A 144,179-nucleotide genomic window follows, 5' to 3' on the forward strand; every position below is an offset into this window, starting at 1 on the left:
TAGCAAAAGCTAGCTGATATCACTCCTTTTTTTCAGCTTGTCTTGTTTCCTGTGGCCCTTTTTGGTGTTAAATAATGGAGAAGCACAGTACTATAACACTGAAGAGAAAACAAGCCTGGACAAGGAAACTGAAAAGAAATCTTTTATATAGTACATGTGATTACACTTGAAGACACCCAACAGTAGATCTAATAAACCCTTCATTTATTCACACTCTAAATGTTTCTTCCTCAAATGTGATAATCATATGTTGCATTTCAGTGTAAAAATCATCATTCCTTACAAAGGTTTACATTAATGTCTAGCAATAATTCCAGAGGAATACAATATTATAATTTATTGTCATAGAGCATGACAATGGGAAACAGTGCTAATGTATTCTATTGCAAAACAAAGAAAAGGCAGTGAAGTGGACTTCAACTGTATCTGCTCATACAGTATGTGCATGCTCGTCCTGCAGATGTCACTTACTATCCCCCTCAAGGTTAGTCCGGAACCAAATGCAAAAATATAAAAAGTCCTGTACTGTGCGTCAAGAGTTTGTCCAAAAAAACAAAAAAAACCCAAAACGTAGTCAGATGGGTAAAAGAAGGATAGTATTAAAGAGTCTCTGCAGCGGTCTGTGGTGGCACTGTAAAAAAATGGATCGCGAGCATGTGTGGTCGAGTGATGCTCATACATTCACAACAAGGCAGAGTTTCCAGCAGTTGCTTTACAAGGCGTGCGCCTCAGTCGCTCTCAGGTTCATCTCGGTTGTTAACTTGCCTCAGAAATGTGATCGATGGAAACAGATACAGTAAGACATTTTTTTCTGGACAATAAGCAGAGGTGGACAAATGGGAGTCATTTTCATGTGTCAGCACACCTCTCCTCAAGCCACAGTTATTTTCTCCAGGAAAACAAAATCAGTGATAATTGCCGCAGATTAGTTTGTGTGCATATTAGTCTAGAAAGTTTAATGTGACAGGAATTCTAAGGGAGGCTCAGTGATAGCTATTAAAGTTATTAAAGGGGTAGTTCCAAGTTTTCATGAAGCCTGTCTGTCTTATTATAAGCTGTTAGTGCTTTAACTCCATCCAAAGATTGATATACCTGAAGCATTATTTGTGAAAATGGGCCAGTTAATAGCTTCAACAGCAAATGAACAGTTAAAAAAACACATTTTACATTATCTGAATGACAATACATGTAAATACATGTATTACCTGTATTGCTTGGTTAATAAACTGTTTGCCGGCAGTCTTCTTGGCAACAGGAAATGAGAGGCAAGTGCTTTCTGGATGAAATGAAAGCACTCACACCTTTTGACAAGCAAATCTGAACAGTCTCATGCATTGAAAACTTATGCAATAGAGATACTGGTTTTAGATATTGCGTGACTTAACTGTGGGCCTGAGCAATGGGTGTCAGCATTGACAGAGTGGGAGTTTAGCCCCAGAAAAGCACATAACCACAGGGGGGACCAATCAGTGTGGTCAAAAAGGACTTGACCTCCTCTCTCAGGATGAATAAAGAGAGAGAGGCTTTGTGAAAAGCTTCTTCATCTCAGATTGATCCTCAGGCATCCAGACAGGTCCCTTCACACCAGATGAGCCCATTGGGTCCACAGCTCCAGGACATCCACGGCATGTGACACAGTTATATGTACAGTGAACAAAAGGCAGGTGTTTGTCATTAAGTTTACACCTGAGGGACGCCACAGTGGGCCTCCCTTTTGTCTTCAGGCATTCAGCATTTTAGGCATTCTTCTTTGGATCTCAAAGGTGTGTAAATGTGTACATGTTAAAGACAGCAAGTCCACACGGTGTTAGGCTTGCCTCAGAAAGTCTTTTTTTCTCTCAGAACTGAAAAATATCAGGCAAGTTGGCAAGTCTTTCCAGGCGCAAAGGATGTAGTGAGTCCATGGAATGATTAAGAGGTACAGCAAAATTAATAAATGACTCCATCAGTTTTACCTGATAATCTTTTGGGTAAGAGGGGTTACAATTGATGTTGTCCATGTCCATGCACCAACTCTGATAACTTCTGAGTGGAATGGAGGTCAAATAAATGATACACAATCTTGGCCTCCTGCATCTCCTCCCTTGACTGAAATGTTACAAATCAGAGGGCAGTCTGAAATACTTTTTCTACGCACGGAGCTTCATGAAAGAAAGGGCAGGTCACCAGGCAGGTCAAATATCCTGACATTGACATGGATAAGTGTTAATGTGTCTCCCTTCTCGTGTCTGTGTGAGTGTTTTTGCATGGTAATATTTCATGGAGTCAGTGTGCAAATGTGGACATGGAGGTCCTGGCTCTCCCTCTCCAGTTGAGCCCTGTGGTGGCGCCTGCTTCTCCACTGCCCTCTGCTGGTTCGTCTCGCTTGCGCAGTTTTGTGGCGAGCTGAATGATGCACTGGTCCCAGTCCTCGGGTAACAGCAGCATGAGGAAACCCAGGCAAATGATGAACACAGCAATGAGGCGCACTGTGTTGAAATGTATTTCACATGTGTAGAGGTCCACCACTGGAAAATTAGGAGGATGCATTAGTAATAGCATATGAATATGTTTGCAAATACTGTCATTAAGGCCTAGTCCACACCGACACAGGTATTTCTGTAAATGGGGTTTTCCTTCCTTCTTTCTCCAAAAATTCTGTCCACACACAGTTACAAAAAAAATCTCTGTCCAAATGAAAACTTTACAACACAACTGAAACACTGACATGAGCATGCCAAACCAACAGACAGCGATATAATCATAACCCTAAGCCACGCTTAGAAGAATTAGAAGAAGATATTGACACTCCTCCCACTCCTTTTCAAATGTGGAAATCAAAGTATCTGTACACATTATTTATAAATACTGCTCTCGCTCTCTCTGTCTGCTTGTTTGTATGTTCATGTCTTTTTTTAACGTTTGAAATAAATATCAATATCAATTTTAAAGACGTTGGCCAATCAGCAGCCTGAATAAAAGCTACTACTGGAAGGCTCTCTGGTGCAGTGACCTCTGTAACAGATTCTAACACCTCTGTTCCTCAATGGAGTGGAAGAGTAACTATATTTATGTATAAACATGTAACATGTCATCTTAGTGAGGTAAGAACCAGCACTAGTTTTCACTATGTCCGCCATTGCATGAAATATTGCTTTATTTGTGACGCCTCATAAAGGAGATAGCAGTGCACACCTGACATTAAAAGCCAAAAACTTAATTTTCCCTTTTACACTGCAACTCTGAGAAAACTGAGCATAGCGTTTTTTTCTGGCAGAACATGATGTCAAGCTCAGCTCACGTCCCAGCTAAATCAGCTGATCTCAAACAGCCAATCAACTGATGGAGCAGCTGATTGATGGAAGGGAGTCAGCTGGTAGATCACATGATTCCTTTTTATGAAACCAATTGCCGAATCTCATTCAGGGCGCCCTATTTAAACTGCTCTGGCCTGCCTACTGTTGCTGCTCCCTCTGCAAGCCACTTTGCAACCCACCTCCACCCCAGCTCCTCCTTTTCATGCTGTGTCTGACTTATCAATGTCATTTCTGTTTGTCATTGATGCTGCTCTGTTCTGTTCCTGGGGGGTCTTTGCTGCTGCTCTCCCTGCCTTAGGCTTTCCATGTAGGCGCATGGAAGGGCAGAAAGGTGTGCTCTCTCTGCCTTAGGCTTTCCACTTAGGTGCGTGGAAGAGGCTTTCTGTGTAGGCCCGAGGAAAGGCAGAGAAGCCCCAGAATAGAGCCATACAAATATAATACTGCAAATAAAAATATGAAAGTTTAATAAGAAAGTGTTCCTGTTTGAACAGAGTTTTTAGTGACCTAATGGCCCTGACACATCAAGCCTACTGTCTGCCATAAGAAAAGCAACAAGCGGCCAAAAAACAAGAGGTCATTAGAACAAAGCAAACATGTTATATTAAGTAATATTATTTTTTGGCAATGAGCTCTTCAGCAGAAACGGTTTGTGATTGTTTTATTATTCGCTAGCACACTGTAACTATCCTTTGTTCTTTCAACATCGAGTCGTGTTATTGATGTGCTAACTGGCTAACTAGTATCATGACAGTCTCCTGGTTTCCCTTTTTAAATTATGAATACAGACTACCACCACCTGCTGGTATGACAAATATATACAACACAGAACATACGTGCTGGTCGGCCATTGACTGTAGTCTCTGTGGTGTGTCCAACTGCAACTTTTTGGCTGAGATACAGGTAACATGAGGCAATGCCACAGTCTGCTTTCATCGCTGCTAGTTCTTTGATGTTGGTTTGGTGTGTCTGTGCCTTAAAAAGCAGTTTGCATGTGGACAAAAGGCCAAAACACATAAAAAAAAAGCTCTGTTTACAAAAATACTTGTGTCTGTGTGGACAAGGCTTAACTCACAAGAATTTATTGGATTGATGTAAACATAAATACACAAAGGGCGGTGTTAATCACCATGAATAATAAGTTTATCAAATAAAATGATTAATTATACAATGAGAGGGAAAACCAATTTGAAATTAAAATTCTATTCTTCATGAAATATAGATGATAACTTTTGGGGGAATTTTAATGCCATCAAATATTTAATGGCGACCAGATTGAAAAAGTTAGGTCTGGGAGAAAAGCCAAGAGACTTACTGGCATTTACAGGAACACTTAGGACAATGCCCAGGGAGATTAATGTTGGGTATGTTATCGCAATGCCAAAGTTCACCAAGACGTTGAAAGCTGTGGGGAGAGGAAAAGTCAGAGCAGCAGTAGACTGAACAATGAGAAGGAGAAACTACAAAACTTGTAAAATGAAATTCATTGGTTGCATAATTATCACATTATCGGGTATACACAATATTACATCATATATTATGTTTCCATACCAAACAGCAGGCCTGCAACACCACAGAGGTAAGCCCAGGGGATGTCTCCAGGTGAGCCAATGTACTCCACATGTGTAAAATAAAGGATGACCGGCACAAAGCTGATGAAAACAAAGTTGGCGCTCCCAACAATGCTCAGAAAGAGTGCAGCCTCTCCGAATTTGGCACTGCCCAGGACCATCTTGAAGAGCACCTGAGGACAAATAAGGAGGAGAGTGATTAATGCACAAAATCTGCCCCCTCAAGGAGCAGAGGAATATTGCAGAGGGGCACACCTGCCAAGTACCTGCCATGTTTCTAGCACAGGGCCGCTGCTGTCTGTTTATCACATTAGGCAGCGCAGACAGCAGGGCAGAGGAGACCAGAGCCCTGTCAAAATACAGCTATCTGCCCCGTAACCTCCTTGATCGGGACATCGCAGCCCGAGGCCAGCAACCAAACGCTCACATATCACACGCTTCTGTCAGCTGCTTCTTACATTTCATAATCTCCTGTCTTCTGCCACCTGGTTACATAAGTAGGAGGGAGCTAATCCAGGATTTCTTAAATAAGACAAGCATATTCATACATGTGTTTAGCTATTTTCTGTTCTACTGCAAATGAAGGTGTCACTACGAGGGAGGTTTATGGAAGGACAGCTTGGTAATGTTCTCCACAACTGATCAAATGCAAACAAACCTTGTAGAGGGCTGACATCGAAGCAGAGGCCACGACCAAAGTAATGCCGATGACTGAATGGCTGTGGAATCCATCAGCATAGGTCATCATTACAATGCCTGCTATGGCCAAGATAGCAGCTACTATCTGTGGAGAGAGAAGGGGGAACATCAGCGAATGAGGGACAGACAACACGCTGCTAGCAGCATGGTGATAAAGACAACCGAGCCTTTACTGCTGTGCAGGGACACAGCAGGCACACATGGCACATTGTTTTTCACTGCAGAAGCATCACAGGACAAGGCTTGTTGGCATAATTAATATGTGGGTTTTATTTTTATAGTCAGCAGACTGCATTTGGCATTTTTATTTTCCTGAATGTAGGTAAACACAAGCACTAAACACACTCAGAGGTGGAGTGTAACTAAGTACATTTCCTCAAGCACTAATTAAGCAATTTGTACTTTACTTGAATTTGCACTACATTTATAATATTGTACTTTTTACTCTAGGCTACTATTACTACGCTCTGTTTTTTATTTAGTTTCTTTACAGATTAAGATTTTACATGAAAAAACACTTCTTCCCTCTCCCATTAAATCCTCTGATAATATATAAAGGCGTTTCTACAAAACAAGTGCTTTTACTTTCAAAACTTACAATGCATTTGGTTTATGATACTTCTGTACTTTCACTTTTAACAGTATTTATTTATTTATTTTACTTTATTTCTTATTGAAATAATTTCTTTTTGATGAGAACAGAACAAACAAATTAAGGGACAACAAAACGGGTCATTGTAGGTCGGGTGAAATGCTGGACATTGTGAAAGACAGGAAATTTAAGAAAGCAGGGTTATACTGCAGTATCAAGGACTGTGGGTCGTTAATGTCCATGACTGACCTTTAAGATCATAGAGGTCCTTATGATTCATGCAAAGCCAGGGTATTTTTAAGGAGGGAGGGATCTAAAACTCATTCATAAGCTAAAGTCCAATCTGTTGGTCATAGTACAGAGGGAATTAAAAAACAAAGTTCTCCAGAACAAATGTATATAATAAAACCATCACTATAAATTCAAATAGGATTTTCATTTTTTCCAATATTTTTCAGTGGTATGTCTCAGAGGAAAAGTCAGCTGGACACTCTTTACTCGGCCATCTTTTTTAACTTTTGTTTTTAAAAGTGGGAGTTGTACTTGTAAAGGAGTATTTTTTTATTATGTACTGGTACTTAATTTAAGTTAAGGATCTGAGTACATCTTTCACCCACTGTACACACTCTGTTCTCAGATTCACGGCGCAAGTGCTTCAAACACAGGACAGGAAGCTTTTGCAGTGTTGGCCCGATTGTCTGACATTGATTTTCGTTACACTGCCATCATGTTTACAAACCAAATACTCCCCTCAATCCTCCACCCCTCAGGACCGCTCCCACTCCATGCATCTGCGATTATCACAGCTTCAAAAATCCACCAAACCATCTGTTTCCTGCTGCTCTCAATCAGCCTTGAAGAACCAAAACCTAAAGTTTTGATCTAAGTTTAATTACATCAACAGCATTTGTTCCTGCTATATGTTTGGGTGCATGTATGAGCGAGTGTGTGGCTGAGAAATGGCGATAAGGACAGGGAACAGTCCAGCTGAGTGGATTCCCTCTACATTAAAGAGGTGTCAGGAAGATAAATGAGCTGTGGGTTTTTGCCCGGACAAAGCCCTTGGGCACCTTTGGCAAAATGGCTCTTTCTGCACTGCAGGCTGGCTGTCAGTCACAGCTACACCTTTCATGATGGACTGTTTGCTTTCAGGATCAGCGACCCTGCATGTGTTAGTGTTTTAGTTACTTGAGATGTTTCAGCACAATGTAAGGGTCAGGGGAGGAAAAGCATTGCGATACCTGCACATTGAGTTGCTTATGTTATTATGGTGTCATCACTGCAGTATACGGATTAAACTGTGTCTAACTTCCCATACAACTGATAAATCAAAATGCAAGTTGCACATCAACCCGAAGGATGTTCAGTTTATTTCATGACCTTTTAACCTGTGTGGCTGTGACTCTGCCACCAACCTGAGCCATCTTTTTATGTACAATATATCCCTGAAACAACCTGCATCCCTGGTTAACAAGGATGATTGAGCATCCCCCATCTTTCTCTCTCCCCTGCTTTACTTTCATGACAAACTCGTCCAAGATCCCCTGCATTGCTGCAGACATCCAAACACTGCAATCCCCACTACCAAGCAAGAGGGAGGAAGAGAGAGAGAGAGAGAGAGAGAGGCTGGTGGTGTGAAAGAGAGAGAAGGAGGATTATTACAGTATTTGTCTCGTACTGAAGCCTTTCATCGCAGATAATGGGGGTGGGGAGCTGGGGCATGCACAAGGGAGAGATGGGGTGGTTGTGAAGTGTGTGAAGGAGGGAAAAAAAGGGGGGAAAGCCATTCTGCAGAGCGCAGGACGGCTGCAGATACGAAAGCATCTGAGGAGTGCAGTGGGAGGAGAGCGGGGAGATACCTCAATTCACAAAGCTAAACCCTCACTCCTCTGTTTCTCTCTCTTCATCCGGACCAAATCAGTGACAAACAACACAGAGACACGCACCAGGAGGCACGTTTGAATGACACAGCGTTTACTGGTGGGAAATCATGCTGTCACACAGGTAACACGCTGTCTACTCGACCATGCTTGTGTGTACAACTTGCACATTCAGCTGCATTTCAGTTGGAGCAACACAACACATTATTTACCTTCCTTGGGAGTTATGTACACAGAATGTTTTTTGTCATTATGAGTGAACTCTGGTGGACAATAGAGGTGATACATACACACCAGGGGCCTCATTAAAGAAAAATATCCTAACTGCTTGTCTTATCTAGGTTTCAAAGATAGGAAAAATCCTCCTATTACAGAAGCCATTCCTAAACCCATGGCTTTGTCCTGTCCTATCTCAAATGACCTCCTTTTGCCTTTAGGAAGCCTATCTTAACTTAAGAAATCCTAACTAGAACTGTAAATTTGATTCTTCAATCATTCATTGATGATTCATTCCCCCCAGCCTATCCCAGCTGACACTGGGTGAAAGACGGGGTACACCCTGAACAGGTCACCAGACTATCACAGGGCTGACACATAGAGACAGACAACTATTCACACTCACATTCACACCTACGGCCAATTTAGGGCCACCAATTAACCTGCATGTCTTTTGATTGTGGGAGGAAGCTGGAGTACCTGGAGAAAACCCATGCTGACACGGGGAGAACATGCAAACTCCATAGAGGAGGGCTCCCCCCACCCTGGGTTCAAACCCCCCACCTTAAGTTCAAACCAGGAGCCCTCTTACTGTGAGGCGACAGTGCCAACCAGTGCACCACCATGCACTTGTCTTATTATGCCTATATGTTTGATTACAATGTACTTGCAGACTACTCAACACGGACAAGTCATAAAAGTAGCTGTTCTCTCTTGTCATTGGCTAGATAGCCTGCTATCATGGACGAAGAGAGGGGCATTCAATTTCAGGTACAATGAGTCGGAGGCATCATGGTTGGTGAAGGATGTCAATCAAATTAACATTCAATGATCAATAATTTTAATATCAAATTATTTTGGATTAATTATTAATGAATTATCTTGGCAGTCAAGAAATGTAACGCATCATCATACAATATGAGTGGCCTTTCAATCAGCATAGTTTGGTCTACATGTTGTTCCCCATCTTCCTTGTCATATCCATACGGACCGAACAGCAGTGCTGCTGCAATTTTTGAATGCTGGACACGGTCTGTGCCTTTTTAGGATTCCTAACTTGGAAAATCCCAAAGTTGGGTTGGTTCTGTAATAGCTAAATTCCTATCCCAAGATACGATAGAATAAATAGACAGATTTTTTTTCTACTGTAAATGCAGTGGGGAAACATGTTTCTGTAATCCCCAAAATCCTAAATGTCATCCTAAACTGAGATCAGACAGGATTTCAGCCCTAGGAAGTTTCTGTAATGAGGCCCCAAGACACAATTTACATCCACACTTGATCATAAGCTCTCAGAGGAAAGAGTGGCCTTCTTTCTCTCCACCAAAGCAAAGAGAGACACCTAAAGGCAAGAGAAGGTCATCTTTTCATCCCATGTTATCCAACATACACCAGGACTTCTTCTGACATTTTGTTAAGTTACCTTGGACAGTACTGGCCTATCACAGTTATAATGCAAATAGAATCAGAAGCACATAACAAAGACAAAAACTGAGCGCAGCATTAGTTCAGGCAGGACACAATGTCAAGCTCAGCTCACATCCCAGCTACATCAGCTGATCTCAAGCTGGTGGAACAGGAGATTGATGGAAGGGAGTCAGCTGATAGATCACATGATTCCTTTCTATGAAACCAATTGCCAAATCTCATTCAGGGCACCCTGTTTAAACTGCTCTGGCCTTCCTACTATTGCTGTTTCCTCTGCAAGCTGTTTTGCAACCCGCCTCCTTTTCACGCTGTGTCTGACTTATCAATGTCACTTCTGTTTGTCATTGATGCTGCTCTGTTCTGTTCCTGGGGGGTCTTTGCTACTACTCTCCCTGTCTTAGGCTTTCCATGTAGGCGCATGGAAGGGCAGAGAGGTGTGCCTTCTTTGCCTCAGGCTTTCCTCATTTGAATGTGGAAGGGCAAAGACGTGTGCTTTCTCTGCCTTATGGCTTTTCATGTAAGCGCTTGGAAGGGTGGAGAGGTGTGCTCTCTCTGCCTTAGGCTTCCCACGTAGGCACGCAGAAGGGTGGAGAGGTGTGCTCTCTCCGCCTTAGGCTTTCCACATAGGTGCTTGTAGAGGCTTTCTTCGTAGGCCTAAGGAAAGGCAGAGAGGCCCCAGAACAGAGCCATACCGCCAAATATAATACTACAAATGGAAATAAAGTTTTCCTTGCCAAAAGTGTTCCTGACTGAAATAGCATTTTTGTCTTTGTCTATGTTAATGGTTGGCAGTTGTGACAGAATAAACCTGGGGGGGTGGCAAGGCGATTTACAGGATGGAAATATGAAAGAACATATAACTGCTACACAAAACTAAATATTTTCTTCTTTTCTCTAATCTTGGCTTTATTCTTGTAAAAAAAAAAGTATATTTTTGCCTCTTTAGGGCTCTGAACATGATCAAACTCAGTCAATCTAGGAAGGAAAATCCACTATTTAGTGAAACTACTCAATTAAATTACTTTAAATATAGATATTGGAATCGGCCTCAAGAGTGCAGTACCGGTCAACTCTAATCTGCTGAATTTCAGTTTGAGACGTGTGGTATTCAAGATAAAATAAGCACAATCTAACATCCAATTAAAAGATAATATCACTCCATATTGTAGTTTTCAAGAACCAAAAGCAACATTGATAATATGTAACCTTATACAGGCAGACATAAAAGCACATGGACACAAGCCCTGCAAAATGTCATTGCAGTACTGTATATCATTATTTACATGAAATTGTAGCAATTACATTATGCAAATGACTTTCCTTTAAAGGTTGCTTGTTATTCTGTTGTTTTTTACAGGTGAAAGTTGTCACTGGTGTGTAGCCTCGAGGGTAAATCATTGTTTTACTATTAACCTTGCTTTTTGTGAGCTGTTCTTTACTTAGACTTGTTTAAAGATGCTGCAAGGAACATTTACTCTAAGGATGTAAAAAACTGTAGACAACAAAGCTCACACACACATAGGCAGGCGGATGTACTCACCCTGACCCCCATGAAGCGGTCTCTAAGTACAATCCAAGACAGCAGGAAGACAAAGGCCTTGTTACAACAGAAGAGCGCTGACACGTCTGTTGTGTTGATCTTCCTGAGGGCCTGCAGGTACAGGTAGTTGGTGAGGATCCACAGCAGGCCAAAGGGAGCCACCTTAGTGAAAAACACCTTTGGTGTCAGTCCGTCATCCCCGAAAAACCTACAGCACTCCCTGTGAAGATGCATGATGCGGAGAGCACAGTGTCAGCATATTAAAAAATGTGGTATAGTTGATAAATGTTATTATGGTCTGGGACTTTTAATCAATATTTATGAACACAAACAGCTCTGTCGGAGCAAATGATACCAGAGAGACCAGGGACTCTAATCAGTGATGAGTGTGTGAAGTAATTCCCATTTTAACAGTTATATCTAATGAACTTTACATTGCAGTGCATGTGGGACCAAGAGAAATAAGTAAATATTTACAAATACAATCAGATCTGCCACAAGGCAGTAACATTAAATATTTCTGAGCTGTCTCTATTAATGAAACTCAAGTAGTTTATTTCCTCCTCAGGTGTTTTATATGATTTGTTTTTGCCTGTTTCTGCTCTAGAGTGTACAGACGAGGGCAATATCTACACAGATACAATGTAAAAGAAATTAAACTGAAATAGTACATTAAACAATGGATTATTAAAACAGACCTTACAGTCTGTGTGCACTTGTTCAGACTTTAGGCATGTGTGCTGTTTATATACATATGTTGAATATCAGTGTCAAATCATAGTCATACTTTCAAAGCAAAACTGAAACTGGTGGTCAATGATGAACATACAGTCTGGTGACATTTTGTTATCTTGAAAAAGTGATTCAACGTCAAGGGCTGTATGAAGCTTAACAGTATTGTGTGGATGTTTTTAGTGGATACTGTCACTAAATTACAGCTTGAGTCTGAATCCAGTGCCAACCTTCAAGGCTGAAAAATGTAGCTAATGTGGAGGTGCCAAAAACTGCAGTTCCTTGAATGGCCACTTGAGGCTGGCTACAAAAGCAAGTCAATCCTCAAAAAGCCCCATGTTAAAATGATCAACCTTTCAGCAGAAATAAACATGTTTACAGCCTTGTGCAAAAACTGGTTTTGGTCTCTATGACTGAGTTCCCTGTTCAGGACACTATATGAGGGTGGAATTTTTGTATAACTCTGTGGTTTAAGTTTTATTAAAGGAATACTTCACCCACACAATAACCATTTGTAAATTAATAAGTCATGCTGTGTTACCTTAAACTCGCAAAGACAAACTTTTTTTTTCCTTGCATGCTTCACAGAAAACTGCAAACATATTGATTTATTGATAGATTGGGGATCACATTTAACAACAGCATAATATATCAAAACATTTGTGCACAAACTCTCACATGACTCATGCTGTATAATCCAGTGCTCAAACACATCGATATGCATTTTCACTAAAAGTCTGGCTCTGAAGAGAGCATAGATAAGCTATACTTTCAGTTCAGTTTTAAATAGCCAAAGGTTTTAGTGAAAATGCATGTGTTTGGGAAGTACTAAGCTTATGACTGGGTAAGTGAGACTTGGACTATATTGCACAAGTCTGTAACCAAATGTTTTGATATAGTTTTGCTGTTGTTAAATGTGGTCCCCAATCAATCAATAAATCAATATGTTCAGTTTTCCTGGACGCATGAAAGAAAAGGTTTTCTTTACGAACTCAAGGTAACACAGCATGACTAATTATTTACAAATGGTCAATTTGTGAGTGAAATATTCCTTTAAGACTCCATAGCTCCACCCTCTCACCCAAATATGGTAACTTCTGGCTCCAAAAAGATGACAATGGCCAAAATGCTCGACCTGTCCGCAAACCAGTGGATGACGTCACGGTGGCTACATCCATTATTTTTATACAGTCTATGGATCGATCCGTGTCTAGAAGCATGTTTACCTACATACAAGAAGTTGTAGGTTTTCAAATGTGCAAAATGGATAAAAATGCCCTTAAAATAAATGCAGACAGTGTTAAGCTATTAGCCTGACAGTTAATGTGTCACACTCTATATAATGTGAGAGAGGAACCACAGCGTGCTATTATGTGACAGTATCAAAATACTTAATAATGATTCTCTCTGTTACTATGTTGTGAAATGTTCTCCTCAATAAGAGGTTACGTTGCATCACTCTGCTGTGATGCCAAGAAAAACTACACCACTCCCCCCTGACCTCCTCCCTCCCACTGTGTCAAAATATAACATTAATGCATTTTCAAGATGCTGACATTTTGACTGTGCTCTTGAGTTACACCGTTTACTCTGAAAGCTGCTGGCCCAGTGAAAGTGATGAAGCAGCAATAGCTGAGGAGTGGCAGGTAGCACATTTGTCAGAGCGTCCTGAGGAACAGCATTGTTGTGAATCGCCTGCAGAGAGCTGAGTCAGCACTAATCTCACACCCCCTTTGTAAACAAAATGATTCAGTGACAATCACATTAAAGTTTATCATCGTTCCATTACACCGGACACACTACCTTCGAATCCCATCCATCCAGTTTGTGGTTTGTTTTTGCAGTTCTGTTGCACTCGTGAGACCCGTAACCTGCATCGATTTTAGAAAGACTGCCAGCTTTACAACTGTGCCGAGGAAGGTATAGTGGAAACAGATTTTAAACCATCTAGCAGCTCTCAAAGCTCTCGACTGTTTCACTTTAAAGGGGACCTATTATGCTTATTTTTAGATTCATGGTTGTATGTTTGGTTTCTTCAAGAATATGTATACATGCTTTGATGTTAAAAACAACAACACTATTTTCCTCATACTGTCTGTGCTGGAACACCTGTTTTCATCATCTGTCCAAAATGCTCTGTTTAGCACCTGTCTCTTTAAGCCCTCCTCCCAAAAAAGTCCAGTCTGCTCTGATTAGTCAACTGCTGCAGCTCTGCACTCTTGGCCACTCTCTATGTCTCTGAACTGTCGTTGCAGCCCCGGGAATAAATGTAATGGAGTATGGTGGCACTTACCATGAAAAACTACCAATGGTGTGCGTAATGTAAACACTTGCAGTAGTGTACCTGGAGCAGATGACCATAATAAGAAATCTGTGACAAGCTGACGTCAGATTATCTCAAAAGCAGAAAAAATGTTGGAAACAAGAGTATTCAGAGCAGTCTGAAGCCTGAGATTTTTGCTTACTTTTGCATAGGTTTACCTCAGTATTTAAAAGCTTGGACATGTTTAATATGAACATCTGATAATGTAACATCATATTTATAAAGATATTTTCTGGGCAGTTTTGCCTTTAATTGATAGGAAAGTCAAGTGTGAAAGGGAGAGAGAGAGAGAGGGAATGACATGCAGCAAAGGGCCACAGGCTGGAGTCGAACCCGGGCTGCTGCGGCAAGAGCCTTGTATGTGGGGCGCCTGCTCTATCCACTAAGCCACCAACGCCCCAATAACATCATATTTATGACAGAAAATATACAAAAGCATAAAGGGCTCCCTTTCAAGGCACTGCATTTCAAATCAAGATATTTTAGATAAGCAAGTTGCTCTGGTATTGACCGCATCAAAATCAACAAGTGATGGCACAGAATTTATTTACAAGAAGGACCAGAGAATAAGGTCATTGTATGTATATATTATTGATTAAAAAAAATCCTTACTTTTCTTTCTGACCTTTTAACACCATCCTGTGGTGTTGCTCTGCAGATGGAGTTTGCTCAGTGAAGAAGCTCAACTGAGCTAAAGAAAAGCTCAGGAAAAAAGTAAGTAAGTAGTATAGTGCAAAGGTTAAAAATGAAAATCAAATGCTCAACTAATGACCGTATTTTCACAAACTAAAAGCTTGTTGTTTAAGGCTTTAATCATTTTAAAAATGCATTTTTAGAAAATTCTATTGTCATTTCAGTATTGTTGGTGTCCAGCAAAAAACTCACTGAGACAACTTGCTTTTACCCAGGCAACTTCTGAATTAATTCAAGGGACTTTTAGAAGGGTTTCATAATCAAACAAACTCTCTTAAACTAAGGAGAAGCAAGGATTCTTCATATTACAGTCAAACCATGAACATGCAGAATGTTTAGATGTGATTTATGAGGTGATTTATTTTATGTCTCTTGCAGCTACAGTATGTAAGTCAGATCTCTAGAGGGGATGCACAGATGAAGTGCAATAAAGAACATCTGCCTCTTACAGTATAATAGTCACATCTATGATGAGGGATGCCAGCTATTAACAATGTCAGGTCTTTGCCTCTACTTTAGTCTCCGTCTGATATAAAGAGACAGGACAGCTATTACAAAAGTCAGCTCTTGGTCTCTATTCTTCCGCATTGTCTGAGATTCACCAGCAGGTGCAATTTGAATAAACACAAAAGAAACAGAGTGATATTCGGAGCACATCATCTTCGGACAAGGAGTGGGAGCCCCAGATCCTTGTGTAAGCTCTCAATTAGGAAGAGTTACATCACAGAGGTGCATCAGAAATACATAGCTGATCCCCCCCAACTCATCCACCCACCCACCACTTCTTCCACATACTTCCCCCTTCTTTGTCTCTTTGTGCTAAAGTTGCACAGCAGGTAGCAGAGATAAGACTTTTGTGTAAAGACCATGCTGAATGGACTGTTTCCACTGTGAAAGCACCGCTAACACACTTAGGATTACACTGTTTGCTGCAGCAGCAACTAACGATGGCATGAAAGCCTGATACTCCAAATGAAGTACATTTGTTGGGCTATTTTGGAACTCAAACACGAACAGGGGGTGAGTGTGCATAACTAACCAGCAAACATGGAAGGTAAACAACTCTATTCATTCAGTGAGATTAGTAACAGGCTAAATTATGAGAATGCCGCTAATCAAATTGCGAGCAGCTGGCACGTCTTATGACCCTTTATGGGGATCTTAACCCCAGGTTTGGAACCACTGCATTTATATATTTTCCACAAGGCTTTTCAGCAGTCTCTACAGAGTGTGCCTGAGAACTTTCCACTGTAGGTTTTTGTCTGTATAAATATGAGTGAGACTATCTGTTATTAACTTTCCACAAAATGATTTTTAATGACTGCACTGCATTCTGGTCCACTGGGGCTGCTGATGGGAAGTGCTTTCTTTTCTATCATGTGATAGTTGAAGTCTGTGCATCATCGGAAAACAAGTTTCTTTGACTGTAGCTGACTTCACATACACAGTTGATATTTTTCTCTTAGTCATTTCTGTTTTAGCTGCAGAAGAATTTCATTTAATGGTATGTGTACTTGGCTTGTTAGCTATGATGAAGAAGAAAAAAAAATGATAAAAACAATTTTTTAGCAATGAAATAAACCAAAGAATTCAAGCAACATCACTGATAGCTTCTTTTTTTATCATGTTTAAGTGTTTTAGGGTGGATAGAGTCATTTAAAGGTAAAGTTCCACTGATTGTCACACACCTGAGTGTGTGAAATTTGTTCTCCACATTTGACCCATCCCCTGAGGGAGCGGTGAGCAGCAGCGGTGCCGCGCTCGGCAATCATGTGGTGATCTAACCCATCAATTCCAACCCCTGATGCTGAGTGCCAAGCAGGGAGGCAATGGGTCCCATTTTTATAGTCTATGGATCGAACCCACGACCTCCCAGTCTCAGGGCGGACACTCTACCACTCTAGGCCACTGAGATGATCATGTGATGTTTCTCTCCCATCCCTTACTTTGGAAAAGTCCATGCGTTTATTACATCATGCCTTGACTAATGTAACACCTTGTTCACCTCATTCATCTTGACTCCATCTGGTTCAGAATTCTGCAGCGAAGACTTCTAACAAAAGCTAAATGTGTATTGCACATTAGCCCAGTTTTTGAAACCCACATTTAGCCACAAAATAAACCAAAGACTTAAAGTGACATCACTGATAGATTCTTTTTAATCATGTTTAACATATCACGTTACTTTCCCCCCTTGACATTTGAAAAAGTCTATACTTTTATTAGGTCACTCATCGACTGCTGTAACACCCTCTTCGCCCTGTTCACCTTGACTCCAACTCGTCCAGAACTCTGCACCAAAGGTTTTTTTTTTTTTAAACAAAAACTATATACCTATTTCAGCCAGTTTTTGCAGCCCAATTGCCAGAATAAATATTGGAATTGTACAATTCTGCAAACACATTTAACATTTGTACTTTATTATGTATAATTATGATATGTTGAAACAATCACTGCTGTAAATGCACCCAATGTCACGCTAAAAAACAACTTGTTTTGTTGTTGGTTGGTCTCGAACAGTGGTCTGCAGCTTTGCAGATGTGTTACCCAGGTGTCACGCCAGCCACCATCACCTCCTACTCCTCCAAATGACAAAGTTTGCTCATACACATGAAATCAGAGCTACATCAGTATAGAATCATCGATATGACAAGTATGAAATCTACAAATGTAACGCATCCACAGTTTGCAGACACAAATAATGCCAACATTTTCTTCTGGCAACTGAGTTGGTTTTGGCTTCTCCCGTGGTCAGTCACCTTTGTATTTAAAGGAGCTGTTGTGACTTCTGACCACTGGCAGGAGCCTCTGTTCTTCAGAGTGGGGACTTCTTGTTGTTCCGAGGTCAAGAAAGTTTGTACTTCTTTCTACTTTCGTCCAACATCGTAGAGAAGCTAAATCAAAACCCATTTGTTTCCTTTATCTTCTTCAGCTTATGTTGTAGGTCAGACACTTTTTTTCTCCTACCTCCTTTCAACGTCATCATGTTAACTTGCTTTCTAAGTCTCCTCACCTGAATCTCTGTCTGGGCGTCTGCCTCTCTGGACTCTTGCACAGGTGGCCGATGTAATAGAGGGGGAAGAAGAGGCAGTTCCAGGAGGTTGCGAACCAGGTGAGGGTGAAGGGGGCATCAAACTGCTTAAAGGTCAGCTTGGCCAACTGGGTGGACCCCGCCCAGGACGAGCACACACACATAACCATCGCGACTCCCCACAGGGCCTTCTGCACCTGTACTGTTGTTACTCTGATACAGCAGTGGAGCTTCCGTCTGCTGGAGCTGGACTCCCCTCCTGCCGCACCACCAGCTGACTGTGTGTCTGTGGTGCCCACCACATTCTCTCTGGTGCGGTCTTCTCCTGTAGATAAACACAAGCATGTTAAACTGACAGCTTAACACAATGATACTGTGTATTTATTCTATGATCAGGAAAATGTATCTTTTGCAGTTGCAACTTAAATGAGTTATCACATTAAACCATTCTGATTGTAAGGAAAATAAAGATCAGCATTATACATGTACATTTATTACTTATTCAATTATTTTGTGCAGTAAGTCTGACTTAAGAGCTCTTTTCTCTGTGTGAATCAATTCAGGTCACCCTTGTCCATCTTTTTCCAGCTAAAAATAGCTTCTTTCGCAGTTTAATTGAACTTGAAGGTAATCAATCAGACATCTGAGTTAAAAATGTGGTGATCAAGTGCGACAGGCTGCAGCCAAACAGAGGACAAAAGAGGGCAGATCTGATATCCAATCCAAGGCGACCTTTTCTCTACCTTGTGAGTTACAATGACATATGTGTGTGTATGTGTGTGAGTCTGTGTGTATATATTTGCCCGAGTGCACAAAGGCACACACAGCAACACTTAACTTTGCTGTTGTGTGCCATCAATACCTGATAGTCTCCATACTTCTTCCATAATGTGTGCATTGAAGCGAAGTGTTGATATGCTGTTTTCTGTCCCACTCACACCCACTCTGTGCGCTTCAAAGCTGATTCACTTACCAAGGTCATTTTATCACCTCAACTCACTGAACTTACTCATTGTTTAATGTCTCCTCTAAACAATTCAGTTAGTGCTGTATAATTGTGTGTGAAAGTACAAAAGCTAAGAGGTTCAAACACAACGTAACATTAGATCTATTATTCATACAGCAGCTCTTCATTCACTCAGCCTCCCTTTATCTCTCAGTGACATTGTGTATTGGTGATGCATTAACATATCTTGGCTAAAACAGTAACAAAGAACACCAACAGTATCATCAGCAAAGCCCTAATAAATCCTTTTAGTCCACCTTTAAGCCAAACAGAGCCTATAGCTTCACCGCAGAGAATAAAAGCACGAGACCACAACTTTACAATCAGAGCAGCGAGAGGAAAATACAGTAAACAACAACATCATATCAGCTCTGTTTTCATTATGGTTGCATTAAATGCACCATGCATCTTCTGGAGCTCCCTCCCTTCCAGCAAGTTAAAACTGTGAGGGATCTCCCTAATGGTGTTTCCAGAGGTAATGATGTGCTGCAGGGAGCCTTCAGCTGCACTGTACGGTGCTGACTGGAATACAGAATGCACTTCAAAAGGCCTCACTGAGACAGGCATAAATCTAATAAGTTGGGCTTACACTGCAGGACACTGAACACTCTCATATCATTCTAGCTGTCCTGTGTCAGTTTATTGCCACATACCTAGCACTGATGACACTGTCTGTCTTCATGTATATGTGATTTGTGCAGTTAAAGGGACGCCTATTATCTAATACAGGCACGTCCAAAGCTGGGACTGTTTTTAAATGGCCTGCAGCATTTATCAAAACATACTACATCTAGCCCACCATACAATATTGGTAAACCAAGCAAGTTCACTTTGCATTTTTTCTGTTCACCTCATGGTGGCAGCACTATCATAAAGTTAATTGACATGCACCAAGAAGGAATTAATTAAAGCGTTTTCATCAGCAGATGGTAAACAAGCAAACTTAACTTAGAAGCAGACATTTCTTACAAGGCAGCGGATAGGCCACAGCAAAGAAGCGTAAAGACGACAGGGCTTTAAGGTGGGGTGGAAAGTTGAATACTTTTCCACTGTGAGACCAAACAGCTGCAATTGTCTTATTTGTATGTTCTTTTGTCTAATAACCCATATTATGTGAAAAGTAGCTGGTCCCCAGGTATTTTAATTTTTCTAATCTTGCCCCCCTTCACTCCTCTGATCTAATACAAGTGGCTCGCTACGGATTTTACAAGACAGCTGTATACGAGGGCATCCGTCATGCCCAATGAGACGACTCATTCTTCCTGGAAGAGCTGCCTCTGACCTTGCCAGGTGGCCTCATCATATCACAGATTAACTTCCCTGATGACTATCACTTCCCATGCTAATGCACCGGCTTCCCCAGGCTCTCTGCTGGATGCACAAAAGATTCTTATTTCTGTTTATCTGCTGTGAAAATGTGATGCAATTAAGATGAAATTATACCGCATTATTTGGGTATCCTGAACAATGCTTCCTGCTTCGGAAAAAAAAGCACTTGACAGCTCTGAAAGTCCTGGGGCAAATTTGGCAGCAATGAAAAATGATTCAAGATCGTTGTCTGTTCTTGCAATGAAATGATGAATCAGCAAAGACCAAAAAAAAAAACAAAAACAAAAAAAACAGAGACAGACACACGTGGATGTCTGTCAAAGTCTTGGGCACAAGGGTAAGAATTAGGTTTCTCTATTCTGAGCTCCAAAGCTCTTTGTCTTGTTCTGAAGGTCATCTCTTGTTTACACTGCCCAGTTTTTGTCCTTCCTGGGCCTCCGTCCCACATCCCATGGCCCTGGCCACTGCTCCATACTGCAGCACAGTTTAATCTTCCAAACGCAGTGATGGGCCAAGCCAATCAGCCCCCAGAGAGGCACTGGGGCCCAGCTGAGCATTTCCAGCTCCGGCACATGTGAACACACATTGTGAAGTGTCATGACAACATTAAACGTAGTCACAATCTTGTCACACTGTCCTTGATGAAGCTGCTAGCATAATACTCAGAATATAATTACACTCTCTCCTTTATTAAATGAAACCCAGTTGTATAAATTATTAATTAAAGCTTGTGTGATTAAATGCTGAGGCATCAATGTATATTCATTTGTTACCCAGTGATGCAATGACTCAATGATTTAAAGCTAGCGCACTCCTTTCTTCAGCCTGACGGTGACTAATGATAGTGTATCAACCTTGACTGTCGTTGATGAACAATACGGGGCAGCGCTGAACTCATCAGTGTGAGAGAGCTGGGTCAGTAGAGTGGCTGAGTGAGATGGAAAGGCTCCTCGGCTAATGACATTTGAAGCCATTATTACCAAGACTGAAACACACAGGAAGAGTCTCCTCCTGTAACTGCTAAATGATTAACTGAAAGCTCTTAACCTTATCAGCTTATAATCAAATGTCAATTGTCAAGGTCAGACATGACTGCGATAAAAAAGCCTGCAATGCAATCTTCAGTTTAAGTGTATTTTTTTGAATATTTTAATAATTAATCTCAGCCTTTTTCATCCTAAACCAGATTTAGATGAGGTGTAGTTGCAGATTATTGTATTAGCAGAGATGCTTAATTTAACACTAGATGAAAATATCTCCACTCATTCAAAACATTTTATGTCCAAATGTGCTTAACTGAACCTAACAGGCATCTGTGAAATCACTGGAGACAGGAAGAAAGCGTTTGGCATCCTTGTAGGACCAGCTTTGGATCCACTCTGACAGCTGTATTGCCTCTCCTTCTCAGATGCGTTCATCCCAACCGCTCAGCTGAACTGAAGCATACAACAACATGGTACTCAATATGTGCAGGTAAAGGTGATCTCAAGAGTAAAGTAAGTACTAAAAGAAGATTTTTGTTATGATATGGACAGCATTTATCGACACAAAGGATAATATTTCAGCCCTGCTGGGTTTTTATCACAGCAAAGTGGACAACTTTGCTTCTTAATTGACATTTTGGGAGAAAGATTCACTTGTCCTGTGCGACATCTCTCCACCTGTGTGAAAATCTGTTGACAAATCATTCTCTTTACCACTAAAGACACAGTAAATCAATCTTTATCGTATATGCTCATTTGTCTGCCTCTAGTGTTTTAGTAGACTAAGCACCTCATGGGGAGAGTATTGAATACATGTCTCATTCCAGTGGTGTCGCAGCACTACAATTGGTGTTGAGATTTATCTGGCCATTAGCTAGCCAGTTTTCCAGCTTTTCCTCTTCATCTCAGTCCGTGCTTCCATGCTTCCCTGCTTCCCGACCAGCCTCATTCCCACTCACACACTCTCCTCCCTCCCCCTGCAGACTCTGCAGTGCAGATCTCTCCTGCTGATAGCTGCAAATCCCAAACGTGCCAGCAGAGCCCTGCCTGACTGCCTGCTCTCACACTTCACAGAGCCTGGCCATGACATGACTTGACTCGGCTATGTCCCTCTGTAGCTCCCTGAATAGGCCGCCGCCCACGCCATCCATCGCTTTCTCTGCTGCTGCCCTGCTTCTCCCAGAGCAAGAGCAGAGACCCTAGCAGGCAGCAGTGACGATAGCATCTAGGCTCGCTGCTGGTTTGCCAGGGTGGCCGTACAACTGTCGGGAGTGCTTCACTGGGACCTCAAGTTGGAGACAACGAGGTAAGAGAGGTTTGTCTGTTTGGCTGTTTGCCGACACCTCCGTGGGAGTGAGAGTGCGCTGCAGTGCTCTGCCTCAGTGATTCAAGAGGGTAAACAGATCAATCACCGATACACACTTCAGAGGAACTCTTCTTCTTGTCTTACTGTCTCTTGGGTTTCTACTTGGAGATGAATATGAATTGACTCGTGCAACTTACTCATCCTGTCATGCTCATAATCAAATATTATTCCATATATATACTGTACATAACATCAATCTTAGGTTTACATTTGGGTTTCATAATTTAGATTTTAAAAATTGAAGAGCGTCTTTGCAAAAATGTAAGACAAAAATGCAAAATACTTGTCCATCTTTGGCTGTCACACAACATCAATCACAACATCAGCACTCTTAATAAAAATAAATCCTTCAGTATCATGTTGACTAATACAGTTTGTCATTTCTGACATGCAAGTCAAAGTCTGAGCCTCACAGTCTGTATTTGTTTAAAAAGTAAAACATTTTTTTGGAATTTGTATAAACTGTAAACTGCAAATGTCACATTACAGAAGGATGGGAGCTTCATGGCAGGTCGGTCAGACAGGCAGGCAGAAGACAGACAGGCAGCAGTCACTGTCTTTGTAATCTCTAAGTCTGACAGACAGTGGGAGTCTGTGATACTTGGCTGTGACAGCTTGGTCAGGCCAACCTGACAGTCAGAGGCCTTTCAACACACCAGAGCAGGCTCATCTGACAAGGCTGTCTCACTCAATAACGCAACAGAGAGTCAGGCGGCATACACACCCTGCTGCGTCAACCAGCTGATAGGTGGGACCACATGGGCTGAGGGGGACAAAGGCCCAGGAGGGCAGACAAGGGCGGGACGACTGTTACTGATCCTGCTCTCCTTAATTCCCCACCGGTTTCTCCTTCAACCTCAAAGGACAACGGCGTGACTTCCTCACTGCGAGCTGCAAACTTGTTGTTTGTCACTGCCCCGACCTGCCCAGCTGGTTCAACAGATGCTCGCGACACAGGTCAATGCTGCGGCCCTCCAATGCCTCATTGGTTAGTGACACAACAAAACACTGGTGCAAGAAGGCCAGTGTGTTTCTGTATGTGTCTGTTTGCTGTTTGTTACAGCACAGCAATTGCAATTACTCATATTTGGCAGCGGGTACACAGCCCAACTGTAAACCCACCAGTCCTGAAGCATCCCTCCCTCCCACTTGCAGTCCCTCACAACGGCGACTATAGCATGATGGACCTGCAGTTTAACAGACTGGCAAGCATCCCAGCACCTTCCACGACAAATCAATATTTAAAAGACTGGCCACAGCGTCCCTGTTGAAGTAATGGATAGGCAACCACCGCAGGTGTACGCTCTGTCTGCCCAAATAGCAGTTTTACTCCCTCTCAGCACCCCAAGGCCACTGATAATACAGAATCAGACTCCCATAAACCTGACTTTGGACTTCACAATTTTCAGAAATATTTCCACCTTTTCTTTACATCACTGCCGTAAAATGACCCTTACAGTTTGATGACCGACTAGTTTTTTAATGGCATCAAAAGAAAGTTTGTCAAAGAAGATTTAAATGGAGTGAACTGCCAACTAAGTCATTTTTACAGATTAAATGCAACATAGCACACATTTTTGCTGACACTATTCCCAGGCTGGTCACAATTACTACAACTGCTGTAGGGATGGTGGAAATATTTTGTTATTTCAGCTTTGTAATAATTAGCCTTTTAGGTACACCACAAGTATACCATCTGGTCTACTGGTTGCATTAGACATTTAAAGAAGATAGGCAGCCGTCCTGCACCCTGAAGAAAGCTTTCGGATCAACTCCCTCAATTTAGGATTAGAGCTCAGAGCTTCCTCTTTACACATTTGTGCAGAGGATTTTGCTCAAACATGAAACACTATGACACTGTTACAGAGGGCCTTTTCTTAGATATGCAGGAAGGAAGTCGTGGTAGCAAACCTCAAATGAACTTATACAGTGAATCAATTTAGCACTTAACATCAATCCATCTATTCAGTGAAATCTCATTCATTACAGTGAAACTGATGGCTCTCTCTGCACACGCGCCACGCATTACATAAACCGGAGCAAAAGCTCGGCCTGGTAATAAAATAAAAGCCCTGTCATTGTGTATTCAGTGCACACCTATCAAACGACAAGGGCCTGTTTCACTTGCTTTTAAAATGAATTTAAAAGCATTACTCCTCTGACTACCTTCAAAGTCAACTCCAATTACATTCAAAGGATCAAAGTGAGATGTAACATATTAATGGAGCTTGGAGAGAAAAACTCCAAAATTAACGTCATGGCTGCTTTTAATGATCTTTTAACACCGCTGATGCAGACTAAGCACTCCTTTATGTATCTTTGACCTGTATTATAGCAGATGTAGCCTCATCTCCATATTGAGGTTTTTGCTCTTCACACAGGACCGAATATACATTTACATACAAATAAGACACATGCAAATGAGCGTGAGATGTAAGATTCTATTTATGTCCTTTGTGAGTGGGCTTGAAGGAAACATGTCATGTTATTTATGTGTTTAACATTGATGATGATTTAGGTTTTTATGTTCTTCCAAGTCAGTTGCCTGAATTAAATGTTGTCATTATATGTTTCTACAAACCACAGATACGTTACATTTATATGTTTTACACATACTATAGCAACATTCCTAAAGTGACGTAGCTCTGATAATGTTTATATGAGCTGACTTTGTTATCGGGAGGGGGAGGGAATGGTGGATGGTGTGACACCTGGGCAAGACAGCTGCCAAGATGCAGACCACCGATCGAGATAAAGAAACAACAAAACTGGGTGTTTTTCAGCAACACATCAGCAGCATTTGAAGCAGCAATCATGCCACCAAAAGTGGTTATTTTTTAGGGAGACATTAGCGCCATTTTCAGACTGTATCACCAAATCAATCGTTTTCTGGCAAGACATCTGGGGCATTTCCAGCCGCGACTTTGCCCCCTGAATCATGTATTCTAAGACAAAATGTGATCCTTTCCTAATCATAACCAAGTGGGGTCTTTTGCCACACACGTTACATATCCATGGCTTGTACAAACATACAATGCCAGCATTTATTCTGGTGATTTGTTTGCAGACCACTGACCACAACGAAACCTGTTGTTTGCATTGGCCATATTTCTATGGCAGCTGTGGCACCAGAAGCAATTGGTTTTTAGCGAGACATTGCCGGCATTTCCAGCGACGACTGTGCCACTAAAATGAGTTTATTTTAGTGAAGTTTTGACATATCCACTATAAGGTACAAATGTTACATATCCATGGTTTGCAGAAACATATAATGCCAACATCTATTCTGGTGTTTAGGTTGGTTCTTCACCTCAAACTGACAGAATCATCCATGCCTAAAAGTTGTAATCTCAACTTGCTCAGTTGTAAACGCTGCTACTCTTTTGCTAAATGCACACATTTTATTAAGATGATGACTCACACACACTGCGCACAAAGAGCAGGGCAGACAGGCCAAATGGACCGACTTTACATCCATCACTTCGGGCAATATCCACACAAAGCAATTAGCCCCATACTTGACTTTGCAACACTTATCAAAACATTTTTAAAATATTGAACCAGACAGGAAAAAGCAGACTGCTGGACTGTTCACAGTAAAATGCTAATCCATCTCACTGGGAAACACTAAAGATCCGGTACTATGTTAAATGAGATAATGGTGTACATTTAAACCTCTACTTCTGTGTGCAAACAGTTATAATTTGCTATCAATCGATTTATATACAGCAGTCTCTGGTCAAGGTGCATGGAGCCCTGAAGAAAGGTTCAGTGTGCCCATAATAGCAGCTGGTGAAATATGACCCGTTTCCTCTGGGATGTATGTACACTGAATTGCTGTTCAAAGACGTCTGTTCTGTTTCCAGGCGTGTAATGAAATTACAGAGATTAAAGGGATTTTCATGAACTTCTTACCCCTGCCTCTGACGACACGGCACAGACATTCCCCAAAAGACATCATCGTTAGAAATACATTGGAAAAGAAATCAATAATTATCATCCATGGGCTGCTGGTTGGGTGGATATGTCCCGAGAACACATATAGAAAGAAGTAAATACTGCAGATGAAGACAGTGAATCAAACTTGTGGCTGCGGGAGACAGCAGCAGATACTCAGAAATGGACTTTGGCCACTAAATAAAATTATTAAAGGAACAAAGGATGATTCTGGGATGTGCTGCCTGATGATAGATTGTTGCATTACTAGCCTCAAGATTGTACCACTAAGTCTGGTGTCAAAATTGATTGGTGGTGGTTCTACCTTTACCCCAAAGCACAAATCATGACTGCATGATAGTTCCTGAGATGCTGGTGAACTAGTCACAGTATCAAATGTAGAAAAACGTAATGTTCAGATCCAAAAACAACAAATTAGACCTCTGAATTTGGGTTCACAGAGCCGACTGTCACAACATCTCAGTCTTGTACTTGTTTTTGTAAGACTGTGCACCACCACGGTAATACTCCGTAGCACTGTGGAAGTTAACTACTGGACACAAAAAACAAGAAAGAAGAAGAAAAGACTACAGAAGATCCCGCATTGAAAAAAATAACTCTTCTGACAGTCGGGCGCAGGTTGTTAGTGAGCAGAACAGAGGTTTTGGAGCTGGGGTTACATAAGCAGCGGAGTGTCTGAAAAGCTGTGTGTTGATCCGCTGTGGCCCCCTGTGATTCCCTCCTCCTTCAAAGCAGCTGCTGAAACGGGGAGCCGAACAGTCACATCATAAACTCTACAGCTTTGACTCCCTTCGACAATTTACAATACTGTATCACCCCCCCAACACACACACGCACACACATTTACAATCCTTCCTCTACCCACAGCAGCTTTTGTTAATTCTGTATATAGAAGCTTGTCAAATAGCACTCCACCATCTTCGAAAAATGAAATATTTTGAGCTGACATTCACACTAATAAGCTTAAAACCATTGGTAACCCAGCAGCAGTGATTATTCTGAGGTTATCCAGAACGCCTTGCAGTGACTGAATATATGCAACACAGTCTAAACAGCTACAGCATCTGGTTAGTTAATTTGATTTCTGCAGTGTCCATATGAAACTGCATCAAAATCCCTCATTCGTATTCCAGCAGCTGCTCTACTCATAAATTATAAATAATGAAGCACTTTCATATAGTTTCACATTAATACCACACACTGTTGTGAACTCCCAAACAATGAGAGGTAGAGTTAAGCTTCACTGACACGTCTGATTCAGCAAGCTCAAGTTTTGACTCCCACAAACTGCTGCAACGGAGCGTGTGAGGTAAACAGTCCCACAAACGTTTAGGTTATTGTCTCCATAATTAACTTTTGTATTAATTAAAGCTTGTAAACTCCGCTTTATAGAGGCTGCACTGACATTTTGGCAAATTACCTCCACTTTCTGCGGGTTGACTGGTTGCCATCAGCGTTCACTGTAGCGCTGCCTCACTGCACTGCAGAAAGTACAGCTACCAGAGGCATAACATAAAGCTGATGTTAACTGTAAGTCACCACAACTGCTTTAATGCACCTTGATACGCATATATGAGTTTGAATTATGCCAAAATGAATAAAAGCATGAACGTTTATGTTAAGAAAGCAAGCTTGTATATACATGAATCTTTTATGAATACACTTAAATCCTTATTTTTTCTTTAAGTTGCCTGAGCGATGCAAATACAGGATTACTTCAGATGCACAAAAATGCTGTGAAATCAGCAGCCAGCGAAGTGTTTTCTCTGTGCTTATGCCAAACACTGAGACATTCAGTAGTCCTCTGTGCTGAGAGGCGGATTAAAGAAAGCATAACACAGCTCCTTTGCACAGGCATGGAGCTGAGGAGAACAGTTGGGAAGAGAGCTGTGACACTATACTTGTTCAAGATGTCAGGACAGGTGATGCAGCAACATGCCCAACACACACACAGTCAGAGAGGAGCTGTCCCTTCATGATGTCAGCAGGAAATGTTCTAATTGCGCTCCTGCAGATCAAAGGGAGTCACAGACAAGGCAGGGAGACCCAATGATTGAGCCGTCATGAAGCCAGCACAGGCAGACTGAAGACCAGCTTACAGGGACCGTTAACATGTTTACTGCTGGGCTCATGTCCCAGCTGCTCTGACGTGATGCTCTGGTATTTTAGCTGTGACTCTTGCAGCCAGTGATGGGTGGAGGGGTGGGGAGTGTGAGGGGGAATCCCTGCTGCAATAACAACTTAAGATCCTCCCTATGGACCAGTAAATTTAGCTCAGTGTTCATCAGGCCGACATGAGTCGCGCTTATCCTCCCTAATTAAAAAAAAAACCAATGCGTCAATAACAGTAATTCGGACAGTGCAGGTTTATTTCAGGCTTCATTTGGTGGATTTCAGAAACATCACACGGTGGAAGAAAATCCTAAATAGATAATGCGATTATATTCTGAGAGCATCTGGCGATTTATATGCAGAGGTGTGATTAGGATGCTGCCCGATGTCAAATTGTTTGCATAAATGTTGCACCATAGATTTAACGCCAAGTTGCGCGCTTGATTGATCCCCGTGTTGTTTTCCTGCTCGCACTAAGATTTCCTAAAGTTGATCCCTGTCTTGAATGAGATACGTGCCTTGAGAGAAATATTTCAGCAGAAACCCCCCTCTCCATCAGATCAACAAAAGGGTGCTTCTAAATTTAGAGTATTCTGTGGAAAAACCACAACAGGCTGCCTGACAGACACTCACACACACACACAGACAGCAGCCCCAGTTTGCGGGGTTGCAGGCTTTCCAAATGCACATCAACTCTCCCTACCTTCCACTTTGGTGAGGGTGAGCACCGGACTGTTGCAGGCGGACAGCGGGGCAACCCTTGCGGAGTGTTTCTTCATGATGATGAGCTCGGATGGGCTGAGCTCTAAACCGCTTCGACTACATCCCTGAAGCTGAATTGGTGCAGACACCAGACCACTTGATGGGACCCTTGATGTTTCTAGAGCCGGTCTCCTGCTCTCTGTCCCCTCGCATCCATCCAACTCCCTCTTGAGGATTTTTTTTCTACCTCTGCCGTATCCCCCCACCCCCTTCCTCCACTTGCCTTCCCTCCTCAAATCTGCTGTATCCAGTGCGTCCTGGCTGGTCTCTCCTCACGTAGCCTACAGTTTGGCAATTGCTGCAATTCGCCAACGTCACACATCCATCATCCCCCCCTCCACCTCTACAGCATCACGATCACCTCCCACCACCCACCACCCACCCTGTCCCGGAGGCAGGTGTGCCCGGCTGTCCACCCCGACCCCCCGTGGCAGTGGTCCCTGCAGGGCAAAGGACGCTCCGCACGGAACGGACTGGACGGAGGCGCTGAGCTGGCAGCGTGCAGAAACTCTGGGCTATAAACGGACTGTGTGACAGATATGATGGGACCAGTGCTGTTAAGGTGGGGGCGGTGTGGTGTTGTGTAGCCCATAAACACCCTAATTGGAGTTGCTTCAAGTGAAATAATTTGTAATAAAATTACCTAATGCTTTGTCCACGCGGAATCCCGCAATTAAAGCTTAGTGACGGTCCCCAGACCCCACTTTGTAACCCAACATATTGATTGTCTTTTCAAGCGATTTCTCGCGTTTATGCTCCTCAATTCTGGTTTTATTATTAATATATTTTAATTGGAATAGCCGTGTGAATTGCCTTTAAGGTTTTTCATTCTGAAATTAGCACAGAATATGTGCTGGTTATGTAATTGAATGAAAATGTCTTCAAGGTCATTCAGTTCTTTACATATTACTTTGCATAGTTTGGTGTTTAATAATTTACAAAGTGAACATTATATGCACTCAGGAATATTATCCACAATTACTTGTAAAACCCCAGTTAGTTATGAGAAACCTTTTTAATGCTTAATTATCTGCTTTATGAAAATATATGCAATCCACTATACTCCTTCAAAATACAGTATACAGTAATACAGTAATCTGGCACAAGGGCATAGGTTTGTTTCATCACTTGGAGGGGGCAACTGTGAGAGTCTGGGGGTCCTCCAAAACATTTTGGGCACTTAATTTCCTGCATTCTTGTGATTTTTTGTGCACCAATATGTGCCTTTTCTGCATCACATTATGGTGTTAATGTATTCAGTTGTCCCCTGTGTCCCCCCGAAAAGCTTATGATCAAGCAAATGTATCACTCTATTTGAGTATTTTCTTAAGTTTGCTCTTGACGCAGCTGGGTGGGGATGTGGGTTTGATAAAAAGGATAGGGACATTAGGTAGCTGCAGATTTAAAATGAGATTAATAATTTAAAAAAGTATTAACAATACATGAAGGGCACTATAGGAAGATACAAAAATAAGTGATAATGCAACTTCACATTGAAGTCCATTAATATTTACTACATAATATCATTCTCATATCATTTTCATCAGCATAATAAAATGTGGAAAGACAGATCAACATAACAAAGATTATTTATTGTACTTGGTCTGTGTGTTTAGTCTAATTGTCAGGCTTTAGTGCAAATTGTGTTGAGCTGACACACAAACATTAGGGATGCAGCCATTCGGCTTGTTCTGTCCAACAGATGTTAATACCTCAACTTATATCTGCCAGTATGAATGACTGATCCAATACCAGTGGTTTCTTCTGCCAAATTTAAAGTCTGCACTGTGTAGAACTCATTTTAATGTGAGGTAACATAAGGTCAAGGATTGCTGTGGCAGTGAAAAGTTTGGGTTGATGCAAATGATTGCAGAAACATTTTACAATGACTTCAACACAAACATGCTGCACAGTCTAAGGACGACAAGGCAAATATACAACCTCAGCTATTGCTGTGCTTTAATTCATTATAGGAGAAGTGTCCAGTATTCCTTACCATGAACTGACTCGACATAAGTACCTCAGATGTTCAGAGTTTCCTGTCACTGCGATGGTTTGTTAAGTGACTGAGACTTAAATCCCAGCTGACTGACTGATGGACTGACTGACCTGGGTCACAGCTTTCAGCTTTCAGTCTCACATCACCCCTCACATGTCCGGTCTTTGACTTTGCCAAAGACATCACAGTTTAAATTGTAGAAGTGTTGAAGTGGGAAACATTTTCAGGCTCATTCACAAGGTGAGTGTCCCTCGACTATGGTCTGATAGGTCTTTCTAAAAAACGAAAGAAAATTGGTTTTGAAACCTGAAGTGACAATTCAGAGCTTCACATCCAGTTTCCTGACATTTTCAAACTGAGAGCTGTCCGACTCACTTTGTAGCAGTGGCTGGTCAACTGAAATTGTGCCTGACATCCTCTCTTTATATCTTTATTATGTCTTTCTGCATGTCGCTTGTGTTTTACTCCCGAGGAGCCATTATACACAAACAGATAATCCATCAGAGGAAAGCAGATCGCTGTCAGTGCTGCAAGTTGAACTGCTCGGTATTGATCTGCGAACGCCTCTGCTGTCCCTGTGACCCTGCATCAGTGTCTTTAAAGACATACATATGAGTGTGTCTGCAGTGGCTCTGCATGTGTGTGTGTGTGTGTGTGTGTGTGTAAAAGCAGCTGAATGTGAGCATGCCTAAAGGAAGCTGCACTGAATAATTCACTGCTTAGACTTTACCTCACACTCAAGCCCTGCCTAACTAGGACAGGAAGCTCTAAAAACACTCTGCCCAGACCCACTCTGATGTCCCTCAGCTATCAAAAATCCACTGGATCCTTTATTATTTTCCATTGCTCCCCACTCTTGTGTTTGGGTTTGAAAATGGAGAACGTCAGGAACAGTGGATGGGAAATAATGGATGAAGTGCAAGAACTCACGGTGAACCAACTGAAAGAGTAGCACAGGATGTTTGATGGATAAACGTTACAAACATGTCACCTATGATTTATATTGTTGTGTCTCATGGTGAAAGATTCCACGTCACGTTTTTTGTGTGTCTACGTGAGCACCACTTGGATTCTGCAGCTGTCATTGGAAACTAATGTTGTCAATTTTCATCTTATGTGGTAAGAACAGGAAGATTCAGCCTGAGTGCACATGCTATTATTGATAGAAAAGACAAGGAGGTGGAAATAGGTAGTATGGGTGAGATCATTAAAAGATCCCAGTCAGTGACTCATAGACTTTTATCTGTGAACACGGAGGAGGATCAAACCAGTCCATTCTCTGAGACGCCACATGACAGCTCTCTCTTTCTAACACACATTCACATACTGTATATGAATAGGGATAAGTGTGTATGAGCAATGGAGGAGTGTAAAAAAAGTCCTTGCATCAGCACAGCCCTTTTGAATCCCTCTTTTTATCCAGACACTGATAGAAGCAGATCTGCGACGAGAGGTGATTATTCTTCCATGTACAGTTGGATGTACTAGTGCGCTCCAAAGAGATGCTTTTCTTATTTATTCATGCTGAATAATGAGGGAAGCTACAGAAGCCATTTTCCAGGTCAAACAATCTTTAACTGCGCCAGTCAGTGATGGTCGAATCAACCAAACATGGAAATGCTTCATATGAAGCCTTTCTGAGACTACTGGGACAATAAAAGACATTATGGGATATTGAATTCTAAACAATGTTGCTGTTAGAGTAAGATGGGAATGGCTTTAATAAAGAATTGGTTCTGAGAGCACCACTGTCAGGATGGGATGCTCTGAGAGTAATATATGATCAGTTCTTTTCTGACTTTGCATTTGAAATTTCATAGCTCAAATATGCAGATTTTACAGCCAAAACACTGATTTTCAGGCATGGCGCCATTTTTTGGACCTATCATAGACAAATAAGGGTATTTTGTGTCAAAATTTGAGAGCTCTGACACAAAAACTGAAGACGTTATGGGTGCCAAGACAAAAAGTGTTACAACCATCCCTGCTCTTCTCTACCAATGGAAAAACTGAGGTGGCTAAAGAGACAGACACCTTACAAAAAAAATCTTGTAGCTAGCAAAAAAAAAGCTCTAACAAAAAACTGGAATGAAATTGGATCTGAAAAGTTGACCATTTTTTTGACAGTTGAAGGATTTTTGGGGGGAATTTTCACCTTTATTGGATAGTTAAGACAGACAGACTGGAAATGGGGGTAGAGGAAGGGTATGATCAATGCATTCTCATCCAAATACGGCCATGTCAGAGGACATAACGTCAAAATATGATCCTCCTACGTCAGTTTTGGACGTTCTGGGACAAGGTGTCAATTTAGACCTATTAGATACATTGTGTCTTTTCAAAATACAGTTTCGTTTTCACAGGACATGCACAGTTTCTGCTTGTTAACATGCATACTGTCTTTTTTTTCTTGAAGTTTTTTTGTGGTTAGTTCAGAGTGAAACTTTATGGCTAGGCTTTAAATAACTACAGTTGTTAGTAATGTCATGTACCTTCATGTGACATATGGCATGTGACTTATGTCACTACCTTAGCATGCTTCACGAAACAAACATAACTGTTTAGACACAGAATCTTATGAAATGCCAATTGTCCCAATGCATTTCCTTGAGATATTTTACTAGGTGAAAACTTTGAACTGCTGGTGGTGCTAGAGCAAAAGTCATGTTCAATGGATAACTGTATTAAAAAAACAAAAAGCACAAGGCAGAACTTATGAGTGAAAATGTGCACAGTAATTCATCCCTACCACTAACTTCATCTGGGGATCCAGCCTGATATTTCCATCTACTTGATCTACATCATGTTCACCACATTCACCACTTTCACAATTACAAACCCACAGACCAGCTGTTTACTGTAATCCCACAGAGCAGGATGGGAAGGGGTAAAATGAGGTGGTCTGAAATCAGTTCTATTGATTATGCATAAATGTGCCTTGGCTGCAAATCAGACTGCACAGAGCACTTGCTAGTGGGAAATGATTGACTTAGAGTGCTGAAAGGTGTGTGTAATAGTAAATGATTTCCTGCAGTTTGATCTAAATTAACCAAAACGCCGATGTGAGTAAATGTGCCCGGCTTAATTTGTGTACAGCAGCTGCTTGGTACAGATTGTCGGCACCGTTGTAGTTGCCTCTTTGCCAAAACATTAACATTTCTCTTATTGGCATTTCCTATCAGTGACACAGCTAATCTTGATTTAAGACAAATCAATTTCTTGTCTAACACCAGTAACAACAACTTAACGTGATCCTTACTCAGCTCAAATAGCCTGGAGACACTTGCACTCCTCAGCATGACATCATGATAGCAGAGCTCATCTGCCCATAAAGCAGGTTGTGTGATTTATGATGTAATTTCTTTGGGAGATCCACATATAATTCAGACTTATTTACCTAAAATTTGTGTTTAAAACCAGTTGAAACTAAAATGAATCACAAAAACACAGGCTACTGGATCCTTCATTACTCTGTGCATGATCAGGCCAAGACAGACAAAAAAACTTTATGTTTACTTGAATGGAAATGAACACAATCATAACTGTAAAACAGCTTTTTGGAAGTTAGATATTGCGTGTCAAATTTCCATTACCAGTCAGTCACACAAAAGGTTTAAATGCTGCTAAGCTATTAGCCATGCTAGCAGTGTGGCTCCATGGATGTCAGTGTTGGTCAGTTCAGTCGGTCCACCATTGCTGTATATTGCATTGGAAGTATTACAATGAAACTAGTTACAGATATTCATGGTCCCCAGAGGATGAAATCCACCGGCTTTAAAGATCCTCAGACTTTTCCTGTTGTGCCACTATGATGCTGCCATTTCCAGTTTTTGATGAAACGTCTCAACAACTATTGGATGGACTTCGTGAAATTTGGTGCAGATATTCATGGTCCCCAGAAGATGCAGAATTTGAAGTTTCTCTTTTCCTCTAGAACCTCCAGACAGATCCAAATTTTCCCTTCTGCAGTGAAATATCTCAAATTAATCTACCTATGAACTGGCACAACGTTTTGTACAGACATGGTTTCCAGATGATGCATCTTTGTGACTTCATTCATCACCTGACTTTCCCGCCAGGGCAAACATGAGGTTGAGTTGTGGTTTTGAGTGAGATGTCTTGAAACTATTAGATGGAATGCCATGAAATTCTGCCCACACAATCATGGTGGATGAATTATACTAGCCCCTAAACTTATTATTTAGCACCATCAGCCATCCAAAATTGTCATTTATGTCCAAATACTTGCAGAACTAAAGTAGTTACTACCATCTTTGTACTTTGTGTTTAGCGCTAATTAGCAAATGTTAGCAAACTTACATGCTAAACTTGAAAGGTGAACAGGGTACATACTAAACTTCAGCAAGTTAGCATCATTGTGAGCAAATGCACATGTTGAGGGGGACATGTTCCCTGGAACCCAACCCCACACTCCCACCCCTCCACCATAAGATTATTAGCATGCTAAAATTAGCAGAGCATTACTAGACCAGGGACACTCAACTCGCTTTGCCTAGGGTCCACTTTTGCAAAATGAAAGGAGACCAGAGGCCTTAGTATGTATAATAAAGAATTCAACATTTCAACATTGGCTGTCCTCACTCATCTTTGCCAAGAGGCAAATCCAGTCATCACAGCCTACACAGGTCAGGAGTACGCAGGGGTGTTTCTAGGATTAGAGGGCTTTCAGGTTTTACAAACAAGCTCTATTTTGATGGGTTTTTTACACTCTGGTACCTTATTTACATTTAAATTATGAAAAAAAAGTCCTTGTGTGAATCAGTTTATTTTCACTGTGATTAAGAAAATGGCCGGCGGGTCACCTGGCATCCTATGGCAGGCCAGATTTGGTACCACTGCTGTAGACTCCTAATCTTGTTGTACAATGGCACTGTCAATGATAATTTTTTAGGTTACTTTTGCAGACTTTTCCCAGCTTTAAAATCATCAGACATAGTAAAGTTTCGCAGTATGAACAAAGCAGATGAGGTTATGTACACAGAAAATAAAATGGATCAATTAATTTTAATATTACTATGAATATTAATGCTGCAGTGATTAATATTAATATAACATATTGGCAATGTTCTGTTTTAAGTAAACTAAAAAGAGGACTTCAGTGCTTTCTTCTCTCTGGAAAAAAGAAGTAAATGAATTTTTAATCTTCTCTGAACCATCTCTCCCTCCACTGTTCCAGTCCAGGCCACTTCTAGCTCCTGCTTAGCATGGAAAATAGGTAGCCGAGCTGTAAACACGAGAGCTGAGGGTTCATTATAGAACTGAAGAAGAGTCTGTCTCGCTGCCCTCACACTTAATAACTCCCAGGGCATGAGAAAGAAAGAGGGGGAGTGGTGTCATGAAGTCCTAAATAACAGCTTGTTTCAAGTACCACAAAGGTCAAGTCAAATTAACTTTCCTTCTTCCTGGGGCCTATACATCTTGAGAGCAGACACAGCTCATCTGCGGAGGCAGGCAGCTGTCAAGGTACTGCAACCAACAGCAGTTTATTGGATTAATGGCCTTGGCGGGTGCCCCTGGGGTGTAGGAGGGAGAAAATAGTTGCCCAAACACTTTCCCCAATTTACTTACATTACAGAGCAACATGACGGCCCACACTTGCATTGATCTTTCTATGGGTGTCATTCATACTGGGGATGCTGGGGACACCTCATTTCTTATTATTTTTTCTAAATAGCAGATTTTGTCCAATTCACTTTCTGAAAGCATAATTTGTTAAAAAATAGTCTGCACCAAGAAAATGTTGACAAACAAATGTGAGAAAGGTTTATTTGCAAGCCAACAGGCAGTGGCCAGAAAAACGTGATATAGGCTTAGAAAAATATCCCTCGCCCCCACTGATTCTAAAATGACTCCAAAATGCACATGTGCCAATCAGTAACTTTAACAAATTCCGGACACAATTTCTTCTTGTCAAGGGTGTCATAGCAGGGTGAAAAGTGGGACTGATTACCCGGGGCTCCGATGGGAGGGGGGGGGTCCTCAAAAAGCGAGAAGAGAGAAAACTAAGCTAAAATTGGCTCAATAATTCTTGTGACAGACTGACCTTTAAAAAATAGTGGAAGTTTTCTTGAGGCCCCTCTCACCCCTTGAAGGCACTAAAATGGTTTAGTCCATCCCTGCACCAGGATTCATGTCTAAACGCAGCCAGAGGCGGGTGAGTGACTGCATTTGCTGCTGGAGCAAAGACATAGGAGGGAATAACAGGAACAAGAAAAAGGGAAACAAGATGGGGGAATTGGGGTTTAAAAACAGAAAGGAAAGGAAAGGAAAGGAAAGGAAAGGAAAGGAAAGGAAAGGAAAGGAAAGGAAACTGAGTTTGTGGGAAAAAAAGATAAATTCAAAAGGTGCATGAAAGAGATATGGATCAACAGAGGAAGGGCAGTGGGCCCAGAATTTGGTGCTATGCCCCTGCTTCTTGACCAATTCTTTCATTCTCTGTGCAGGGGTTTATAAATTAATTAAAATGAATTAATGTTTCACTAACATGAGTATTTGCCACATGCACATTTAAAGAGGTTACTTCCCAACCCCAAAAAAGACACAAGAGAGGACTAAAGAATAAATCATGACTACATGTGTGCTGATTCACCAGAGATAACATTAAATAAGAAAAGTTGATCTACAGGAGATAAATATTTGAAAGCCTGAGAGCCTTACAGTAATATATTCCATTATATTTTTATATTTTAAATGGTTGCCTGGTGCCTGACTTTTGTGTTTTCCTTTATGTTTTGACGAAAAGTGTTTGCACATCTGTCTCAGATGCAAGTGCGTTGGACACTATCACTTGAGTCTTTTAACAGAAGATCCCGCACACTGCTTTTACTCAGCTTCACAATTCACTAGAAAACACTAACGCTTCGGTCCTCCTGAACCTTCATCAAGAGTATTTTGCTTTCCTTTATGTAAAAAAGACAATATCAACATAAATTTGTGCATACAATTTCACCAGAATGCAGGACATGAGGAGTTTGATGCTCAAAATTTACCCCCAGACCCCTGGCATCATATGTGCCCCCCCCCCCAAATGTCAAATTTACACCTATGCCCTTGGTAGTAGCCCTTGGTATGCCCTTTTGATTCACTGTAATTATCTGCCTGACTGCACACCTATCTCCCCAATAAATAGAAGTGCATATGTTGAAGATGATTTCTTAAAACAAAGAGACGCCCTTGGATCTGTCATATGTATATATACACACTAAGAGCATCATATTTTGTACCAATCACTCCTTGAGCTCTAAACTCCAGCTGAATCTGAGGATGAAGAGTGTAGCTTCTGAGCAAGTGGAAGAAACAAAGCTTCTTGGTTTTATTTTAGATGGTAAACCGTTATGGACAAGGCATATAGACTCTCTTGTTGTAAAGATGGGGAGGAATATATTGGTTGTATCTATCTATCTATCTATCTATCTATCTATCTATCTATCTATCTATCTATCTATCTATCTATCTATCTATCTATCTATCTATCTGATGCTGTAATTGCACTAATGATAACAGTGGACATATTAATATACTGTAGGCTGATGTTTCCACATTAAAGTTACTCACCAAAATGATTTTTAATTAGTCTTCTGCAAATCAAGCCCCTGTTGTCTGGGGGAAAATTAATGCCTCTGTGCATTATTGTAATATAAATTCGCCCCACGACAGGAGCAGCATGAAATTAAATGTGATGAGGTGATATAAACGTTGATGGTCTGCTCCATGGGGCTTGTTAGAGTTTTTTTTAGTGATGTTGCTATCCACAGTGGTTGGCAGTATAGTCAACCCCATTAAAAAACAGATCAGCATTGCATTAAAGAAACTGGGAATTTAAAGTTTTGATATAGTAAATTTGAGATGAGAAAAACAAAACCAGCTGATATTCACATTTCAGAAGCTGCTGCCGGTAAATTTGGGGCATTTTTGATTAATCAACTGACTCTTCCACATATGCTCACTAACACAAACACAGATCAATAGTCTGACTGGGATCTTGTTAAGAGAAGAGTACATGGGTCAGAGAGCTTATAACCTCCCTCTCCAAACAGAAAGCTTTCCAGGAGGAAGACACAAAGAGCTCGACTGGCTGCCACTTTAAAGTAAAGTAATGTGAGCTTCCTCTTAATTACAACCACAGCTAATAAAGTCCAGCAGCATCTATTAAATGCCGTCAAGTTGTAATACCTAGTGATAGCCCTTATAATCACACTCTACCCCAGTGGCCCATGCCTAATCAGGAAGAGTGAATCTCCATTAAATTTACATCCCACCATGAATCAGTCACCGACAGCACATTTTTCCTCTCCAATTAAGGCTGCTTCAGAGCCACAGCATGTGATGTGTAAAAGTTTAATTTGTGGTGGGGAGGCTGTGGGCCAGCAGAGGGCCCTGTACCCTGTGGGACGTGTGGGCAGAAGTGCTTTGACTAAGACAAAAATGATTCTGACCCATACCTGATGCAAAGGGAAATTTTAGCATGAGCCAAGCTATTTGCAGAAACAACACAAACACATTCATACCTGGAAGCAGCCCAGTACCAGGCATCAGGCCTAGTTAAACCCCCTCAAGCATTTTAGCATTTTTTATTTTTAAATAGAGAAATATATAAAAGTTAATAACCAACAATTGTGCTCCCAATCTGATCATTAGCTGTGTGCTCATACGTTGCATGTACCCTGTGATGTGAGTATGTCTGTGTTGATATTATCAATTTAATCCCTGATGTTTTTATGCCATTTTATCTAAAAAATTATCACTAATTCACAGTTGTTTGCATATGGAATAAATGCATTTACTGTTGTTGCTTTCTACTGTGTTGTTTTTAACTGTGGCTGTATGGGCTCTGTCTGGTGCTGAAGTCTTTCAGCTTGACACATGACGTTTTTGTGATTGCCTTGTGGTCACTTCAAATAGGCATATAGCTACTTTGTTGAATATTCTTTGGCCAAAAACATTCATATCAAATGTGCTGTGTGCTTAGAGGGATTACTGAGTCGGCCTATCTGGCACAGGCCCAGGCGCTTAAAGTGTAAAGAGGGTCCCCTGGACTTCACCTACTAAATGTCACTCAAATTAATACATACTGACCGCAAAGACACTCAAAATGACCACAAAGAGATGTAAAGGAGCTGCAAGGAGACACACAAAATAACTACAAAAGGCAAAACAACCACAAAGAGGCACACAAATGCAAAAAAGACACAAACTTACCAGAAAGAGACACAAAACTACAAAAAGATGCATTACAACCTCTAAAGAGATGCAAAACAACAACACAAAAGAGGCTTAACTACTATAAAAATGTGTGTGTCCTGCTCCTATGCAGGAGAGGTGGGGGTGCCTTCTGCAAATCTGTGCTTAGGGAACCATTGTCTAATAATCTCCCCATGGCTGTGTGCCATATCTGCTTTTATTGAAAAAAATATCCTTAGAAAGTAACTCTGAAGTCATGAAAAATTACCATCTCGTTTGCACCCACACATTTTGGTCAAGCTCCTGCTTAACAACAGGAAAGAAAAAATCCTAGCACCAGCTGTGCCCACTACATGTACTGTCCCCCACCAGGTTTTTATCCTGCTGGACCGAGAATCTAACAGCCAACTTAACAGCCACAAGCCTCACTAACCAACGTCTTCCTGATAACGGCAGCAAGACGGTACACTGGTTTTAAGGTTGCTCCACTAATGAGGCCGTCTTTTGTCTGGTTGTCAAATTATCCTTGAGGAGGCTACTTAACTCCCACTCAGTCCAAGAACAAAGAAACTGATCTCTGCACCCCAGCTGCTGGTTAAACAGAGAAGTTTCTGTGGGAGATTATCTGTGGTCAAGGGCCATATTTTCTCTCTAATAAATGGCGCTGGCTCCCTCTGTTGTCAAGCTACGGTATGACCATTGATTTTAGTTTTTTAGTTTTTCTTGGGCTGGCAATACCCTTAATGACAAGTTAAGATCAAGTTTTGGATATTCCTAATATGCTGCTTAGTAAACTTGATGTTCATTAAGCACCTTTCCAGTGTTTCATTTACATGTCAAGCATTTTTAACATTCACAGCTGTCTGTGGATCTGAAACAGAAAATAAATGTTTTCTTTTTTTTGCTGAAGCTGCTCCTCTTTAAACTACACTCATCTCACTGTGCTTAACACAGATTGTTCTAAATTGCTGTAATTATGGGACAGCATTTCCAAAAGCATCTCCTCTCCGCCACTTGCATTTATATGAGGCTATTACCTGAAAGCAGCTTGAAGTGGTCTTTAAAAAGGAAATCAGACTCATGAAAGGTGCATTTTGCTCTAGTTATGACAAATAATCTGAGTAGCTCATTAACTCACACCCCAGGTAACAGGTAACAAATGGTGCATTACATATATTATGGCATTGTTTTTTGACATTAGTGTATGATCCAACAGAAGCTGGAAACACAAGATGGTCATACATGTTATACATGCTGGTTTGATGTGACACCTGTAATGACAATTTCCTGACACTGCAGTGCCTCTGTTGTGCCTGTGGATGGCACTGTGACCACATGTACCGATGTAAAACGTGACATAAATACATTTGCTCAGGGTTTGGATGAAAAATGACCAATAAATCAAACTGCAGCCTGGCACTGAAGCAAAAAAGTGGGACAGCAGTAATGAAAGGTGATAATGTGACCAACATACACACCTGTACAGTGCACCAAAATGAAAACAGACACACATTTAGACTACAGCACACACACACACACCGTTGAAAAATAGTAACAAACAGCACTTCTCACTTTCTCACCTTCTTCTTCCTTTCCTGTCATTTCTAAGGACACTGTTAGAGCTCTGTCACACTGTGAGGCACTCACTCCAATTTTTGATTTGGGATTTTTTTTTTTTTTTTCCATAGGGGACTGAGGGACATTACTTCATAGTGAGGTGACAAAAGGCTGCAGCGAGTCCAGAGTGACCTGAAAAAGCACTGACAGCTCTATTAAAGGCCATGTGTATTTGGTGTCCAAAAACTGACACATAAAGGGAATCAATTTCAGCTTTAAATAACTGATACAAAAACACTGTTACAAAGGCGGGCCAGATTAAGTTGAAAACAATATTTGTTGTAAAGGGGTTTTCAACATAAGCACTTTGATATGCACGTTTTAAAAGCAATATTTGACAACAGAGCTCTGCAGACACTTAAACTGCAAGTTTAACTGAAAACATTAGTCTTTCAAAATAGGTTAAATGTGTATTTTATTTTTTATGAAAGGCCAAATCATTTGTTCAACAGATGAGCAATGTTATTATTATTATCATTTTTAAAGCAAATGTTACACAGGTGAGTTTTAGCCACATTTTAATACACTTGTGGTTCTCCGGTATTCACAGCAGCAGGACAGTGTATGCAGTGGCACCACATTAATAATAATAATTTAATCAGGGTGGCCACATGGGGCCACTGATAAGCTTGTGGTGGCACCAAATCCAAAAGGCATAAGTGAATTTCAGGAATTTGATTATGCTATATAAGTACAGAGGCTAGTTGAAAACTATGTAAATATGAGAGTTAAGGAATCGCATTCTGATATACTTTAGCTTCTCATTTTACAGTTAACGTTACTAATTATCCGATGTGCACAGACTACAGTTATTTTGAGCTCAATGACAGTCCTGTTTTAATGGTTTGTGTATCTCTGCACGTTTTGGGTTAGTTCATTGTTCTTCAAATAGGCTGGTTGTCCTTTTTCCTTAAAAAGACAAATACACAGCTTTAATTTGAAGGAGTACATCAATTGGAAGGAGCAACATATTTACTGGAAGCAAGCCTTCTCAAGTTTAGGGGAGACTCGTGGGTACCCTCAGAACCACTTTCATTCAGGTATCTTAAGGTGAGAGCTCAAGGAACCCCTTTGAAAATGTCCATGACAGTCATTCTCTTGCTAAAATGTAGCCTAACTTTGCAGTATTATTTAGTTCCCTACCCAACAAGCTATGCAAACATGGATGGTACGGTACCAATGGATGCTTTAGGTTGCCACAGCTTCTAAAAGACAATAATGTTGGCCTCCTGTTGGATGTATCAAGGTGCCCATGGCCCCCCTGGCTGCGCCCGCTTTGGGTGCGCCACTGACTGCATGTGGGATTTACTCAAAATAACTATAGTGCCCATGGGTTTTTGGACAACAATGGAGCCCTATGACACAAAGAAATAAGACATATCAGGCTTTGGCTACTCAGAAAATTCTTGTTAGTGGAATCAGTTCCTTGCTGGTTTTTGACTTTTCATGGGTAATGTTGTTGTTAAAATGTATAAATATAGAAATTATGTCCAGCCTTATCCTTCGGGTCAGCGGGAATAAGCTCAAAATAATGACATCATATATGTCTGAGGCATACACAAGTATATGTATATGTATATGAATATATCTCTGTATGAGGCAGCTTTCATGTCCTGGTGCATTGCAGGTTATTTTACATCCAGACAGTTAATAAAGTTTAATTAAGTTACAGTAGCAATTGGCAACCTGAATTTCAGCAAGATTCCTCTGAATTTCTTTTCCCCTCTGAATTTTTGATTCGCTTTTATTGATCCCTCAGGCAGGAAGTCTTCTTCTCACACTTTTCTAGTTTGGGTGTTGCACTGAAAAGCCACTGTGTTACTGCCTACAAAAGCATTACAGGAGGAGTGAGGAGTTATTTATCCTGCTGACCGATCCTTCAACACGTATGTCCACACAGGGGATCAAACTTCTGACATTCAGTTTGGAAACACTTCCGCTAACTGCCAGGCTATCCTTAACCATTGATCAAGCGACTAAACAATAAATGAAAAAAACATTATCTGAGCCTGAGCAGTGACCAAGCCCAGAATCCTGCTGCGGATGTTAAAATGATGAAATAAAGGACCTGTTGCCACCTTTCACTCCTCCTGCAGAGACAGCCTAACTGTCTCCTCGCCAGTGACGTGGGACCTTAAATGAGGCCTTCAACTAATCTCCATCTTTGTTACAGCCGGTGCCATGGAGACTGCTGACAGGACTGTGAACATGCGGTGCACAAATGAGACCGGCGACTAACTGTAAAATAATACACCTGAGAGTGTACACCTCAATTATGCAGAGATTTGGTGATATAAATTTTGCTTGAACATAATTGAGGCTGGCAGACGGACAGAAATTGGGCATTGGACTCTGCGTTATGTGGTAAATAATTCAAAGTTTTAACCTTAAATACAGTTGGCAGCTGCAGCAGTAACAATATGAAAGTCCTTCTCACGAGGGAGGAGTGGTGTTTATTGACGGCCAAATGGAAAGAAGACATTAATTCTGCCCTGTATCATCATAGTTACGCTTCACATCTCCTCGTTTTTGTCTTTGAAGTGTTCAGATTGGATGCTGAGTCCAGCCAGGTCGCTTTCAACACTGATCAAACTGGTTTCTGATCACTAGCGATCCTATCTTTCCATCCACTTACAGCAGCAGGTGTTTGGAGGCCCTTCAAAAGGCCAGGAGCAGGTGTGTGTGTTTGTGTTGTCAGTGGTGTAAAATTCACACTCATTCTCTCTCTCTCTCTCCTGCATCTCCACTTTTCAGTCCAACCTCAAACAGTGTGAGAGCACCCAGGCAAAAAGTGAGCCATCAGTGTTGGACAAAAATAGAACTTGATGCCTTTGCGTTCCCAAAGCTGTAAATGCGCAGCTTTGTGCGCTTGTTATCGGGTTTAAGGAAGAGCTGTTTTCTTTATCAGCTGGTGATGAAATTTCCAAAAAATGGGGCAATTTATCTTTCCAATGAGGCTGTTTCTCATTAGGAAGACTCCTCATTATATGTGTGGAGTAAGCAACTCGGGTGACAAATGTCACCTGAAATCATGTTCCATTCTCCACAGTAATTACCCTGAATTCACAGCAAGGAAAAGGAAATGGGTGCTCTACATCTCAGGGTTGTATTGGCTGTGTTTCAGGACATTTGCACCACTTGGACAGGGTATTAAATTAGCCTTTAAAAGATGTGAGCATGAAGAAACTCTTGTTCAAAGTAGATGGTATAATGAACTCTATAACCTGTTATAAACACAACACTTCTTCCTAATTACTTACTAATATTTATACCAATATACTCTCACTGTGACCATATTTATTCTCAGTCAAAAGACTGTGAAGGCACTTTAAAAACTGCATATTTTTGGCAGCCAGTTCAGAGTAAACACAGTAATCAAAGCTTTGAATCATAAATAGTTGTGACAGAGTGCCATCCTTTAGGAAGAGGAGAGATTGTGCATAGTAACTACTTGGAGGCTTGTGCAATGGCTTGATTTGAATAAGCATTGTGATTAAGTGGTTGTTCTAGTGGGCTGAGGGATGTGGACCAGTCAGCTCCCTGAGGGGGAAAGGAGGTTCAAGCCTTCCTGGCTCCTTCTGCACTCCCCCATTGGCTGTCGGCTCTCATCCATGTCCACAGCACTCTTAATTGCCTGATTTCCCGACCCCACATTGAATACTTTGTACACTGGGGGCTGGGGGTATAATAATGACTTATAGTGACATGCGTGGGGCAGACTCGCTCCCTTGGCCATCACAAGTCTGACAGACTGACTGTAGCCCCATCACAGACCTCTTGATTTAATACTTAAATTAAATCCTCATATTTAGTAAGAGCATTTTTCACAGAACATATTCTGGGTCAGTGTCAGGATCATGTGACACCCAAACTTTCAGACGACACCAAAGCAAAATGAAGAGGGGCTTTATTGAATACAGCTGGAAAACTTTAATAAAACCAAACCTGTTATAAATGTTGCTTTAGTTTAAGAACAGAGAGGTGTATTAGGTGTCTGCAATTCATATTTTATATTTTAAGTAATGGAATGATTCGTTTTTACATTATGGACACTGTTGACTGATAGTCATTTTACTGATTAACAATTCATTAGCAAATGTCTGCATGTTTATTTTACATCAAAATGCTAAACATCAACATGGTGTCATTTTCACTGTAGCTTTTTAGCATGCAGATGTTAGCATATCTTAGCATTATATTTATATACAACTAAATTGAAACAGCAAATACGTTTTACATTTTCTGTTAACATAATGAGGAATGTTGCTAATTAACATAGCCTATCTGGAAAACCAGAAAAATGTTACTGAACTTATCAACGAAATGTTCACTGACAATATATTACAGTGGTTTTCCGCCAAAAAAGACAATCTTGCAATACAGTATCCACTAGTGAGTACAGTATTGGTTTTTTTACTACCTATTTATTAGTGTTCAACCAAAATCACAATGTTTCTGAAACATTAGCCAAAGTGCTTTTGTTGTCTAAACCTAAGGTCCTGTTTATACAACAACAATTTCAACTGAAAACGGTAAACTTTAGTTGCGTTTTGGCTGATCGTTTACACGACAGCTGCGTTTTGGGTGTCTGAAAACACAATATTTTGAAAACGGGTTCCAGAGTGTAATTTTTTGGAAATGGCACTGCCTCCGTTGTCATGTAAAGTTGCAATATGCAGTTCCTCTGAAAACGGAGACTTTTCACACATGTGCATTACGGTTCCAGTCACTAGGCATGGGCAAGAAAGTTGACCATCACAACAACAATGCCGAGCTGTTTGTGTTGCTCACCCTGTTGAATTTATCAACGCTTCTCCAGCAAAGTGTAGATTTACTGTAGCAACTAAAGTTAAAACTAAACTAAACAACTAAAGTTTACCGTTTTCAGTTGAAATCATTGTCGTATAAACGAGACCTTTGTTATGGAGTTTTTTTAGGCCTATTGAAATGCAACCAAAATAATGATCTTAACCTTAATGAAAGTGCTTTTGTTGCCTAAACATAAGACAGGAAGGCTGCAAGGTCCTGCACTGTTGTAAACCCTCCATTCTCTCCAACCACCTCACTCCAAAGCATACGCAGTACATGAATGTAGTGTTTCTGTACCTGAAAGGAATGTTGTCGCTGAACATGATCCAGGCAGCAATTATATTGGCACAAAAAGGTAATTTGGAAAGAAGTTTAGTAACATACAAATGTACTTTCTAAGAGAAAGGGATGATTATTCTCTGACATTTTAAAGACTAAACAATGAATCAGTTAACCAAGGAAATAATTGGCAGATTCATTGAAAAATGAAAGTAATCACTAATAAAATGCTAAACATTTGTTGGTTCCAGGATTTCCTGTTTTGGTCTTTTATTTTCTTTATGACTAAACAAGTTGTTTGAGGCTGTCACCTTGGCTCCCTTTTCTGTACATTTTAATCGCTTACTACCAGCTCCACTTTATAGAACATGGAAAACCTTGCCTTGGTCCAGTGAGCGCCACAGGGGGACTAAATTAGCCAATCAGCGCCACTAACACCTTTGTCAAGCGTTGTCAAGCGTTGTCATGCAGTATGTGGGACCAGTGAGGGGTAATAATAACAAAAGCCTCAAAGACAAGACAGACGCTGCTATCGAGGCTGGTCCAAATGGACTAGATTTCTCTGTATTTCCCAACATTGTAGTCTGTGCTACTCTGCTTGGCTCCACTCTTGAAACCTCAGCAAAACAGGTATGTTGGCACAGCTACACATCAGTATGGACTCAAAATATAATCCCCCACCCCCATGAAAATCAGTGGACGCAATGTCAGACTGATGAGACAATTCTGTCTGATATCAGGCAAATGAAAACCTAGGATGCACCTTTACTTTCGTGTTGCTGTATGCAAAGACCAACTAAGCAGTATTTTGCTGAAAAATGTGTTCCTGACAGTTGCTTTGAAAAAGTGCGAGAGGCAGAACACAAAATATCTTTTAAGTCATGTCCTGCTCATCATCTCGAACAGTTTGTAATGTACTGCATCAAGACTTTAAAGCACTCGAGACCTACGACAGTCAAGACACATGAAAACTCGTCATCAGGGGAGTTCTCCGTGCTCACACTGTGCTATTGTTCACTATTTATGAATCTCTACATGCAGCGAGGAACAGGAGAGATGGTTGGATGCGCTTGTTCAAGGCTTTTGAATTCCAAAGGAAATCAAGTGCTTACGCTCTCACGGTCATTAGTGATACTCCTCCGAGCACACCAATAATCTATGAGATGGAATGAGGGATTGAAAGACTTGGCTATACAACAGTGTGCTACTTTCAAATGTGATTCTGATGTGAAGTGACAAGTAAAATTTTCTTTTCATATCCATGATATTTATTTCAATTTACCACCTTCTTGGGATTTGAATTAATGAATCCTATCAGCTGGTTGTAGTCCAGATCTACATTAATTAAAATCTAAGTCTAACCAGCACATTAAGAAAAACAACTTTCCAAAAAGATTAAAGTTGGAGTCCACGCAGTCTTCAGTGAGGATTATTCCCCTTTGAACAGTTTCACACAAAAGAGATCAGCTGTCAGATATTCACCAGTGATAATTCTTCTCATGCCAGAGATACCAATTAGCTGGCCTATCACGGACCATACACACTACAGACACAGTATGGGGGTCTCTACCATCTAGAAATAGATTTTTTCCAGTTGGTCTTCTTTGTTGTTGTTCTCCCGAGTCTCACTCTCTTTCTCTGACGGATCTGTTCAGACTTTGTGTAGCTCTCTCAGAAAGTAGCTCACTCTCACACATTTACAGTAGCTTGTGTGTGTGCCATTAGCATCCTATCCTATTATACAAATCCCCTACCTAAAGGAATAGTTTGCTCTCGTGTTTGTGCCGCAAATATGACAAGCTACCACCATCAGCCAGTTAGCTTAGCAAAGCATGAAAACTGGACATAGTTGGAATAGTGGCCAAAAGTAAAAAAAAAAAAAAATCAGCCTATCAGCATCTGTAACCGCCAAAATACACCAGGAATACACTATGCTACACATCCTCCACAGGTTGCCCACAGCAGAGTGCATGTATTATGGTCAACTGATGCTACAGCACTGACCACGGAAGCCACACTTGCCCATGTGAGCACCACACTACTCGGCTCACAGCTCCATGGTCCTCCAACAAGTAAAAACTACGTAGAACTGTGTGGAAAAACAAGTACAATCTGTTTATGAATGATTAAAATGAATACCTCTTTGTACCAAAGGCAATGCAAAGCAGCAGAGCAACCTTGTGTGTTTTAACACCTCACATTAAAATAAATCAGTCAAATCAATGCATCCTGTCCTTATTAATTCAGTACCGATTAATATAGTCATCACTCCCAAACACTGCATGACAAAGTGCATTATCACTTGGCAAAACTAAATTCACACAGTGGAGCTGGCAGCAACCACACACTTCGAAGATGGAGTCTGTGTAGCAGGTAAAACCCTGCTCGGCCCTGCATACGTGACATGCCGGTCTGTGCCTCAGTCAGTTGTAAAGCTCACTAATTAACACGTTATATCTTGTTTATTTAATTTGTACATAAACTGAAGTGTGAAAACAAGCTGGGGTTTGATGGGAAGATATGTAATGGACTATTTCTCAAACTCATTGTCTCTTTGGAGCGTGATGGATTACTGAACAGGCCTACCAGGGACAGGCCCAGGGGCCAAAGGGTCAAGGAGCCTCCCTGGCCTTCACCAAATAAACACACAGTGACCGAAACAACACTCAAAATGACCTCAAAGAAACACAAATTACCCCAGTCACAAAACTAAAAAGAGATGCATGACACGTAATAGACAAAAATGAGGCAGAGCTACCGCAAAGTCTGCGTGTCTTGCTCCTATGTATAAGTGGAGGTGGAGCCTTTTGCATATATGTGCCCAAGGGTCTACTGTCTCATAATCTGCCCATGCCCAGGAGTCCCTACTGGTTGTCTATAGCAACCACTTAAGAAATAAATTTCGAGCTACCTCTTTGATCCCAGGCTTTAGTCACTGACAGTCAAGATGCTCTGCCATCAACAATGATGCACAGTGTCAGCATGGAAGCTTGGGGAGAGAACATATCTGATACTCCGCTGGTAACACCACGCACGGCATCCTGCAGGCTTAACTGTACTGTTTTCCCCCTGCTGGTTTACCCCAGGCTGTGCAAACACAACCCCCAACCCTCCTCCACAACAAACTATTTTCCATCTCTAAACCAAGATACGACAAACAGTATTGCTTTTATATGATTTCCAGGATAATCTAACAGTGATGAATTCTTGAAAAATGCTTCTCCCACTAACATAACTAAAGCACTACACCAAATAGTGAGCTGAAAATGAGCTCAGGGTAGCCATACCTTCCAAATGTACATCCTTAATGATTAAAACAGACCATTTAAGTATGCAAACACTGGACCAAATGAGTCTGTTTACCAGAACTATTCTTCACACACCATGCATGGCTGCTCCCATTTGTTTCTCCCTTTGCCTTTGACAACAGAGATCCTCTCCAAATTAATCTCAGGAGTCACATGCTGAGCTCTCTTGATTCTCGCTGCAGTGGTGGCAGAAATGGTTTCTCTTCTCCATGTCCCTATCTGACTCTACCTTCAAAATGAAAGTGACTAAGACAAAGAGAAGAGGTAAACAAGGACAGCGAAGATGAGACCAGAATAGATTTACAGTAGGTTCAGAAGTGCGGGGCAGATGGGCTGATCGATGGGATTGCAGCTCACGCTCTGTTGCAAATATTCAGTCACACGTACAGTCTGTAAGACACAGCTGTCTGACAAATGAAAACAGACAAAACGGTGCACAGAATAATGGTGGTGTGAGAATGTGCAGGGAAGAAAAGAGGATAATAACAGTGCATGATCAAAAAGGATCTAAGAAGAGAATCAAACACTTCAATATTTTTCATCTAACATTTTCCTTTATATAACAGATCTGTAGAAAATCCTGCACACCTGAAATAAGCGGATGCAGACCAAGGAGAGCTGCTGAAGGGTAAAACATGTGTGACTACGGCTTTGTGCATCTTTGCTACCAGCAAAGTCTTGTATCTGGACCGTATGTAATCCTGGCATGTAATGCCTGCTGGTACAGTTAAGTGATGCTGAGTGTTGCTACACAGCACTCAGTGTCAGTGAGTCAGTGGTTACTGTGTGTTTCACTTCTTTACATCAAAACAGCTACAGTATAAAATTAGACTGCTGTGTGTAAATATCTTGTGGTTTGATGCAAATAAAACCATCAAATCTCTCTGTGCAATCAAATGAGCAGATAATGTCCAACATAATTCTATATTTCAAATATGCATGGAAGAGAAATCTTTTTTGCTTTCCTCCAATTTCCTGCATATTGTCTCAATTGCTATAAATGTTACTTTTGACGTAAAAACTTAAATAGAGATTTGCATTGTGGCCGAAAGAAGGGCAAACGGCCCACAACATTTCCATCAAGAGAAATGTCCTGCAGCTTTGGAAACAATGCCACTTCAAAAACACATACAAATATCCAAAACAAACACAACAGAAACATGCTGAGGGAAGCTTAAACAAATACATTACAGCAAACATGCTGCAAATACAGAGAACTAATGCTACAGGCAAACACTGCATATCCAGTCAAAACAAGTTCTCCAGGCCTCTAGGGGGAGTGTGAGGTGGAACAGCTTGATTTTACACCAGAGAGACGAGACAAGAGTTTGTTTTTAAAGCAGAAAAAAGTAGCGCGAAGAGGAGACATAAAAAAAGGTAATATTCTTTTTTACATTTGGCCTTGAATTGGCATTGCTTCTAAAGCTGCAGGACGTCTCTCGATATGCAAATGTTTTGGGCAGTTGAGTGTGTTTGCTCCTTGTTGGCCACTGTAGGTTTGCCCTCATACTGATGCAAGTACAGACCAAGGCCTTTCAAAAAAAAAGACTGGGACACACTCTTTGATGCTGTGGGAGCTATGGGGTATTAAACATGCGCAGTGTAACTACAGCTGCAGGTTGAACGGTACAGCAGATGGTGCTAGAAATAAAGGCATGTTTCTTTTTTCACTCAGATTTAGACCTCTCTCTAGGGTCTCTTGGCCTGACACAACTTTTTGGTATGCTGGAATTACTATGATAGCTTTATTGGTGGATTGATGAATGTCTTGTAGATGTGGGTGTTGTTTAGGCAGGTGGTAGGAGGCAGGGTCAGCACTGACGTTACACTTGGGGATTGGTGGTAATGACTCATTAGCCGCTATTAGCCGCACCTTGGGGAGAGCTGGAGAGGCCTTTGAGCTGAGCGGGCAAGCCATGAGGGAGATGGCGAAGGCAAGACATTCTGAAGACAAAAGAGACTGAGAAAGCAGTTGACATGCCACCTCCACGTAACTACACATTCACCCTGAACACCCACGACAAAGAAGACAGAGTAGTTGTGCGCACATCCAATCCTGCTTTAGGTCAGGTGCTGGATAATAGCAGTCCATGCAGAAATAAGAAGAAAATCCGCACACTGAATTAGAGCTCCCAGTAAGTTTTTAATGACTAAAAAAGCAACGTTTCGTTAGGAAGACGTTAGGTCTTCCTCAGGCAGTTGAAGTTGTCTGAGGAAGACCATTTAGGTCGAAACGTTGCTTTTTTAGTTATTAAAAACTTACCGGGAGCTCTAATTCAGTGTGTGGATTTTCTTCTTCTTTCTGCATGCACCCACGAAAAAGAGCCTGCTGGCCAGCTGACGGGTCCGATGGAATGGCACCTGAGGAGTGTCTACCGGAGTTGTCCATTACAAGCGAGCTTGTCACCAGGAGCAAGAGTGGTGGCCTGACAGTAAGTCACCACGTCAATAAAGACTGAACATAAAGGTACACCACTGATAAAGACTCTAGTTGAAATGAGTTGGTTTATCCATATATTGATAAAGGATTTTTAACTACAGTGCCTCGGATGCATTTTTGGACAACCTGCCTGTACCATGTACTTTTACAGGTCTCACTGTCATTGTTTTTTATCTTTATGTGACTGTTTACCCTATCCTCTCGGAGCACCTGATATTTTTTAAACTAACTACATAGTGCCTTAACCCAGTGCAGCACTCCCTATTTTATTCCTTAAAGATTGAACATCATCAGCCGTGACTTCTTCAACATGTCCACTCCCTCCCTTTGGAAATTTTGTGGATTTGTTTCTCGACATAATTCATCCCCAGGGACAACGTATCAGGTTTAAAACAAACACAAATTAACGCTTGAAGAATTAGTCATCATCTCTCATCTGTCAGCCTCTGGACAACATGCCACACAGACTGCACACAATTTATTTACTCTCACTTAACAATATGTTTACTGCCCTGTGTTGTCATTTGATGACTGGAAAGTGACTCATTTGGGTCCCCAGTGGGTGCTGATTGTTTTGACATTTAAACTTTTGTCTGATTACCTGAGGGACGGTATGATGATGAAAGTACTGTGCAATGGATGTTAATTTATTCATGTTTGTATTCTCTGATGTTTTAATGCATATACTGCCTTCAGGCCTTATTGTTTGCTTTGAGAACATCAACTAATGTCCATAAAAAGGGTGCAAGAAACTTTTCAAAAGCCTTGTACTGCAGTGGCAAACAAGTTATTTGCACATTTGTAATTCTATTCAAACAAGCAAAAATGGAAACAGCATTCATTACTTCAATAAGTATTTCAAATACATAGCTGTGAACAATCCAAAGCTGTTAACAGAACACCGACATATAAAGTTTTAAGAGTGAATTTGTTAGCATAAGTTTTCCTATTTACAGATCTAGTAAACACTGAGCAACATTATCATTCAGATTGAAATGTGTTTCTGGCCTCCAGACAAATCTGAGTTCCATTTTCACTCTCCTCTTTCATTCAGCTCTGTTTTTGTCTACACCATCTCCTGAGTGAAATATCTGTTTCTTTAGCAGCACTAGTTGTTAACTTCGCTTGCTGTTTGCTGCTGAGCAGTTTATGTACAGCCAGTATTTTAGAGCTCAAACACTCCGCAGAGCTGAGGGTGATAACTCTGTGGGTTCATCACAGGCAGCTATAAGAGGAGCAAACTCACTGACATACTTCACACCTTGTCTATCTACTGTCTTTTATTTTCTTGCTGCTGCTATAGATCTCTAATGCAATGTCTCTAAATCAGACTGACAGTGTTGTTAGTGCTGGATTCTGCAGCATCTCAGGCCTCAATGCAGTGAGAGGGTCAGCTGACGGTCATGCACCAACCCCGCATATAGCTGTGGGAGTATAGAATATGAAAGGGAATATCAATTCAGGAGCTTAATGTGTAATGGGATATGCAAACCAGGCAGAAAAGGTAAAGGAAGCTTATATTTTACTAAGAACTCAGTGTGACTGAGAAATTGAAATGGCGCGAGGAAAAGATTGCTCTGGCAAATAGGAGAAGAGGCGCGGGGATATGACAGACGTGCTCAACTTTTTATAACTAGGTCAGTGGATACAACACTTTTCTCCCAAACCAATGATAAAACTACTGGACTGAGATAGAGCTGACTTTGTTTCTTTTTTTACTCGTCCATACTTTCACTCTTGACACTTGGCACAGATGCAAGTGTCAAGATAGCGGTCTTATCTCTTTTTCTTCTGTCATATAACTGACTTTTGCATTCACTGCTCTAACTGCTTTAAGCAGAAGAAGCGGACACAAAATTATGTTTGAAGTCTCACACTTAAAGGAATACGCCACCCAGAAAATGACCATTTGTGTATCATTTACTCACACCATTTTTTTTATTTTTTGCATGCATGCTGGAGAATGAACAACAATTTGATGAAGAATGAAGAAGCCAAATTCGCAGACAATTCTTAAAGTCATAGGGGACTGCGTTTAGCAAAACTATATCAAAACAGCTGTTAAAAAACTCTCTAACAAATAAATGTATCCTCATCTTGTGCAAGGCTTAGCCTCATTCAGTTCTTCACATGATCCCTTTTAGCAAAGCCAGATTATCAATGATCTATCCAAACCTCTATGACATTTGTGACAGATGCTCTCAGGCGCCAGCAAACTTGATTCATATGTTCTGGTCATGCCCGAGCCTTGTGGAATACTGGAGATCATTTTTTGATGTTATAACAAAGATATTGGAACTGACTCTAGACCCACTGCCTCAGATCACCATCTTTGGTATCCCCAGGGAGGCTGTTAGAATGACTGCTAAACAAAGGACTGTAATTTCTTTTGCATCTTTAATAGCTCCTTGTCGAATCCTCCTCTTTTGGAAAAACTGCTCAGCCCCCTCAAATACGTCCTGGCTGCAGGATTTAATGTCATTTCTGAAACTGGAAAAGATCAAATTTTCTGAGTTCTACAAACACTGGCAGCCTCTCATCTCTCACTTTGAAACAATGCAGTCTATCCCATCACTATGGGAAGTACGTGGTGAACGCACTGATGTTCAACATGGACCCCTTTTACTCCAATTGATTGAGAATTCTCTGCGTTTTTGGATTCTTTCTCCGCCATAGAGAAATGTGAAAAAAACCCCATTTACTTCACAACGATATGCAAATGATCATTTTGTGGGTGAAGTGTTCCTCTAGCAGGAACAGTTAAGCAGTTAGGAGTTGACGAGAGGCTTTTGTTTTTGTGTATCGGTGCTGCAAGCTGCCATCAGTACTCATCCTCTCATATCAAGATGCCCACATAAGCCCCCTAATTACTTGCACAACCCCATTTACACTTTGCTCTCTCTGTTCCCGAGCTCTGCTCTTCTGTGGCTAACGCAGACAATGATGTGCTGTGTGTGGCCACAGCAGACCCTGGATTAATTACACAGAGGTAGGAGTCATCACTTCACAACTTCTAATTAACAGCAGATAAAAGGAGGGAGGAGGAGAAAGGGATGACAGCAGGACAGCATTTGGCGTTAAACTGGCAGGATTTCCATTACAAGGTAGAGTGAGCACTGAGAACTGCCGTGATCCAGTTGGCGCTATTGCCTTCAGGGTTAATTTCGAGAAACACAAGCATGAACAATATCAGGCTAAGGCAACCAGTTGTCTCAGATATTACATATGGTACACAGATGCTCCACAAGTATATGCGTGCAAAATGTTAGCCATGCCATAAAGCAAAGTGTCTCTGTGCAAAAGGAGTCCTCTATGCAATACCCAGCTCTAAACTGAGACAGTATGTGTTCCACAATACTGTTACAAGTCCACTGAATTGGTGGGTCTTATTTGCTCCTCTGCATCCGCCCCTCTATCCACAATAATCTCCACCACTTTGGATGACGCTGAGAGCAAAAATGAGAAGTTGAAAGACACAACACTGGAGGTTTTTCTTCTTCAAAGTGGTATAGCAGATTCACAGCTCCTGCAGTCCACTGGGTACAAGCGGGACTACAGGAGCAGGTGTCTGATAATCTATGCATCCTTCTCAATTATAGATGTGATGTTACGCAACAGAAGCTGCTTCTACTGTACGGGAGATGAACAAAAAAAAAAAAGAAAAAAAGAAAAAAAAAACTAAAACACACTTGTTCAGAGAAGCCTTGCTTGCACCACTTGGCCAGAAGATGAAACTAGAAATGTTCTGCTGAAACAGTGTTTTTGAAACACGGTGGGGAAATTATTCAAGGACTGACTGGAGTTAGAAATTCATTTGGGTGCCGATACACAGTGTTTTTTAAGACAATCCAACCTTACAGTATAACGCTGGAGCCATGCTCTCAAAAACATAAACGATTCTGATTAATATTTAAACATGTTGAACCAAGTTAGAAATGTTTTCCAGTTAAATTCCTATAGAGCTGGGGCAGTGTGCTCTGCACTAAATGCACTTTGTTTTAAAGGACCAGTGTGTAGGATTTAGGGGGATATATTGGCAGAAGTGGAATATAACATTCATAATGATGTGTTCTTTAGTGTATAATCACCTGAAAGTAAGTGTCATTGTGTTAGCTTACTCAAAAATAAATAATTGGATGAACTATATTAAATTGTAGGCAGGATTTTCATACAATAAATATATGTAGCCACAACGCAAAGTGGGACGAAGTAACTCCATGCAATATTTAATTGAATTATTCTAACTCATTTTTATCAAATAACGTCTCACAGTAAGAGGGTTCGAACCCCAGGGTGGGGGAGCCCTTCTGTGTTTGCATGTTCTCCCTGTGTCAGCCTGTGTCAGCCTGTGTCAGCCTTTGGACAGTGTCACAGTCCAAAGACATGCGGGTTAATTGGCGGCTCTAAATTGGCCATGTGAATGTGAGTGTGAATGGTTGTCTGTCTTTATGTGTCAGCCCTGTGATAGTCTGGTGACCTGTCCAGGATGTATCCCGCCTCTCGCCAAATGTCCGCTGGGATAGCTCCAGCCACCATAGATTCCACTGCATGCTTGGAAAGGGAAAGGTGAGGAAGTTTCAGTTTGTTGCAATCTACAACCTCACCACAAGATGTCACTAAATCCTGCACACTAGTCCTTTAAAACAGGACAAAAAAGACAGGACATTACTGACTTTGCAGTCCCTGAGAGACTACGAGCTAAAGCTTTTTACTGTTCCTGCAGAGACGATGCCTCGGTTTCTTCGGTGATGAGTTAGACTCCACTGTTATTGATACACAAATACCCACAAGAGGATACGGACTGTTTGTCAGAATCATCCTGCTGAGGCAACATGTCAGATGCTGACACCATATGGTCATATAACCCATTTGCATAAAATATTTAATATATCATGATGCTGAAGTCCTCTGGGTATATGAGTTTTTTTCATATATTGTATGTTATGCACATCACTAAAACATGTCGCAGCGTTTTAAAAATGTATGCTTAAAGAAACAGGAACATTACAGAGACGCAGCCCTGCAAGGTAATGAACTGTTTACCTAAATAATGTACTGTTGTTGTCTCTATTTGCTTTGTGGATGGCTGTGCATGTGAGCATATGAACAAGTGCAAATTTTGAGTAGAACGCTGAGTCTGTTTACATATGAGGATGATCTCGTACCCTTGACTGAACATCAGCCTGCATGGAAAGACTTGTGCCTGTTCAGTGCGTGCAGCCGCTTGACTTGGATGAGAGCTACAGATGTGGAGGACGTTGATCAAGGTTGGAGAGGTTTCACTTTCAGTCTGATACACACAGTGAACACAGATAATAAAGGGATAAAAGACATTTTTTTCTACCCACTGAATCAATGAACTTATCTCTGTGTGGCTGTGACCCCTCTGTGTGTACATTTCCCAGAGTGCTCTTCAACCCTCAGACAACATGCTCAAGCTTGTCGCACTCAGCTGTGGATTATACTTCAAAGAGAGCAACAGTGATAGCAGAAAAACAGCTCTTGTCTGTGAGAGAAAGTGTGAGCTGTAACCTTCACTCACAATAGAACTTCTAGTGGCTGCATTGCATTATGGTCTATTAAGGCTCAACCCAATCTCCAGAATAAATGTTGGCTTTATATGTTAAATTTGCTCGTTTTATATATAGCAGACATATTGACACTTTGCATTTTTTTATATTTTGAATTTTGAACTTTAAGCTATGGTTAATGTGTGGTTAGGTTTAGGCACAAAAACCACTCAGTTAGGGTGAGAAAAAAAATCAGTTTGATCACCACAAAGATGGCTGAAAATGTTCCTGGTCTCAAACAGTGGTCTGCTGCTTGGCAGCCGTCTTGCTTAGGTGTCACGCTATCAATCCCGTCTAAATACATGAATGAATAAAGAGTAAACACCTGCTGATAGTCAAACACATTCTTCATTGTACCTTTTGAAAACATCTCTGGTTTATGTTTGGACATTTCTTGAGCTCCACATTCAAACGGTTCTGTAGTTCCACTCCACAGACAGAAATACTAAAACTTCTTATCGTATAAAACATACGTACATATCTGTGGTTTTCAGGAACTTACACTGCCAGCATTTTGTTCAGCTGGTATGCTTCACTCTGATTAAGTTTTCGACACTGTTGTTGGAGATTCTAAGAAAAAGTTCTTGTTCACTGACTTATAGGAGTTTGCATCCAAGCCTGTATGCAAGCTGGATTCATCCGTAAGAAGCTGAGCAGGCGAGAGCATGTATCTGCATAACTATTCATGCCTTTCTCCTCAGCTCCAGCTGAGTTGAAAGGTGTCATTATACTCGTCAGCCACCGTGGGCCCCCACCTTGCCCGTCCCTTCCAGCTGTCCTAATATTGCCAACAGTCAACGTGTACATGCGTACATAAGGGCTCTTTCCAACCTGCTCCACTGTTGCATCTCATCATGCCCAAACCCTGAACTCAAAATAGAATCCAACCTCATTTCATGCCTCGTGAAGCTCTAAATTTGCACCAGAGGGGACGCTACATTTGTGATAGATAGCGCAAGTAAATTAGGAAAAGAACAAAGTCTGTTTGTCAGACAAGTGTTTCACTTCTCTGTGGAACTTAACAAACCTAAAGGGACAATTTCCCGGGCTAAGGAAAGGTCTAACTTTAGAGAACAGCATTTCTGTCCATGAGAATCTGATGTAAAAAAAAGCTTTTTAGCCTGAACTTGTCCAGAGACTTAACTCTGGAAAAGCCTGCTCTGTTATCTGTTATAATGTTATCTTTAAGTGTACTTGCTATAAGCATGTTCTTAACTTCATTTGGGGATAGCAAAAGAATCAAAAGTTTTGGTTGTTAAAGCAAAATTAAATTAAAAAGAAAGAAAAACAGTTTCAGGTTCCTTCCGTGGCTACGATCCTTTTCATATTGCTCCTGCATGTCTGAGAGAAGCCTTTTCTTTTAAAGCACTGAAATGAGTCTTTATAATAGATACTACACACTAATGCAAAAACAACATAATCAATCAATCAGAAAAATCATTGACCTGTAAGATAAACACGATCTGTTAAACGCCCTAAAACATTAAATTCAAAATGATTTTAAGTGGTTTGGCTTCAGCTAAATTTGAGTCTTGTGTGCAAAGGACTCCTCAGGCAAAGGGGAAAGTGATGACGCTCAGTTTAAATAAAAGTTTAAACTCTCCACTTCCCCTGCATGTAAAGAGTTCCCTTGTATCCTTGAGTAGATAACCTGCAGCACCAATATCAAATTCAGTTTCTGTTCGGGGCAAAATCCTAATCGCTTTGGGAAGAGGACATTCATTTATGTTTTATTAATCATGATGTGGCCTGGTTTTATAAGATGACATTTTGTTCCAATTCAGCAGGAGTCATCCTCCACGGTGGATGGACACAAATGAGATAATACGTTAGAGTTTCTGCAGCACTGATAGCACCGCTGCACTGCCGCTTTATGTCAAAGCTAGAGTAGTGACAGTCTAATGGTCTTTGCCGTCAGTTTCTAACTCTTTAACTGAACCTAGAAAGTACACCCCTTTAGCTCTAGTTTTAATTTCCCATGCAGAAACAAAAAAAAAAGCTAAACCTTAAAGATAAAATGAACTTAAAGTGTAATATATAGATATCATAGCTCAGTATATTCTCTCCAGTAACCTATCTCCAGTAACCAGTGACCTTTTCTTTGATACAGACATCAATCCCTCCATCTATGGCCGTTTTCAAAGTGGAGTGAGAGTGTTTTTCTCCCGGGTACGAGGAAGGATTTGCTGATGTTCACTGAGAATAGAATGGTTTACTATCATTTTGGCTGTATTTGCATGTTTATCAATTTACTGCAGTGGACAGAGAGACAGAAGAGAGATGCTACATAAGTCTGTGAATCAAACAGAAGATATTGCAGGTAGCTGAGCACATAGATAGCTGGGTCCACACATGCTACGAAAGCCTGGATACAGGGCTGTGGCATCCCAGCATAAAAGGGACAAACCTAAAGCATATTACTTAAATCTACTACATCAAAAGCAAACTCGTGCTTTATCCTGCTTTGAGTTTACATGAACAACACTCAAGGGAACATGACTCCCAGTCACGCTTTGATAAATGAGCAATGTTTTCATGTTGCATTTGGCTCTATTACACATGCAGTTATGCTAAAAGGGCTATTACTGCATCCTGTATGTTTGTGAAGCCCGCAGTCTCATTCACATTATAGAGATGATCCACGAAGTCACACAGCCATCTCTCATCCTCAGCCTGAGTCATGGCTTACTACGAGCTCCACTTTTCCTCTCACTCTGCGGACTGCTGTGTGAAAAAGCACATGTGCCAATTTGGAAAGGTTGGTGGTAAATGAAACAAACAGGCATCTCTTTGCACTCCACTGAGAATTACTCAGCCTCCCACCTCTCTTGAAATTGGCTGCCTTCAGCATCAGCCCTCTCTTTAGCCATTAGCCATTGCTTTCTAGTTGCCAGCACGGTTCTGAGTAGTCAGGTTGTGTGCGCTGGAGGAGGTTGTGGGCTGATTTAGTTCTTCTGTAACTTCTGTAGGGAGTCCAGAAGGAACTGACAACTGTGTGGATTTGGAGCATGGTGAATTTTAATTTCAATTTAGGTTCGGTTTGCTAGAAACAGAAACAAGCTAAGCAAGCCCAACACTTCCTGAAAGGCAAAACACAAGTTTCCCCTGATGGCCACATACGCAGGAAAGCATCTGATGCAATGGTGCAACTCATCATGAAATCTTTTATTTGCAATATGACTGCCGTCAACAAATTTCTATTTTAAGGGACAGAGGATGTTATATATAATTCAACACAGTGGCTGTTTTTTTTCAGGGGAACATTCCTTTTCTCAACATGGACAGTTTGTTTTGGAATTAAACCCACCAGTTATCTCATTTAAAGTGAGGTGGACACTTGTGTGGTAACTCTCATTCAGTTTAATAAAAGCACATTCACTCCAACAAACTTGCCGTTAAGTGAGTTCCACAACAGCTTTTATAATTAGGCGACTGGAAAATGGAAAATAGTTGTTATACAGATGATAACGTTCTTGAATCAATTTGAGTCACAGCTCTTAAATAAGTTTATAAATTACCTGCACATAAAAAAAAGATGATTTCAGACTGGGGTTAAGATAATTAAAGTTTAGTGTATAAAAATACAACTTACTGATTTATATTTAACAGCAGTTGGTTTGGCAGCCCAGCAGAAGACAGAATAAAGTGTATTTCATCAAATAAATATGGGGCTCTCTCCTTCTAACAAAAAATAGATGTGTTTCAATCTTGAGTCATGATCACCACAGCTATGAGCCCCCTATTCAATCAGGCCATTGTGGAATATTCCACTATTGTCACAACACCAGGAGATATGAAAGAAGACAAATTCAGATCTGAACAGCAGCAGTCCTGTGAAGTCAGCAATGCTCAGATGTTCAGATGTTAGGTATAGGCCTATGAATCTGAAAGTAGCCTTACAGCTGTTAAATATTGCAGTCTCTCATATGAAATTTACAAAATTTTCCACAGCTACCAGCTAAAGGTCATCAACTGGCAAAACACTACTGAAAGCATTCACATCCCAGCATGCAACAACAAACGAATGAACAGCAGGCTGACAGTTGTTAAGACTGCGGTTTGTCCCGACACCACCACAGCGAGACGGAGAGACACAGAGTATAGTGAAGCAAGACTATAATCCATCAACAGCAGAGATGATGCAGAGCAGGGAAATGAGAGAGGGAAATAAGAGCTGCGTTGACAACTTTTTTTTTCTTTTCTTCAAAGTATCTACAGCTCCCAGCAACAAATCCCACTGTCTGGCTCCAAGCTCTACAAACACCAGTGAAGCAGACATTATCCCCACTGTCTTCTTCAACCAACCACAACATTTAGAAACTAATTATCAGAGTGTGCAAATTTGGATTTAGTGGAAATAATGATGAAGATGTGCAACATCACAGTGACACCATATGTGCAGCATAATTTTGTAATTCCGACAAGCTCTCTTTCGTTCTGTGCAGCACACACACTACTTTGCTTTAACACCAAATTCAGATGACTTTAAAGGATTAGGATGGAAGGATGGATAGAAATAAGTTGAGGGTGGGATTCAAGAAGGAAACATCACACTGCCTTACATTTTGGGGGGCCAAAATGTCTAAATGTGCCTCTGTCTTAATAAAACAATGCAGCCGGAAGATCTCCAATTCCCATTATCCCTGGAGCTCAGAAACAATGTGAAACCTGCAAGTGCTTGCCCATAGGTTAATACACTTCATGCACAGTTCCCAGTCCTCTAACTCCATCCACCCACATAGAGCATCTAACCATGTCAGTGAGAGCACACCATCAAAAACTAACAGCACATTTATGAAATCATTGTCATCAGCAGTCTAATGTTTTCTGTAAGCCAATTTGTGCCAAGTGGAACTAACAGCCTGGTTGCGTGGGCCAGCAGTGCTTATATAGACTATGTAGCCCACCACAGCATGTAGTCACAGAAGTCAGCAGCTCCATGCATGCAAACCGACTCACTCTTGTAGCTTGCGCTCCAAGGCTGGTATCCATAATAGCCGGTGATTCTCAATATCCGCTCCTCTATGGACGCGCTGTTGATGTCCTCCACTGAGCGCGAGGACTTGAGGTCCTCTTTGATGGCCTCGTCCACCACCAGGTACTTGAGCTGTCTGAGCTGAGGGCTGATGTCCGAAAGCCTTCTGGGGCTCACGTCGGGCGACTTGCGCATCCCGCTGGGAAGAGAGAACAAGGGGTGGCGGGTGTTACAAGACAAAAGTGAGACCGCTTGGCAAAAAGGGAAAAAGGGGAGCATGTAAAGCTTGTATATGACTTGATAAGACAAGAGGGCTCATTGGCTGAAGCAGGGGAAGACAGTGTTGTATGTTAAGGGCCCCTGCAGCTCCTCTCTTGTACAGTACAGAAATCATCATCCCTCACTGGCCCTGCGTCCGCACAGCAACACTGTGAGAGACACTAAACCAAAGTGACTGCTCCTGCAACTGTTGTATACTGTGCAACTCCTATTATAGGATTATAGGAATCTGAAACTAATGAATCGATCGTGAGTGATTTGTAGAGACGGAGGGGGAGCACTTGTGACAGCTCCGGGCTTCATGTATAGGCAGTGGAGCACAAAACTGCGCGCAGCCTCCAGCACCACAGCCCATCATATCATGTCATCATTTTATCACGCGCAGGAGATAAATACATTACTTTGTGTCCAGCAGGTGAGATGATAAACATGACAAATAATGGCTGAATATAGCAGCATTAAAGCTCTGTAGTGCCATACACCTGACAAAGTAGCACAGTGGTGACCTGACAGCCTCTCAGCTGTTATGAAACCGCCAGCGTGTGAAAGCAAAACATGATTTACTGACCCACTCAGAGAAAATCGGTGTGTAAAATCCCCCCTGTGCTGCCATACCCCAATCATAGCCCGTATAATCTGTTTTTTTATCAGAGCTCCCAAACAGCCCTCAGTTGGATTTAAAACATCAATCAAATTCACAGAGAATAACACTTTCCAGATATAATGAATCTTTGTAACACCTCTGCCACACAAAGTCAATTTGACTGTATCAATACACATGTGAAATCAAGCGCGCAACAGGTGTGGCCCTGCCTCCTGTCGCTCTGCAATGCATTTGTAAAAGTTCAAATGTCTTACATCGGCATCAAAGTAGTAGGAGGTCCAAGGTAGCACATACAGTCCCGGTGGGGCCGCCCGACCCGGTCCCACACTGTGCCCTCTCCATCCCCGTACATCCTCAAGGCCACTTAGCGGGGCAGCTACTGTAAGTTTAAATCCTCATCAAGGCTGGAGACAAGTACCATCGTCCTGCTCCTCACCCCCACAAACATATGCCTGCCTGGCCACCACTACAGTGGAGACTGTTTCAACATTAGGGGTGCGCTGTGCTCTGGATGCTGCTGCTGGGTGCTGGAGGCACTGCAACAGCGCCATCTACCGGATTCACTGACATCATAGTTTTCTGGAAGGTCTGAAATACTGAGGCTATATTGTGCCAAGATGCTTTAAATGTATCTGAACCACCATGTCAGCAACTTGCCATCTATCAGAAAGGCACAACCCTTTTTACGCAAGGTACAAATACACATGGGGCTTCCAGTGGTTATTCCTCTGCACTCTCTTCCTTGGTGAAATATGAGACACAGCTGAATTTGCTGGCCTTCCCTGGCCCCATAAGGACCCCTGGTGGCTACTTAATCTCAATCTGCCCCTATCTGCTCCTATACTGACTCAGCTCTCTCCCTTGTGTGTTGCAAGTATCTGAAAACGTATTTTTCTGTGGCTTTGTGGCTCACCAAGTCCAAACCCTCAAAGCACACACACCAGTCAGCAGCAGTCATTCTCTGCAAATGAGCTCTTTCTGGTCCTTTTCCCTCAAACTGTCACATTCAAACAGACACAGCAAGTCTCCCAGGCTCAAGATGAGGGAAAAAATACAGAACTTTACTTTGAAGTAAGAAGTAGGTGTTTTCTTTTTAATCTGATAGTGCCAATTATTTGTGGCTCAGAACACTAACGGGTGTTCTGGGTGGTAATCAAAAGACTAACAAGCTCAAATAGGGGACCGGAATGTGAGGCAGAGGCACGCTTGTCTTGATATTCACATTTGTCAAACAATAAAACCCCTGCTTTTGTCTTGTAAAGTCAATTTCAATCTCCACCTAAACATATGTCAAAGCATTAGTCGTAATAGGCTACTTCTCTGGGGAAAGACAGAAAAGTTGTTTTCCTGGTAATTCTGTTGCTGTTGCTACTTTTCTGGGAGCTGTGCCGTGTGGATGAGAGAGAATGGTTTTTCCTCCTTAATCTTGCAGAATATCACAAAAACATTGACTGAACAAGCCCAGAGTATTTAAGATGTTTCTCAGCACAGGTGTGAAACACACTGGCGTTGTTACCAGACAACTTTTTTCCAGCAACTATGGATTTTTTTCAGCAATTCACAGGCCACTGGGTTCCTCTTTGGTCTATTATTCATAGTTTACTTTAACTACAGAGTCCGCCAGCATTTCAAGATGATAGCAGGGCCTGTGTCTTAGAGGTCTGGGTGAACAGAGGTGGGAAAGAAACAGTAGAAATGTTGTTTCTGTTCAATATCCCAGAATCAAAGACAGTGGGACATGGTTGATTACATCAAATCAGAGCAGTGCTTCCAGTGAATGGGGTAATTATGTTTATTGGTGGTGATTTTATCTACTTTGAAATTAAAATCAAGTAGCTGTCTTTGTCTCCTGGGTTCAGAAGTGTGAACTGTGATACAATTAAGTAGTGGGGTTCTCTTCTGTTGTTAAAAAAGTGAATAATGACTGATGAAGCTAAACATTACATTTCCAGCTCATTTTGCATTAATTTGAACTTCTGATCCTAGCTAAACCTAAGCAGTACATGCAGTTCCAACCATGAGGAAGACAGGAGCTCTACCTTGTATAGTGAGGGTAGTGTCGCCCGAAGGTCCCTGGTCTGTGGTCCACTGGCTGCATTGCGTCGGCATTCTGTGAGCTCCTGACTGCAGAGAGCAGCTCAAGTACACTGACTGTTTTCTGTAGACAGGTTTTGCATGGATCAATGACCAGCCACACCTCACAAGTCCACACGGGGGTAGGGTTGGTGTAGGGGGCACCTGTGCTTACTCGAGCAAAAAAAAGTGGAGTCTAGTCATCAATAAGCGGGTCAACACCTCTCATTGGCAGTCTTGGGAAGGAGAGGATCAGGTTCATCTTGCATAATGCACCTCTCAACTTCACAGCCTCAGCCAAAGCCAAATCAATTCTCACTGTTCGACCTTCTGCTTTACCCAAACTAAATAATATGGACACCTTCCCTGTGAGACACAGCCAATGAATATCAAAACAGTTGATATAAAAGGAGTGCTGATATATTCAAGTCCTCCAGTGCCATCCAGCACACCATCTTCCACTTCAGCAATCCTCTAATAGCGATTTAATTGGTGCCCCAATCTACGGGGCACTGCACTCTTTTCTAAATATGGATCAGAGATGAAGTGAGAGCCAAAGCTCAAGGCCAAGAAACATCAAGAGAATGCAGTGTAGATGATTCACACACAGGATGCTGGTGAATATAATAATTCACTGGGCAGTTATTAAAGTTTTCTAATGATCGGTTAACTTCCGTTAATACAGATGTAATGCACCCTTTTAACAGCAAACACTTGAACTTGGAAAAGCACAGTTGTAACTAATAAGGCTAACAATGACTCAGCTCTATGTCATGTCCCAGTTCTTCCAGTGAGTCAGCATGCATCATACTTCGGCTGTGGAACCGGCTCATCTAAATAGATTGCAGGCATTAATAAATATTATGAACATGAAGTGGGTTCCTTACTGTAAAATCAAATCAAATCATAAAACTAAGCAGTGCTGATAAAATATGAACCAAGATTCTGTTGTTGCGTTGCCTACTTCTTGCCTCAAATGTTTTCAGAAATTGAGCATAGCGTTAATTCAGGCAGGACACAATGTCAAGCTCAGCTCACACCCCAGCTACATCAGCTGATCTCAAACAGCACAATCAACTGATGGAGCAGCTGATCTGATTGATGGAAGGGAGTCAGCTGATAGATCACATGATTCCTTTCTATGCAACTAATTAGCAAATCTCATTCAGGGTGCCCTATTTACTGCTCTGACCTGCCTACTGTTGCTGCTTCCTCTGCAAGCTGCTTTGCAAACAGCCTCCACCCCAGCTCCTCCTTTTCATACTGTGTCTGACTCATCAGTGTCATTTCTGTTTGTCATTGATGCTGCTCTGTTCTGTTCCTGGGGGGTCTTTGCTGCTGCTCTCCCTGCCTTAGGCTTTGCATGTAAGCGCATGGAAGGGCAGAGAGGTTTGCTCTCTTTCCGCCTTAGGCTTTTCTCGTAGGCACATGGAAGAGGCTTTCTACATAGGCCTAGGAAAGGCAGAGAGGCCCCAGAACAGAGCCATGCCGGCAAATATAATACTGCAAATGGGAATAAGTGTTCCTGACTGAAATATATTTTAGCTTACTGTTTACCTGTAATCCACAATCCTTTGTTACCAGCCAGCTGCCATATGGTTCCCTGTAAAAAATGGCCAAACTTGACCACCAGCAGGAGTGTTTCTTGGTCCAGTTTGGTGCAGTGCATTCTGGTAGTTGTAGGTTTGCTACCTCTTGAGGAAAAGCAAATGCCACAGCTGCTGTTACTCTGTTTTCTCTGGTCATGTAGCAACAATTTAAAAAGTATTTGGGTCTTTCTACTGCAAAGACAATCTGGTTTTATGAAAATACCATCTTTCCCGCAGTGAAATACTTCTTTGATAATATGATAGGGTTGTGGTATTGCTGGCTCACTCCCATAGGATATTCCCTGTCCAAAACACATTCATGTTATTATATCAGTTATAAAACATCTAAAATAAAATACAATATTTGTTCTACTCAGTGGAGGAACAGTGCATTTTAGTTTAGTGTGATAGGTAATTTTCTACAGCAGCAATTAACACATGATGGTAACATTTTCAGCCAGTGGTCCTGATAAAAAGCATGGAATAATATTTGAAACTGCATAGATGTACTTGAAGTGACTCATTAAAAGGCCTTTTTCACAGCAGACATAACATTAACGAAATGTCTCACTAAGTGATGACAGTGTGACAGTGAGCCAGCCTGTACAACACCAGTTCCCCAACACTGAAGCTGCTAAATTGAATCCTTTAATTGTATAACTTACAACTTTGCTTCCCCTACTGACATGACAAAATGTCGTCTGTGAAAACGGACTATTTTCATGAGGCACATGTCTCAAGGGAGCTTTATCACTGTGAAATCGAGAAGGATCAAACCAAGTTTTCCCTCATCATGTGATGGGTCATATATTTCTAGAGTGAAGAAGGATTTTAAAGTGCAAGAGCTCCAGGTTATCTGTGAAGAAAAACAATGTGGGATCAAGATTTCACCATCCTTCATCATAACCTCCCCTTCAGCTCTCTCCTGTAAGCTCAAAAACTTGTACACTTCAGGGCTTAGTCAGAAACATAAGCCAGCGTGTTGTAAACCTCATTTCTATTATTCCTCTTATCCTCCTGTGTCCAGTTTCATACAATTTAAAAAAAGTATGATGTAAATCCTCTCTCTTCTCACCATCAATATTTAATGCAGCTCTCAGCATGGAAACAGTGTGACAGGCCACTGCTGATTGGCCAGTGCATGGAGGAGAAGTGAAACTCTAAGCCAGTAAAAAAAGGTCACATTCATCACTGTGTATTTAAGTACTTAGAGGTTTTGTTAACATTTTTTTATCTCATTACTCAGCATTTGATTAGAGACTTTTTCATTTGCATAAATGAAAATAAGGAGCTGTTTGTTGTTATAATCCAGAGAGACACATCTATTCCTCTGTTGCAGAAGTGTTATAACAGCCAGGAGAAAACATAACCTTTATGAAATCGGCACCCTGTCGTCCCAGGGGCCTCTATGATTTCTTAAGGGTATATTTGTTATTCAGCTGCCATTATTGGTAAGGTTGACACACAGCTGGAGGGTAGCCAGAATCTCTGTGGATGACAGGGCCCGCTGCTGCTATTATGTGTCAACATCGTGAACCAGTTAGCTGCCGAGGCAAACAGGTCCAGCTGGAAGAAAAAAACTGGCATCCTCGGTCTTCTTTTCTGGCTACACTTAACTGCCCTGATTTCCATTCTTAGATGTTCCCTTTTTTAGTTTTGCTGACAAATGAAAACAAGATAAAAATATATGATCAAAGTTCTGGAAGCGTCCATGCAAAGTCCCTTCTCCGCTGTGATGCTATTAATATTAAAAGACACCTCTGAAATATCAGGGATATGACACTTCACAGATGCTTTTCAGCTTCACAGAAGTTCACACAGAATCTGTTATGGAAATTGTTTTTCATTACGCATAGATAATAAACTCTGTTCTTCTTATAGCTGTCGAATAGATGTAATCACTGAATGGAAACACATTAGACATTCACAGCTACATTGTTATTATGAATAGAACATGCTTTTATGCATTTAACAAAAGCACTGGATGTCATTAAAATGGAAATTATTGTACATCTCTTTATTTCTTTCCCATACACATATTTAAATCCCATATTAAATCATTCCTTCAAAATCTGGCCAGTGTTCTTGACAGGTAAATCCTCCTGCTTTTTGTGTCTCACACAACGTGCACCTCTCCACTCACATGTCTGCACTGCATATTTTTTTGCCCAATTTGCCAAAAGGGATTTGGAGTAATTGGTCACCCGGTGTTGGCGAGGGGAAACTCAGCACTGTGCTTCTCCAAGTCCTGAAGGTTGTCTGATATTCGACACTTGAAACAAGTGGTTTCTTCCTCTGAATATTTATATCCAATTATTTTCGCTGAGTTGTGGGGTGTGAAGACTTGGCGAGGATGAGATCTCAGATGAGATTTTGAGGTTACTGTAATGTCACTCTGATAGTGTTATATAACTGACATTAACATTGTCAGTATTCATGTGCTTATTGGTCAAAGGCATGCGGCCATTTGCCTTTTGTCTTGTAATTAGTTAAAATTTTCTTAGCATTTCACAGCTGGATATCACTCTCAGATCTGATTATGTCACTTTTAGTGAGATGATGAATTGGAAAGACATAAGAACGTGCGCCATGGTGTTGCATTCCCAAGAGTTGCTTCATATGTTTCAGCATGATGATGTTTCAACCTGTGATGGGTTTCGTCAGAAGTCTGAACTCTTGGGAAAACAACAGCAGAGTAGAGTTCCTTTTCCCGTTCATCTTTTTTTTATTCATCTTTATTTTTCAGCACCTAATAAATGTGAACGTGCCTTCTTTGTATGAAACATGAGGGAAGCCGACTGATATTCTTTGAGCATCACACACTGCAGAGTTGGAGGTTTCGCTGCAGAGTGGTTGCAAGGGAGAGAATGGCTGCAGCATCCATTCGCCCCTCCTTCTCTTCTCTCCTCACTTCTTCTGCTCCTGTCAGTTTGTCTCACCTCTTATACATTCAAGGCAGAGTTAACTGGGGCAGTGTGTATGTCCTGCTAAGTGTCTACATATACGTGCTTTTAATGCCAAGAAAATAAGACTGCTGTGCACCACCACAACCTGAAATGTGCATTTCCATGTTCCACTTTAGTCATTTCCTGGGCACATTAATAAAAGCAAATCTGCACTACAACTTCAAAAATATAATCAACACTCCCTTAACTCCAGCAAAATGAAAGCACCGTGTTTGCAGTAGCAAATGAAAGCTGTTACAGAGTTGGCAGTGGGGAATGTTTGTGCTTGAGGCCTCCTGCATTCCCATAGTCCCAGTGTGTGTGTCAGGATATAAATAGAGCTGCTCCACCACCAGAAAGCGGTGCTATAGGGTGGTTGCAAGTCGTCTCCTCAGTGCAGCCCAACCCAACCTCCAGTCCTGGATGACCCCTCAGTCCCTGGATCACTAGCATATGGAGCCAAAGTTGCAACAATGGACTTGTTGTAAAGCCTCATACATTTTGCTGCAGTGTGTGTTATTCTTTGGCTTTGCTGGAGTGGGCGTTTGATGCACATGCACCACAAGCTGAAATCACATGCATTACTTGCAACTGAAAGCACATCAGGATTCTTCAAAGAATCGCTTGAGATTCGGTGTAATTATGCATTGTTTCATTTTCTGCACAGAGATAAAAAAAATCATTCCAGTTACAGGATTTAAAGGCAGAATTCTTTTTATCTTCAGAGCTGCGGCTCAGGTAGTTTCCTGTGTGCATATGAATGATGCAAAAAGATCAAAAAGCAATATTAATGACAAGGACCAGCGGGTATATTTCGGTCCAGTGCGTAGAGAGCGGTCTTCAGGGGATAGTCTTGTTCTGCCCTGATACACTTCTGACTGACAGCTTGGCTGCGTCTTCTGACAATTGTACAGTATGTACCTTTTCGTGTTTGGGAACAAATTAAAAGCAAATAAAGGAGAGAAAGGGTGGGGCATTACAAGATGTGATTTCCTAAACCGTAGGTGTGCTTCAGCCGGCCTAGTGCCAAAGTGTCTGGAGTCAGCAGATGCATTCTCATTTTGCTGTAAGTACAGACCTTGCTTGTGCATGCAGGATGTGTCATTTCCTGCAAGTGGATGCTCTTACCTCTTAGTATTCAACATTTTTTACATCATAGCAGGCATGTAAATCACTCCCAAAACCCTAAAACTGAGACTCATTTATTTACAGGCTGCAGATTCTCCACAAGAGGGAACTCTCCGGTCATTGTTGTGACCATTTCAACCTGCACCACCTGCTGCAAAGGAAAGTAAGAGCAGCAGCAGTGGCTGAAAAATGCAGCGATTGTCAAAACTGCAGTTCCCTGAAGGGCCACTTGAGGTTGGCTCCCCCATATTATACCCAACTTTACAACAGAAATGAACTTGTTAACAGCCTGGTACAACAATAGTTTTGGTTTCTATCGCTAATTTAGTCATTCATGAAATCTGTGCAGGGCTGAATCTTTATATAGCTCACCCATTTACATTTTATTAAGGCTTAAAGCCATGCATAATTAAGGGTGTAGCAGCTTTAAATGACAGGCTGTCTGTGGATAGTGTCCGTGTGCTCTCAGTCAGACCCCTCTCCTTCACAGCTACAGCCTCTTGTCCAAATTAGGTAACTTCTGGCTCTAAAAATCTAAGATGGCAATGGCCAAAAGGTCGAGCTTGTCCACAAACCAATGGGTGATGTCATGGTTGCTACATCTATTACTTGTATACAGTCTATGGATAATACATGCAAAAGTTGAAATGTCACTGGCATCACCTACAGCTATATCAAGTAATTGACCCTTTGCTAAGTCCCGCCCCCAGACACAGACTGGCCAATGTAGCATCGGCCGGCTGAGACCAGGGTCTGACAACAACACAGCTGTGCTCCATTGACTCTAATGCAATTGTTTCAGATTTCCTTCATTTTCAGGCTGGTTTTGAGGATTTGGAGCTAAATGTTGTGCCTGGGGCACGTCATGTATTAATGATACTGGTTACCTGGAGAGGTTGGAAAAAGATATACGTTTCTTCCCTGTTCCAAAACCAAAATCAAACCCTGAAAAGTGTAGGGTTAGCTAGCTAGCTACTGAAGATATAGCCTACTGAATGTATACACATGCTGCTTTTGCTTTTTAATGATTATAACAGTGAAAAAAAGATCGACCCTGTTGTACAGGAACCAGTGAAGGGAAGCAGGGAAACTTTGCTGATATTCAACCAGCTGTGTGTCATCGCAGTGTGCGCAGATGAACGCTGTTTGACTTCCTCTTGAGATCCCTGCCTGTCTGGTGGCAGAGGTCCAGGTGCTGGTGGCAGCACAGGAGTGAAGCCAAACACTGTTCATCTGCACACACCGTGATGCCACACAGCTGGTTCAGTATGGGCGAAGTTTCCCTTTATATTCATTGTCTTCTGTGGCGGTCAGCAGTGATGTGGTGGTTCACTTTTACACTGTGATCTGTAGCCTATAGTTGGGCTTTAGCTTCTAACTATCTTTGTCTTTTTAACCTGTTGTTGGTGCTGAGTCAGTTTGACATCCTGGATATATCCTTCAAACACAGACTGTAGACCCCTCTGTCTGCTTCTCTCTGGAATCACTGTTTCATTTTTCAAAAAGCATGATAATATTTCTTCACTGAGTGCAGTTAGTTACAGTGTGGGCTCCATGCTTACTCCGACAGCTTGTCGGACCATCACAAAGAGGCGGGGCTTAACGAAAGGTCAACTGCTCTAACAGTTTAACACTGCCACCTACAAGCTATCAATGTTATAGCTACTTTTTCAACCTACAAAATGTGCATTTAAAATAAATAATACAATTCTCACAGATGTTTGGGACCAATGGCATGAATAAATCATAAGTGTGAATAATAAGTGTGTTTAAGTGTGTGGGCGAACCCTCTTATTAGAGTAAATGCGCTTTTGTTGTTTTGCTGTTATGTTACTTTCATTATTTTTCTCATTAATTCTTGAACCTTTACAGACACTAATGTGTTATGTTCTGATTTATCACATGCATTTAAATGAGAAGTTATTTTCTGTGTTGTGTGCATTAACTGTTAATGAGGTGGTTGAATATTTAGCCTGAAGGGATAAAGGCCAGCTGATTTCATTATGCTATGTTTCTAATGAGGCTTACAGTTTGTTTGCCCAGAAGCAGTAAATATTTTGATTTTTATATGTAAAGGTGCAGTTTTATGGTGACCACTGACCGTTATACCATGCTCCTGATTCAAATGTTGTTGTTTAAATGTGCTGTATGGAGGCATCACCTTAAGGATGATTTGCAGTGCACAAATCGAATAAGGGTGGGGAGTCAGTGTCATTTGGCTCTCAGTTCTTCTGTTGTTGTGTTGTGAGTCTGTTCTGTAATAGGCTTTTCTGGAATACACAGCACATCATACAAATTGAACAGATTGCATACTTCAAAGCAGGGATTCTGATCTGATCACAATATCTTTTCTTACAATCACATTATGCAAATGAACAGACACAATTTCTATTCAGCACTGATCCTGAATATGGCGGATTTACACTCAAACCGGCCAACATCCTCAACAGTTACTTTCAATTACTGTACGAGCCCACAGGTAATTGTGTTCTCACAATGTGCATCCAATAAATACCTTGCCAGGAGCTGCCTTCCCCTCATCTTTATTCAGGTGGCTCAACTTGATAACATGGATGTCGGCTCAGTGGCTCTGCAGCGAGCGGTGCCTGCATGTCGGATATAATTACCCTTCTGTTCAATAAGAATTACAGCTGTTGAATAAAACAAGTGTGTTTTCTTTCAGTCGCCCTAAACATACCCAATTAAATTCCCTCTCCTCAGAGAGAAATATGCTGCCTGTAGCAATAAACACAAAATATTCTGTAGTACTGGGATAAATGTGGAGGCGGAATCACATACATTTTTCATTTTGTTCCAATTTCATGGGCCTATGTATTGTTTTGTGCCAGCTATTGTGCAGTTAAACCAAAACCTTTTATATATATATACTGCAAATTTTAGAACTTTGTTGGTCTTCACAGATTGTCATCATAAATCAGTGTCCTTCAACAGCTAACAATGTCCCCTTTTTTATGAAGTGCCACATACAATGAGTCTGATGTGCAAATCATCGCTTCTTGTGCTCAAAAAAAGCACTTCCTATTAATCAGTACGGATATCTGTGAGTCTTTTGTTCATCTCAAACCCCAATTACTGCTCCTCTGTGATGGAGATAATGATGGACCTCCATTTCAGATTTCAAGATGAGACTAAAATAGTGTTTTAAAGTAGCAAAAATTAACCAGCGATCTTTCTTTAAAAAAAAAAAAGACCCTACAGATAATCACATTCATTGCTATTTTTCTGCTCTTCTTTCCAATTCACCCAAGCTGTTTTGTGCATGAAAAAACACCTTACAAGTGTCCACATCTCCCAGCCTTAATTGTATTCATTTGTATTCATTCATTCAAGTACACTTCTATGATAAATACATGTTATATAATCACACGTGTTGCTGCAGGGTGACTTCTGAGCACAATACCCATGACCTACGACTGGATCAGCTAGTTACCATTGGCATTGTACAGCAGTGGCTCTGGATAATTCACAGAGAGAAAGGAAAATAATCCACAAAAGTCAGATTAAATAATAATAAACCAACACTTTATTTAAGACACACTGATATTGTACAGTTCATGGATTCACTTTGTATGCTAAAATGAATTTTACAGAAAACCTTGGTGCCCCATGGCACTCCTGCGTTAAGTATTGGTATTGTAACACTAAAATACTCACCGGTGCATATGAGTCTACACCACAACAACTGAAGAGATATGTACAGAAACCTTGGATTCCAAAATTTTCCAAACGAGTTACTTTTGTCACCATAAATAAATCATGTTGGTGTGCTTCCATTTGAAATCCTTGACACATTTACTCCCTGAACAGAACTACTTCACCTGACAGCTCGCACCCTTAAGACAAACTGTATGTGCATGACAAACACTGCTGAACAGTCGACGGGTAAAAGCTTTGACATCAATCTGTTTAACATATCCACAAACAATCAAACATCTTACAGTAAGAGAGACCCAAGCTTGGCAAAATTCAAGTTCTCCTTTTCCTCAGCAGACAATAAGAACAATTTCAATGCTTCACAGTTTACACAAAGGCCAAGACTGGTGAAAAGAAAAAAAAAACTACAATCCCACTGATCTATAACATACAATATTAAAGATCAGTGAAAAACTCAGATGATGACACACTCAAAGCTAATTTTGCAAGCAGTCATGACACATTGCCACAGGCAGCTCACCTGTACACAGTGTTTTAAACAAACTTGTCACCACTAAACTAACAGAGCCAGCAGAGCAGTGAGGAGTGACACTGCACTCTGGTCAGGCCTTGAGTCACACTGTAGCAAACAGCATTAAAAAAATGTTACATTCAAGACTTCATAAAAGGCTGCGACTGTGTCTTGATGTTGCGATGTAGCAGAAAAACATGAGGTCAGAACTTCAGCTCCACACAGAGACTGAGACATAGTTAAAATTCATAACAAATGCACAAAATAATGTAGTGGTGTGCTACACTACACATGTGGGTGTCTATTTGTGCCAAACAGAATATTAAGTGAAATTAATATTAAGTTAAAATTAAGTACTTCTGTTAAAACATTTTTTCTCTCAGATACAAATAATTTTTTAAAAATACACAGAGGAGTGCAATGCCAATGTCATATAAACTTGCAAGTGTATATCCACTGGATTAAACTCCAATTATGGAGAGTTTTCCTTGGCTGATGAGCAGATTAAAAACTGATGTGGTAGATTATCGTAACTGGGATGTTTTAGTTGCACTCCTGCTGCTACGCTTTAAAGTTTCAAGTTTCCCCAATGCTCCTCTCTGGTGCAGAATTACTTTTAATTATTACTACTAAAATTTTGTAAACCTTCCTCATGTCAAAAATATACATTTCTACATTCAAATTATGTGAATACAGTAAAATAGTTTCTTTTCGACATCTTGAATTTTCTATCTTAGAGCAGATCATCCACATCAAAAGTATCATTATTTTTCCATTAGAATATCTCATGTTTTACAGGTGAAATCTTTGGAGCCATGTCCCTTTTCTTTCTGAGAAAATTCCAAACAGATATTTTTTTCCTGTACTACTGCCTGGCTCCAGTACATGTGCAAACTGAACTTTCTTTATTGACAGTAAAAAGCAACAGGGCCCGCCAGCCCTCTGTGGTTCCATTTTTAAGCTACCTCTACTTCCCTTTTCAAACAGTCAAGCACACATTAATCATTCAGACAAATCAATAAATTATAGTGCTTAATATCACATGTGGACAACTCTGAAATAGCACTGCAATGCGTTGAGAAAATACAGATATCTGCAGACGAATACTATCCCTCACAATGAAATGTGTAACAACGTGGAGTCCAAAAAGAATAGTTAACACCTCCGTAAAGATGAGCCAAAAATGCTACCAAACAGACTGTAAAAGTACGCTCGTATGTGCGAAGGAAATAGTTTCTTCCTGATGAACAAAGCCTGCTGTTTTGTAATCTTTGTATTCAGAAATGTCATACTTCCAGGAGATCTTCTTCTGAGCTCAGCCCACTTATTATTCATACAATGTCTATTCTTTCAGATGCTTTGTCCAGGATCGACTGCTAGCTCTCTTTCAGTCATCCGTGTGACACACATTATGCAATGGAAAAAAAAAAGGGCCTCTGAAACTTTCAAAAAACTTCTCAAAAGATCAATAGGAGCCAATCCAGCTAGTGTTTCAGAGCATACCTATCAACAAACTTTGATTAGTTTGCAACAAGCACTGTTAGAAAACACGTCATGGTACATTCCTGTCAAAGTTACACCTGAAAAAATTAAAGTTCTGAACTCAAATGATGGTTTATGACTTGAGTTGTTCTGTGCTTTAGCTACATTTCGGCTCATCTTTAACAGATGTGCTAATTCTAAATGGTGCTATACTGTACATCTTAAAACATTTACCTGATTATGTACACTCCACACACCTGTCAAGCATCTCTATTTATAAGGTACATACATGTTTATAGACTATTTTGTGACAGACTACAGAAAACTGTCCTATGTTTCAGCTAGATTTAAGAGACCAATTACTTTCTAAAATGTTCCTAAATATGCAATAAAATAGCACAGCTCATAAAGGTGCTTGTCTCCTGTGAGTCATACAGCACAAGGCTTTTCTTTTATTACTGACTTTGTCTTCATAGTCACTGTTAAATTATTCATTTTATCCCTTATTAATTTCTGCTGCGTAGCACGATATTGTCAGTACTGTGGTTTGATAAGTGAAATTGTTTGCTTGATCTGAATAGTCTCAACTAGTTTTACTAAAATTTGCAGGGCTGAGCTTTGCAGAATGCCTACAGCTGATCTACTCCTTCTATCTACTTATATTCTGGCGTGCATTACTCCCCTACGTTCATGTTTTCATCCTTCATTGGACATTTGCTCTGTCCGTGTTTACTGGATCATGGGATCGTCATTGGGAGAGACCAGAGTTGGAACGCCAACAAACGGCTGGGGTTTGCCCTCACTGTAAGCCGTGGCTCTGTTGGACACGGTGGTGAAGGACAGGTGGTCGTGCTCCAGAATGGCGAGGCGGTCCTGCGGCTTCTCCTTCTTCAGGTAGAACATCTTCCTCAGCTGCTTCAGCTGCTGCAGCTCGCAGAAGGTCTCCAGCACCACCAGCATGACTATCAGACCCAGGATCAGGTAGACTGAGGAGACAAACACACAGGCAAGGAGAGGGATTACAAAAATGGCTCATGAGTAATTAGCTAGAAGTACGATTAAATCTCACCATGGCAAAACCAAGAAACAAGAAATACCTTTAATATTCCTCAAGATTTAAGTATGTTTTAGAACTTAACAATAAAGTTTTTTCATATGGCATAAACCAATTAAGACTAATTAATCGGTTTTTTTTTTGGTTTTTTTTACACAGTAAAACTCATAAAAACATTGTCCTGTAAAAACACTACTAATGTACTTCCTCACTATTGTTCCAAAACCTGTTGTGTATACGCACTGACACAAGAGGGCAGTGGCTAGCTAACCACGGTGACAACAACAGAGTGTGTGCTTTGGAAAGTGGTGAGATGGGAAGAGAAACAGTTTGAGGCAAAGCTGTAAATCCCCCACTGTCATGTAAATGTTAGCTGATTGGTGCCAGGAGTTAAATCTTTCACTGGACTGACTTTCACTTGACACAAGCCAACAGTCTTTGGCAGCATCTGACATGAAAAATCCCCCTGACACTCCCCAGTAATTCCAGGTGGGTCTAGACCGCTGCAAACTACATTAACAGTAATACTACTACTGTATAAGCCTTTTACTATTTATATACAACTTATATAAATAGTAGGAGTATTACACACTATTAGTGGCATGTTGAGTGGCATTTGCAGGAAGTGACATGTATTCTGCATGCTAGGGCTGCACAATATATCAAGCTATCATCCTCCTGATGTCAACGCAGAGACTGCACTATTGCACTCGGGGATTTTTGAGTTAGTTTATTGTAGATACTGAAATTTCTAAATTTAATACAGTACCTCAAAAATATATATCCGAAACCATTTTCAATACCACAGTACAATACCACAAAACTGACATTATGGGGAATAGTCTACAATTTTAACGACTCTTTTTTTGGTTAGTATCAGAGCACGCCAGAATGACTAGTGGCTGCACAGTTAATAAAAATATTACTGAAACTGCAATATAGCCAAGTGCAATATCCAAAATGTGGGTGCATTCATTCCTTCATGGGGTAAGAGGCGGGGTACATCCTGGATAGGCCGCCAGACTATCGCAGGGCTGACACATAGAGACAGACAGCCATTCATGCTCACGTTTACACCTACGGCAAATTAAGAGTCATCAATTAACCTGACATGCATGTCTTTGGACTGTGGAAAGAAACCAGAGACCCCAGAGAAACCCACGCTGACAAGAGGAGAACATGAAAACTCCGCCCAGAGGGGCTCCCCCACACCGGGTTCGAAACAGGAAACCTCTTGCTGTGAGGCGCCAATGCTAACCACTGTACCACCATGCCGCAATGTGGTGCCATTTTAGGTAAAATGTGTCAGAACATACCATTATAAATGAAGCACTGTGGTGCTACAGAGATACCCCGACCTACAAATCATATACCAGATGTAAGGGAACGTGTTCGTTTGGTTGAGACCCCAGTAAAATCACATTATCATCATTTTTATGTTTCATAGAGTGAAAATGGAATGCAAAAAATACCACTAAAATTGCCTCTCACATCGCAATATCTATCACAATAATTGCGATTTTTTATTTTTTTTTTTGCATACTGTGTAGCCCTAGAAAACACTAACAATGAGACAAAGTGAGAAAACACAGCTGGTCTTGATGTATCAATACATCCAGTGTATCAATAAACACATGACAAAGGAGAGAATCAGTAGAAAACTGGACCTAAATGTGGTTTGTTGTGTTTTAGCAGTATACTGAAAGCAACAGAAAGGCACAACTGAGTACAACATAATATCTAATTATTTATCACAAATAATATTTCATATTTTTTCATATTTTGCAGCCTGACTGTATATTGCATTTTTGCATTTGAGCACCAATCTCTTCTTTGGACTCACTTAAGAAGGCAGAACATAATGAATGTGCACAGAATGGCGCTATTGCCTAAATGCAAATTGAAAAAGCAGTGACCGCTTATCACCGAGCACACTAGCAAAATCAAGACAAACAAAACACAGCAAGACATGATTTGTTCATTATTTGTGGCCAACTACGTCTTGCATATCTGCTCTGAATGTTATTGCAGAGAATGATATCACTTCCGATACCGACATGCAATTTTTGACGGAGGAAGTCGCTCGAATGTGTCTTGTGTTATTTGTGCAAACAAATACATTCTGTCACAGCCTTCTTGCCTCCTACAGACTGACACATTGTTCCTACTGAATGACGTCTCCCTGGACAAGTGCGCACCACACATCCACACACCCGCCCACACACACACATTGGAGTAGCATTCGACATTCATGCACACCCACAGCTTGTCAAAAATGCATGAGCTCAAATTGAATTTGACTCTTTCTTTCTTTTTTTTTTAAAATTCTAGTCACTATTAGCTCTGACAGCGCTGCTGACAGGAAGCTGCACAATCACCCAGAAAATGCAATCAATGCCTTGCTGCTCTCTGTTAGGCCATGGCTCAATTTTTATCTCCTGCACTGCATGATGTTGTCCCTGACTGATTAATAGGCCTTTAACTGAGTGGAAAAATACACCTTTGTCAGCAGCTTTAAAAAAAATCCAAGGTGTGGAGAAGGCTGCTGATATTGCAACTGAACCCTTTTCATTTTTTACAAGTTTGCATAACATATGCTTCCTGTTGTAACAATTTCAGTAACACTGTGTGAGTAGGGCAGGTTATTTATAACCTTTAATGTCAATATGCTGCGGTGGTTAATTAATTTGTTTGTTTTAGTTTTGTAATAGCTGTCTGTTTTGAAATCAGTAGTAATAGTATATCAATGGCAATACACTTCCTACTGTATCTGTCAAATAAACTATAATCACATTATAGGCATGATTTTAGGCAAACTGAGATAAAGTCATTGCGACCATTTATAACACAAGCTAGATCTGAGGCAGCAACCTGTAAGTCAGGGTCAAGCTAAATCTTTTCAACCAGTTTATGAGAAAAAAACTGAATCCTATCTATGTATTTGTTATTTTCAAGCATATGTTTACCATGTTGCATGTAAACAGATCAAAAAAATAGACCCAGCTGATTTTCTCACGCCCAGGTAGATCATGACATGCTATATGTGATACTCTCAAATCAGTAAGTCATTATAACATTAATTATGAGACACTGGGACTATTTAAGGGAGCAGTCTGTAGGATTTAGTGGTATCTTGAGGTGAGGTTGCCGATTGCAAACAACTAAACTAAATATGCTTCAACCCTCCTTTTCCAAGCGTGTAGGGGAACCTACGGTGGCCCTAAGGTTGCATAAAAAAGCAAAAGGCCCTACCTAGAGCCAGTGTTTCCCCAATCTGTGCTACTGTAGAAACATGACAGTGCTCCATGGAAGAGGACTCCCTACCTTTGTAGATGTAGATATGAAGTGCTCATTCTAAGCTAACAAAAATATAACAATTCTCCTTTTCAGGTGATTATACACTAATGAAAACATAATTATGAATATTATATTCCATTGCTGCCAATAGATCCCCCTGAATCCTACCCACTTCTCCTTTAACTTGAACAAATTGAGACTATCACTCTACTACGATACATGTATCTACGCAAATGACATAGGATTTATGGGGCTTTATTTGCTGGATTGCTTCCTGTTCTTCCAGCGCAAACAAAGCAAGATGTAATATTCTCTCTGCAACAGAAGTGTTAGAGGATATGAGAAATGGGATAATGAAACACAGGCACTAACAGTGCCACTGCTGTGTGCAAGTCACCTTGTCTGTAATATATTTTGGCTCACAGCATGTATATAATATTTATGTTGATTGATATAGTGACATTAGAAATACCTCAAGACGAATGAAAATGGACAGGAAGTGGAATTAATCTGAGCCCTTTCAGCTGCCACCACCTTGCCAGGGAAATACAAGCTCCAAATACAAATAATCTTCAGCACTCACCAGTGATGCCCACTTTGTAGAGCTCCCTGAACCTCTGATTAGCAGCCTCTCCAGGTACGTAGTCACCCAGGCCAATGGTGCTGAGGGAAATGAAGCAGAAGTAGAAGGACTCCAGGAAGTTCCAGTTTTCCTCCAGCGCTGAGAAGATGGCGGCGGGGATCAGGAAGAAGCAGGAGACGGCCAACGTGGCGAGCAGAGTGGCATGAACGATGGCCACCAGGGGCTTGGACAGGCCCCAACGCCTGTGGATGTACATGATCGGCCTCCGCGTGCTGAACACCATGATCCTTTGCACCACCGCAGTGAGGAAGAGGAGGGTGAAGGGGATGCCAATCACTGAATAGATAATGCAAAATGCCTTCCCACCATCTGACAGTGGTGCTGTGTGGCCATATCCTGTAGGAAAACAAGCAGGACGGAAAATAAATACATGTAAATGTGTGCACTGCATGCCATCTCACCCTAAAGGTTTTGGAGCTCAGCCTATTTCCTGCTTTTTTAAACTTTATTTACACAATATAGGATCCTGAGCATACACATTCTTTTAAAGCAACGCCCTGTTTACAGACAAACAAACACTAACTAAATATAGCAGTCATGACACACAATAAAAAAGGTGCAGGCTCAATTGAAGCAGGCGGACAGGTACAAGATGATGACAGAACAGTCTTGAGGTTATGTCATCTTAATGCGAAGGAGGTGCTGCTGTAGAAACATCACATGTTCTCGTGAGGTGCTGCTTACAAGCATGTTAAAAATACCATGGGTCACTCACAAGAGCATGCAAATGAGGAAACGGTGGCAGCTTTTCTCGTGATTTGGGTTGTTAAAATCCCCAAGAGTTCTCTTTCAACCATCCACTTTCAACTTCTGCTTGGTATTCATTAAATACAATGCAGCTACTTCTCTTTGAGTGATACCAGTGCACAGCTGCACACTGGTTCCCGTCCATTTTGTCTCTGGTGAGAGTTCAGATTAATGCCATCAGGTGTCAGGTGCTGTGTTTTGTAACTGATGTAACTGCTGTGGAAAAAAATGCGGATTAAACTCATTCTGAGAGTGCCACTGATGACAGAAAGACGTTTGAGTCTGAAAACCAGAAAGAGACAAAGCTCTATCTGATCTACATGTCTGTCATGTATGAGAAGTTTTATGCAGCCAGGAAGCCACTGCTGCACACGTTATCCACATAATCTCGTATGTTGAAACTTCCGAGATAACTGCTGCCGTGTGGTCAGACTAAAGTTCTCCAGGTATCCTGCCTGACAAGCTTCAGCAAGCTAAGTCCTTTTGAGCCTAGATAACAGAAGAAAAAAACACCTGAGTACACTGCTGTGCAAAGCAGCATGGATGCCTTAGGAGAAAATATACATAACTGTTTGTTTAAAGGCATTGCCTAAATAAAATGTTATTGCCTGGGGGGGGATGAAGATGATAGTGTTGACACAGACATAAAAGTTTATTGGTTCTGTCCTTGACACTGGATACAGGCCTGTCTGTCAGGGATACAGCAATACACTGTATATTTAGTAAAAAGGCTGGTGATTTAGTCATGTTATATTTATCAAACGCTGAACTGACTTAAGGCAATGGTCACTGTGCCAATAAAAATGTAAGACAGAAACCACAGTTTTGGTCTCTGTAGTAAAATAACCAGAATACATGCACAGTTTTTAAATTGAGGATACAGATGCAACCAGCTTTAAAGCCTGGTTGAAATGTTGGGGTATATAGTGTTGTAATATGTATCAATAACTTATCTACTTGTTAATTTACCCTACAGCTTTCACATTTTGCAAGACATATTTAGTTTCCACCACTAGCCTGGTTACATTCAGTAGGCCATAGGTTTGTGTGGCCTAGCAGTGGCTTACAGGTGCCAAAACAGGAGTCCACTTTACAGAAATGCTGGTTGAAACACGTTATGTCATATTCTGCACACCTGATCAGCTGCAGCATCACCTACACTGTCCAGCTCGAGCCTATCATTGTGTGACAGCACTTACCTGTGGTGGACAGCACTGTGCTCGCAAAAAACAGCGCAGACGTGAAGTCCCAGTTCCAGTTAGCCGATGCGTTATTGAGGATGGAAACCCCATAATTACTGGCGTCCAGGGCTTTCTTTAGAAAGCTCTCCAGACGCTCCTCGGATAGACACTCATTTTCCTGGAGGAACTGTTTTTTAATGGCCCTCAGCTCCTGGCGCAGGAGGTCTTCATAAGGCAGCTCCACCGAGGAGAAGACAACAGCTCCGAATATGAGATACAGGATATACCCCAGGACTAGAGATACAAAATACCATGTCGATTTGTGACTCTGTATCAACCGCACACACGAATTGCTGGCTAGAGACTGAAGCATTTTTCAGCAGGGAGCCTTTATCACCTCCGTTTTAACGCTACGGGTTTTATATAAATATAATACTAAACTAATGTGGTTAATTAAAGCCGCCAAGCGCGTTATATTACCGAAATATATCCCAAAGAGAGGGATGTTGACACGGACAAAGCTTGAATGAGGATTCTCTTCCCCCTCCACGAAACCTGCTGTGGCAGTTGGGGCGTTCAAGTGCAATCGGAAATACCTAAATTGTTCAATGGGAGGACCAGGAGGTTTACGTTTTGGTCGTCGTGGGTGGACAAATATGTGTGCCAACTTTACAACAAAAAAACCAAAACTTTATATTTCGCCTACAGAAGCACATGCAGCCCTGCTTTTTAGCTCTGTGTAGCCTAAAATATTGATTAGGCTACTTCTCATTCCTGTTTGCATTCAGTTTATTCATTAGCAATTCCTGTCTACCACAAAATTATATACTAATTTTAATTGTGAACTTGCTCTGTGGTTATATGATCTTATGGAGCGATGTATGAGGACATGTTTTTGTTTGTCAGTTTGTTTTCTTCTCTTTCCTTCCAGAAATATTTGGTCATTTTCTTTATGTAGGAGAGTCCACCTCCATATTATGAAAAATATATGCTTTGTATTCTTGTGTTCCCAGAAAATAATATATGTATGCAATGTACCGAGCCTTTCAAACCAATGCAAACTTGAATTATACAATTTTATTTTTTCATTTATTGTGACTTGCAGCATTTATGTCTCCTTTGTTTTACTTGTTTATGTGATTTTCTTTTTTATATATAGCCTATTTAATGAGTGTTGACAAGGGGAGCCTGTAAGATTTTCATAGGCGGTGACTTTTTCTCTGGAATTATTGTGCATATGACAATAAATAACTTGAAACTTTATTCCTCTTTCTCTCTGCTGCTATATCACACTACACTATAATAAATAGATATTCTAGATAAAAAATAAACACACACACACACACTGGAGTCCGATTTCTTTTTCCCCCTCATCTTTTTATTTCAGAAGTGTACAATAATCAGCAGTAGTTATCAATGGGTGAACATATATTACCACAACAGTAGCCTACACTGAGTATCATCTTATCTTCCCATCCCTACCCTCCACCCCAATATTCCTGTGCAAAATATGTATACATACACACATACACATACATGTATCATACACATATACATGCAAAAGCAACGAAAAGAAAAATTAAGTAGGCTAATGATATATTATGTCCTGGAGTGTAGTTTCTAAAAATAATAATAAAACTACAAAACCTTTGTTAACCATAAGTTAAAGGCTCCTGAATTTAGAGTTCTCGTATTTCCGAGCTTCAAGTGATACTGAAGGCAGCAAGTGATGCGGAGGCGACAAAGACGCTGTGACGTCAGAGCTTGCCTCTCTCCTCCCAGGTAGTCGGGTCTATTTTGACGTCTTTCGCTTTCTATTCAAAGATACTGTGAAAACGTCAGAAAGCCATTGTCGCTAGTCTCCTGGCCTGTTATTATGTAACCAGAGATAGTGAAGATGAAACGCCCTGATACACAGAGTATAAAGCAGATGGTGGACGAGCATGGAGGATGTGTGGAGACAGGTTTATGACTTTCTCCTGTGGAGATCTTTATGTTTTATTTTATTTAGCAGCATAGTTTTTGTCAGTGTTTGAATTCAGCTTACAAATATGTATTAACATTTCTGAGATATTTGTAGTTTACTTGATTATTTCCATTGTATACTATTGGTACTTCTACTTCACTACCTTTTGGAGGCCAGTGTTGTATTTTTAACTCCACTATATTCATTTGAGCTTTAATTACCTTGCGTATTTATATTATATGATATAATACCGATATAAATCAACTAGGCAACACATTATGACATATTATTAAGATACCCAGCAGTGTATAAAGTGATCAAAATGAGTCCAACCAAGTGATGTACACATTAATGCATCACTAATAATAACCAATTTATATATGGTTCTGAAATGCACCATTCTGCATTATAAATTTAGGTTCATTTTGATGCAAATATGTTTGTATGTAAGTGAGATTTTAATGCAGGACTAACTTGAAATAGAGTATTTTTACACTGTTGCTACTTTTGCATAGGTCAGATATCCGAATTCTTCTTCTACTACTGTTTTTTTGTGGCAACTGCACATCATAGAGTTTTGATGTGCTAGTCTTGAAATGTTACTGTTTCCTTTTGACAAGCGCTTATGTGGAACTTTGAGTGGGTGTAAAGTTTCCGCCATGAAGAGTTGGTCCAGAAGGCTTCTTGATTAAAAGCAAAAATACTATGTAGGTGTGTTAAAACAACATTTTGAGAAGTCAGAAATGTGAAAATGTGTTTTAATATTTTTTTTATTATAGCTGAAAGTGTTTCGTTTCATCTCTCAGGAAATGAAGAGATGAAGACCAGCACTAATTGCTGTGTTTTAAAGGTTTGTTTCAGTTTTCACAAGGGAACAGTCAAAACCACAGCACCCACTGAAGATTAAAGTTATCAATTATAACTGATATAATTAAATTTTAGCTCATATTAACTCTTTTATTATTCCTAGGTAGGTGACTTGCTTGTTTTAACTACTATGTTAAAACAAATTAATTTTATTAGTAAAGCCTTGGGCCTCTGTGTTTATTAGCTTCACATGATAATCACAAATTGGCTTACTCTGGTTTGTTTAGATCATCCAAGAATTGCATTTTAACATCAAAATAAAATATTAAATAACATAAAATTGATTAGGGGTCAGAATATGTATGACCTTATTGTACTTAATCATCACAAGAGGGTTAATGCATTTAAAATGTATTTCAGCTTTAGTGTGTGCTGTTGTTTTGACTCTTGCCTTGTAAAGACTTAAACAAACCTTTAGATGACTTATACAAAATTGAGAAGTTTAGGTAAACACTCAGCGTTATCAGGGTGACATCAGTTCCTTTTATTTCAGCATGTCTCTGAGTCTTAATCAAATGAAAAATGTTTTAGCTGTATACGTTTAGAGACTGTTTTTGTGCAGGCTGTGTGAAAAGTGGCAACTAACCCAAAGCCCCCCTTTGTGCATCATGCTTAGACCCTATACATTTAATTGAAACAGATATATTTTAGGTTAGATGCAACAGTGCGCCTGTTTAATCAAACTACTGCCTCATTTAGGATTCCATAATTTTAGCGATTTATTGCTAAAACGTGCACATGGTTTTAGTTACATCTCAGTGTGACCACATACTATTTTTATGAACAAAAATGTAAACAGAAATTGTTACATTTATCTCATAAAAATGCAAATGTTTCTGTAACATAGCCTCAGTGAGGCTGAATAACCAAGTGGGAAGCTATCACAAGACCCAAGACCAGCTGTGGAAGAAGTACTCATGATTTTTACTTTGGTAAAGGTAGTAATACCACATTGTAGCAATACTCTGTTTCAAGTAAAAGTCCCACACTTAAGTAAAAGTACAAAAATAAAGCATAAAAATAAACTTTAAGTACCAGAAGTAAAAGTAGCCTACTCATTATGCAAAAGGCTGAATAATGCATATTATATTATTGAATTGTAATTATTAATGCATTAATATGCACATCATTTTGATGTTAGAGCTTTTTTTTTAAAAAACTATATATAGTGCTGGGCAGCTTGTCAACATCACTAAGGGATCAATAAAGTCTTATCTTTATCCATAATAATACATCAGAACTTATCTGGTTCTGCAAAGGAACTTAAAGATATAGATAGTGGAATAAAAAGTACAATACTTGCCCCTAAATTGCAGTGGTATAATTGTATAAAGTAGCAGAAAATTGAAATACTCAAGTAGAGTACAAGTCCCTCAAGGTTGTAGGTACAGTGGCCTACTAAATGTGAATAAATGTGCTGTACTGTCCACCACTGCCCAAGACCACCAGGGGCCCCCAGAACCCCCATAATGCATGGGCTGTTGTGATGTTACAGCATCGAAACACTGCATACTAGTCACAGAAGGTTACAAACAGGGGGATTCATTCAGGCCCAGCAGCAGGTAAATCTGGTAATGGCTGGTTGCATTCAGTGTTGTGAAAATCCTCATTCATCATATTATAGAAAGAGTGCTGCTGGAGATAACAATGGGACCCTGACGTTATGTCGTATTAGGCCTCCAGTAGTAGGCTTCTATTTAAAGCTCTGCAGTAGTACTCTGATGGTGAAGGGCCATCTGAAATAAGTCCCCCTATATTCTCACTGACAACTACAAACTAGGTTGTCATAAATAATTAACTCAAATTATCCCCAGCAGTCATTTGTAGCATATTAGATTTTCCACTGCACACTATAACAAGTGATTTAAAGTATGATAATTCATCATATCAGTCAAGAGGTGATCATATGATAACTGATTCACTGTGACTGTACGCTGAGGTTTAAAAACAGGCACTGGGCCCCTGCACAGTTATGACCGATGATGACCCATCCGGGTTGCCGTAGTAATGCAAGAGTGTGGCACTCCTCCTCAATGAACGTTGGAAAGATGGCGACGGCATACGCACTAGCGAGAGTCAACTGTGCCGGCGGATAGAAAGTGCTCCAAAGAGACACTAATCCGCCTCTCTTGCAAAGATTTAACGGTGCAAAGTGTGTCTGGTATCGTTTAGACATGGTTTAGCCTATGCACGGCTAGGAACAAGAAGCCACTGCTGTGCCATGGAGCCTCCGGATCGCAACAAGCCCAGCAGGTATGCGAAATTTGTTGAACAGACACTACACCATCAGGACCTCGCACTTGCCAAATAGGGAGCTGAACGTGACACCGCAGTCGGTTCTATGGAAGCGCTTGCATCTCTGACAAATCGACTTCCTGTCAAATAGTGGTACGCGTGCAGTTACTGCATTTGCAACACTGGAGTTGCAAACTTTTTGGAGCAACATTTTCAGGCGTAGTTTGCTGCGGATATTATCTCCTCGTCTGATTCCCGGTTGCTAGAGAGAAAGGCAGAATGCTCGCCAAATGCTAAGGTAACATTACGGACAGTTATCCGCCGCTGTAGCAGTGCAACATGTCAGGGAACAAGCTAGCTAACATCTACTGTTAGCTGTCGCTTGTCACTTTATTGTTCAGCCGCAAGTTCGCCAACAGAAACTAACCGAGCTGAGGCTAGATACGTTTTGCAATGTGGGCTCTTAAGGTGGACTTGAAAGTGTGTTGTCTATTAATAGAGGTTGCCGGACCATGCATTTCATTTTAACACCGAAGCAGAAACTTCGCTGGCTTTAGCTAGCATGTTGCTCCACTGTTATTGTTAATCATCTAGCTAGACTTGGCGCTCGTGTTGTTGTCTCGCACCGCACTGCTGAATCATGATATGAGCTCTTTTGATTTATACAGCATATTTAAAATGCATTTTCTGAATTGGTTCATTAGCTTTCCTTGTAGAGGTCAATAACTTTACCAATTTGTTGCAAATGTATGTGCAGCAGCCAGTGTTTCATCATGCTGTTTGTGTTCTTCACATTACAAGGTTACTGAACAATACATTTCTGCAATCTCGCAGGGGAATGCACACACACAGGCAGTCGTAAAATGTTTTTGTGATATGTGCGCATCTCCTAATCGAAATGCCGCAGTGTTTGCCCCTGACCGCCGGCGACAGACCCTCAGGAATCTTGCTGTTATGTCTTCCCCCTCTCCTCCCTTCTCCTCTGCATGTCTGCAGAGCCAGTGACTCTTGAGAGCATTTATCACCTCGGATCAGCTCTGTCATCTGCCATAATCCCGGTTTTCAGCAAACAGCTTGTTTTTTTGTGTGTGGACTATTTCAGTAATGATTGAGTGCAGGCCAGTTGTTATTCCCCTGTGGCCACCCAGTCCAAAGTGGACACACAAACAGCTTGCATGATTGTGCAATACTGGTCCTGTTAAAGTAATTGCTGTCTGACATTGTTGCACAAAAAGAAAATACTGAGTCATGCTATTGCTGGAAATATTTGTCACAAGTTGATATGATTACAAGAAATTCATCCTCGTGTTTTTCCAGTTTCATACCCATGTTCAGTTCGTGCACATATTTTGGGGGTTGAAAGGCAAAGCATGCTCTGGAGAGCTATGGTGTTTTACTTGTTAGCATATACTGTCGGGGAGCCCAAATTTGGATCTGCCTAAGAAGTTGTTGGAGTTACCATTTCTGCAGTAATGGCATTAGAAATGCATATGGCAGTTACATGTTACATGGCAGACGCTGCATAGTTTGCAGGAGCAAACCTGCGTTGTGTTCAGACTGCATAGCTCTGTAATTAAATTCAACCTTCACATGGAAACATGGGCCACACAATATGCAAAAATAAGTTGTCTTAGATCCTTCTATCCACCTCGATGAGTGTGTAACATCGAATGTGAGGTTGGTTTAAACTGACAACTACTCGGACAAAGATGAGTTATGTGCCTGCTTGGCAATAGAGGGCTATTACTAGCGAGTACAGCGATCCCGTGTCACTAATGTCTTGTTCTCAAAGTCAGTCTGAAGACATTGTGGCTCACATGCATTCCAGAGATTTCAGGATGTGGTGTACAGTGCGCAGTGGATGGCTGCCTGCAGCCCTGGAGACGCTCATCACGGGTAGCACTCATTAATGCCTGCTTTTGCCAGGAGCACAGGCTGTGCAATACAGATGGACCATCCTTGAGCGTTTCCTATCTGCATCCTGTTTCTGCCCACACCTGCTTTGGAGAAATTAGTGCTGCTCTCACATTCTGTCACTCTCATCTGTCATTTCCTTTTAAACAAAAGTATCTTTGTAACTACTAAAACTATGCAATCGATGTTACTTAAACGCTGCAGAAGTAACATCATTGTGATGGAGGAGGAAAGGAAAGATGGTAGAGTTCTGCAGAATAACATCGTGTTTATCCATTTAATTTGACATTTATGACGTGCACAGCTGCAGGACATTGGAATGCAAGTTGAGACTGAAGTTGTTGCTTATGACTGTCTACAGTTACAGATTAAATTTCATAGGTGGAGCTGCTTGCACTGCATTTATGATGCAAGTGAGATAAGGTGAAAAACATGTCATTACACCATTTACCTCACGCTGCCACCCACAGTCTGCAATCAGTGTCTACATTTAGATACATTTACAGCATGCGACTTGTTGTGGTTAATGGCATGAGCTTCCAGTGGTACAGTAAGGTCTGTGTCTTCCCTTCGGTTTAGGATATTCCCTGCTGTCAAGTGATTTATAAGGTTAGATAGTGAGTGCGGCAGTGTTTAAAAAAAAAAAAGAAAAAAAAAAAGCACTGAGTTCTGATTCTTACGAATTTAAGTGGCTGCCTGCATGTGGTGTCATGTCTTGCAGAAGTAAACTCGTCTGTGGTGCATGACCAGAATGCTTTGCACAGTTACAGAGAAGTTGGGAGGTCCACTCCTGGCAGTGTCACACTGTTCCAGAGAAGGGTGGGGTCAAGTACGTCGTGTTCATTGTTTCTGGGTTATTTCAGCCTATGGCGCAAATTCTGATGGCTCTGTCTGTTAATCAGGGATAGACTGCAGTTCAGAGATGCGTTCTGTTGTAAGTATGAGCCGCACTTCCACTGAGGTTTGGGTTCATGTGCACAAATAGGTTTTATATTCTTATTGCCTCAGCATTTAACTGTGGGCTGAAATTAGTAGCCATCAGACACATCCTTTTTACAGTGGGGGGTAATCAAAATTTGGATTTAGCCTACCGAGCATCAGTCATGCCAGCATGACCTAATTGGTGGAGAGTGTGCTCTTACAACCCCCCGGCCTCCTTCTCCTCCTTTTCCTCTCTCTGAAAAAAAAAATCCTCTTTAGTTTGGTCATTGTGAGCAAGTGTGCTCACTAACCAGCTGTGTGCTATTCAGCTGTGGGCCTCACGGGCCACGTGTCACAACTATACAATAGAGCGCCCCTTCCTGGTACAATGGAGTGGATGGTCGGTGTCAAAGGTCAGGCCCCCCTGACTCTGGCAGCCCTTGGTATCACTGCTTCAGTCGCTATATAGAAAAGACTCTCGATTTTGTGCTGTTTATTATGCACTCAGTGTTTCTGCCTAGGGGCTCGAGCATTCCACTGGCCTTTATTGGTGCCCCAATGAGCCATCAGATGAGCCATTGAGACCAGCCAGACACCATCTGCAGTGATAATTCACTAGTGGCAGCCAGGCAGGGACAGCTTGAAGACCATAGTGCTGCTATGGTTAACTGCAGGGCACGCAGGCCTGTAACTCACTCTGTGCAGCCTGCGAGTAGGTTTTTAGGGAAAAAGCGAAGAATTCAGAAGAGGAATTTGCGCAGCCTTTACTGCAGGAGCACAATCTGTGCTTGACGTGTCTCATGGCAACCAAACAAACAACCGGCAGTGATGGCGTCATTGGTTCCGCTGTCATTCCTGAATGATTTAGTCATGCTCTTCTGCGTAGAGAAGTGTCTTTTTAAAGCTTGGTCTCATTCCCTCTCACATGCATGTGCTATTTTTGTCCTGAGACACACATACCCATGCACGCTTTGAGATGTTTTCAAATCAGCACACTGTCTGATCATACTTTGATTAATGCTACTGATTGACGCAGGAGGAGGTTGATGGCATTCACTCTGTGTGCTCTCTCTATGCAGTTTCCAGATACCTGCTTTAATTTTTGCACTGCAAAAGCACAACAGTTTGTCTGTTGTTGTTGTGCTAAATCTCTTATTGCAACACACAAGATTTCTCACTGTGCCTTCTTGTGCCTGCATACTGAAAAGATCACTGTCGTGTCCTGCTCCTGCAGAACAAGCCCCTCCACAGTTTCCCGTACAATACACTCATAAAGGCACCAGTGTTCTTTCGTGCGAGAGTTTTTCTGTAATTTCAAGACTGTTGTGGTTAAGATGGTTGTGCTATTGAGGTGATTTTTGCGGTATGTTTCGTTCATGAAGTCTCAATTGCAAATTGCATTGAGTCCCATTGCTTTTTAAAGTTGCAGGATTTTTGCAGCAGGTGTCTCTTAGCGTCGCACACTGTTCCACAGCTTCTCCCAGGGGACCCTGTGTGTGTGTGCACAGAGACAGATTCTGCAGTGGGGCAGATGGGCAATAGAAGTCAGGACTCTTTCTCTATGTGGGTCCTTGAAAAGCTTAAGCAAGTGATTTCCAGATTAACCCCCCTCCCTTAACACTCACACACACTTCCCCAGCGAGTGTGTGGCCCTTTCAGTTCTGTCCACACATACGCAAACAGGCGCGTGTTGGGGAATGCCTTTCAGTCAGATGATCGATGGAGAGACACATGGCGACCAGCATATAGAACGCCCGTTTTCATGCCCCTCCTCTGCTTTCTCTTTTTGTTTTTGCTGGCGGGGTCAGACCTTCCAACCCTTCTCTCTAATCCTGTTAAAAAACCCTCAGAAAGGCATTAGGGAACAAAGCTCTGACATTGTAATCTGGAAAGGCGTGCTGCCTGCACTCTCCCTTTTCTCTTCTTTTTTCTTTTCCTCTTTCCCAGAAGGAAGTGTTTCAAGTGATTACAGTGTTTCCTTTCTGCAGAACTTGATGCAGCATATTCTGCCGTAGGCTTTCATTATCTGAAATTTGCAATCAGAATGTTGTTAAGTAGCCATAATTTTCATATCTTTGTTATTGCTCTAGATTTATTGTAAACACATGAAAGTGACATTCTGTTGTGCATAAGCACTGTGTTTGCATTTGCTCTGACAACTTCTACACACTGAGTGTCGGTGCTCCATGAATTCTTGACTTGTGCCGCAGTATGGTTGATGACTTAGCAGAAAGAGTTAATGAGGGTTACTATTTCTCCCTCTCCGGTTAAGCCATTATGTTTACCTAGACCAAGAGAGGGTGCCAGTAGGGAACCCACAGCTTATTATCCTGCGTCTGGACAGCTGTGGTCGTGCACAGAGCATTGCTGCTGTGCATTTGGGAGGCAGCCAGCCAGGCTCCAAAGGACAGACAACTCGTCAGTCTGCTGTAGGTAACAGCAGACATTCAGTCTAGTTGCAGTTTAGCAACCTGTTTGCCGTGGCATTAGAGGAGATTTGCTGCACGCTCTGTTATGGGTACAAACAGCCCAGCACTGTTTGACCTTGCGCACACATTTCTTTGGTTTCATTATCATATGACTGGAATAGTTTCATTATACAAAAGCATTGGCTAGCTGTGAACAGCACTTCTAGGTTACTGTGCTTATTGTAAAGATGCAGAGCTTGATAGTTTGTTCTGTCTGTTTTTGCCACAATGTCATTAAATGTTGACAGGCAGGCCAAGCCAGTGGAAGATGCATCCCAACAGAACTCTGAGGTGGATGAATCCTGGGACTCTCCCAGTGAGGAAGAAGAAGCTCTGTATGGCACATCACCTCCTTATACCTCCCGCCAGATGAAACGCATGTCTGGCAAACATCTTAGAAACAGCCAGGCGAGGAGTGTTGGTCGATCTCCCAACAAGGGTAAGTTAATACTTCTATTCGACTTATGTATTACTCCTTTCGCACGCAGTTTTACATGCAGTGTACCGAGTGTGTATTTTCTGTGTTTATTTCAGTTGAACTTTCTCCAACTCCCCTGAGAGAGAGTCCCAGGCCAGTGGAGGCCCCTGAGGAGCACAGTTACAAGCAGGGCAAGAAGCAGAGGGCCACACTGCGCTCCACGGAGAGAGACCACAAGAAGACATTTGAAGGCTCCTTCATGCTGGATCCACTCTCTAAGTCAGGTCCCTTTGGTGCCCTCAACATGGATCCCAGGAAACATTACTTGAGCTTGGGCTGCAGCAGTTGCAAACTCCCTGTGTCTATGCCCCATATTCGGACCCACCGCCAGACCTCCAGGACAGACTGTCCCGCCGACCGCCTCAAGTTTTTTGAAACTCTGCGGCTGCTGCTCAAGCTCACGTCTATGTCCTCCAAGAGGAAGGAGAAGGAGCAGAGAGGCCTGGAGAACATGGCCTTCATGGGTCACAACAACGAGGTCATTTGGTTGGAGCTGCAGGCGTGGCATGCACGACGCTCCACCAGCGACCAAGACCTTTTTCTTTTCACAGCCCGCCAGGCCATCCCTGACATCATAAATGAGGTGCTGCACTTTAAGGTCAACTATGCCAGCCTGAGAGGGGCCCAGTGTTTAGGGCCTCAAGCAATCCAGGAGGACTATCAGAGTGTCCCAGATCTGGTCTGTGGAAAGGAGAGGGAGCCTGCTGTAGCAGAGACCAACCACTGTGGAGTAGATCCCTGGGGCTTTAGCGCCTTCCCCTCAACAGCGATGAATGCAGCAGAGCCTCTGGGCTCTGGCGCTGATTGCAGGGAGCACCTTCAGCGCCAGCGGCTGGCATTTGAGCAGGTTAAGCGCGTTATAGAGTTGCTGGAGTCTGTGGAAGCTCTCTACCCCTCTTTGCAGGCCCTGCAGAAGGACTATGAAAAGTACGCAGCACGAGACTTCCAGGGCAGGGTGCAGGCGCTCTGTCTGTGGCTCAATATCACCCAGGACCTCAACCAGAAGCTGCGCGTTATGGCCACCGTTCTGGGCATCCATGATCTATCCCGTATCGGGTGGCCTGTCTTTGAGATCCCTTCACCTCGCTGCTCCCGTGGCAATGAAGAAGAGGAGAATGAGGAAGATGAGAATGACTCAACAGCCACTTTTACAGCTGAGAGCGATGGAGAGGACAGGGATGCTGAGGACGAGGAGGAGGAGGGTGTATTGGGACGTGTAGCAGAGGGAGAGTTGTCTCCCTCCCTGACTCCTAAATTTGCCCGATTATTGTCAGAAGAGGAGTTTCTACCAACTGCTACTGCAGGGAGTGTAGAAGCGATTGCAGGAGGGGGGGTATTCTGCCCCACATCCATCTACAGACCGTTTGTGGATAAAGCTCTGAAACAGATGGGACTGCGTAAACTGATCCTCAGACTGCACAAACTGATGGACCGCTCTCTGCAGAGGTCCAGAGCAGCGCTGCTTCGCCACACTCCTGCACTGGAGGTGAGGCTTTTTTTTTTTTTTTTTTAAACAGCACACTTAATGAATGCCATAATTTATCCAAGTCTTGCAATAAACAGGCCTAAACCGAACATTGGTAATATTACAGCCAGTCTTCAAGATTGTCACATTTTTCATCCCTCTAAATTTTGTCAGTGTTTCTGTGCAACAGAAGATCATTTACAGATCAACAATTAACTTAATGAAAGTAACAATAATATAATATAGCAAAAAATCAAGCAATGAAAGTATCAAATACACATTTAAATGCAGCCTAGTTGTTTGCAGAAAAGCAAGTGACAGTTATTTTGGTAAGCTGCTAACCTTTGGATTCTGCAAAGCAATTTTAAGATGTCATCTTGGGCTCTGGGACACTGTGTCTCTCTGTGATGGCCATTTCATTTAGTATTTTATTGACTTAAGATATAAATGAAATATTCAACAGATCAATCAAGAATGGAAATATTAGGTGTAAGACCCAAATTAAAGCTGTGTTTTACATAGCCTGGGTTTTGAAAAAAAAAAAAAAAACTTACTTCTGTTTGCCCATTCCTTGAAGACAATTAATCAAGATAAAAGATCATCGACTTCCTTTTTGGCAAGCTGACTCCACTTCATTAAAAATCAAAAATTACATTAAAGTATTGTTTTAAAGAAGTCATGTCTGCTGTCAACTGGAGAGCAAAAGCAGTCAAACAGCTAATTGTCCTGTTTGCAGTGCAAATGTTTGTAATTTAATCAGGCACTTGAGGAAACAGCATTTGGAGCTTACAAGAAGCCCAGGCTATAAACAACAGAGGATGTGTAAACACAAGGCAGTAGGAGCAGTAAAGACCAGAGGACTGTTACTGAGGTTATTGCGATGACTAATCCGCTCATCTGGGTGTTGGAAAGTGTGATCTCTGGCCATTTTATAGAGCATTTTAGAGAGGTTCAGACATTTACCTCCACCTGCAAATTTACAGTGAGGTATGTGACCATCTTGGGTTGCTGATTTGTTGAATGGGATTGTGTTTCTTTGCAGAAATCTAGAAAGCTAGTGGACGATTTTTGGTGATGTACACTGTGCTGTGCAATCCAAAGGGAGGCATATTTACAGAATCTTTACAGATGCCTGTCTGAGATTTGGCAGCCATGATAGATGAAGCATTGAAAACACAGTTTCAGTACCATTTATTAATATAGCTAAATGAAAGACTCGCTGAATTAACTCCACCTGATCTTCCACCCTCAGTTTGCAGACTTCCCAGACCCCATGCTGTACAGTGATTACCTGCCAGAGCTGTCGCGCCATGTGTCCTGCAGTGGACGTGCTCTGAATCCAGAGCTCGGAGCAGACCAGGTGTCCTGGGAGGACTTGCTGGACATGGACCTCCCGTCCTTCCGGCCAGCGTTCCTTGTGCTGTGCAGAGTCCTCCTTAACGTCATTCACGAATGCCTTAAACTGCGACTTGAACAGAGGCCTGCTGGAGAGCCTTCACTGCTCAGTATCAAACAGGCAAGCAGCTGCTGAAACACAATCACTTTAGTGTTAGAATTTAGAGTTTTTGAGTCACTTAAAAACGGCTGAACGGTATAAATTATAAATGATTAAGCTTAGTGAATTTTGTCCTTAAAGAAAAAAATATTGAGATAACTATTGTCAGCATTTGACTGGCCACCACTATCCTCGAAGACATTCATATATAAGTGCTAATCTGTGTTTTTACATGTGTTGTTTGCACTCTGCAGTTGGTGCGTGAGTGTAAGGAGGTTCTCAAAGGAGGTCTTCTGATGAAGCAGTATTATCAGTTCATGCTGCGTGGCGTGGTCACTGATGCTCAGGGCTTGCAGACAAATGCCAATATTGATGAGTTTGAAGAGGATCTTCACAAGATGCTGGTGGTAAGACCGCTTACCCTTTTTCCTTCCTCTACTTCAAGTTACAGAGTTAAAATGTATAAGATCAATTTTGAAATTTGTATTATTTTCGGTGCTGTTTTTCTAGGTTTACTTTGACTACATGCACAGCTGGATCCAGATGTTGCAGCAGCTGCCTCAGGCTTCTCACAGTTTAAAGAACCTGTTGGAGGAGGAGTGGCACTTCACCAAGGTCATCACTCCTTATATCCGTGGAGGGGAGGCCCAGTCAGGGAAGCTTTTCTGGTCAGTCTCTTACCTGCAAACCAAACTGAAATAGATACTGTTTTTTATTCATTTAAGTTAACCCTTTAAAAATGGACGTTCCATGATCAGCTGCGGGAGAAAGTTTTTTGCATGATACTGTTTAAACAGACATAAAACAAAAACCATAATAGTGAAAGCATTCGTTGTCTCTGCAGCAGAAATGCCTCTGGCTTTCACGTCAATGTGTCATTATGTTAAAGCATACTTTTACCTTACCTCACCTGTCCTGTCCTCACCTCACCTCACCTCACCTTACCTCATGTGTGGGACAAACGTGGTGACAATGCGCACTGGCACTGATATTTCCCTGTAATAGCCGCAGGAGATTGTTGTTTGCACAATCCCATTTATGTCGATCTAAAATAAAACCCATAATAACTACAACATTCATTCTTTTTGCAGTGGAAAGCTCAGGTTTTCTTCACAATGTCTTGTGTGTCATCATGTCGTACCCTTGTGAAGGTGTCAGTGTTACATAACATGCAGTGGAAAAATGCGAAAATGCTGAGTTACACCAGAGGAATGAATGCTGAAACTGTCAAAATACTTTTGCGTTCTGCACAAAAAAATGAACATATCTCAAAAACTAAATAATGAACATAGTTCAAATCAATTTTAGAGTGTTAAGATATGTTTTGTTTATGTTTCTACATTTAGAATTATTTTGGTTTAATACATTTTATGTGTTCATTTTGTGAAATTTGATGATAAAGTGTCACATTTTTGAATTTTTTTCCAATTTATGACACAGATACTTATTAATCATTATGGTTTATTGACTTACATAAACTTTCACCTTTTAGCTTAGGTTGTACAGGTTTTAGGGATATGAAGCATTTGAATATACTCTAAGACAGTGGTTCCCAACTGGTCCAGCCAGGGGGTCCAGATTTCTCCTCAGTCATTAGTTCAAGATCATTAGTTTCATACATTCAGTGTCATACATACGTTTGGCCATGTCATCCAGCTAGTTCGCTGTCTCCGTCAAGTAGCTGTCTATTAGTCACTCACCGTACAGCAGGAAACTGCACTCCAAAATAAAAGTTCTTTGCCTGAAGTTTACTGTACTTCAAAATAAAGTGTGTTTTTTACAAACTCGACACGTTTGCGAGTCACTTGTGGTCCATTCAGAATCAACCCAGGACCCACTTTTGGACCACGACCCACCAGTTGGGAACCCCTGCTCTAAGAAATAACACATCACAATAAGCAAAAATTTCAATGTAGGCACTGGCAGACCATTTCATGTACAGAGTTCAAAGAATAGGTTTGCTTTGGCTTTTTTACGATAAGGAGATAATTACTACAGCAAGAAAAAACTGTTTCAATGGTCACATGAGCACTTGACTATGATTTTTAAGACATGTAACTCCCTCCTTTAAGAGTGTTACTGATGATGTTTGTGAGACTGAGGAATACTCTGCTCTTTGCAGTGACATTGCTGGGATGCTGCTTAAATCCACCGGAGAGTTCCTCGATGCCGGCCTGCAAAAAAGTGGCAATGAATTCTGGGAATGTGCAGATGACAGCACCGCCTCGGATGAGATCAGGTCAGGGGGATAACATGGTTAAATGATCTGTTTCAGTGTTCATATATTTCTGTCCCATTAGAAGTGCAATGAACTTAAACCCTTTTGATTCCTCAAGGCGGTCAGTTATCGAGACGAGTCGGTCTCTTAAAGAGCTGTTCCACGAGGCCAGGGAACGAGCGTCCAAAGCTCTGGGCTTTGCCAAAATGCTTCGCAAGGTGAGAGACAGCAGTGAAGAATTTTTTACACCCTTGAAATAGAAAGCCACAACAGTACTGAGCTTGCAGTTTATCTGTGACCCTGTTTTCTGTTCTGTGGAGAACTGGGACTGTGTGTTCTGACACAGCCTTTTGTTTGATTCCCTCTGAGCAGGACTTGGAAATTGCTGCAGTTTTCAGTATCACTAACGGGGTGACTTGTCTCCTGGAGGCACTGAAGAAGGGAAACTATGTCAAGGTGCGTTTGCTTCTCTGGTAATTTTTACACATTTCTCATCTTTCTTTTGTGTCCTCAGGTCGTTTATGTATCCGTTTATTCTCCTTCTTCTGTATCCAGGTTCAGATCCCAGGCTTAGAGGAGCTGCAGGTCTTTGTCCCCTGTGGCTTGATGGATCAGCGGGCTCTCATCCTGCAGCTTCTGAATGCTGCTGCTGGCAAAGACTGTTCCAAAGAGACAGATGAAATTGGAGAAGATGAGGCCTATCTACTTATGAGTAAACACGGAGCTGGGGACTCTGCTACTGATTCTGACTGGGCACAGTGGGATGGAGAGCTGCTCAAACTGGTCCCCCAGATGGAAACTGTTGACACTTTAAGTGCCATGAAGGTACATGACATTTTTATAAATTTAATCTGTGTGTACATGTGTGTCCGGTGTTAACCACCTTCCCACTGGTCCAATGTGCTTTTTTAGGTGGAGGACATGCTCTTGATAGTGATGCAGTCGGCTCATCTGGTGGCCCAACGGAAGGCCTTTCAGCAATCCATGGAGGATGTGCTCACTCTGAGCCGGGAGCAAACATCCAGTCAGCCTCTCATCGCGAGTGCTCTGGAGGAGCTCAAGGTACTTACATAACCACCCGCTCTGATTTCTGACCTGCTGAAACACTCATTTATTCTGTGTTGTTGGAAAGACAGGTGCATGTCAGTGTCCTACTTTCCACTGCATCTGTTATCAGCTACTCTGAATGTCTGCTCTAGTAACACTACCTGAAAAAAGACATCAGGCCACTATCAGGCCAGATACTAGAAGTAAGTCTCAAAAAGGAAGTCACTAAATGTTCCTATCGGTTAAATTCCGAGCCACAATACCGCATGTCATTTTTTAGTTTTCCATTTTGTATGCTTTCACTGGTGGCTTTGAGGTTTATATTTTCCACGTAACCTTTTTACTACAAAGTAATAATAAAACTCTTCTGCTACCCCCATCTTTCTCTCTCCTACCACAGGATGAGGCACTACAGCTATGCATTAAGATCAGCACCGCCATCGACCGAGTGGAGTACATGTTCACCACGGAGTTTGAGGCAGAGGTGGAGGAATCCGAGTCAGCCACTCTGCATCAGTATTACAGGGAGGCGATGATACAGGGCTACAATTTTGCTTTTGAGGTAACTGTGACACAGTGCATATTTTCAAAGAAGCACATGTTTTAGATGCTACACATATAATCTGTCCCTTCTTCCAAACAAGGCTAAAGGTGTTGGTAGTTATATTTTGCAAAGGCACAATAAAGCTGAAAGAATTGACTTCATTGTGAAATCATTACAGTACCACAAGGAGGTGGTGCGTCTGATGTCAGGGGAGTACAGGCAGAGGATCGGGGAACGCTACATAACGTTTGCCCGAAAATGGATGACCTATGTCCTGACCAAATGTGAGAGCGGCAGAGGCACCAAGCCCAGGTATGGCCTTACCTTCCAGTTGTTGAACATCAAATACATTTTAGGAAGGGTTCCCATGAGTCCTTGAAATCTATAAAAGTATTTTGTGCAATAATAGAAACTGAATTTCTTTTGATAATGTCTGCTGTCACTGTACAGGCTGGTTTATACTTGTACTTTGGTACAAGTGTAATTCAGACGTTAACCACCACTGTCCACATATTTCCATGCATTTTTTTGTGTAAGCATAGATACATTCAATAAATGGTGCTGAAAACAGAGTCAAAGGTTTCTGAAAACAACAAATATGGCGATGGTGAAATCGGTTGTAATGCTGTGCCTTTTAACAAAGGCAGTGTGGTAAACAGCGATGGTCTGTGAGGCCATTAAATACATCATTACGTGGATGGAGAATTCTTTTTACTATGTCACAGATTTGTTCCGTTCTGTCATGTTTTTGTTTTGTTTTTTTAAACGTCTTCATCTGTCTTATGGAAGTATCTCCCTATGCTACACTGCCCCCATGATTTCTGGCACCGCTCCATTTTGTCTGCATCCATAGGCCTTTAAAAAACATGCACAAATAAGGGCAACATGAACGTGATGTAGAGACAGAAGGCTCCATCTGTGTATGTATACATATCTAACATTGAGCATGAATGAGCCTTCACACACCACGATGAGGAGTGTTCACACATTCCAGCTTGTCGCTTGTTTTTAATTTAGTTTATAATTGTTTCTTGTGATCTTCTGTTAAGTCTTCCACTTCTCATTATTAAAATTCTCAGTGTTATCACAGTAAATTAAGCTGGTTTTGTGTCTCAAACTATGCCATGCTGGGTCCTTAAATTTAAGGGCATAGGGCTTGCAAAATCCTTGGAAAGCCCTTGATTTTGGATGGTGAGGGAATCCCATTTAAGTAGTTTACTTCTGTCTCCTGTTTGTCCTCTGGTTGTGTTCAGGGTCTGCCAGATAGTGTTCCCGATAGGGATGCACCGAAATGAAAATTTGTAGCCGAAGCTGAATAATATTAAATGCTTGGCCGAATACAGAGTACTGAATACCGAACATCGTTGTTTAGTTTTTCATTAGTTTTTGCAGATGAACCCCCTCCGGATTAGTGTTGTCACGGTACCAAAATTGGGACCCACTGTGCAATACCAATGAAAATATCATGGTTCTGAGTAGTATCACGATACCCCGGCAAAAATGAGGCAGATGCCTTTTGTCATTTATAAAAAGATAAATCACTTTTCTATAATACATCAATGATATTTCAATGGAATAAATTACTTATTGACTTATTCATACTTCAAAAACAGCATCAATAAGTGATTAACATAGGGGGGATCAAAATAAATAAATAAATAAATAAAATAAGAATCAACCAGCCACCCTCCTCCCCTGACAAGTAAAGAACAGTCCCTTCATAAGTAAAGAACAGTCCCTAAAGTGCGGTCAGGTTTGTGGACCGTTACTGCCACGAAGAGTAATGTGATGGCCCATTTCTCCTCTGACACGTCACATACCTGTGTGCCGCCACGGCTCATCTGTTCAGGTAGGCCTACTTCTGGGCAGTCATGACGCCAAGAAGAGGATATTATTGGAGCCAACTTCTCCGTCGCCGGTAAGCCGATGGCCGCCGTTTTTGACAGCGATACATTACTGTCTGTGTCTGTGACCCCTGTTCAACCCACAACCAGTTGGATTCGCCTTTCGTTTCTGCTGCTGGTTGAAATCTGTAGGCTGCTCGCATGGCGTGCTGAATGATTTAAGCCTATTTTGCTCGCTCAAAACTATTTTTAGTCACAAATGTGAGTGCTGTGATGGCGCGGATCGCCGCACTGCCGACATTTTACTCCACGCGTCACGGCACGCCGTTTGATTGCTTTATCAAAACACACCGCTATTATTCGCCCTTGCTTTTAACTTATTCCACCGAATACCGAATGTGTGTTTTTTTGCAATATTTGGCCGAATATATTCGGTTACCGAATATTCGGTGCATCCCTAGTTCCCGAGGCAGCATTTAAGGGTTTGAGTATGCTGCTCAGGGTGCTGCAAAGAGGGTTAAAGCCGAGCACTCTGGTCAGGCATCAACCTCACTAATCAACTAATCAATAAACCATCCTACTAGTGCAATTAATCTTGGTTAAAGAAGCTAACATTCTCCATCCTTAACAAGCTGCAGACTTAAGTCTTTTTTAGTTCATAGTAGTTGAGTGGGTTTGTTTGAGTGATAAATCCTCATCTGCCCTGCTGTATTTTTAGAACTGTTAAATCTAAAACTAGATATATTTATCTTCTGTGTAAGAGTCAGGTCTTGACATTTTTTTCAGCCCAAGAGCTTTTGCTTGGAGTCATAACAAGCTGCCATGGCAACGTTGTACTCTGATAATAGACTGAAGCCTTTAGGTTATTTCACGGAGTACAACTGCAGCGGTAGCATGATGTTATGGAGACATGAAACAAAAATGAGCACACTTAACCATGAGCATCAGTCAGTTGTCGTGAAATTTGTATTATTTAAAAGTGCTCCACTATAGTACCTACTGTTCGTACAGAGGAGAGCACAAGGAGCTACTTAGAACAAATCCTTTAAGATGAAGAAGCTGAAATCGTTTCCATAATTAATCACAACTGCCAGACGTGTGCTCAGTACAGCACGACCCACTAGTGTACTTCCCAGAGAAACATAAATGAACAGCAAATCCAGCTTTTAATCATCTCATATTTGTATCCACTTCAAAGTTTGATACCTGAATGTTGTTGAAAACTTGTGCTGATCCACCTGGAGGTGTTTTTAAACCTCAAATGTCAGATAGCATTCTTTTACTTCTTAATAAACCTACACGTTATATTCGGTTAAAACAGAAATTGTATAGGGGGAGAGAATTAAATGAGCAGAAGAAGGGTCATACTGATCAACTGTCATGTTTCACCTGCAGGTGGGCGACTCAGGGTTTTGACTTTCTTCAGGCTATTGAACCTGCCTTCATATCAGCGTTGCCAGAGGACGACTTCCTGGTAAAATCTCCTGTTTTCTTTCTACAAACTGCACAACAAGCTTGCTTTGAATACGCTGTGTTTCTTAACTACTGAATTGACATGTCTCTCTGCAGAATTTACAAGCTTTGATGAATGAATGTATCGGACACGTGATTGGCAAACCTCACAGCCCAGTCACCGGCCTGTACATCGGTAAGACTCTCTGCTTGTGACTTCCATATCCAGAGTTCAGGATTTATTTCAGTGTTTACATTGTGTCGGGAGTTTATAACCTTGGTGTCATCAGGACTGGGGTGTTACACAAAGCAGGCACAACGGTAATGAAATAATTACTCAGTTCCGAGAAGCAAAGAAGTAAGTGTGTAACCTGAAGGTTGTTAATAATACACTTTATTTGTACATGCAAAGAACGTAGCACAAGTGCTTTCCAATAAGGAAATTACACACCCTGAGAACCTCACATTAAAATGCACATAGAATGAACATAAAACAGATAACAAGTGAATTTAACATGAAAGGACATTTAAATATGAGTAAAAACACAGAAGTGAAGTGCTTGGCTTCTGAATCCATAAGCATAACAGAGCTTCCCACTTCCTGATGAACACAGATTCACCACCAGTCTTGATTAACTGAAGTAAGCCCTTTTCAGCTCTCACTGTAGAGCGTCTTCCCGTGGGTTTAACCTCATTGCGGGCTTTATCTGTGTCGGCCGCAACCCCAAGCTAACACCAATTTGTGGCACACAACACAGACATCCCTTCAGAATGATAAAAAATAGTAAGAAACATTGAATGCATCATAGCTCAATATCAGCAAAACCATAAAATTTGGTAAAACATCACATTTTAAAAGAAAAGTGCATGTATCAGGAAAAGTTATAGCTAGTCAAAGTTTTTAGCTGGCCTCCCTGGTATAAGTATTATCATCCATAGTTTTGGGGCACAATTGCCAAAGGTTGCATCCCTGAGGTTCTTTCAGCCGTTGCTGGGAACGTTCAGTAAACCAGCAGCAGATGATGACAGTGTTCTTGAAGGCAAATGGTTAACAAGGGACTTGGCAATGTATCTTTGTCCCGACCCATTTAGGACTTTGTTTACAAGAAGGATCATAAAATCAATTTTGAATGTTAGTCAGAAACCTCACTGATTACTCAGACTTCTTTAAGCCACTGCATCCTGCTGCATAATGACTCAGCAGAAAACTGTGGTTGCCCTGGGCATGTGTGAAAATGCACTATTATAACTATTAAGTATGGTGTCACTCTCAGCAAACATTTCCATTAAATAATACAAAAGGCAAATTATTACAACCAGGCCAACTGCAGAATGTCACAGCCTTGTTCATAGAAAAATAATGCTACAAAATCCTCCCACCAAATTTTGCCTAATATAATTACCAGCAGTGACAGTGTCGCAATGGCAGGAATTGTTTTGGCCGTGTGAGTCTGTGTTTGTGTCATCACGGCAAAATGTGGTTCAGGTGGCACCAATTATAGCGGGAACTACCACAGGAAGTGCTTTTGAGTACTTTCTCAGGTGTCTGTGGACAGATTTTGTCACCATGAACGTGCCAAACGTGCAAGATCAAACTTTACAGGCGTATGGTTGAAATCCAAATGAAGGTTCGGTCAGAAAATGGGTGTGGTCCAAGCAAGAGGGCCAGAAGGGAAGCAGCCATTGCCCCCCCCCCACTTTACACCCATGGCCCACATTCATTTTAGGTTGCGGTTTGCTGTATTGTGGCTGGAGTGATCCCATCGCAAAAGAGTCTTTAGTTTTTTGACTGAAAAGGTTGATTTGACATTGATCGAGTAAAGCAACACAGTACAGAGGCTTTCATGTGGTGACATAACCGCCTGACCAGTGGATGTATGTGGTTATAAAAATATGAACAATTTGCCCTCCAATTGCAGAATAATGATATTTCTGTCATCTGTAGTTCATTCTAGATTTCTCCCAAACTACAAACAGGGTTTTCTTTTGGGGATGTGGTGACTAAATTGAGCATTGGGTGTGTTTCTTCTCAGCTCCCAGGAATAGTCCTCGTCCTGTAAAGGTGCCTCGCTGCCATAGTGACCCACCAAATCCCAATCTATTTATCCCTAATGCTGAAGGTTTCAGGTAGGTGGTTACAGTTATTTGAGTTTTCAAAGTAATCTGTGTGCTTACCGTGTTTAATACTCTTTCCTGCATGGCTCATCGTGCCTCATCATCTCTGCTTTGTTGCCTACTGATGTGTTTGCTTGATGTGTTTCTGTAGTTGTTGAGCTTGTGTGTGTGTTGTTGTGTGTGTATGCTCTGAGTGTGTCAGTTTTTTGTATAGTGTCTGAGTGAATGTGTGTGCGACTGTCTGTCCCTCAACCAGCATCCCAGTCTCACACACACAAATATGTACACACATCCCACTCAAGTCACCTTACCTCCCAAGGCAGCGCTCCTCAGTTTGTTTTTTCACCACACAGCTCTCGGAGTCTCCCCTGCGACCTCCGGAACCAGCTGTTCCCCAACGGCCCTCGCCCCGTCCCTCAGGGCCCGGGGGAACACAGCCACACGAAAGCACCCAGCAGCAGTCCCAATGACGTCAGGTAGCCTTGTCCCCAAGTCATCTGGTAGAAACCTGCTGTCAAAACAAAGCCTCAGATACAAAAACAAAAGCAAGCGCTGAATTTTTATTAGGCTCATGGAAATGGACGGAGGAAATGCTTCCTGTTAAGTTTTGAAATATGTTAATTGCAGAACATTAAATAGTGAAATTCAAGAGATGGAAAAAATGAAACACTGCTTATACTAAAACGCTTACAGAAGGATGTATTTTTTTTATTATACTAGTTAATGTCCTATTATTGGGTTTGTAGCTTTGAATTATATGTTTTATTGGAAGTTTAATGATTTCCTGCTTTTAGCCCTCTGATTGCATCTAAACAAACTCTATAAATTTGGATATTTAGACAGATATTGGATTACTACTGTATCCACAAAGTCAGCCTCCTGTTCTTTGTCCAGGCTTTTTGCATTTAGCATCAATCCTTAGTAATTTTAGTTAATATTTTTACGTATAGTTTGGATCCTCGGACAACAGCAACCATTTTATTAAATTAAACAATGAGGCATTTCCCTTCACATTCAGCCTGAAGTGTAATTATACTTGAAGAATTGGATTTTTAATGCATTGATGCTGCGTTTACAGCATGGCTGTAAAGATATGACTACTTTAATCACTATAGACTTGCTGTAGCTTCGATGAGGTGCTGGAAGATGCATCTGAATAATATGCATGGCATTGATGTAAGCTACAAAAGATAATCTTACTGAAGCGAAACCTCAGAATGGACCTAATAAACAGTGTCCCGAGGCTTAGAAGTGCTAATGTAGCCTTTCCAAGCCCTGCTAAATGTCACCAAATGTGGCCTCACATGTGTCTTGTTACTGGTCAAAGGAAGAGACTGTGATTGTTGTGCATGGTGTGAAAATGGAAAAAAAACAGACACTACCTCAATGAAAGAGTGAGCTATGATATTATGCTTTTAGTGCTATTAACATCAGTCTTGCTTTGATGCTGGTGATTCACCGCCATTAGATTTTTGGCTTATTTGTGTGCGCTTTAGAAATCAGTACATGCACTCTAGAGATCTAACCTTTGAGTGTGATTGAGCTGGGTAATGACTCTGATGCATGCTGAACTGTTAATGGGTTTCCAAAGGCTGAATCCTTTTTTTTCCCCTTCAAAAGTCAGATGGTTTAATCATTTTTTTTAATATTATCTTGAACCTCTATACTGTCTGGCCTGTGTAGAATCGTGTTTTTAATTGGTTTGATTATTTATAGTTTTTATGCGATTTTCATTTTAAGTCTGGGCACATTTTCCACAAAAGCATCTCAAGTTGAAGATGACCTCTGTCTCTCTCTTTGCAAGTCATCTCATATCATTAAGATGCTTTTAGGAAGCAGTGCCCTGTGCTTTTTAATTTTCCACAATTAATTAAACGTAAAGGACTGACTTAGTGCATGAAATTTCATCAAGAGCATACTCAGACATTTTGAGAGCATAAAAACAAAGTGCAGTCTTGGCAGAAGAGACTGCACTTTGTTGACCCTACACGTGGCCATAAACAGAAACCCCCAGACCGAAACATGCTGTCTGACTCAGTGGGTTTTGATTGAACCACGGTGTTGCATCAGTTTCTTTCATGTTCTTTCAGGGGATCCAGTTTCCACGAGAATGACCGTCTGTCGTCGGTTGCAGCAGAGTTGCATTTCAAATCTCTAAGCCGCCACTCCAGCCCTACAGAGGACAGAGAAGGTGGGTGCATTCACTGCTACGCGTGGTTTGATCCACATTGTGCATATTAACATTTCTGTTTGGCTGACTTTCCTCTTGGGATTTCTCTCTCCAGAACCCTCCTATCCTAAGGGAGACCCTAACAGCGCTGCACGGCGAAGCTGGGAGCTCCGCACCTTTATCAGCCAGTCCAAGGGTGGGATTGTTGTTGTTGGATTGACTAAAACCTACATTAGTGAATGCTTTCCAGCGTGAAAGTAATAATTTCCTGTCTCCCATCTCAGACACTGCAGCACGGCAAAGCCCCATGGAGGCCGTCCGTCGCTCCATCCGCAAGTTTGAGGACAAACGCTATGCTGTGATGAAGCAGCGTAACATCATTGGCCAAGTGTGTCACACACCCAAGTCCTATGACAACGTCATGCACGTTGGGCTCAGGAAGGTGACCTTTAAGTGGCAGAGAGGCAACAAGATAGGTACGGCTACACCCTGACTGCTTTTGTCATGAGGTGTGTTATGTAATGCACATGCAGGCAGTGATGTAATGTTTGTGTGTAACAGGTGAGGGCCAGTATGGGAAGGTGTACACCTGCATCAATGTTGACACTGGTGAACTAATGGCCATGAAGGAGGTATGTACTCCAGCAACGTCAAGTTCAAAATACTCATAAGATCTGCAGGTTGTGGTTAACACTTTTTTTTCTCCCTACCAGATCCGATTCCAGCCGAACGATCACAAAACGATCAAAGAGACTGCAGATGAGCTGAAAATATTTGAAGGCATTAAACACCCGAACCTGGTGCGATACTTTGGAGTTGAGCTGCATCGGGTAAGACGCACACGTTTATGTCGGTCCAAACATCGCATGGTGCAAACTGAAGCTGGTTTGATCTAAATTGTTATCTCCTCACCTGTCAGGAGGAGATGTACATCTTCATGGAGTACTGTGACGAGGGCACCCTGGAGGAGGTGTCCAGACTGGGGCTGCAGGAACACGTCATCAGGCTTTACAGTAAACAGATCACTACGGCCATCAATGTCCTCCATGAGCACGGAATAGTCCACCGTGATATTAAGGGTCAGTGTCACTTAGTCTTTCTCATATTTTCTTTTTCTTACTGGAAGTGCAGGAAATTCTGAATGAACTCAGCATCCATTTTTTATTTTAATATCAGGAGCCAACATCTTTTTGACGTCATCGGGCCTGATTAAGCTGGGTGACTTTGGCTGTTCAGTCAAGTTGAGGAACAACACTCACACCATGCCAGGGGAGGTGAACAGCACCCTGGGAACAGCAGGTTAGAAATGATATCATGTGTCTGGTTTGAATGCCACCACCAGGGGTCACTGTGGTTTGAGATTTATTTCCTTTTCACCAATGACTGTTCACCAACATGCTGATTTATTATAAAAATGTGTTTTCAAGTAGTCATGGTAACCCTTTCTGTGTCTTGTGTGGATACAACAATCTTCATTTTTATTTGTTTTTTATGTGTCGTCACCTAAAACATATTTTCCATTGGATACATGGAATTATACACAGATGTATTTTTCAAATCTGCTGTTGTTTCACTGATAATAAATTCTAGTGTTTAATAACTTTGTTCTGCTCTGTCAAAATCAGCATACATGGCACCTGAAGTCATCACCAGAGCAAAGGGTGAAGGTCATGGACGAGCAGCGGACATCTGGAGTTTGGGCTGCGTTCTCATTGAGATGGTGACTGGAAAGGTAAGGAGTGATGGAACAGTGCATGATGCGTTTTGCCTTAGTCATAGATCCTTAAAAACCTCACCAGCTTATATCTTACTCAAGGACTTTTCTATGCTGCAGTTATTCTATGCTGTAAATAAGCTGGGCTGAAATACTAAATCAGTTTATGATGCTCTCAGTCATTATGGTCCTTCTCTGGAATTCTCTACCACAAGATCTGTGGTCTGTTACAATGCTGTCTTTTTTTTAAAAGCAGACTAAATACATATCTTCTTTCGTAAGCCTTTAGTGAGGTTTAAATTGTGTGGTTAATCGGCAATGCATTTTATTTTTAGTCATTTATGTTATTATTCCCTTTGTAATAATACCTTATCTAATTTATGTTCCATTGTACTTACCTTCTTATCTTACATGTTCTTATCTTATATGTTTCTGTTCTGTCCTTATCTTTTGTTTTTGTGTTTTATTTAAAGCACATTGAGTTTACGCCTCTCGTATGACGTGCTACATGAATAAATTTGACTTGTATAATTGTTTTAGGTTACTGCTGCACTGTTAAAGTTCTTTCAATCAGGATAGACTTATTTTAGAGTGAACCATGATTTATTACAAAATGCACAATATGATGAAGGGCGAAGAGTTCTTCTCGATAAGACCCCATCATGACATGTATATTTAGGTGATAGAGATGCCACGATTAGTTTAGGGATATTCCCTCCGATGAAGTCTAGACGATGGCGGTGGAGGTGAAGAGAGGGATGGCTAAAGGAGGAGGATGATGGGATGAGGAGCGGGACTGGGCAGTGGATGAGCTGAGTACTGAATGTGAATGGGATGAAGAAGGGTCACATCTGTTCGTCCTACAAAGACTACTGACAGCAGCAGGGAGGAGGACAGTTCAAAAAGTTGACAACAGCAATATGATTTACTAAAAGAGATTGTTGCGAAATCTGGGTGGATAAACTTGAAGTGACGCCCATAGTCAGCTGATAGAGTAGAAGCCGGAGGAGGGCGGAGAGAATTGTGAATGAAATGAGAGCGTTAAGAGTCTTCCTTATTTAACTTTCGCAAAGCTTCATTTTTATTGCCAAAGAGAGATGCATTGTGGATTAGCAGTGGCTTCCACATGCAGAGGTTCTGATTCAGTCCAGTTACATGAAATTGAATGTACATTTATATAAAGTAGAGTTTCCATTTGAACATTCTTTGTAGCAGATTTAAAACAGAATGATTTGCCTGTGAGATGCTGTTACGCTTTGGCAACTTTGGTTTCAAACAAAATCTATGATCTTGGTAGCAAAACTGCCACTTCCACAGGAGTGAAATGATAGTGGTTGGGTTATTTGAAATAGCTGTTTGAAAGCTTTAGAGCCTCCTGCTAGTTAAGCCTGTCACATTTGTAAGATCTTAAATTAACAACTTCCTTTCTTACCACTTGAGGAAATTTACTTCACCAAAAACAGAAGTTAAAAAAAACCCACAAGGAAATGATGTTGTGTTTTCTACCTTTATCTCAACCTGCAGAGGCCCTGGCACGAGTATGAGCACAACTTCCAGATCATGTACAAAGTGGGCATGGGCCATAAACCTCCCATCCCGGAGAAGCTGAGCACAGAGGGGAAAGACTTCCTTGGTCACTGTCTGGAGAGCGAACCCAAACGCCGCTGGACAGCTAGCATGCTGCTGGACCACCCGTTTGTCAAGGTGAGACGTTGCTATGGCGTAAAATCAAAGTCAGTCCAGTTTACGAAAATATCTCTCTCCCACTACAGCTTCTATCTGTTGTCTGTTTCAGGTTTGTACGGATGAAGAGTGAACGGACCCTCCTCTGTGGCTTTTACGTTTACAAATTAAAGCACTACTGTACATGCTGTTGGCAAAAAAAAAAAGAACTGTGGACGCGGAGAAGAGGAATTTACGGCTGAAGGCACATGGAGTTAAACTGAGGAACTAATACAATATCATTTCAGAGGACAACTGGACCTAAGGAGTTTAGGGTTGTTGTGTCTTTATGTACCCATGAACTGGGGGGAGGAGGGGCAGGGGTGGGACTGTACATACTGTAAGAATAGGATTGGCTTTAATTCTTGTATAAACAATATTGTAAAGTTAAAGTAACTATTGCCACATTTGTTGTACTCACTGGTGAAGAGACCTCTCAAAAGGCATTGAGGAATACTTTTTTTTTTTTTTAAACAAATGGGAGGGATGGGTGGGGGGACAAATCTATGGCACTTTTAAACTGTTCACCCAAGGGGCAGTCGAGTAGAGGAGGGAAGAATCTTATTTCAGTCGCCCTTTAAGGCTGAAAAATGGTGTGGTAAACCTCACTGGATGGAAGGACACGCTGGTTTACCTTTATGAAATGAGCAACATCCAGATATTCAGATTAATTTATCACTTGTCATTTGGCAAGAGTGGGCACTAGAAGGATTTTTTTTAATGTATTTTTCTTTGCCTTTGCTGAGGAGTAAATGTCAAGTTGGAGCAATGTTCAAGTGTACTGGTCGCTGGCGAAGAGCTGTTCATGTGACTGGAGCGTAGCCAACTGAAGAGGAGAAACGGGGCCTGCTCTCCCTCCCTGCTGCTGAACACAAAACATCCACACAACCAAACACAGACACTGACACACACACACCACAACTTCTGGTCCTCTGCTGCTCTTACAGTGTTTGCTATGTACAAACAATATTAATAAACCAATCGTTTTGTTTTTTTTAAATGAAATGTGTTTGTGTTCTTCCTTCATGAATATACCATTTAATTTCAGTATGACATCACTTTCAAAGACATGTAGTTTAATTTTGAGTTGTCAGTATAATCTTTAGCTGCAGTCTTATTTGAGGCATGATATTATTTTGTCTCATGCTGTTCTAAATTTTCCAAAGCAAATTGAACACAAGCTGCTTGACGCTGTCCAGTTTCATGTTTTCATCTGTGAAGACAAAAATTACAGGTGTCTCTCCCAGTGATTACTACTCTTGTCAGAGGCTTGCAGAGAAGTAGCTCCTGATGTCCTCTGTGACGTTTGTTTCTGTCCTCCATAAAGGCTATAGTCAAGCACTCTGATTAGTGGGTGAAAGATGAGGATACTTGGCTGTGTCGGAATCAGCTGAGCCCTTAATGCTCAGTTAATGCTCTCACTTTGTCATTCCTAAGGACCTTGGCCTGTAACAAGGACAGGAGGAACACGGCTGCATGAGGACATTACTCCGAACACGATCACCTTTTGTACTGTCTTTTTCCTCATTTTCCCCCATTTGGATCTCTTCCACCTTGTGACATAGATCCTTTCTGCTTTTCTTCCACCTTTAGGGTGGTCCTCATGGTTAGCAACACTTTGTGTGGACTTCTCCGTAAAGAGAGGAGGGACATAAAACAAACACAGGTAACCAAACACAAAATCTCTGCTTAAAAAGGGTCTGGCAGGCCTGTGACAACCTGTAAGTCAAAATTTTGCCACAGAGTTGAATTTTGTCAGTGTTAGTTTTTGTCAGAGTAAAAATTTGTCACAGTGTTGTTAAGGTTACTGTATAGTCATTCATAGATTTCTCATTTCATATCAGGGTAATTAAGGGGTCAGTGACACCTGTGGGCTAAGCACCTCATGTGAACTTGGCATCCTTTCAGAATACATCTTTTTTAAAAAAAAGTATCTGGCTACTTCAGACCTGTTATCTACATAGATTTAGTTAGCCTTTCCTTAACTCTACATGTTCTGAGCTCTGGGGACAATCATGAACATACAACTTTTAATCTGTCCCTAACACACTCTGCTGTTTCACAAGATATTCATATCACTGACTGGTGTCGTAAGTACAAAGTTTATTTAAATATTTACCAGTAGTCATTATGGTGGTCAAGTTGTACTGCTTTTCTACTCTCGTCACTGTGTAACGATTGACTAAGGAGTGCATTACAGCAGTTATTCCAGAAGCAGACCTTTGGTTTCAGATCACGATTCATCCTCTCCGTTCCTACATGTTGCTAACACATAGAGGAAAGACTAAGGAGATGAGTTAAGCAGAGGTTGTTAAGGACCTCAGTTTTTTAGCAGAGGTTACCTAACATGTTACTTTTTAGAAACCTAATCAGTGTCACTAGTACATGGTGCGCACTTACAATAGCCAAGAAATAGCTTTCCATAAATCAGATAAGAGAACAGAATGGAACATTGGATTGCCAGATGAGGTCATAAAACCAAATTCAAAGTCACACAGCATATCGTGACTTGCAAACTGTTGCAATCTCAGCTGAAATACAGTGTGAGTTTACAACTCAGCTTGCTAAGCAGATGTTCCAGGAGGCAAAGCATACATCTCCACCATACTGATTGAGCAGTGACAGCATAACCTGAAAGATATCGGGTGTTTGAGGGTGCTACTGCTGAACCATCACAAAAGAAAAATCAAATTAAATTCAATTTAAATTTGAATAGGGCTTTGCATTAACTAGGTGCTGGAATTGTATCTATTAATGTTTTACAGTCTTGTGTAATTAGCTTATCATCCGTATCAATTTATGGGAGTAATATATCTGGGTGTAATGGCCCAAGGCTCATGCTGATGTGGGAGCAGCCTTCAAGTCTCTAAATGTGGATGACATACTTTCAGTTCATTGAATGGGTTCAGGTGTAACATCCAGAGCAGCAGCATAAAGGATGGAGTTCACTGCAGTGTTAGCTTGAATCTAATGCCTGCAATAATTGCTCCTGCAAGAGCAAATGCATCCCTGCTTTGGTTTGTGGAGGAGGCACTGCAGACAGCAGCTTAGCTCTGTCTGGTGAGAGGAGGAGGAGGCGGGCGTTTCCCAAAATGTTCTCCGGGTAGTTTACTCTTGGCTGGCAAAACAATAGTTCATCAAGGATGCTCTGTGACCTCTTTAAGTCATACAGTTCAGAAAAAGAATAGAGTCTGTTTACAAGCTTTCAACAAGCTCAGCTGGGTCTCTCTTTACCTCTGGCATATATTGTAGACATTATATTGATTATCATGAAAACGAATGATGAACACAAGTGTGTAAAATTTTGAATTATGAAGTAAGGAGGCTAAATTCGAATTAACACCAATCAATAATTCGGAAAATTGCAGTTTTCAGATCCTGAGCAAAGCCCCATTTTCAAGATCTGTTAGATTCAGATATTTAGATATAGAGAGAATAGATGCATTACAGAGTCTCCAGGTAGATATTAATACACTTTGGTCTAGAAGAGATTAAATGGCTGGTTTATGACTTTTATTTGCTGAGGTAGATAATATGGGTTCATCAGTGGCAATACTGTGTAATATGGAGCTGGTGAAAAATGTTCTTTTAAAGTGGACACAGGCTCAGAAACAATCAACACAAACAGTCACTCAGTATCTGGAGCATAAAAACCCATAAAAGTGAGTGCGTGCGTGCGTGTGTGTGTTACAAAGTCACTGCACAACCCCTTGGACCAAAATAAAGTAAGTGAGCTGACAGAGGGAAGGTTAGAGTTGCTGTCAAAGCTGGTGCCGTCTCAGCCAATGTTTTACCCCAAGTGACCAAAGTCAACAACCTACCAGATCAAACCGGCCCAAAGTATACATTTAATTTTTCAGCATCAACTAAACAACTTGAAACATTTTTTCCCATCAAGGAACTCCAAATATTAACAATCAACTAGAACTGCAAGCAGTTATGAACGGGGGCCAAGCCTCCCTGCGCAACTCGGCCCCCGGGTGTCGCGGAGCCCTTGGAAGTCGGCCCGACCAAACATCACTAAGCTTTATGGCTGGCCTCAGGAGCGACTCTGCATCACACTCACCAAATTTCATGCGAATCTGATCAACTCTCATGTCACTTGATGGTTCTCTGTTTATAGCGCCCCCTACCGGTTAATTTGTGGCAAATCTGGCCCAGAGCCTCTGGTTGACGTCTGAAAAAAGTGACTTGAGTTTGACATTGATAGCTTTTACTTTGACAAAAATATGCACCCGTATGTGTTTTTAGGTAGCAGGAAAAAAAAAAATGTTTATTTATAACTACTGCATATTTTTGAGTAGTAAAATTCTTTTGTTAACTTTTCATCAGGCAAGTCTGGAGATTTCATGTGCAAAGTTTCATGCAGATGGAGCATCAACACTAAGAGGAGTTAGAAAAGTAGGTTTTTGATGTGTAGTGACTTACAAAGAGAAATATGCAGGGGGAGTGGGCGTGGCCTATGTCAGAAGATGCAACTCTATTTAGGGAACACGTGGATATAAAGTTTATGAAGATGTGTTTTAAAATGTGGAAGTTACAGGCCAAAACGCGTTTGCTTCCGTTATAGCGCCACCTAGTGGAGTAGACACACAATGTTTGGTATGGGTGGTCTGTGTGCTATTCTATATATACCCTGTGAATGTCAAAGCCCTCAGTATAAAAATAAATGTTTGTTGTTGATCTTGTAATAAGCCACGCCCACTTTGACCAGTCGTGATAAACTTCAAGTTATGGCCTCAGGAGTGACCCAGCATCATACTCACCAAATGTACAAATCGGTGCTGCCATTTGAGAGATATAAATTTCCCATATTTGCAGCGCCCCCTAGTGGCCAACATTAGTCAAATTTGGCTCATACCCTCAGTCACATGCCAAGCAAGGATCTCAGATTTAGTGTTGTTAGCATTTATTTTGACTGAGATATGCAACAGTTCGTGTTTTTATAGGTAGCTAGCAAAATGTATTTGTTAATAATTTGTGCATATTTGTACCGAACAAAATTCTTTTGATAACTTTAGATCAGGTCCAGCTGACGACTGTCTGTGCCAAGTTTCACGCCGATCGGACAAAATCCCAAGGAGGATTTTAAAAAAGCAGGTTTTCCAGTTTTCATGATTTTGTGAAAAAAAATTATAGGCGGAAATGGGCGTGACCCAGCCCAGGTGATTCAGCACTATTCAGGGAATCTGGGGATATGAGGCTGTTGAATGTTTGACATACAGTGTGGGAGTTATAGCCCAAAACGCGTTGACCTTGGTTATAGCGCCCCCTGCTGACGGACCTATATCATTTTTTGTCTGAGGTATGTGCAGGGGTCCGGACCAACCCTCCAAATGGCACCACCCTCCCTTCCACGGTTTAGCCTGCAGCATCACTTTTACCAACAGAAAAATAAAAATAGAGAAAAACTGTAATAATAATAATAAAAACCCGAACAAAAACAATAGGGTTCCCAGCACCGCTGGTCCTGGGAACCGCGTATGCTTGCATTCACGGTTCCCAGGCCCCACGTGCTTGGCCCCCTAAAAATATGTGATTTGTTGTATTTTTGGAATTAATGCACACGACATCTATACCTTAAAATACCTGCTGGGAAATTTAAAGAAATCAAAATAAACTGCTGAATATTTGACTTGCTTTCAGCCCGAGCTGCTTCAAACAGGCTCATACAACATTTCAACTCAGATGATTTAGACAATTTTAATATTCTTCAGTTTACAACAAAGAATCAGCCTGATATTCTTCTATATTGTTACAATTTAAATGTTTAGACCTGGTGTGAGAATGGGGAGATCTGCACACTGAGTATTGCAGCCTACTAATCTCATTTAGTGCAAGATATTGCAACATGTTAGACAAATCATGTCAAAATGTACGTCAGTGTGTGAAAGTCGAAGTTGGTCGATTGCAAGGTTTTCGTGCCTTTTCTATCATGTCAGAAAGCTCCATGGTTTTAAAGTTACATGTGTTTCTGCCATTATTGTAGGAGTTACATATATATATACATTAAGACTAGTTTCTGGTTGTTAATTGTAGCAGCATTTTCTATGTATGGTATTAGTTTATCAGCGCTTTGTACTGGTAATCTTGGATACAGGCCAGAAGACTAGCTTACATCAATATCTGAAAGAATTCACAGTGTATTCCTCTATAAATAACTGTTAATGTCACTCTGCTGTGCTTCACCCCAGTCATGACACATGCGGTGTCTGAGGTTTGTTTTTCAATCTGGTCTGAGTGTTGTCTTTATCAGCTCTATTCTCTATTGAAGAGTCCTAGATTATTAAAAACTGACAGTTGAACTGACCTTGATGGACCTGTTTTTGTAAATTCTAATGAAGGAAGGGGCCTCCATACCAGTTTCTGGTACTTCACCTTGGGCATTAATGCATGAAACCAACCTGCAGAGCAGAGAGCCTCCGAACAGCCACTTGATTAAGGCCCAGGGTGGGCGTGAAGGTAAACAACCTGTTTTTGTGTTCTGCTTCTGAAAACTGTGCATCCGTAGGGATCACTATTCTCTCCTCTTTTTCCAATGAATGGCCACCAACCAATATCTCTCAAAATAAAAATATGGCCTTGTGTGATCCTGGTGTATCTAATTTAAGTTTTTACAATTTGGTAGATTTAAACCTGGAACCTATTTTCAATTTTTTGTGACTAATGGGAACACGTTTTTGTATGCTGGTCCAGTATTGAGGTGCTGCAACTAGCAGTGGCTAAACTGGCTGTAATGTAACCACTCGGAGCATGTTTGCACCGTCAGTTTATGTCAATTAAAAGTGGTTGTTTTTGCCACTGACAGGCTCAGACTGTTATACGTTCATGACAACATCATGGAAAGGATCCCTACAGTGATAGACTTTCTTTAAAAAAAAAAGAAGAGAAAAATCCTTTTTTATTCAACCAGAAACAGCCCTGAATTCACCATCACCAAACCCACCAGACTCTATTTAAACAGAACGTGAATAGAGCCAGCATATTTTTACATCTAACTCTGTGAAATAAGGGTTTTTTTTCAACCAAACTAGAGTTGGTGAGTGTCAGAATAGCTGAAATACAAACAAGACTTTCCATTTAAACAAACAGCGACTTAATCATTGTAAAACCCAGGAACAAAACAAAATTTCTAGCCATCTTGATTCATCTTCCCACTGTTCCAACAATCACCAGCTCATGTTTGGTTGAAATAAACCCTTAACTCACCTCATCAGATGTGACAGTATGCTGGCTCTATATATGCTAACATTACTGTTTATTTGAATTGAGTCTGTTTGTTTGGTGAGAGGAATTTCAGGACTGTTTCTAGTGAAACCAAAAGGCTTATTCCTAACAAAAAGGTTGCTCTCTGTATAGTCATATCCAAATGTTGACAGACACTTATAGGAACAAGCTAAACCTGTCAGTGACAACAAACACACTGTGGATGACATTTACTGACGGTATGTGATTGCCCTGAGGGCCGTAACATCCTGTTTAGTGGGTTGTGGAGCCCTCTCACTTAAGACTGGGCCAATTTTAAAAGCTGTCATTCCCATTTGGGATGGAAACACATGGTAAAATAGGGTCCAGGTTGAAGTTACCCTTTAATAAATCCCAACAGTATTACTGTTTTTCCTATCATTTCCTTCTAGCTTCATGTTAAGGTACAGAAGATCCTCCATCCTCGATACACCACCATCAAAATGTGAGGATATGCAAGGATTTCTTTTTCTTTTCTGATGGTGCAAGTATGATTTGAGTCTCGTATGATTGAGGGAGGAGACTGAAATACTGGCTTATTGCCCAAGTTGTTGTTTCTCTGTTTTTCCTGTCATAAAGAGATGCACTGTGGATCAGCTGTTTCTGTTATGCAACAGTTCAGTAGATCTTTTTATTTATTAAAACCACACGGAAATGACTTGCTACTGAGGTGGTGACTCTTACCTCATTTTTATCAGAGCCTGCAGAGGCAGGCACGAGTACAGGCATGCACCATGCTGCAGTACTCAAGGTCAGATGTTGTCTATTTTAGAGCATTCCTGCTTTTCATATATTTTAATACTCAGGCACTCAGTTGTTGTAATTTTTTCTTTGCCTTTGCTGAGGACTGAACACAAAGTCATACCACTACTTCTGCTCCCCTGCTCCTCTCTGTGTTTGCTTTGAACAAACAATAAACCAGTATGTTTTTTAAAAAGTGAAATGTGTATTTTCTTCCAACATGAAAATGCCATTTATGCTTTACATTACAATCAGAGAGGTAGTCCACTATACACTTGGTTGAATTTTAATTCCAGTTTGAGTTACCAGCCAAATGTCCGTCTTGGCTGTATTTAAAAATTTGCACTTTGATTTAAGGTGAATGTAGTAAAGCTGTAGTTCATCTCGCCTCACGTTCTTATCATTGGTGTACCAAAGGCAGCTGCTCACCACGGACCATGAGTCATGATCTTACACACCTTGAGCTTCTGCAGCATAGCGGTAACAACGAGACTACGCTGTCTGCACTGTGCTTCCAAACAGGTTTGCACTTGTTGGAACGCTGCTGTCAGACCCGTATTTACACAGTCTGCTGCTGGCAGCTCGCAGATGAGTAGCAGTGCAAAGAAGCAGCTCCAAGCAGGCCAGAAGTCTTTAGTTGTTGTTTAGATTAACCTCCTTATTCCCATAGTTTGAGCCTCGTTCAATCTCAGTCTGGCCAATCATCCAGCGAACTCCAAGTGAAACTGTGAAGGAAAGATTCAGAAAGGGTATGTTTAGAATATTATTTGAGAGAGTCACAAAGACAGGGTGGACGTGATTATTTCAACAGTAAATTCCCCCTCAAGTATGAAGTATTTTCAGGATCAGAATTTAGGGACTGGTTGGTTTTTCACTTTGAGACTGGAAGCTTAAAGGTTAAAATAAAAAAAAAATAGACGCTTGTTAATAAATGTATAAGATTGGGTTGGTCTCTTTAAATAAAAAGTATAATTTTACTCTCGACCACAAACACGTGGTGCTTATTTATTGTGGAAACTAACATGTTCCTCATGAATCCCCATGCTGTTAGAGAACTCACTTCTCCATTTAACATCCCAGTGAAACTACTCAGATAGATAAATGTTTAACTTCGCTGAGTGAGCACATACATGCCTGAATGCTGTTAGGGACATGCTCCCAAGACTGATAAATCATACTTTCCAAAAAAGGGGGACTTACATTGGAGTTGTCAAATCTGCTGCTTAATGGAACGTTATAGACAAAAAGGAGCTTGTTAAATTAAGGATCTTTACACCCATTTCAGGAGGAGTTTGAATACATGAATACATGAAACCAACCTGCAGTGCAGAGAGCCACAGAAGCTAAGATGGTCATCATCGATCCAGAGCTGATCAGCTGGGCCACTAGCAGGCCGAGAGGGTAGACGAGCAAGCAGGCCCAGATAAGCCAGTTGATCAAGGCCCAGGGGCGGCTTGAAGGTTTCACTGTGGGGCCGGGGAAACGCCCTGTCTGTGTGTAGTGCTCCTGAAAGCTATCCTGTTGAATCATTAATGCAAACACAGCTCAGTACCAAAGTCCTTAACTTAACATTCAGAGTTTGCGCTTTGAAAGCCACGTTGCCGGCACAGCGTCTAGAAAGTGACAGGTGCCAAAATGCACCCTGTGTAATGTTTAAGTGGGGATAAGTTTTCAACATCATTCGGATTAGGTGAGTAAATTATAGGCTAAAATATCTACTGTTAACACAGCCTTACCTTTTCCTGAAAGAGTTTGTGGAGCCAAGCAGCACACTCTGCCTCGTCCTCTGGGATCAACTCTAGAGGGATTCTCCTGCAAGGAGGGGAAGTCAGATCTCTCAGATAAACAACGATTATGCCAGCAAACAGGACGTGCAATGCAGCAAAACATTTCCTTGTACCTCACATATAAATCTGCATGATATTTCTTCCCATTTAGAACTCCGAGCAAGGTTGGCACGTCGTTGTTTCTGAAGTTCAGCGTAGAGTCATAAACAGCTGCAGCTGCACAGGGACAAAACACAGCGACGGTTAACTGTGTATTTGCTTTGCAAATCCCTTCAACCTTTCCCTCTCAGATGTCCACATACAGTGTACGATTTTTGCTGGTGGCCATATTTAAAGGATCAGTGTGTAGGATTTAGGGGGATATATGTAGAGATATAATATAATATAATATAACAATATATTGTCTTTAGTGTGTAATCACCTGGGAAAAATAAGAATTGTTGTGTTTCCACTACCTCCACAACGCTAGATGCCACTAAATCCCCCTAAATCTTACCAACAGTTCCTTTACACACTTCATCAACGATTGAACACTCACCAGTCCCTCTGAGGTTTTGGACAGTTACCCAGAATCCTTTGGTCCTCGGCAAAAGATGATACTTCAGTTTGGGTAAACCTTTGCTCTCAGCCACTTGCATGCTGATCTCATGTTTCTTTGGTGTGAAGCGCGTTCCTTCACAGAAAAGCAAGAACTAGCCCAGGGAAAGGAGTTCATTAATGACATTATTCCGAAAATCTGTGCAACATCAAGATAATAACCACAGGCTGAAACGTACCCAGAAACTTTTGGGGTAATCCTTTAGGTTCTGAAGACTCTGAGCCACCGTCCTTCGGTCCTCCTCCCACTTCCTCTTGCAGAAAACTATCTCCAGGAAGTACCACATCCAGCCAATAACAGGTACATAACTCAGCTCTTTCTTGGCTAACACTTTTGAGCTCTGGAAAAAAAAGAATTAAAACATGTCATGAAACTGGAGGGTATAGCAATGAAATTAAAAAAAAACCCTCAAGGTCAAAAAAAGGGGCAAACATGGAGATTTTTGGGATACTTTCTCTTACCCCAAGAACTCCGAATTTGTCACAGAAGCTCCAGCCACACAGGAAGTCAATCTCATATGTGTGATTGAGAAGCACTATTGCGTTCTCTTTTCCATACAGTTGAAAACTCTTTGGGTCTGTGTAGAGCGTGCATTCTGTCCCAGACCACCAATCCAGGGCAACTACCAGCTCTGAGGATCATTAGTACACAAGGATGTAGAGAGGTCAATGTCATGTGAACATCTGTGAAGTGATGTAAAGGACTGATATTCAAATCTTAGTAATCAGTTACCACTGTTAAGACAGATTTCTTCCTCCCACAGCAAAACCACCACAGCACCAACAGACAGCAGACTTCAGAATCATCTGTGTGGCTGAGAGTAAGAACGGTACTTACGGCTGCTGATGCAGTAGCCCAGTTTGATATTGATCCTACGGAACAGCTGCTTATTGACCAGCCACAGAGGTAACGTACAGATCTGCAACAGGTTGACAATGATGCCGCTGACCAGGAACACATAGCAGATGATCAGGTGGGACAAGAACTGGGACTTCAGCAGCTGCACGAGACCCATTGTCCTGTAAAAGTTGCACAATTTAAAATATTAAAACCACTTCCTTGTGTTTCACACCTCACTAGAGAGGACACATTTCGTCATACAGCTCTGTCAGACTGAGATATCAGCTCATGTTGCCCCCGGGCTGTGACAGCAACTGTTCACACAGCACTCAGCCCACTCTAACATAAAGGTTTCCTTTGACTGGATTTCTCGTTTCATCGGCTGAATGGAGCCTTTGAGCTGGACCGTGCATAAACGGCCAATCACAGTGCAAAATTCTGCTCCTGACACTCAGTGACCTTTGCAGGGATATGGGGCACTGTATCATCAACTATTCACAGCCCAACCCTCAACTGTTGTTTTGTCAGAGCATTTCATAAAAGTCAAGGTGATATCAGTTTCTATGCATGCTATGTGTTATTGGATCAATGTGCTCTAAAAGGTCAGGCCAATCATACTGTACTTTATCAGCTATATGAGAGGGTCACATTTCCCTTTTTTCCCCCATACACACACAGCACCAATAACACTATAAATATTTAACATCAGTCTGTTTCTGATGGCAAAACACAGGCCTTCAAGTCTGCAAAATAAATGCCCATAACAACTAATAACATACATACATAAATACATGAAGCTAGTGAGGTGGAGTTACACATGAACTGCTCACAATGCAAACACATGGGACAAAGATTATTTCAACACACCTGCATGTTAAAGGTCAAGTCATTACTCACCTGTAACAATCATAAAAAAGGAGACATTCGCCCTTAATTCTCCCGAAACACGTGACACTTACCTTGATCATAGAGCTGTCCTGCCTCACAGAACATCAACCTTTTAAAAAAGGACACAAAAACACACACAAGTCCTCACTATATGTCCATGTCACTTGGAGAACGTCCTTTAGATTTAAGTCAAGTTATACTAACCATGTGTACTCACCGCTGTAGAACGAAAACTTCCCCGTACAAGGAACCACACCCATCTGAAAGCCACGCCTGGACCCGAGGATGGAGACGTATGCGTGCTGTGCTTCCTCGAAGAAACTCTGGAGCCAGGCGGGCTGCAAAGATCGTCTATGCTCTGCTGGATGACTCAAACGAGTGGGCGAGGACGTGGTCACAAGTCTTCCGGACTGCACTCAACGCCCGTAGCAACCGGTGCCGCTCTCAGTCCGATATTACTAATAGTACATTCAGTATGTGCGTCATCTGACCCAAATAAACCTTTAAAGCATAAACTACTTTTTGTCAGGGCACCATAATATAGCAACATGCTGATGTAAACAAACGCTGTTGTTTATCGGTGCCACGAACAGGGACTGAGTGAGAGCTCTGTCGGGTGTTTTTCCCCTCCTCTCTTCTTCGCCTTTTTATGGTAACAGGAAACGCACGAGGCTGTCAAATTGGGAGTGTGACGCATGCGCAGCTGTTGTTTCTCCATAAATTGAACAAAGTGTCACAAAGCCCGTAAAACTAACCGCTGTCTGAGCAACAAAGTCACGTCCTTGTTTCATTTTGACTGAGTCTGAATAATAACCACAGTTACGCAGTCTGTGCTCTGCTCACTGTGGAGCCATAGTGTCGGGAGCTGAACCTGACCAGCAAGTGGTAAACAATGCTGTGTTGTTGAACAGCGCCCTCTGCTGGTGATATAGTATAAGTGCATGAGGAAAGTGATTTTAAAGGAATAGTTGACCCCAAAATGAAAGCAGTCACCGGCCACTTTATTAGGTACGCCTTGCTTGTATCAGGTTGGACCACGTTTTGCCTTCAGAACTGCCTTAATTCTTCATGGCATAGATTCAACAAGATGGTGGAAACATTCCTCAGAGATTTTGGTCCATACTGACATGATAGCATCACACAGTTGCTGCAGGTTTGTCGGCTGCACATCCATGATGCAAGTCTACCGTGAGCTTTGTGACATGGTGCGTTATCCTGCTGGAAGTAGCCATCAGAAAATGGGTACACTGTGGTCATAAAGGGATGGACACGGTCAGCAACAACACTCAGGTAGGCTGTGGTGTTCAAACCATGCTCAGTTGGTACTAAGGGGCCCAAAGTGTGCCAAGAAAATATCCCCCACACCGTTACACCACCACCACCAGCCTGAACCGTTGATACAAGGCAGGTTGGATCCATGCTTTCATGTTGTTTACGCCAAATTCTGACCCTAACGTCTGAATGTCACAGCAGAAATCGAGACTCATCAGACCAGGCAATGTTTTTCCAATCTTCTATTGTCCAGTTTGGGTGAGCCTGTGTGAATTGTAGCCTGGTGTGGTCTTCTGCTGCTGTAGCCCATCTGCTTCAAGGTTCGACATGTTGTTGGTTCAGAGATGGTCTTCTGCATACCTTGGTTGTAACAAGTGGTTATTTGAGTTACTGTTGCCTTTCTGTCATCTCAAACCAGTCTGGCCATTCTCCTCTGACCTCTGGCATCAACAAGGCATTTTCACCCAGAGAACTGCTGCTCACTGGAGATTTTCTCTTTTTCGGACCATCCTCTGTAAACCCTAGAGATGGCTGTGTGTGAAAATCCCAGTAGATCAGCAGCAGCACCAACAACCATGCCACATTCAAAGTCAATTAAATCACCTTTCTTCGCCATTATGATACTTGCATGCATGTTTGAACTTCAGCAAGTTGTTTTGACCATGTCTATAAGCCATGCGATTGGCTAATCAGCTATTTGGGTTAACAAGCAGTTGAACAAGTGTACCTAATAAAGTGGCCAGTGAGTGTGTAGTCAGCATCAGTGCTGTTTTTTGTAGCAGTAAGGTAGAGGTGTAACTGACATTAAACACTGTGTAAAAGTAGTTAAGATTTTGGTACTTAATGATCCCTGTGGCCTACAAAACTACAAAATAAATCCACTGACATTACAACATAAATAACTTTAACAGGCTAAATCTCTAACATTAAATGTCTTCCATGAAGCATAAAGCACTGGGGCATCAATCAGTTTTTTCACAGTTAATATTAACAGCGATATGAGTTGGTTCATGGAAACACTGAGTTAGATAGATGTTCTCCTCTCACGGAAAATAGTACTGCTTCTCATCTGAAAGCTAGATAGAGCAGATGGGGAGCGAGCTACACTCATTTGCTTTCCTGATTGAGGTCACACAAATATTAATGCTTACGTCAGTTTGACCCCAAAAAATTTCTCAAACAATTTCCTCTTGCCAACTCCTCCAGAGGGAAATAGAGACACACTGAACACAGCTCCCATACTGTAGATGAGAACAACAGAATACACTTCCCTATAGCACATACTGTAAATAACACATGTGTTTGGCTTTATGTTGTGTGCACGTTTTCTTTTTTGTCTGGAAAAAAAAAATGATATGTTATCTATATGGACTCTCCATTCCAAACCAGACAGCATTTGACTATTTTTCTTTGCAGCCCAGAGACGCCTGAAAGGAAGTTAATGGGGTCCCGTGACCGTTCCACCTTTGAGGGTTACTGTGAAGTGTTTCCAAGCTCTCTTTTTACTGAACCCATAATGCTTCAGCCCTCATGTCCTTTACGGCCGAATAACCTTGGAGAGAAGACTTGCCTGTGTGCAGAGGTCCAAACATACTGTAAAGTAGCTCAGGAGGGCCTTTATGTCCAAATACCTGAGACAAAGAGTGTAAAGAGGCTCAAGGGAATAATGTCCATAAGTGTAGTATGTGAGAGTCACTTTGTAGCTTCAGGAGTGATGAAGCACTGTTAGCTGAACCGAGGAAGAAGTATCACATATAGTTTGCACATGTGTTAGATAGACTGGTTTAGATTAACCAGAAGTAATGATTTTATTTAGTCAAGCTCAATGCTGATAGCACATGAAGCATTTCCTGGGTTGGTTTTCTTTGTTGAAACCATTTACATTTAGTTCATTCTAGTTGGGTAACATTCTTGAATCGTCCCAATGATGCAGTCTCCCAGATAAAGAACCGTTAGTACAGAAGGTTGGAGGACAGAAAATGCGTAGATGGTGAATATATGCATTTAAAAGTAACAGTGCATTATCTTTCATTTTAAGATTTCTAGTTTATCTACTGTTGTATAGTCTGTTATATGAAGTAGAGCTGTTGGAGACAGGTGATCATTTGTGTCGTATCATGTAGCGCAAGTACTGATTTCATCACTATCAAGTAAAAATATGGTACCAAAGATCTGCCCCTTCATGCCTTACAATATATAAAAATAACCTGCTTTGAGTAATACTGTAAAACTTTGATTAAAAGCCTAGTTCCAGTTAAATGCCCTGTCCCTTTCACTTCCCCTTTAAATGCCTGTCTCAATTAGACGCCTGTCTGGTTTCCAAGCAGTTAATTTTTTTATAGAAGTTCATCGGATGTATAAAATCAGGTTGTTGGCTACCTCAAATTATGCGTCCATTCCTCAGTTACCCTGTAAGTTATTCATATTTTTTGAGTCTATAAGTGTCCTCAGGTCAAAAGAATCAAAGGGGATTTCCGTGAAGATTAATCCAAGTTGTGAGAAATGTTTTAACAGGATAAAGTGGTGTTGTGTCGGTATGCTGGGTGCTGTAATCCTTGAGTGCTGTGACACTCTCTCTGATGCAGTGTCTGTCGGAGTTGGATCAAATGAATGATTTATAGTTAATATGTTGTCTAAATCCCAATTTTTTTGTACAAGTAAAATTCCTACTGATTTAAATAGACAGTTTAGTTATATATTCCCATCTTTGCTGAGCAACAGTTTAGCATGAAAGGAATTAAAGGCCTGTCCCATATATAGGCCCACTGATTTCAGTAATTTTAGCAAATAATATGGTTATTTATTTTAAATATATTTTCAACAATGGAAGTTGAACAAACTGCTTTCCCCTGATTAAAACAGAAATCTTTATGCAAACTAGCTTACTTTCAAAAGTTTAACTGCTGGATGGATGAAAGCTGTTTCTGACCTCATTACTTCATTCTCTGCATAGGTGAGTTGGAGGTTTTAAGTTTCCACATCATCACACTTGTGTAAGCTGCAAATTGGACTTTGATTGGTTTCCAAACTAATTGGTGATGTCCCAAAATCATGCTTGTAACTCTAAGTGTCAGAGTTTGCACATACATCATTCTGCACAGTGAAGGTCAAACATTAAGTCAAGGAATATAACACATTTTTTAAGTGGAGGGGGGCTTTAACTGTGTGTCTCAAACCTTTATTTTTAGTTTAGTGGCCTCAATGTAAAAAAAAATGCTAATAGATGCAGGAAATAAAAATAAACTGAAATAACCATTCACTTTCTGTCTTTTAGATGTACAAGAACTAGCTAAGCTTGAACACTGCCGGGCATAGTCAATGCCTGACCATGCAAGAGTCAAATACATGAGAGCGGCTGTTCAGTGGAAAATGCAAATCACAGTGAAAACCTACATCTTGAAATTGGTTGTTGACCTGATATGACTAACCATCAGCATGCCTCCTGCCCAATGTGGGTAGCCAGGAAGTAGAGTGTCTCATTCACATCTCACTGTCTCTTCAGTGGAAAAGTGCAGTTGATATGAGGCTACTGGATTTAAAGAGATGTTGGGTGGGGGGCACCTCACCACAAGACAATACCCTCGTCCAAGAAACGTCAGCTTTCATTAAATGAGTTATGCGTTACTGTTAAAGTCGCCCTTCTCGGCCCTTCTTTGGTACAGCCAGCAACTGGATACCATATAAGAGTAATGTCGTGAGTCTGAGTGCAGCTCTTGACATTTGTTGCATGACATCCTCCTAATCTTATTTATCGTCCACTGGTAAATCAAGCAGAGAGGCTATAAAAATAATTTAAAAAAGCTTCCTTGCTAGATGAAACTAACGACCAGATGTAATGAAGCTGGACGACATGCTTCTCTGACACGCAGAAAGCTGGCCAACTCAAAACATCCGCTTTAATCTTGAAAATCTCTCACCCCATTAGGAGTGCAGAAAAAAATCGTAATAGCTGATGTCTGTTCCTTTATTTTGACATTAATTAGTTACTTTTATAAAAATCAGTGGCTGCAGCTGATATTTTTCAGTCAAGACTGAATCAGGTTGATGCAGCGCGCCAAAGCCAACAGCTTTCAGCCAAGGAGAAGTATACTTTTGGCTCAGCAACACAGGGGCGATTTGGATGAGCATGCTGTATAAAGAATGCACCGAGGATTAAGTGAAATCACTGCATAAGTGTGATTTATGAGCCGTTCTGCGTCAACAGACTGTGACCGGCTTTCACTCCTTTTACCCGAAACAAATTAACACTCATTCAACCCCTCTACAGAACTCTTTATGGTAATAGGTCAGCGGATGTTTCTCAACATTTCGAGTCTCACTATGAGAAAGCCTGCGTGGATTTTCCTCATGATACAGTGAAGGTATTATCGTACAAAGTGTGGCAAAACTGAGGGTAAAAGCTGCTTTGAAAGAGTGAGGAAGAGAGTACAGTGATGTTTGGAACACAAAAAGCTGCACAACAAGGCTGAGGCAAATGATTTGAGCAGACAGCACAGTCAGCAACATTTGTTGGTATTCTGACTGGAAAACTGTGACGGACTACATTTGTGCAAATGGTCTAAATAAATCAGGAAGAGATCTGACGTGGAAAATGCTGCTTTCATTCAGGTTTTGCACAGGCTGTGGTTAATAAGGTGCTAAATCAGATTAAGTAATTTTGGAAGAGTGCATGTTGGAATGTCATGAAAGACGATAATGTGCTCAGATTTTCTGAATGCATGGCTCATGGACCTATAGGGGAAAAAAGTACAATTCAGAAAAAGTGACAACATAGCCCAGGGCCTAAACTTTATTTGACACAGTGTATATATGCAGTAAGCCAGTAATGAGATCCTGATGTACGCAGTGTCTGTTTCTCCCAGGACCCGGCTCTGCAGCCTCGTCCATCAGGCAAAGTAACTGTGGCCCCACCAACACATCCGACTGTCAGTGAAACGCTGGGAGGTTTTCTGGAGACACCTGCTCTGCTGCTCTCTGGGGCCCACGCATGAGGCCTGACTCAAATGCCAAAAAGCGCTGGCCTGAGTGAAGTTATTTGATGTAATGCCATCACCAAGGAGAAGAAGATTAAAATACTGCATGGTTATGCAATTACATGTCCTTTTTTTCAACTCATACTCCTCCCTCCTCTGACAGATGTCAGAATTGGGATTTGAATGAGAAAGTGATTCAACATGGGGTCACATGTGCAGAGCTCTGGATGCTGGTCACTGCACATGTGTGCGAGTGATAGTTTGTGCTCTCAGGGTAATTTATCCAAATGGGAACAGCATGATGTTTCTAATGTTCATTGTCATTGTCTCTGTGCACAATGTGAAAGCTGCAGCAGTACAAAAGGCGATGGAGGAGCAGGAGAGGTTTCTCCTCGTTTAAAAGATCAATGTTGTGCAAAGAGATATACTGTACAGAAAATACACTACACAAATGGTTAAAGTCATGTTTCTGTATTTTCCACTCTGGTTTGCTCCAGTTGCACTCAGCAGTTTTGTTTGTCTTGGCCTTTCTATATAAAGTGTGTCACTCCATTTCTAATTACATTATGGTTGATAGTACTATGCTTTTTAACGAGATAGTACTGTGCTCACCCTGACTATATAAACCATTTCAATGCAGCTTACACATGAATGCATCAGAATAATAGTTAGATATTATAATATATAACAATATAACACCAAAAGAGGTCATTATGCTTAATTACTATCTTTACTTTTATACAATAAAGCTGTTCTAATGAACATTTTTATGTTAACAACACATGAAATACAGTGTGTAAGCTGTGAGGGGTCAATCATAGTGTTGAACCCACAAAGAATTATCACCAACTCTAAACTCAGCTCTACAGAGTTTATGAGCATCTCTTAGCTCATGGTCTTGGTTTTACAGCCAGTGTTTAACAGAGAGACAAGAGTGGCAACTAGCTGGTAAACATACTGGAGCTTTTAGAAGTTTAAGAGCCAGTTATTTCCTGCAGTAGTTCTCAAAGACCAAAATAGAGCATGAAGGAGAGTGAATATTGAACTTAGATCCATCAGGTGGCCAGAAACATGGATTCAAATGAATGTTGTTGTTTTGTATCTGCTGCATGTGTAAAAAGGCAACTGTTTGCTAACATGGTACCTATAAACAACTTTTTAAAGAGTAACTTAACACCCCCTGAAAATCTTTAACTTGTCACTATGCTGCACTGATGTACAGATGTACTCCAGGAACAGAGGGCAGCAAAACACTGCTTTTCAGCCTGGTAGTAAATTGTTCTTTAAAGCAGAAGTTGGTAACATGAAAATAACTTTGTGCCATATTTGTCACATGAGACAGATAGTCTGTGAATGAAACCATGTCCCTCCTCCTCCTCCTCCTGCTTCTCATGGCATACATTAGAATGTGATGCTGCAGCAGACACAAGTAGTGAGAGCTGAGGAGTCTCTGACACAGCTGTCAGTCATCTCAATCACTCCGTGAGCTGTGGTCAAAGTGTTAAACTAGGGAGCACTGATCAAATATAAATCAAGATTCTGTTATTGCATTGCCTATCTCTCACCTCAAATGTTTTCAGTAACATATTTTAGTGTACTGTTTAGATGTAGAATGAGAAAGATGCTTGATACACTGGTAAATGTATCCATCATGGTGATCAGGTCACAAACTTTCTCATCTTACAGCTAAACAGTGCACTAAAATATAAAACATATGAGGTGAGAAATAGGCAATGCAGTACCAGAATCTCGATTCATATTTGATCTGCCTAGTTTGACAGTTTGCTCACAGTTTACAAGCAGTGACCAAAATGATTGACAGCTGCATTAGAGACTCCTCAGCTCTGACTGGTTGTTTTTGTTCATATGCAGCAAGGCATTTAAAAGCACGACAAAGCAACAGAGTGGGCAGATGAGTACGATTTTTCCCCCCGACAGATAATCTGTGTCATTTAGTGCTGTGTGAATGTAGTGACAGTTTTAGCAAATATGAAAAAAAGTTTTGTTTTTTTTAATAGAATTTTTTCAACCATAGCTTTTATGTATGTCAGTATGGTGTTTACAGCTTGTGCTACCCCCAGTGACCAACTTTTTTTTAACTTCTATTCTATTCTATTCTTTTTTACTTAAACCAATTAATTATTGCAATTACTGCAGTAATCTTTCTGGCCACTTGGGGGCAGCAGAAACAACGTTGATATATCATCCCATTTTAAACTGATGGGGCAAATCTATGAGGAAACGGTTACTATCTGGTTACTTTTATATTGTATCTGCATTGATCAGAGACTGTGTACATTAAATGTTCACATACTCCACCCACCAAAGATGAAGAATCTCACACACTAATTGTAAACCCATAAAGTTGCAATTAAAATTGAATTAAAACAGATTTAAAACAACAATACCTACATTAAAGCTATACAGGCCAGAAAGGGCATAATATTAACATGAAATAATAGTATTCAAACACATTTGAAATACTTCACTGGGCTTTGTGTCACTATCGTCCTTTAGATCCATGTGGTGATTAGTTTATGAGGTGGAAGTTCATCCAAAAATAAAATTCTGTACTTACCTATTCACAGGCACTACATAAAGTATGCAGGACCACCAGATACTGTGAGTGTAGTTCTGTGTCAGTAATTTGACAAATGACTGAAGTCATCGAGGTCATTTTTACTGCTTCAACAAGCATAAAAATGTTTTTTTCCAAACAGCTTGTGAAGACTAGTTTGGTAGTGAAGCCTACAAAGATTTTCATGACACACATTTTGACGGTGTTTTAGACACAGCCAACAGCTGTGCTTCTGTACATGCGTGCAGCCAACAACCCTGTCACAGAAGTTGGAAGACTGTTAACATATAAAAAAAAAAAAGACCTGACTCCACTTTACAACCAGCCAGACTATATATATCCAGCTATATCATTAGTCTGGGAGGTGGTGCATGCTGGCACAGCAGCAAGTACAATCAAAGGCTTCAGCATATATTCCTTCAGATGAATTATTTATGTCAAAAGTTGCCACAGTTTGTCATTTTCTCACTTTTGAGATAAGTTAACTTCCATCAATCAGTAACAGTAAGCTGAAGTGTTGGCATCAAAGTGAACAGCCTGTTGAGGACACATGGAAAATATTAACGTCAGTTTAACTGCTGTCTGCATTCTTATCATTTAAAGACTAAACTGAAGTTTCCAGAGTTTTTTTTTTCATTTCTTTTAGAGCTAAGATTAGAGTTGCTTACAACGAAATAGAGCTTATGCACCAGCAGCTGGCCTGTCCTCAAACATGTTGTTGATACCGTAATATTGCCCAATTTCCTCAAAAATATCATTGAAATTCAGTCATATGTCATATATAAAAAACTTTTTATCAGAATTACATAACAACACACATATATGGTAAATATAAGGACTTTCTATTATATATTGGATCCAAAGTGCACCTAAACTTTTACCAGTTTTAAGATTTAAGTGTTAAGTAAATCATGAAATGTGTAAGAAACTTTACATATAATTAAATATTATCTAAATAAAATACCCTGGCACAGGTCTGTGATGGGAAAATAGCCAAAAAGAAAAGGAAAGACAGGGGAGAGTGGCTGATATCTTCAAACAGCTTGCCATGTGTATTTTCATGAGTGGATGTTCCATTACAGCAGAGTGCAACATGGCTGAAAAACCCATCAGAGATGTAAAAGGATATGGTGTGATCACTTGTTTCCACTGGTAAAAAAGGGAGGGGAGCTTGTAGCATTGTAGTCACGCTCATAAAGAGCAGACGCAGTGCTGCCTTTGTCTCCTGTTGTGTCAAACCATCAGGCCTCTGCTGCACTAACTCTAATGTAGTGTACATATGCCTCCATACACTGAATAGAACTTATAGTTGTAGGTATATATAATGGATTTTTTTTGTATTATTTATGTATGTATTTATTTCTAATGTATATTTATATAAATTCTGACTCCCTCTACTCTAGCACTAAATGCTTGATTTGTTGTCTGTATTAGATATGGATCATTGTTGGGGGGTGGCACGGTGGTGTGGTGGTTAGAACCGTTGCCTCACAGCAAGAGGGTTGCTGGTTCGATTCTAGATGCAGAAATCCTTCTGTGCGGAGTTTGCATGTTCATGTTTCTCCGGGTACTCCTGCTTCCTCCCACAGTCCAAAGACATGCAGGTTGAGGTTAATTGGTGACTCTAAATTGTCCATAGGTGTGAATGTGAGTGTGAATGTGAGTGTGAATGGTTGTTTGTCTCTATGTGTCAGCCCTGCGATAGTCTGGCGACCTGTCCAGGGTGTACCCTGCCTCTCGCCCGATGTCAGCTGGGATAGGCTCCAGCCCCCCCCCCCCCGGCGACCCTCAAGAGGACAAGCGGTTAGAAAATGAATGGATGTTTACTGTTGGAGTTTTGTTTGAATTATGTTTTTTAAAAAAAAGTGATAAAAAGTGTAGTAATTTAGTATGCAAAGCATCCATACTGGGTGTATGAAGAGATAATGAATGATTGACAATAATACACAGTTGTAGTCATGTATAACATATGAAACATTATTCATTTATAAATACATAACATTACATTTTATTTTTACTTTTTAAATCTTGTTCAATCATAATTTCAGACACCAAGAATCAACTTTAAAACCCCAGTGTGTTGGATGTAGGCAGATATATTGACAGAAGTGTAATATAATGTCATAAGTATGTTTTCATTAGTTTATTATCATCTGAAAAAAAAAAAAGTGTTTTCGTTACCTTAAAGTGAGCCGTTTATATCTATAAAGGGAGCAGGACCTCTTCTATGGAGTCCATGTTGCACCACCATGTTTCTACAGTAGCCCAGAATGGACAAACCAAACACTGACTCTAGGTAGGGAAATTCGTGTTTTCACACTAGGCACTATAGTAACAAGCCCCTCCACAATAAGGGCGTAGGAAAATTTTTTTTTTTTAACTGCTTTATTTAGTATTTTTTATCAGTTTTAATCACCTGATCTGTTTTTTAAGGAGAGGTAAAGACCTCTGCAGATAATTCAGCTCCTGCTAAAAACATCCTGGACAATGAACACTGAAGGAATCCTAACTAGGAGAAGTTTCAGCTGGTTGCAATCTGCAATCCTCACCTCTAGAAGTCACTCAAAGCACCCTATATCTTAAAACTCCTCGTGTCTTCATGATCAATGAGCTTAAACACATTGATAATGATGATCTTACCTGTTATTGACTTTGCATATCTTAGTGAATGTAAAGATTTGTTCAAGTTTGCAATCCTATGTCATTAAATTTGTTAATGTTACACTATGCTATTAAGAATTCATTTACTTTTTATACAGCATTTACAATGCTACATGTAAAATTATAACTGTTGACAAATACATTTAAGGTTCAGTGTGAAGGATTTAGTAGCGTCTTGCAGTGAGGCTGAAGACCTGAAACTTATCTTGTGTGCCAGAGGTGTAGGAGAATACAAAAACACAAAAATGTGAATGGCCCTATCTAGAGCTAGTGTTTGGTTTGTCCATTCTGGGGTACTGTTGAAACAACAAGGCGAATTCCTTTAGCATTGGCATGACATGTCGCTGACCACCGTTAAACTAAAACTTCAACTGGCTATGTCACGGGGAAATGCAGCAGGACAAGAATAAAGGTTAAGGCGGCAAAAGTCCAAGTAGAAAGGGCATGAGGGGGTGGTGGATGGGTCCAACAAACACCAACTTTCACGTGGGAGAGTGGTGTACACATCCCATAAGATTATAAAGCCAGGCGCAGCCTTGCGACAGTTTAGCAACATGCAGATATTGCGTCACTGTTATTTCAGGTGCAGGTGTAATGTGATGTCTTGACTGTGTAGAAGTGTTTATGTGCCAAAATCTTTGACACTCCTCCACATGTCCACTGTGGACAGCGCACACTGCAGCACCCATCACTGAGCGTGGCAGAGCACACGTCTGGTCTCCAGCTGGAACATATGAGTCTGTCACAAACTTTTGCATTTCAGCTCTCCTTCGGACGCAGTGTTTAGCTTTACATTCAGGAAAGTGAGTGTATTTGCAACATGCTGGTGACAGATTTTTTTCTCATTTCAAAGTGATTCAGTTTGACCTTTATGTGACCCGCACTGTTGACTTCTTCAGTAGGAGGGGTCTGTGTCTTGCTCAAGGACACATCAGATTGACTCACCATTCAGAAATTCTGGGGATCTGAACACCTATCCAGTTATTTCACAAAGTTAAAATAGTTAGAAGTCATCCATCCCGAGATAAGAGCTGACACATGACCTCTTGTTGTATTGATATGGCTCCAGAATCACAAAACGCAGCCAACACAGCTTCCCGAATATTAAATAATATCATCAACGTTTGCATTCTTGTGTAATACAATGAAAAGCAAAAGGCAAGTGATTTATCTCGAAACAAAGGGATGTAAGCGATATCTTGATTATTTCTGCTTTCCAAAAGATATGAGAGCTGTATTTGATCTGAGTTTATTTTTGTAAGTCTGATAAATCAGACTTTTGAGAGCCTGCAGCTATCTGCACTGTCTGGCTTTGTTTTGTGCAAGGTTACAGCAAGGTCAAGACTTCACAACCTGATTTAATGTGACCCAGTGCATCTGTTCCCAGTTTCACACCGGTGCCATCAAGACCTAAGTGGAAACAAGCCTCGCTCGGACACCCCTGGATGTTTCTGAGGATCATACTATCTGTGAAAACTGCAGCTCCATTGGGTTTTTCCCAGAGATGAGAGCCTTTCTCAGGATGGATTTGAGCAAACGTCCAAACGTATAATTACTGCTGCATGGGAAAACTTTCTCTTTTCCTTCTTTTCCACTTGAAAATTCCTTCTACTTCTAAGTTCTTTACTGTTGTACCACTCTCTGATGTCAGTCATTTAAAGCATCTGAAGTGAAGCATCTCAAACCCATGAGTAATATCAAAGAGCTGGGTTCATGCAGACAGCTTGGAGCCCCTGTGCTGCAGGACTTCAGCCTGCAGCCCAACACTTCTGGCACCTCTGTTTTCTGGGAGCAATGAGTGTGCGCCCCCAAGGTTGGCAGAGAGAAGGGCTATGGATATTTTTCCAGTGACTAGAGGAACTCGTGCCCTGAAATAAATGGCTTACTTTATTTCAAATGACAGACCCACTTCTTTCCTTGCACACTTGCCCTTGGCAGCCCCTTACTCACTTTGTTCGGCAACAACATAGGTTCACTCATTAAAGGAGCCGGTGGGAACACTGAATGCTGATTTTACTTGGACCCGTGGAAGCAGAAAAAAAATGCATGCTTCCCGTGAGTCAAAGCTACGTTGCACTTTGATCAAAAATATGTTTCTGTTTATGGACCGGATTGAGTGGCTGAGGTTTAAGGTTGTGGTTTGATTTGCTGATTTGAAAAGGTGCATTCCAACGATTTCACAGAGGGTATTATTCACCCTGTGAAAACATAATGTCTTGTGTGGCTCAGGAGGGACGTGTCTAAGGTCTAAAAAAACTGCTTCACTTTGACCATGCTTTTTTAAATCTGTCCGTTGTAAGTCCCCCAACTTGAGTGCATTACTAAATAGCTAGTGTCCCTCTTAAGCTCTCATATTTCAGAAATGTCACATATGCGGTCACATTCTCAGTTTCCTTGAAACTGAATTTATTGATTTAATTTTGCTGTTTCACTTAAAGTATGTCATTTTTTTAATTAAAGGGAAAGTTTGATATTTTGAGAAGCGCACATATTTGATTTAAATTGCCATATTAAGCTGCCATATTTTGTACCCTGGGGATGAGAACGGGTTGGTATAGACCAAAACCAGCAATAAATTCATCCTATTAAAGGGCCAGTGTGTAAAATGGGTTGAAAACAGTGACATCAGTGGTCAAATTCTAGATTGCAGGGCTCACTCGCTCACCCCTCCTGTCGGGTAAATGACGGTGGCCTCGTAGGGACAAAAAGCCTTGCGCACGAGTTTTTCAGGAGTAGGTCTATCTAGCCACGAGGTGAATGTTTATTTAGAAATCTAAACCATGTTACGATATTGTAATGAATCCCTCACGAGCAGGAGACCAGAGGAGCGTTCAGGAAAAAGGCCCGTTTATTTGAGCACTCCAGAAACTCCGGTAACACTCCACTCCATCCCAAACTCTGACTCTTCTAGCATAACAGACACACTTCATAACTTTACACACATACTCGTTTACCATACCGAGTGGGGACCCCCCTCCCCTCTCTGCTCCACCAATCTCCAGCCCGCACACTGACTGACAGCGTAGCCTGTAAACAGAGCTCAGCTGTTTATTTAGCCTAGCAATATCTCCGGACTATAGTAGCTGCAATGGACGACTTTGAACGCGATTTTGAAGAGTTTCTTGTAACGGACATAGATCCAGAGCCATACCTGTTTGAGCCGGAGAATACAGATGAGGAACTCCATGTGTTTGATGCTGAGCGGATGAGAAGAGATGCTGAATGCACAGAATGGGATTCGGTGCTACCATTGTTGGGGAGATATATCATCAGGAGGAAAAGTGCCGCAGAGAGTGCATCACAAGGAGTGAAGTTGTGTCTTCTTTTCCTCGCAGATGACGGTTCGGGTTCATTCTCTCCTGTTGCGTGGTAAGTGTGGTCCATTTGCAAACTTTATAACTAAAAAAACTTTTCACTACTCTCTATTGACGAACTACTAACACTCTCTGCTGTTTCCTCTTCCTTCTTCCTTCCTTCCGCTGTCTTCGTTGGTTTATTTATACACGCGAAACGCGTTCTCTGGCTGGCTGGATTGTCCGCTCGGTCTGCCGTACATACATGGCGGTGCAAGATGGCGATCTCTCTAAAGCAAGGCCCTTGCTATATATATATATATATATAAAAGCATAATTATAAGGCTACGAAAACCAAACAAATTTTATTTTATAGCGATCATACACTTGTATAAACATATTAATGGGTAGAATATTCAGATTCAGATTCAGATTGACAATAAACCATGCCAAATATTACACACTGGCCCTTTAAATGTTGTATGTATATCCAAAATGGGTTTTGCCTCTGTGCTGTAGACCTCTATTGTTGGTCCAAAAATCATTAGAAACACATCAGTCAACACACGGTGCAATAGGTGACATATTCCTTCACTATCATGAATGTGGGCACTACACACTTTGAGTCAGTCCGGCATAAACAGTCTTGCTAACATAGTGCGCCCAACGTGGATTGATCCATACAATAGCGCGCAAGCTATTCATTCCTTCATTCACAATTCTCTGTCTATCTCGCTCCCACCACTTCCTCCAATCAGCTGATTTGGGGTGTTTGCTCTTTTAGTTAAGCAATCAAACTTTGCCATGATCTCTGTCAGCCAATTATGTTGCTATCATCAAACTTCAAATGTGTTCTCCTTCCTGCTGCTGTCAGCTGTCATTTTAAGCAGAATCGTATCACCCTCCAGTCATCGTATCCACAGTTCAGCTCATCAAAAGCCCACTCCTCTTCACATCCAGATCCTCAGTACACTTTTCATCTTATCTCATCACCACCACTACCACCACCAGCGTCTAGACTCCAGGGGGGGTTTCCTATTCAACTACGGTTCACCACCCTCCTCAAATATATGACATAATGCTGGATTTTAGTCGCTAAAGGATTTTCACATTTCTCAGACTTAGTGCACAAGTAAATAAATATCCTTTTACTCCAAATGAGTCTCTCCTGACTGAAATGATAGGACGCAACCCAAGACAACTTATCTCAGTCCAGAGTCGTCAAAATCCAGCGTTTGATCAGTGACTTTCTCAGCAGTGAGTTTAATGGCGCCCGGTGACATCAAGGGGAAATGCAGTGGGACAAGAATGAAAGTTTAAGGTGGTGAAAGTCCAAGTTGGATGGGCGGGAGCGGTGGTGGATGGGTCCAACAAACACCAAGTTTCACCCAGGGGGTCAGTGTTCACTTCCCATACGATTGCCAAATCCTGATCTTTTTTCCTCAACCTAACCACATTCTTTTGTTGCCTAAACGCAGCCATGTGTGTGTTGGCAAAACATGACCACGTGCGTTTGTTGTTTAAGGAAAAAACACATCAATTCGAGGTGTTGTACCGATGTACTGCATTTATTTTGAAAGAGACTGCTATGTAACTGATACACTTCCTGTAAACACTGAAGTGTATTTTGAAAGATGACAATGCATGTAATAGGCTGAAGCTGACACAGCATCCCAGAACGTCAACAACCAACGCACCTAGGGTACCTTGCACGTTGTATCCATGACCAAAGGTCAATATGTGACGAGGTCAGTGTGAGAATGTGTTGGATACCGGGACTTCTCCTATTTTTAACCTCCTTGGGTGCTGGCAGATGGATTTTGTTACCTCTGGACAGAGCCAGGCTAGAAGTATCCATTTGCTTCCAGTCTTTGTGCTAAGCTAAGCTAACTAGCTGCTCGCTGTATAGTTTATACTCTACAGGCATCACAGTTGTATCAATGTTTTCAACTAACTCTCAGCAAGAAATCTAGTATGTGCATGTCCCTAAATGATTAATTTGAAACTCAGTATATTTGTTGAAAAGGAAGTAAATATTCTGATAAGAAAAAATAAAGTTGATCAATGACCAGGAACAGGAAGAAATCGGCCAGTAGCTGAGATCATTTCATCAGTTTGCAGTGTAAATCAACTTCTTTTTTTTTAGAGATGTCCACTGTAAAATCTGACAAGTTGCTGTCACGTAAAAAAGTCTAGGAAACGGATTGTCTTTAAAAAGGTAAGTAAATATAACTATTAGTCTTAAGTTATGCTTTATTATGAAGTAAACACAACTAAAGAATAATAAAGGCAGCCAGTTTCCTAGATTTTTTAAGTAGGAGCAACTTGTCAGATTTTACAGTGGACATCTCTAAAAAAAAAAAAAGAAGTTGATTTACACTGGAAACTGATGAAGTGATCTCAGCTACTGGCTGATTTCTTCCTGTTCTAAGAAAAATAAGATTTTTTTTTCAGACCAGATGAAATTAACTTTTAGACTGATATTTTTGGATTTCAATCAACAGTGACTTTTGCAGATGATCTGTCCTATTTTCTCAAAGCCGTAAATTTGATGCAGACATGCTTGTGTGCAGGTTTCCTAAAATACCTCAGGTTCTGAGTTTATTTTTCCCCCTTTTGGGGCTCATTTGTTTCTGTCAAGCCTCTTTTTGCATTTTCACATTAGCAGATGATATAAAAAATGGGGATAGAGGAGAGACTGAGGATAAAGTGGAGTTGGTACAGAGTGCATAAAGTTGAATATTGTTATATTAACAGTAGCTCATATTGGACAAGCTGGAATTTCACATCCCTGTGAGCGAAGGGGAACATCACACCAGGAGCAGTTCTCCTTCACTTCGCTATCCACCCCCAGCTTTCTGTGTCTCTCTGTGCTGTTAAAACTGACAATCTGGTGCTGAGCCCCACATCTGTACCTCCAAGATAAATATGTGTCAACACCAAACTATCTGATCTTTAACTCGTTCATTGTGTCATTCCAAACTGCTCACCTTCTGACATGTTTTCTAAAAACCACCACTGAAAGTGAACTTTTCTCGATGCCCTTTCGGTTAATCGCAGCCAGTTTGTTTGAAGTTATTCATCCTTTTAAAATGCTTGCTGGTTGCTAAATACTCGCCTCAGCAGAAAATGCTGGTTTACTGTGTCACACATTGACATCCTCTGGCAAAGCTGTATGAACCACCCTGGAACGTGCTCTGGGCTTGAAACCAGCCACCAGTGCCAGACCCATATAGCCAGTCTTTGGTGTGTGCCACGTGGACTATTCCAAAAGCCTCAACCCAAATATCTCTGCCACAGAGCTACGAGAGCAAGGTTTTGACTTCCCCATTTTCCTTAATAGCGCATTTTTTTCCTGGCCTCACCATCATTTACTTAACCCCTTCAATCCCAGGTTTCCGCACTGTGAGACAGATGGTCTGGTGCAAAACCACAGACAAATTTATCTCTCTTATCCAGAAGATTCTGCAAACTCAGTGGTACATTATCATAAAGACCTCTGCTGAGGTCATGCAATTTTTCAAATTTTATTTCACTATGAAGGGTATTTGAGAAACTGGATTTGAAGCTGTGGGAAGTTCTTCTAAGTTGAAAAGAGGGAGGCTTTAACAGGAAACCATATTCAGACATGGATCAGACAAACTATGTATGCTTGATAAACCTTTCTGAGGACAAGATGTGGTCAGATTTGAAAGGAAAATATGAGTGACATAGGTATTTTTGCTTGAGATGATGATTAATTGGAACCA

General features: G+C 41.2%; 4 protein-coding genes across 8 annotated transcripts; 1 reads left to right on the plus strand and 3 right to left on the minus strand.

The window, feature by feature from the left end:
* Window positions 1–277: 277 nt before the first annotated feature.
* slc35f3b (solute carrier family 35 member F3b) lies at window positions 278–64,985 on the minus strand. 2 transcript variants are annotated; one of them, XM_049601121.1, is made up of 8 exons: window positions 64,849–64,985; window positions 63,696–63,910; window positions 17,981–18,323; window positions 11,220–11,439; window positions 5,523–5,648; window positions 4,845–5,037; window positions 4,609–4,698; window positions 278–2,507 (listed from the first exon to the last, which is right to left on the minus strand). In XM_049601121.1, exons 1-8 carry the CDS (start codon window positions 64,944–64,946, stop codon window positions 2,266–2,268), a joined length of 1,527 nt encoding a protein of 508 aa, XP_049457078.1. In that variant the 5' UTR covers window positions 64,947–64,985; the 3' UTR covers window positions 278–2,265. The 2 variants fall into 2 exon arrangements, with proteins under 2 accessions (XP_049457078.1, XP_049457079.1); XM_049601122.1 differs by lacking the exons at window positions 63,696–63,910; window positions 64,849–64,985 and adding an exon at window positions 29,455–29,881.
* A 12,950-nt stretch (window positions 64,986–77,935) lies between these two features.
* kcnk1b (potassium channel, subfamily K, member 1b) lies at window positions 77,936–85,518 on the minus strand. The gene is made up of 3 exons (XM_049600769.1): window positions 84,938–85,518; window positions 82,932–83,327; window positions 77,936–78,983 (listed from the first exon to the last, which is right to left on the minus strand). Exons 1-3 carry the CDS (start codon window positions 85,290–85,292, stop codon window positions 78,727–78,729), a joined length of 1,008 nt encoding a protein of 335 aa, XP_049456726.1. The 5' UTR covers window positions 85,293–85,518; the 3' UTR covers window positions 77,936–78,726.
* A 4,243-nt stretch (window positions 85,519–89,761) lies between these two features.
* map3k4 (mitogen-activated protein kinase kinase kinase 4) lies at window positions 89,762–114,551 on the plus strand. 3 transcript variants are annotated; one of them, XM_049600606.1, is made up of 27 exons: window positions 89,762–90,005; window positions 95,539–95,729; window positions 95,825–97,254; window positions 98,486–98,749; window positions 98,983–99,135; window positions 99,239–99,396; window positions 100,851–100,967; window positions 101,065–101,164; window positions 101,319–101,402; window positions 101,502–101,771; window positions 101,859–102,008; window positions 102,394–102,555; window positions 102,716–102,849; window positions 105,777–105,855; window positions 105,951–106,029; window positions 107,867–107,960; window positions 108,302–108,424; window positions 110,039–110,139; window positions 110,234–110,314; window positions 110,403–110,594; window positions 110,680–110,750; window positions 110,832–110,948; window positions 111,038–111,197; window positions 111,295–111,417; window positions 111,744–111,850; window positions 113,357–113,536; window positions 113,628–114,551. In XM_049600606.1, the coding sequence occupies exons 1-27, from the start codon at window positions 89,974–89,976 to the stop codon at window positions 113,646–113,648; spliced, it is 4,773 nt and encodes a 1,590-aa protein (XP_049456563.1). In that variant the 5' UTR covers window positions 89,762–89,973; the 3' UTR covers window positions 113,649–114,551. The 3 variants fall into 3 exon arrangements, with proteins under 3 accessions (XP_049456563.1, XP_049456565.1, XP_049456564.1); XM_049600607.1 differs by lacking the exon at window positions 89,762–90,005 and adding an exon at window positions 90,136–90,285; XM_049600608.1 differs by lacking the exon at window positions 108,302–108,424 and having other exon boundaries at window positions 89,763–90,005.
* A 4,692-nt stretch (window positions 114,552–119,243) lies between these two features.
* On the minus strand, window positions 119,244–126,211 carry agpat4 (1-acylglycerol-3-phosphate O-acyltransferase 4 (lysophosphatidic acid acyltransferase, delta)). Of its 2 annotated transcripts, none has more exons than XM_049600682.1 (10): window positions 125,871–126,211; window positions 125,725–125,762; window positions 124,763–124,944; window positions 124,387–124,556; window positions 124,104–124,265; window positions 123,866–124,019; window positions 123,441–123,543; window positions 123,277–123,352; window positions 122,860–123,058; window positions 119,244–122,265 (listed from the first exon to the last, which is right to left on the minus strand). In XM_049600682.1, the coding sequence occupies exons 3-10, from the start codon at window positions 124,938–124,940 to the stop codon at window positions 122,174–122,176; spliced, it is 1,134 nt and encodes a 377-aa protein (XP_049456639.1). In that variant the 5' UTR covers window positions 124,941–124,944; window positions 125,725–125,762; window positions 125,871–126,211; the 3' UTR covers window positions 119,244–122,173. The 2 variants fall into 2 exon arrangements, with proteins under 2 accessions (XP_049456639.1, XP_049456640.1); XM_049600683.1 differs by having other exon boundaries at window positions 125,858–126,211.
* Between the last annotated feature and the right edge of the window lie 17,968 nt (window positions 126,212–144,179).

Source organism: Epinephelus fuscoguttatus, linkage group LG16 (genome assembly GCF_011397635.1).
Source record: "Epinephelus fuscoguttatus linkage group LG16, E.fuscoguttatus.final_Chr_v1".
Classification (NCBI taxonomy): Eukaryota; Metazoa; Chordata; class Actinopteri; order Perciformes; family Serranidae; genus Epinephelus; species Epinephelus fuscoguttatus.

Bases quoted from the DNA above. Each gene is read 5' to 3' on its own strand.
- slc35f3b (XM_049601121.1), bottom strand. From the start codon at position 64,946: ATGTACGGGGATGGAGAGGGCACAGTGTGGGACCGGGTCGGGCGGCCC. The intron at 11,440-17,980 runs GTGAGGAGACTT...GCATCTTCACAG, and splicing joins ACGCCCAGACAGAGATTCAG to GGAGTGCTGTAGGTTTTTCG. The intron at 2,508-4,608 runs GTAAGTCTCTTG...CTAATTTTCCAG, and splicing joins AAGTGTTCCTGTAAATGCCA to TGGTGGACCTCTACACATGT.
- kcnk1b (XM_049600769.1), bottom strand. From the start codon at position 85,292: ATGCTTCAGTCTCTAGCCAGCAATTCGTGTGTGCGGTTGATACAGAGT. The intron at 83,328-84,937 runs GTAAGTGCTGTC...GTTTTCCTACAG, and splicing joins CACAGTGCTGTCCACCACAG to GATATGGCCACACAGCACCA. The intron at 78,984-82,931 runs GTGAGTGCTGAA...TTGTCTCCTCAG, and splicing joins CTACAAAGTGGGCATCACTG to TCTACCTGATCCTGGGTCTG.
- map3k4 (XM_049600606.1), top strand. From the start codon at position 89,974: ATGGAGCCTCCGGATCGCAACAAGCCCAGCAG. The intron at 102,556-102,715 runs GTAACTGTGACA...AAATCATTACAG, and splicing joins GCTACAATTTTGCTTTTGAG to TACCACAAGGAGGTGGTGCG. The intron at 106,030-107,866 runs GTAAGACTCTCT...GTTTCTTCTCAG, and splicing joins AGTCACCGGCCTGTACATCG to CTCCCAGGAATAGTCCTCGT.
- agpat4 (XM_049600682.1), bottom strand. From the start codon at position 124,940: ATGGGTCTCGTGCAGCTGCTGAAGTCCCAGTTCTTGTCCCACCTGATC. The intron at 124,020-124,103 runs GTACGTTTCAGC...TCCCTGGGCTAG, and splicing joins ATTACCCCAAAAGTTTCTGG to TTCTTGCTTTTCTGTGAAGG. The intron at 123,059-123,276 runs GTAAGGCTGTGT...ATGATTCAACAG, and splicing joins ACAAACTCTTTCAGGAAAAG to GATAGCTTTCAGGAGCACTA.